This window comes from Argiope bruennichi, chromosome 3 (genome assembly GCF_947563725.1).
Source record: "Argiope bruennichi chromosome 3, qqArgBrue1.1, whole genome shotgun sequence".
NCBI lineage: Eukaryota > Metazoa > Arthropoda > Arachnida > Araneae > Araneidae > Argiope > Argiope bruennichi.
In genome coordinates, this window is record NC_079153.1 from 23,602,830 (window position 1) to 23,728,791 (window position 125,962).

Consider the following 125,962-nt stretch of genomic DNA (forward strand, 5'->3'; position numbering starts at 1 on the left):
CATAGAAAGTAGCAATTTGGTTTATATATTGGATTTGGACACTAGATTTGTATCCGATTTTGTCTTCAATCCATCAACAAGAATTCTTCAAAATTGCCTACTTGGTTTCCTTTATTACACCATGAAACTCTGATTTTTTTTATTGATGAATACCTCTATTAAACAATACTATTGAATTTAAATTGAAGAATTCGATAGATACATTTGATTTGGCCATTGTAAGTATAGAAATCCCGTCTTGCAAGGAATTTTCACTTTGTTAACAGCAGTATCAATCGTATTTCATTCTCACACAGTTTATCTGAAAAATAACGAAATCTATACTAATTATCATTTTTCAGGTCTCGATGATATGGCGCATTAACAGAAATGATAGTTTTATTTCGTTAAATTTGAGGGGGGGGGAGTGAATGTTTTGCCATAAACTGCAGAAGAAATAAAAACTTGCCTTTGAAGATAAATTGTTTTTTATATAAAATATAAAAATTTTATCCTCCTCCTGCACATTGGTTAGATGCCAAATAAAATATTTGTTATTTTTTTTGCTCAGCTTATTCAGTGAAACAGTTTTTCTCTCATTTGATTGCTATTTATTATAAACAAAATATACTTTAAACCTCCTTGCATTAATAATATCTCTATAAGTTTAAAGATCGAATGCAAAATTAATTGGAAGATCTTGTTTTTGCATAGCACATTAGGATAGTTAAATGCAGCCGAAGCAGAGCATATTCTACCCTCAAAAGAGATGTTACATACAAAATATTAAAAAAATAAATAAATAAAGACTGTAAAATTTGATTTTTCAACATTTAGTATGAACGCTAATTCTAACACGACATTACCGCCCTAGCTACCATATATTTGCAATTTAATATTAATCATAGCATATATTTGCAATTTAATATTAATTATAGCATATATTTGCAATTTAATAGTAATATATAATGATCCCAAATGAAAGGATACAATAAATTGGTTAGAAAAGGGCGAATCAGAATTACGATTCTGCAACACATTGTTAAGAACAGCTAAAATAAGTGCAGCGAAAACTCTAAAAGGAAATATTTGCATTGAGACAGAGTTAAGACGTACGACACCAAGAAAATTCTCAATCTTCTAACAAAATTTAGCAATGAAGTCCACAAATAGGCTGCTTATATCCCCGATATCTCCATGTAAGTGCTAAATTTTCGGTCCTCATAAGAAAATCATATCAAGGTGAACAGTTCACTTGCGAGAAGGAAGTAAAAGATACCGTGGAACATTAGATTTGCCAGAAACCAAATAATTTCTACATTGAAGCTATCCATTCACATCCTTTCTGAATGCAGAGAAGGAATGTCAAGAATAACTGCATTGGGATAGATAGTAATTATTTGAAGGTATCATGCTACGCGTGAATTAGAATATCTTTTGCTGTAACCGGGCCCAATTTGTATTTGCATGAGGAAAACATTTCTGCTTGATTCACTAAGCTTAGAAAACGTTTGAAAGTCGAGGTTGTGAATGGAATCAATTTATGCTCATGTGATACGTGAAATCAGTAGCCATGAATGTAGTTTTGAAACCCAATAAGTATCTTGAAGAAAAACAGCGAATATTATGAATAAGCACAACGTAATCGTAAGTATTCAAATATTTACAAGATAAAATTGTTGCATTTCTCACAAGATTGTAGGTTATATAAATCGTCTTCACTAACGATTTTAATTTAAAATATTATATATGATATTCTGCGCTGTGTCTGCAGCAATGAAGGATTTTCTGCAGCATTTTCGGGGAGGGTCTAGGAAATCTAAAATGAAAATGGCCCTCTTGTAATAAATTGTTCAATTTAGTTTCACATTTTAACATATTTTCAACTGTACCAACATGTTTATAATTTATTTTCGGTTGATTTTTTTAATATTATTTATTAACTTTAGGGAAATTTCTTTTTTCACTTATTTGTTGCATTCAAGACTGCTTGGCATCCACATCTGTAAGCATTATTATTGAAATTATTTTATTGAACTTATATTATTTAGTCAAAAGGTGGGAAAGAGAGAGTGGTACAGCATCTTCATCATCCTTAAAGAATAAATAAAGAAGGTTCATCATATGGTAATGACTAAAGGCATTTATTTATTATTACACCTAAAATTTTGACTTCTGTTAGGCCAGCGAAAATTTTACACTTGACAGAATTTTTATACCATTTTACGATTCCAAAAAGAGATCAAGGAATGTGCATTAATCCATAATTTCTAGAATACTCCATTTATTATGTTTGTAATATTTTCATATAATTTTCAAAAATATCCTGAAAGATTCGATTCAATTTGAATGCTTTATGGTAACGTTGCATATGTAAACTGAAAAATTCAGACGCCTGATATATCAATTAACAAATAATATTTTAGAAGCTATGCAATTTAATTCATTTTTTCGTGAGTCGGGTAGAGGGAGGGGGTTAAAAAGAGAGAAATGATGGGAGTCCGCATTCCGAGGGCGTGAGGCTTCTCGTTCTTAGCGTGTGGTCCTGGCTAAATAGAGTTACTTTCCGACACCTCCGAAGACTCCGTAATTGCTCCTGCGCCGAGGGTTGCCCTTGGCGATATAATACGCCTGATGAAAACCGCAATAACATCATTTTTCAGCCAAGACATGTAAGCCTATAACACTCTAATAATACGAAATCTTAGCTGTGTAGTACATTTTGGACTTGATTGGTCAAAGGTAGAGGCGCAAAATATATGCTCGATTTCTTCATTAAGCTAATACAAAATGCGTCATGATGTAATTGTGCTGAATATTTCTGGTACGCAAAACGTATTCTCGATTTCTTCACGAAGCTAATCCAAAATGTGTCATGATATGTAAAGGCAATGGCGGATTTACACAATTTTTTTTTGGGGGGGAGGGGTATAGGAAATCCATAATGATAATGGTCCTCTTTTAATAAATTGGTCGACTTAGTTTCACATTTAAACATATTTTTAACTTTACCACATCTTTATAATTTATTTTCGGTTCATTTTTTAAAATTATTTATTAACTATGGAAGGGTTTTCTTTTTCATTTATTTATTTGCATTCAAGACTGATTGGTATCCGCATCTGTACGCATTATTATTGAAATTATATTATTGGTTTTACATCATGTTCATTAAAATTTTTTAAATGAAATATAACCTTTTCTTTCAGCAATTCCTCATTATATCATCGATTTTACATCATGATCCCATATTCAACACAAAATGTATACACGCATTATAATTTTGGCTTCATGCCCCTCATAACAACGGCATCGGCGTCGATAATAACTTGTTCCCTTATCGTTACGCCTCTGTCAGTGGAGCAGAAGTTACGGTGTTCCGCTGGTTCAATGGGGACCTGCACCACCACATAAAAATTAAATGAACTTAAATACAGATTTTAATTTACATAAAAAGGGAGGAAAAAGAATTTAATTTTTGCTCTGAGGGACAATCTCCAATAAGAGATTCGGTAGATGCTTGAAAATTTTTCGCACGAAATATTGCTTTTTCTTTCACTAATTTAAAAGCAAAAATTTTAAATTAGTGAAAATAAAGCTCCGCTTCACGGTGCCATAACAAAAGCTGAGGGGGAAAAAATTGGTGGATAATCGATAATAATTTAGATTGAAAGACAGAAAAAAAGTGGGTTTGTCCATACACTGTTTGAGGTTCTCGAAATATAAAATTACTAAACAAAATAGAATAAAAGAACAATTTTAAGAATAAACAAGATTATTATTTTTCTCTGACTGTAAAAAATAAAAAAATAAATTAAAATTAAAATTAAAAAATACACCCTTAAGATGGCATTTTATAAAATACATTCGAGGACGAATTCTGAATAGTTCAGCTTGCAATATTTTAATTAAAAGACAAATCAAAGTAATTGAGTATACCGAACATCAGTTTATGGATTACGAATTAAAGAACTCTGGGCAACTATAAATATTTTTTTTCGACAATGAAGACCAAATTTACTTAGTTTTGTAGTAGTTGGATATAAACTGAACATAAATTGGAATTTTTAAAATGTTTCCATGCTTAGTAATTTTTAAACATAGAAACATAAGCGCAAAAGTTTTTTTTTTTTAAAAAAATCTTTTTTTCTAAAAGGATTCTTTTCTTTTTTTTTTAATTGTTAATTTTTTTTTATTTTATTTTTTTTTGAAATTCTTTAAAAATATTCTCAAAATTTATTTAGTAAAATTAAGAACCCGATTTCAGACATTTAAATAAATATCTGAAAATAATTTTTGCAGAAAAATAGTTGTAATTTTTTTTAAATGTTACATGTTTTCACTTTCTCTATTTTTAAATTTGTTTTCTGATTTAAATTTTTAGAAATCTGTTAATCCTATATTTTTGAATGCACAGAAAAAATTTCAAGCAATTTGAATAAAATGCAACTGCTTTCTAGAATTTTATAGTCTTTCTCTGTTGTTGTTGTTAGATTAGTTCTTTTAAAAATAATCGGGGTTTTTTCTGTTAAAACATCTTTTTTCTTTAAGAATTTATTATGCAAGTTTTTCGAAAATTCGGACAAATAACTTTGTATAATCTATTCACGAATAATCTAGAGTTACTTTAAATACTACATACTATAAATACTATAAATTGCGTGACTGTTTCGAGTACATGTACATTTTAAACTGATATCGTAGTCTCTTATAGAGTTGAAAATAAATGTGCTGTTTTTGTTAAAATTTTGTGAGCGATTTCCTTCAAAATAAGTAGCTACTAAAGAACGAAAAATATCATTCAAATTAAAGGATTTAATTAAAAAATTTTAAATATCAATCTTCAACTGAATATTTTTTTTTTTTTTTTTTGTCCTCTTAGCGTTTTTTGTAATTTGCCTTCAAAAATTTAAATTGGCAGATTTTTTGGAAATAAAGAGTAGAAAAGTTCATTGAACATAGTTGAAAAAAGCTTTGCCCTGAAAATCGCATTGGAGGTTCGCACAAGCCCTTACTCGAATCTAAAGAGCTCGCCATTGTGGCCACTTTGTCGCCAAGTGTGAGGTCCGGCGGGCGTAATTGAGAGGCGATTATGATTTCAGTGAGGTGAGTATTGAAAATAGCCCAGAGGCAGCAATTTGTTACTTCTCTCCCCTTTTCCCGTCCGCGTCTTCATTACTGATCCGAGGAGATTTCTTATTGTGGTGTCTGAAAATGACTTAATTTGCGGAACGGGCGGACTTTCACTGCGCCATATTTCATTATATCCACTGCATTTTTGAGCTTCCACTGTTCACTCTTTTTTCGTGATTCTTAATAGAATGGGTCTACTCCTCCTTCTCCGGGGTAAAGTCACCGTGAATACGCGAGTGAGAAGTCACCGGATAAGTAAACCGAATATTTGCTTCCCCTTGAGGTTTAATGATGATGATAGAGGCTGCATTGGTTCCATTTTCAATGATGGAGCGTATGGGTGGGGTCAGTTTCAGGCCGATGGTCAAAAGGTTAAAGGTCACAATTCCCTTGTTTATACCATATATTGGCGTACACATCTGATTTTATATCAGATAAGTCAATAGCAACAAATGATAAAGAAACAATTAGCAGCAGAAAGCACATAAGTAACTATTAGGTAGAGCACACATATCTCAAAATGCCATCCATTCTCTTGAAAAATGCCGAGTAAATAATGAGTGCCACAGATAACTGGTCGACACTTCTGCGTCGCAGAAAGTATATGGGCAACTGACTATTATTAATTTATTTTATGCCATTAATCATTTATCAGATATTTTGCCATTTTTGACACAAATTAAATACATGCATCGGTCTACAGCCCGTTCCCATGGCCTATTGCCTTACGGATATAGTCGCAAACCTACAATGCTACCTACTATAACCCGTCGCCTGTTACTACGCCTCTGAAGTAGGTCGGGAGCATCCCGAAAACTGTCTGTAAAATGAACAGACATCAAAGAACCCCTAATAGCAACAAATGAGGGAAAGAAGGCAAAATGCGCCTGACGCAAGGCGCGTAAGGGCCGTGAGAACGGGGCTCTACAAATCTTATGTGAGCACTCGTCCCGGTCCCCTACTGGGATTACTTGATAACAACGAATGATCGCTACCTATCAGTCATTCGGTATTACCAAGGCATGATGGGTGTTATAATTTATGTTTATAGAGTCGGTTTCTTCATATATGATTCTCGCTCGCTTTAGAAATCTTGCTAAGATAAAAGTATGAAATATATATATATATATATATATATATATATATATATATATATATATATATATATATATATATATATATTATGCTTGTAAATGAATTGGGTTGCAAATATTTTTCCAATGAAAAATCTTTCTGTTGAAAAATAGTGTTGGAAATCCTCTCCGTTAATTTGAAGATCAAAAGTTTAATGACTAATTAAAAGCAAGAAATTTTTCTTTCGCTCTCTAATAGTGAGATTATTAATATTATTTCAAAAAACAAAATATATTTGTTTCTAAAATCACAATTTATTTCTTTGCTTATGTTATTATAAGCCTCTTAATCTGATTTTGGATATTTAGTTATACATGAAGAGAGTACTATACTAACCAAATATATCATACCAAAATTATACATTATGAGATATAACTGATTTTTGAGAAATGGTATGACAAAATTTTCCTCTATTAAAAAAAGTATAGACTTTAAACAATAAAAAGTTTATTTTCATTCTTAAAAGAAACACTCATAGGTTTTTTTTTAATAAAAACCACACAAAATAACGACAATATAACATGCATAAAATGAGATTTCTTCTGTCACCGGATGCAATTGTGAGAAAGAGAAGTTGAGATGCTTAGAAGTCATACTGCGACACAATAACGTTTATGTAGGCCAGATGCTGAGTGGTCGAGGTGAACCGCAACCTTGGATTTGGATTCAGGTGGATGATCATGAGAATCTTCAGGAAGAGTTCGTCAGGGCCATTAATGGCCCGAGTCAGCCTCAAAGAACCTGAAAAAGACAAAGTAAAGAAATAGATACCATCCTGTATCTATCCTTCTTTTCTTTTACTTTACAATAGACTAACTCCATTACTTTTTTTTCCTTGGGTAGTAATTTTGTATAGCGATTCGCAAGGAGTTTGAATTGAAATTAAGAATTACAATATCATTTACTTAGAGCAATAGTTCCAAATCCTTTTATTCCCTACAATACGCCTTGAGTAGTCTTTTATATTTGAATTCTTCTATCGTTGTACCCCCATACAATCCTACCCTCCCTTCTTTTTTTAAATAATATTTTTTCAAAATCAAAATAAAAGAAAATAGGATTGAAATAATTTCGCATTAACTTATGATAAAAGCTAATTATTTTTTTACAGTGATAATCAACTATTCAATTTAAAGGCAATTTCATTGTGATTCTTGACTTATTTCGTGGAGTGACTTTTGTAAAATAAGGTTTAAATGAAGAAAAATGTAATTTCATGTCTGCAGTTTCATAAAAATTATTGCGATATTTGTTATTAATACAAACCTATGACGTTTATGTTCTTTCACAAGTTAACTGTTCTCAAAAAGTATCAAATGTCTTTTTGCTTTAAAATCAAGTTATTTGTTCTTTTCTTTCACTGTTACACAGTAGAGTTCGGACTTTATAACTTTAATAACCACACGATTTTGGGGAAATAAAATTCTATAACTTTTTTTTCGTTTTAATCCCATATGTTTTATATTTTTCTTATTTAATATTTACAACCATGTTACTTTTACTCAAACCCCAAGGATGTATTACTACAGATTTAGAACCTCTAATTTAAAATACTATCACAACAAATGAAAAACTTGAATTTTACTGGAGAAATGCCTGAAGTTTTCTTTTGTACGCTTTTTCAATAACAGGATAAATGACATTGGCTACATTGTAAAACTGCACGGCTGCTCTGTTTGGCGGCAAATATTGAAACTAAACTAATGCTATTATGACAATTTGAAGTCTTCCAAACAATAATTATTTGGGGATTAAAAACATAAAATCTCATAGTGTAGCCCTCCTCTCCGTACAAATTTCTATTTTATATGAATTAGCATTAAATGCCATTCATTTTAAATTTTAATAAGAATTCTAATAATGTGCCAAGTTTTACTTACAAGCATAGAGTGAAGGAATAGTGGAGAATTTGGATTCATGTAGGTCAGACGGAAAATTTCGAAGGAAAAAATAAAATCAAATGAAAGGGAGGGAGATAATTTATATCATACCATGAGTAATAAAAGTGGCTTAAAATTTAAGTACTTGTTCTACCAGCATCAACTACAATCAGCGGCAGTGTTCTTGCCTGGATCTTGTCGTAAACTGTCACAAAATAGCGAATTTTAAGTTTTTTGCAGCAGCATTTTTTTCCCGCATTTTTTTTCTTGTAGAGCATTTTAATATACTGAAGAATTTTGGTTATAAATTACATATTTCTTCGCAATAATCGATTGCGCCCAAAATTTGGCCACATATCTATTTTAGTGTCAAGATCACATACCGAAATTATTTTATCCAGCTAATTGCGTTCCTGGCTTATGGCACTTGCCTTCCTGAAACAGACAGATCGAAAATCAATCAGTCACTAAACAAATTTGGTCCAAACTTTCAATAATCTATAATTCTGATTATAAAACTCTTTCATCCATATAGCTTCTTGCATTTATGAGTTTTTATGCTTAGAGAATGACAAAATAAGATTTTAAAAAAAATGGTTTATTCGATTGCAAGGAATTCTGCCAGAATATTGTATCTGAATGTGGAAATTTTATTCGCGATTATGGTACTGTACACTGTTCTGTTTGTATACTTCATGTGCGAAAAACTATATTATATATATATATATATATATATATATATATATATATATATATATATATATATATATATATATATATATATATATATATATATATATATATATATATATATATATATATATAATTGGGGCCTTTTTCACCCATTTAACCTTACAAATCAATTATAAAGATTGGTTTAAATTTTGGAGAAAAAAACTGCAAGACAACTCACCAACTCCTTGACCCTTGAGAATATCGAAGAACTGTCTTTCGTTTCCCTCCAGAATTCTGTAATCTGTGCTGAAGTGGACATTGCTGGAAGTAGCCACCGCTCGCATGGTGGTCAAGATGAGAGGCTGAGGCAAGAAGGGGACGGTCGGAAGAGCCAGAGTCTGAAAAGTGATCGTCTGTGTCTCGTTGAGAATGCAGTCGACGTCATTGTGGCCGCAGCGCTTCCGGCACACTACCGTATCTTTGCTGTTGGCTTCACTGCAAAATATCAATATCTCATTAATTGAAAATGCAGTTAAATGCAATAGTTTTGCCGTATATATCTTTGCTGTATATTTCCATTATTTAATATAGTCATTTAATCAATAATTCCCCGCTTTTGAGCATGAATTTTGTTCGCCAAAGATTTTTTGCTGCCTGCCTTTTAAACAGAACAATATCCGATTAGCCAGCATGGACATATATTCCAGAGCATGTAGAATTATTTTACCAATCATGCCAAAAAACAAACAAAAAAAATCAATTAAATTCAGATGTAACATATAGTTATTGCAATTCTAGAGAAGTCGCTATTGGATTTTATTTTTTTAATTGTGCCATAAAAATGATTGTACTGCTTAGTTTCGGAGGATATTTGTACCGTGAGGATGATAATAAAAGAATGAAACTATTTTTAAATGGAAAATATCAAAGAAAATGAATAAAATCTTTCTAAATTTATCTGTATTTTCAATAATCTGAATAGAATAGTAATAAAATAATAGAAAATATTAAATAAAGTATCGGATTGAAAAAGTATTGAAGCGTTTTTTAAAGCTCACTTTCTTTGGTGTGAGAAAGGAATAATTTACTATTATTTGAAAAGTAGTCATATATTTAAACATTGCCTGATTGCAAAAAATTGTAAGTAGTTTTCGACATATTTTAAATACTGATTACTGCATCTTAACTCTACAGACAAATGAACTAAAACTTTCAAAAGTTTTGTGGCATTTCAGTTAAAATGGTAAAAATGTATTACAAATTTCAGGACTAATAAGAGATGAATAGATTCTTTTAGATTTTTAATGAAATTTATTAATTATACAATAATCATACTAATTTCGTTAAATCTGTCAATCTTGAAAGTAAACAACACATTTCAAAATTCTTATAATCTATAAAATTCCGTCATGCTGGATGGTATGATGGCTTGATGAGCGAGATATCCTTTCAAGTGTTAAAATCGTCTTTTTGTTTTTTAAAAGAAAACAAAAGCGTATCTTGCTGTAAATGGAAAGGAACTCTCAAAATCTAATTCCATCTTTGTATTTGCAAAAATTTGGAATTAATTATTTAAATCGTATTTTAAGTATTTTTCAAAAATAATATGTCTATTTTTCCTATTTTTTTTATTTATCTTATCAACCAATCGAATACATACTTTCTATGAAAGCTGTATCTGGTATAAAAGTTATGAATTTCTCTACAGTAGCATTGCGAATTATGACCGAAAATATAAATATAATGCTTTCAAGATATCTCAATTAATCAGATATATTATTTGTATAGAACCAAAGTAATTTTTATGAAAAAAAATCAATGGAAAAAGTTGTGATGAACGAACTGACACATGGAAATAAAAATGTGTTTAAGAACAGAGAACGTAACACATTCTACAAAATTTAAAAAAATATGTAATAAATGAATTTGTTTATAATCTTGATTGATCGATTACAATTTTTTTTTGTTCTAAATTATTAAAACTATGTTTTTCAAAATTATTATTAACTAAATTATTAAAACTAAAACATATAAATTAAATTATTAAAACTATAGTTTAAGAAATTATTTTTTCGTATTTGATTAGTGCCTCTTATTTGTGATGCAAATTTTTAACCATTTTATGTTCAGTGGAATTAGTTCACTTGTTAAATATCATCGCACGTATTGAAATTCAAAAGGTATGCTGCCCTGTGCTCTGTTATAATTTGTTCCATTAAGCAAAAGAGTATATAATGAATTCCAAAATTAAATTCGTCATTGATACTTTTTATGCCAAATCTATTGCTCAACAATCCCATGGCTAACTTTGGGATGAAAGACATTATGAAAGGTAATGTTTTTCTCTAACAATGTTGCAGACATTTACAGAATTTTTATTATAGTTTTTATTACAAATATTTTAACGTCAAAGATGGTGATTGTGCCTTAATTTGTGTCAAAAAGAGTCATTTTCTGCGAACAGCTAATAATAGCCTCACCAATATGAAGAAATGAATCGTTGACAATTCATCATTCAGATTCTTACAATCAAGTTCGACTTGGATGTCTTATCCAACGAGACATCCAAGATGATGTGGATGAAGGGCCAAAATTACAAAATAATCTGAAAAAAGCATGTTCACTGAATTTCTTCAATCAGTAAAAAGTAAAATAATGATTTATGTTGATTAATTGCAAGGGAACCAGATTTGGCCCTGTTTCCTCTATATCACCAGCTGAATTAATTAGAAAAAATTACAATGATTCTAGATACTAGGGGGATTTATATTACATTACTACTAGTTACTAGTTTATATTGCATCTAAGAATGAATGCAAAATAGGACTTTTGTGAATATGTCAATGTATATGCTCATAAGTCGATATACGGAATTTGGATTTGGAGTACGTACTACTGTTTAGACTTATCTTGATTTCTGAAATGATCAATGATGCAAAAGTGGTGATTGATCGGTAGATATGAGAGAGGCAAATACAAAATATTGTTGTTTAAGACCTATTATCCTGAAAAATATTATTTCTAGATTTGAACCCTTTTTCATTGTTGCATTAGTTATTAGATTGCCCAGTCAAGTCGACAAAGATAAGTATACGCCAAAAACTCTTTTCTGATTCTTTAGACTCTAAGAAATCACATTTCGATTTCAATAAGCTTCAATTTAAACCTTAGGATTGTTACTGAAACTCTGACGTTATATTGTTTCAGAGAGGCTTATATATATATATATAACCAAACTAAAGAAAAGGTTTGAAAACGAAACTAAAATGAAAACGAAACAAAACAGTTTCGAAATCGCAACTAAAATTTATTACCTATTTAAACTAAAACCAAAAAAAGAACTTCATAGTATTTAGAGAGCGCAATTGCAGCTACTTCTAAAACACAGATGAATTGATACAAAAGTATTAGAATCAAGTTAATAGGAAAAACAAAAAATCAAATAAAAATTAAACCAAAAAAATTATAAAAAATATAAAAAAATTTGTTTTTCCTATTAACTTGATTCTAATACTTTTATATATATATATATATATATATATATATATATATATATATATATATATATAACCCAATGGCTTCTGTGGTCCAATCATTTCCTGACCTAAAGAGGCACCTAGAGGGCAGTGCATCATCATACTCAATGAAATTAGAAGAACGGTATCAAGCCATTCAATGATACAAAACCGCTTCAAAAGTAGCATGCCACTTCAGTAGTATTATACTAAGGAGATAAAGCCTAAAAGTGTATTGTTTATTCTAGATGGATTTAAGTCTGGAGGTGTCTAAATTCATTCATGAATAATCCACAGAAGTGGTCATTTTGGTTTGGGGTAAAATAAAAATAAAAAATTATATTAGCAAGCTATACAACTTCCATGGCATTTTTCACAGATAACAGACATGTATAGGAAGAGGAACTCTTTGAAAGTCAGATTAAGATCGCTGTTAGCTCGTGATTTGGGTATTGAATGACAATGATTGCCTAAATCAAAAAACTCTGGTGTCAGAATATTTAGCAAATAAAGTATGGCTTAAAGGATTGATCAAATGACCCAACAGGCATGAAACTGATTGAAAATGTATGGGAAGCTTAAAACCACCTAATGCTTTCTCAGATCCACAAGGACCTGAAAAGTGCCATTTTAGAAAAGTTGCACGCATTTCACCAGGTTTTTGAACAATTTATTAGATTGAAATCAAAATGTAAAATTTTTATTTCTATCCAATATGATTATACGACATACTAAAAGTTTTTGGTAATAAAGAGGAGATTAATGACAATAATTAAAAAAATTCATTACTTCAATATTAAATTCAATATTTCTATGTCATCTGATTGACAAAATAAAATGTGTTGAATAATGCTTTTGCACACTTATTTAAGGCCTTTTTTTCCCCGTAAGCAAACATATGAATCAATAACGCATGGATAGTGCGTATATGGTATGGATGAGAAATCTAAATCGGAAGGAAAATATTACGCTCCTCTTCTCTATTTCAACCTTATTCAAAAATTCATAAATGAGCTTGCTGCTTTTGCATTCGAAACTTTTCTATGGCAGAAATTCGATTATGACCTGGTTCCTCCTGAAAATATTTTCAGGAAAATAAATTTTCTCTCACATGCAGTTGTTAAAGTCAGACGTTGATTTCATGTTGTAATTTGAATATTTCTGATCTCTTTGACCAAAAACGATATCACACTTTTTATTTATCATGAAGGCTTTTCTGTTGAATTTTCCTACAAAAAATTGGACCAATTGGGCGAAAAAATAATCGCTAATAAGTAATCGTATTTCTGTCTATATTCTTTTTTTTTTTATTTATTTTGACAAGAAATATACTTTAACAGTTTTGAGTATGAAGAGCTTACAAAATTCTAAGAGAAAAGGTCGTTCAGAAAGGTGGCAAGATTATGTAATTTAGTTGCGTATGTCGTAATTATAATCGTCGCAGTTTTTCGAATGATTTTGGATGCCATATACACTCAAGAGCCAAAACATTATGACCACCTGTAAATAACGAGTTGGCCCAACTTTGGCGCGCAACACAGCTTCAACTCGCCTTGGCATGGATGCCACAAGTCCTTGGTAGATGGCCGGAGACAGATTGTACCAAATGTTTAAGCAACGGTCACGCAACTCCGAGATATTGCGAATTGGTGGTCTTTGAACTCTGAGCTGCCGTCCCATGTCATCCCAAAGGTGTTCTATCGGATTGCGACCCAGTGAGTTAGGCGGCCAGGACATTAACTAGAATGCAGCATCATGTTCCTTGAACCACTCCAACACAATTTTAGCTTTGTGACATGGGGCGTTGTCCTGTTGGAACATTCCATTTCCAGCTGGAAAAACAGAGGCCATGTAAGGGTGCAACTGGTCCGCAATGATGTTCAGATACCCTGTAACATTCATGGTATACTCTACTACAACCACGGGTCCCAGAGACGCCCAAGAGAACGTCCCCCAAAGCATAATACCGCCACCAAAGGCCTGTGTATGATCTACTGTACATTGAGGGAGCAACTGTTCGCCTGGAAGACGGCGTATCCTGACACGGCCATCGGCGTGATGCATGACAAACCGTGATTCATCTGACCAGGCAACTCTCTCCCACTTATCCATGGACCAGTCGCGATGTTCCCGGACCCAGCGCAGGCGCAGTTGGCGATGACGCTTGGTCAGCAAAGGCGCACGAGTGGGACGTTTGCTGCGTAGCCCCATATCCAACAGTATCCGCTGAACAGTGTGCTCCGATACTATTCTACTTGGCCCTGCATTGTATTGGGCTGTCAGCTGAGCCACTGTCTGGCTCCGGTTTTGCTTCACCATGCGAAACAGTCTCCGACGACTTTTTTCTTTGATAGCGTGTGGACGTCCAACACCATGTCGTCTACTGTTGCTTTCACCGTCATTTACCCACTTTGCATAAGTACTAACAACTGTAGATCGCGCACAACCCACGAGTCGTGCAGTTTCGGAAATACTTGTTCCGAGCCTTCGAGCCATTACAATCTGCCCTCTATCAAAGTCGCTTAGATCCGCAGCCTTTCCCATCACACACAGAAGTAAGTGAAAGAATGATTCTTCAGACTCTCCAGCAGCAGTTAAATACCACTTCCACCTGATCACGTGCCTTGCACGTCATTCAGGCGAGTTCATTGCAAAATGTAGGGGTGGTCATAATGTTTTGGCTCTTGAGTGTATATATAACGAAAAATGAAAGTCTGTCAATCAAATAATTAAGTAAATATATCTTAGTTCAATAATATTGCTAGTTTTCGGTTGTGAAGATTGGGTGAATACAATGATTTAAGTACTTCTCTTGAAAATGTGATAGGAATGGTCCAGTTTTTTTTTTTTTTTTTTTTTTTTTTTTGTATGTTTGAATTTTTTTGGCAGAATTTTTTTTACCACATTAAAATTTTTATCTTGTTACTCGCAACAATGTTAATATTGTTATTTTTATCTTTGCTTTGAAGACGTTAAATCAATGGTCAACGGGTTGTTAAACTTTTTACCTTCCAACAAATGTGCTTTGAGACAAAATAAAACTTTTTACCATTCAATTGATTTCTTTCGTCTTAACCTAGTTCAAATATTTGCCAAACAAATATCTTTATAATTTTAAAATATAAAAACGTATCAGCACACAGTGACAAATATTTTATTTAAATATAAAAGTACAAAAAATATGAACTTTAAGTGAAATTTAGAGCTAAAATATATTCATGTAAAGTATAAATACAACACAACAAAAGAAAGTTTGATAGAAGTGGCAATGAGGTGTTAAAGTCTATCATAATACTACAGGTATATTTCAAATATAATTTAAATATCATAAAGAAAACAGATGAAGTAATCATTCATTAGGAAAATTATAATCCAAATATTAACTAAAAAACGGCCTTGTGTAAATTCGAATTGTCATTCTAAAAGTTAGAATAATTTTTCGAAGCTGATTTAAATTTAAATTTCATAGTAATTTGATATTGCATGAAGAATACTGAAACAAATCCTTTTTTTTTTCCTCCAGAGTTGCCATCTCTGATGTCTAACCAATACAATGTATTCCCACTCTTAAAACCATCACACAACGTTAGAAAATATTATCGTCATTTATGTTAAAAATCTACAAAGGCGAGCGCCTATTATCTACAAACTAAAAGACTCTAAACTCCAAGTTCTCTAAAGATCCAACATTTAGTCCATTTTTCTGCACTAAAGATTATGATCAAAATTCATGCTCTGTGACAAAGATATAGAGTTTGGCCATGGCTGTTCCACCAAAAAGTCCATTGTGGTAGATCTTCATGATGAGATCAAGCTCAATTTCCTGAGGTCCTTTGATAGTCTTGATGAGCGAGACCATGGCTTCGTTGTAGTTCGTCCTTCTTAGGTGGAAGTAATCTTTGGTGACTGGAGGCGTACCCTGTGGAGCCCTGGCGTCTTTCAGTTCTAGTGAGAACTGCACTGTGGTGCTCTGGAAACGGGGACCTCGCATGGTGAAGAGGTCCAACTGACCCGAGAGAGGTAGCCGCATATTGGATACGAAAGTGATGTAGTTGTAAGAATAGGTGAGGGGCTCCTTGAGGCACTCCGCACTGCCCTGCACGCAGTCCCTGGATGATCGCTTGCAACGGCTGCAAGAGAAAGGGGAATGGAATAAGATTGAATCAGGAAATATTTCGAAAGAGAAAATAGGTGGATTTGATACTCTCCCCAAAGGTATGAATAGCCTTCTATCAGTTATGGTTAAAAATCAGGTCCAGAAAAGCCTCACCTGGACATAATTACCACTTTACTCCAGGGTTATTTTTTGGCATCTGACACCGATAGAGCAGTTTTCTGAACATATATGGGAGTGCCTCAATGTTAAGAAATGGAGACCCCATGACCTACCTTTTACATCAATAATATTTTTATATCCAATGTCAAGATATTCTGAGCAGTCTTTCATTTCCAGGCAATTTTTAAAAGAAATTGGTAATTTTTAGTATAATCAGTTTTCATGCAGAATAACTCAGATTTACACTGAGTTACAATCAGAAATCAAAACTGTTCTAATTAAACTCAGCTGGGTCTAATTATAACAATTTTAGAAAATATTAAAGATTCATAATGTCTATAATTTGTTCATCAATGAAGAATCAACATTTCCCCCAACTTCTAATATAATCTCTTAAGACAATACAAACAATTGGATATAGAGTAAATAATAATATAGAGCAATGGTTAAATATTTAGGTATTACTTTCGAATATCCATCAACAACTGTCTTGAAGTTTACAAGTTTAAACCACAAGTTTACAAAAATCTTATAAACACAGCCTGCTTGTTTTGCATGCGAATTTTCTATAAGCTAAATTTATTTTGTTTAGAACTGATTTTTTCAAACTATTTTCCCCTCTAACATTCGTCCAATTGTTGAATTTTTGCACTTTCCCTCTTTCATGTCTCAGTAGCCTTAATTCTTATATTCAGATGTATTTTGTAAGACGAATAAAATGCTATTTTAGAAATGTAAGAAAAGTTTCAAATACTTACGATGCACTTTTTTCCCTTGCTTTTGCTCCTTCTAGTAATTTTAATAAATCAATTACGATATTATGGTAAAGGTTTTGAAGAATTGACGCATAAATAAAAAAGAAAATTAAACATAAATGAAAAATACTTACCTGTGAATCTTTTAATGTTAAGGGGAAAATTTATTCTACTAGCACCACTAGCTATATCATTTTCGATTTGTGCTACTTAGTTCATTATATTTCTTAAATTGATGAAAAATTAAATATATCGTTCATATAATTATGGATTTTCGGCTAAGAGTTCTAGAAAGTAGGTTTCAGGCAATAAATATACGATGCATACCAGTGTTTTGATTATAATGCATAAGTTTTATCTTCAAACAAACAGGGAAGTGTAAAATAAATGCCCAGTTTTGTAAGAGACAGTTGAACGATTCATTAATAATAATAATATATATACGCTTTTATTTTGCCATAAAAAATAAACTCTGAAATGAGTAATAAAATGTAAGTAATATTATGTTACATGTCTCCATATGTAAGTAAGTGCACATAGTATAAGCAATGAGGCATGTTTGTCAGCTTGAAAAGCTATTGATGTCGGAGTTTAGGTTGGAAATCGATGACTTTATTTCTGTATACTTCTGTAGTCACCATGATAAAAAAAAAAGACAAAAAAATCTTCATAATGGATTCAGTGATAGTAATACGTAAAATGATAAACACCATATTTGATACTTCAACTGACCCAGAACAAAATTCCTATCTCTCCGCCAGACTATCTATTGGCGCAACAGAAATATTTAGAAAACGCCAAGGATTTTCGAAATTGCGTGCTATTTTCTTTTAATTTAAAAACACAATTCTAAGGAATAAAAATTAGAGATTTATTTGATAGAGTGATCCAGCAGTCGAAACAGAATGATTAAGGCGAGGAAATCCATAGAAAATACTCCTAGTGGTTCAAGTTTTTTTCTGTTGTGTTGTATTATTAAAGACAAGAAGATAATTCTAAGAAATGAAGTCAGCTTTCATCTGTTATATCTAAGTCGACGTAAGCGTATGAATCGATAATTTGAAGTTTCTACTAATGTTTTACTTTGAAATATTTACGGTAAAACAGGATTTCTATTGATAACATTTAATTTGTATTTTTAAATTCAGATCATTATTAAATTTCGTAATTTGCCCATATAATATCCGAGTTCTGAGAAATTGAATTTCATCAGGCATTCCAAAACAAAAAATAACACAAAAGAATCCTCGCATAAGCCGATATCTAACGTGAAAATAAAAATCAATAAAGCCGAATACAGAATATTTTAAAAATATTTTAATGCAGATTTGCTCATTTTTGCAATAATGAACTTAAAATTTGCATAATGGTAAGACTTTTGTTAAAGGTTACAAAAGATTGCAGTTTTTTTTTATGTCTTTGAAAAGAGTACAAATAAAGGATCGAACTTACTTTCTGTGGTCCTTGTCGCGAACGTAATTCGGAGGGCATTCAATGCGGTTGCACTTGTAGCCTCCCCTTGTATTCAGACAGACAGCTCTATCATCATTGCAGATGTTTTGTTCTTGGCATTCGTCAATATCTACAAGAAAAAAACAACAGAAAACAAAGATTAGCTATAAAAAAATGCTATATCTCTGAACGAAATCATAAAGAATTTAAATTCTGTATTGAACTAAAGGATATAATATTTTAAGGATTAATAAAAAAGTGATAAAAATATTATATTATAATATGCTATTTTGTAAATATATAAAAACAGTAACAAGTTTTGAGAAATTTCTGAATAATCCCAGACCCAATAAAAAGACTGGTGTACTTAATACAGTTGATACAAGTATCATTTTAGATAAATAAAATTCGAATTTTTAACTATTATCCACTTTACAAATCAATCTAAATTTCCTCCTACCTTGGCAAGTACGACCGTCAGAAGACAATCTGTACCCATTCGGACAGGAGCATTTGAATGAACCTGGTTCATTCACGCAGAATCCGATGCAAAGGCTTCCAATACCTCCATAAACTTCGCATTCATTTATGTCTGTAAAGGGAAAAAATTATCGATACATCTCACATCTTTGCGAGAACAGAGAATCAAGATAATAATGGGGAAATGAATACCTTGGCAAGACCTCTCATCAGGTGCTAAGGTATAGCCTAATTTGCAGGAACACTGGTACGATCCCCACACATTATTACATGTCTGTTGGCAAATGTTTGGTTGTTCGGCACATTCGTCTATGTCTACACGAAAAAGAAGCAAAATGAATGGAACCATTTACTCAAGATGTATACAGTGATTTTACACCAAGCAGTTAAAAAAAAAATAAAACTAAGACGTATCTCACCCACGCAGCTCTTGTCCGTTCCTCCAGCTCTAAATCCATCATTGCAGTTGCATGTATACGATCCCTGAGTATTGATACATTCTGAGTTGCTGGCACATACCTGACCGCGGAATCTTGAACATTCGTCGATATCTGTTTTAATGAGAAAAAAATATAAAATTTTTAATTAATTAAATGTATGATATAAGCTTCAATTTTCAATGAGAAATACATAATATTCACTTTAAATCGCTGGTATTTCACTGGCGAAGCGTTTGAATTTTGTCTATGGAATCCTATTGTCAAAATTGCAAGATGGCCCAGACTACTCTCCCCAAGAACAGATATTGAAACTAAAATTTCTAAAATACAGGGTGTTTATAAAGTCCCGGACCCATTTTGATGTTTAATAACTCATAAAATAATGAAGATATAAACAAACTTATGGCATTTATTGATGGAATAACTCATATATTTTCCTTTTCAGGTTTGAATATTTTTACTTTTGTAAATATCGTCTGCGCGTGTGGTTAATTTCAGATAATTTCATTTTCCAGTCTAAATATCTGTACTTTTCTGAATATCGTCTGCTTATTAATTGCATTTTTCTCTTTTTTGTTTTTGGCAATTATTGCAATGTTATGTTTACTTTTGATGCGTTTGTTCTATGTAGTACTTTTGTATGTGATGTTTTATTCGAGCCGATATTAAGGAAAATGCATACACCACAAGAGAAAGCACAGATTTTATGGTGGTTCATAGAAACGAAATCAATAGTGCAAGTACAGAGAAATTTCAGAAGAATTTACCAAAAAGATCCTCCATCCAAAAACAGCATCTTGTGGTGGAAAAAGAATTTTCTAGAAATTGGAAGTATCGCAGATAAGAAACGTTCCGGACGTCCTTGCACAAGTGATTTTGATGTTGAGCGTGTCAGAGAGACATTTTTACACAATCCTAGAATATCTGTGAGATCAGCGGCACCAGAAGTGGATATGCCAATTTCGACGGTGTACAAGGTTATTAAGAAAAAATTAAGACTGCATGCATACAAAGTTCAAATTGTTCAAGTTTTGGAACCGAACGATAGGCCTAGGAGAATGGTCTTTGCAACAGATATGCTAAGGAGGATAGAAGATGATGCTGATTTTCTGAAGCGCATAATATTCTCCGATGAAGCATCCTCTCATGTTTCTGGCATTGCTAATCGCCATAATGTGCGCATATGGGGATCTGAAAACCCCCATGAATACCGTGAGGCACAAAGGGATTCCCCAAAGGTTAATGTGTGGTGCGGACTTATGCACGACCGAGTCATTGGGCCTTTCTTTTTTACAGAAAAGACGGTCTCATCAGTCGTATACTTAGACATGTTGGGAAATTTCGTATTTCCACAGCTAGAAGAGCTTCAGCCACATGTCTTCTTGCAACAAGATGGTGCGCCACCTCATTGGGGTACCATCGTTCGTACTTCTTTGAATGACCATTTTCCAGGAAGATGGATTGGGTGAGGAGGTCCAATTCCTTGGCCACCCAGATCACCTGACATAACGCCGCTGGACTTTTTCTTTTGGGGGTTTGTAAAAGACAACGTTTTCAGGAGGAGAGTGTCGAACATTTATGACCTAAAAGCCAGAATTACAACCGCAATAGGCTCTGTGGATGCCGACATGCTTGCCGCTACCTGGCGTGAAATTGACTATCGACTTGATATTCTCCGTGCGACGAAGGGGGCACGCGTGGAAGTTCATTGACAAGGGTCATGAAACTTTGAGTCTATTTAACCATTTATGTTATTAATTTTAATCTATCTTTATTATTTTATGAGTTATTAAACATCAAAATGGGTCCGGGACTAAATAAACACCCTGTATATCTCGAGAAAATATGCATACATTTGTCATCCAAGTGAAAAAATAGGCCAAAATTCCTTAGCCGGGTACTTTTTTTAAAGTGAGAAATATGATATTTCATATAACCTGATGGGTTTAACACAAAACTTGTCATTGCCATCATTCACTTCGCATAATTATGATCTATTATAAATAGAAACAAGTGAAAAAAAATTAAGTATTACAAGTGTTAAAAATAAACTCAATGAAAATTCAAGTTAACTTTAAGACATCCACAAGCTTTCAGGAGAAACAGAATAAAAATAAAATGTTCGTTTAAGATTATATAAGCAAAGTGCCCCCCCCCCCCCAAAAAAAAATGGTCAAAATGAAAATGGAATTGCGTAAAATTTGTACAACTATTTGTTTAGTTTTTTTTTTTTTTTTTTTTGAGTATATCAGTTTCTGGCGGTTATTCGATGATTCTCCGCCACAAAGGAGCTATTGATTCAAAGTATCTTGACCTCATTATAGCATGATAGTTGTACTTGCATCATCAATATACATGCAAAATATCAAATATGTTATATAATTTTGTAATACATTCAATTATTTGTATTTGTATTGGCAACATGCACATAATGAAAATCCTACATCATTGAAAGATAATTACTAACTAAAATTCATGCACTCTGTTTGATATAAATTCTTCATTCCGCTTTCAACCTCTGTTTCATTAATAAAAATTGGATTACAATGCGCAGTGCTAGTTTAGAGGAATATATAAAATAAGGCTTAAAAAAAACGCTACAATTTTAATTAATTTTAAACTTAAAAATTAATTAACATTTTGATGAACCCCTTCTTAAATAACTTCCAAAAATAAAAATAACTACACATCAAAAATCCAGCGGTCTTCTTTGTCGAATGAGTCATTTTTCGTTATGAATGTCAAATGTCAGAATTTGTAGATAGAATGCAGTTCATAAACAATATAATATTAAAAAAAATGTGTTATGTCTCTTATATAAATATATATTTAAAAAAATTCCTCTTGGCAATGCGAATGTTCAGTTTCTGAAATAAGCTTTAGTGAAATTTAATGCAAAGAAATCTTACCTTCACACACTCTCTGAGGACTAAGACTGTATCCTCGAGGGCATTCACAGATGTAACCCCCTTGTCGGTTCCGGCACGTTTGTCCAGGTCCGCATTCAGCGATGCGTCTTTCACATTCATCCACATCTAAGGAAAATAAAATGAAACCACTTTAAATAAGTTTACTAATGACGAGCGATAATAGAAGCAAAGAATCGCGGATATCAAAGTGATATATCCATTTGACTTGCCGTAATATTTCTGTAAATTCTCGCGTCGATCAATCTAATGATAAAATCTTATTTTCTGCGCTTTCTGTTTGGAAAATATTTATAAATAAACTCAACAGCTCTTCATTTCACTCACCTACACACTGGTCTCCCACCTCGTTAAGTTCGTATCCTGAGCCACAGTTGAGGAGGTTTTGACACCTGTAGGATCCAGCGGTATTGATGCATCTCTGATTCAGTCTGCAAGGTGGATTACGAGCACATTCGTTGATATCTAAAATAAGAAATCTAGCTTTGAAAAACTTTATGAAATTTAATAATAATAAGTAATATTACGGAAGACGACTATAATGCCCTGACAGATGTAACGGTACTTATTATTATATAGGATCTGATAGTGATAACAGCAGATGTCGGAGCAACAGTCACTGTAGTTAAAAGAATCACACTGAATTTTTGATAGTTCCTATTATACGTGTTTTATCGAATGCTTGCTAAAAACTGGGTCTTTTGGTGGCAAGCTTGTTTGAATAGAATTCTAAATATTCTCTATTCTAATCTCAAATTATTCGTTTTACAGTTAAAATGGAAATCGGAGAAACATTTCCAATTAAAAATTGGAAAAATTTGGCTATGACTTGCTTTAAAAAACTGAATAAAAATAATTTAACACTGACCCCTACGTATAAATACGTTTAATGAGCAGATTTATTTCGTATTAGATGATATCCAGGGCTTAAAAAATATTTTATACCATTTAAATACTTTTATTTTTTAAAAGCAGTTATTTTTAAAGGATTCTTGTAATATTTCACATTTTTTTGTAGCCAAAATTGCATTGTGGAAACATATTTTAACTCGCTTTTTTTTTTTTTTTTGTCTTTCTAAATTACATCTATCTTTTGTAAAATCGACAGTGTTAAGACTCTCATCTCGTTGAAAATAAATTTATTGTCAAAAATAATATATCAGATTCCGAGTATAGCCAGATGTGTATAAAAGTCCTGAAAATATTTCATAAAAGTTTCACATTTTTGCGTTTTAAATTAAGACAATCCAATAATTTTTATGACTGTAATATGCTCCAGAAAGTGATGCAGAGCTTATAATATTATCATTGAAATAAATAACTAGCTACAAAATATTAATTCTGATGATTACAAGCAAAAAGGATCGATAAAAGTAGCATAAATTGAAATAAAAGTTATATCGTCACAGCAAACAAGTTATGAGCTTTCTGAAAGAGCTAACCTCTTAAATCTCTTTTGGATATTGTTATGAAATGATGTAATTGTTTTCTATCTCTTTATTTTAAACTATGATTAGACGACGAGCACTGTACATGAGTCGGCTCTCCCATATCCCAGTTTCTACTTCACATCAACTGGTAGTCTGTTCTTCCGCGTTTGTACGCCATGTGTTGCATCGGATCTTATCTCAAACCTGGAACCCTTTGATCTCCAACCAAACTCTTACTTTCAAGTCAATAGGCTCCAGTTAATTGTTTAAGCTGGCAGAAAATAGAATTAATAATAGGATCAATTTACAGTTACGCGATTCTTATTACGCTACTGTAATTTTGGAATTCATTACGTATCTTGCAAGTACGAGATATATACGACGTCCGGGTAGAGTTTTAGACAACATGATTTTAATAAATGGCATTTTTGATTTCGTTTGCCATCTGACTGAGATATCATATTTATTGACTTCATTGCCTATCATGCTCAACGCATGTTGCGAGTGTTGAAATATATCATTTAAGAAACAAAGTTTTAAAGGATATAGATATTAACTGATTTGAGAATAATAATTTTAAATGGAAATGAAATATTTTATAAAATAATAAAAATATAATTATATAAAGATTATATCATAATTCTTTAAAATTCCCCATGAAGAACTTGATATTAAACAACAGGTAAAAAAATAACCATGATGCCACTGAAATAAAGTTAAATTGAATAAATAAATTTTAAAAAAGGAAATTTACACTATGAGGCAACGAAATAAAATTTCAAAATAGAAATACTTCAAAAAAATTTCTCTTTCAAGTAATTATGAGTAATGGAAAAATATATTTTTCTATTATAAATATTTCAAAGGTAAAATGAAATTGAAAACTAGTGTATAATTTCATTAACAAGTTTGGGAGTTTTATTTATGAGAACATTTACTTTAGTATAACTCTGAAATTGTTAGGCAATTTAACAAATCATGATGGATATAGCTTTAAAGAGTTTCTCATTTATTTGAGATCTATCATATCTCATTATCATTCCTTTTATTTTTTCATTCTATCTAATTCGAAAACTGGTAGGATTAAGATTGACTCATATTATTGACAAATGTTATTTAAATAACAAGATGAGCAAATTTCAGACGATCCTATTTAACTTCAATAGAAACGTTCACTGAGAAAGGAGTTATTTTTAACATGGAAATTGCAAACAGAAATAAAACTTGTATTTCACTATTTGATTAAATTTTCCTAAATGTGATACATAATATATAGAATACAGATTATTATTTTAATGATAAGGCAGTCCACAATCTTCACGGATAAAATATTCAATTTTCTATATCAGTTTGAATTATTCATCCGCCCCAAAGAATTTTTAAATGTTAATATCAAAAGAACTTTTAAGTTAATAAAAAATATTTATCTATTAATTTATTATCTATTAATTATTTTATCTATTAATTTATTTATCTATTAATTTATTTATTATTTAGTTTTAAGTTAATAAAATTTATTTATCGTAACTAATTATTACTTCTTCATTTATATATTAATTTATTTATCTATTAATTTATTATCTATTAATTATTTTATCTATTAATTTATTATCTATTAATTATTTTATCTATTAATTTATTTATCTATTAATTTATTTATCTATTAATTATTTATCTATTATTTATTTAGCTATTAATTTATTTATTATTTAGTTTTAAGTTAATAAAATTTATTTATCGTGACAGAAAGTATATGGTACTTCATTTATATATTAACAAAACGTTCTTTAAATTTATTTATCGTAACTACTTCTTACTTCTTCATTTATATATTAACTTCATTTATATATTAACAAAACGTTCTTTAAATTTATTTATCGTAACTACTTCTTACTTCTTCATTTATATATTAACTTCATTTATATATTAACAAAACGTTCTTTAAATTTATTTATCGTAACAGAAAGTATATGGTACTTCATTTATAAATTAACAAAACGTTCTTTCTTAATTTTGGCACAATAATTAGATTTTTCAAAAATTTTGCCTTTGTTCATTTTTTTTTTTGCTATTTATTTTATATTTCGACTATTACAAAGAAACACCTCACAAGCTGAAAATTATTGTAAAGATAAAATCTTAATATTAGAAAAAGAATCCTTAAATCCTCTGGAAAATACAAAAGATGATCATTAAATAATTCAACCACCATTAAAAGACTCACCTATACAATTACCATCATCATCATGCTCCATTCCTGTTCCGCAGGTGATAACTTTGCAGGTGCCATCGGACAGCAGCTTTTGTCCAGATGGGCATTTGACTCGATGGCAACGGAAGGATCCTAAAGTGTTGCGGCATTCGAAACCTGGGCCACAGTTGTGGGTCCCTAGCAAGCATTCGTCGTCATCTGAAAAAGATATCACAAGTTGAATCCATTCAGCTGAACAGTTTAATTATCTTAAATCATCTTTTTATTCGATCGATTCTGTTTTATTCTAATCATAAAATGTTACGCGTTTGAACACAATCCTTCAAATCATTAGGCGTATATAATGAATGATTCACAACGTCTCAGAGAAACAATATAAGATGCATAGCTTTTAGAATGAGGTTTAAGCATTCATGGTTTTTAAACAATTCCTCACCAATTATGGTACTTCTGAGATGTAAGTAGGATTTTCTGCACCAAGCCATCTGATGAGAACGGAGCTGAACAATGACTGCTTAAAAAGAAATTCGGGGTAGAAAACTTCTTTGAGCAATGTCCAAAATGAAGCAGTTGTTCTGAGAATTACTAATTTGCAAGAGTAGTCTCCCCTAAACTTTCTTTCGTAGATGTAATCCCAGAGAACGCATTGTATGGCAATGACATACAATACTTGCGAAATATTAAACTTTGGCGTAAATTTAGGATTTTTATTGAATCTATCATGCGATCCTTGGCGAGTTTTTTGGCGACTTATCCCTGGCATGCAGTTAATACTATCGGATAATCGAATTTATGTTTTAGACACGTTTTTCCCAACTGATTGAAACAAAAATGACACATAACTACGCTTACGAGTCACAAAATTTCATATCAAATTTAATATACAGGGTGTTTATAAAGTCCCGGACCCATTTTGATGTTTAATAACTCATAAAATAATAAAGATAGATTTAAATTAATAACATAAATGGTTAAATAGACTCAAAAAGTTTCATGACCCTTGTCAATGAACTTCCACGTGTGCCCCCTTCGTCGCACGGAGAATATCAAGTCGATAGTCAATTTCACGCCAGGTAGCGACAAGCATGTCGGCATCCACAGAGCTATTTGCGCACTTTATGGCGATTAACAATGCCAGAAACATGAAAGGATGCTTCAAAAGAGAACATTATGCTCATCAGAAAATCAGCAGCATCTTCTATCCTCCTTAGCATATCTGTTGCAAAGGCCATCCTCCTAGGTCTATCGTTCGGTTCCAAAACTTGAACAATTTGAACTTTGTATGCATGCAGTCTTAATTTTTTCTTAATAACCTTGTACACCGTCGAAATTGGCATATCCAATTCTGTTGCCGCTGATCTCACAGATATTCTAGGATTGTGTAAAAATGTCTCTCGGACACGCTCAACATCAAAATCACTTGTGCAAGGACGTCTGGAACGTTTCTTATCTTCGATACTTCCAATTTCTAGAAAATTCTTTTTCCACCGCAAGATGCTGTTTTTGGATGGAGGATCTTTTTGGTAAATTCTTCTGAAATTTCTCTGTGCTTGCACTATTGATTTCATTTCTATGAACCACCATAAAATCTGTGCTTTCTCTTGTGGTGTATGCATTCTCCTTAATATCCGCTCGAATAAAACATCACATACAAAAGTACTACATAGAACAAAAACATCAAAAGTAAACATAACATTGCAATAGTTGACAAAAACAAAAGAGAGAAAAATGCAATTAATAAGCAGACAATATTTAGAAAAGTACAGATATTTAGACTGGAAAATGAAATTATCTAAAATTAACCACACGCGCAGACGATATTTACAAAAGTAAAAATATTCAAACCTGAAAAGGAAAATATATGAGTTATTCCATCAATAAATGTCATAAGTGTGTTTATATCTTTATTATTTTATGAGTTATTAAACATCAAAATGGGTCCGGGACTTTATAAACACCCTGTATTTAATTCATTGCGTTTCTGCATTATCGCTTTAACATGTTTCTGGAAGTACAGTCCGTCAGACAGTTAATCCATAATTGTATTAACTCAAAATTTCACAGGTGTCTACACTATGGATTTGAAATCTGTGTACCGAATTTTATCCATCTATTTCTCTTCGTTCCGTAGTTATAGCTTTAATGTATTTTCGAACAGCCAGATAGAGAGACTTCCTCTAAATGGATTCTACTAAAAAAATTTGATAGAAATCTACAAATTTAGAGTAGAGATCGCATACCAAATTTCACCAGTCTAGTTCAAAACATTTTTGGGTTATTTATGTCACAGACAGACATTTTTTATAATGTGTTTTTCAAACTCAGGGAGATTTGAAACTTGGATATCCATCAAAATCTCGAGTTTGAATTTTTTGATGATTACAATACTTTCTCTATACTTCGTACACGAGAAAGTAAAAATAATGTTATTTTGGCTATTATCAAAGTAATAACCTAGCTAGAATTCAACTCTAATATTTCAAATAACACAAATCTAAGAATTATTCCACCCCCGCCTCCAAAAATAAAAATATAATAAGATTTTAGAATCAGCATTTCTGCGATTAAAAAGATAAGACTGTGAATGGGGGATGCCTCATTTCATATAAGTCAAATGAAAGTAAAGAGCTATAACTTTACCTTCACATTGTGAAGTGGCGGCGTTGAGCGTATATCCTGTGCCACAGCTTGTTGTGCGGACGCAGGTATACGATCCAATAGTGTTATCACACCGCTGACTTTCCGCACAGGAATGCAGCTGTAGCTGGCATTCGTTCACATCTGAAAAAGCATTTTTAGCAATTCAATAAAAATTATGCTACAGTAAATAAATAAAAATTTCTTTTATATAAAATTGTATCTCGTCAAATTAACTACATAAAGCGTTTATTAAAAATTAATTCTGTTGTTGTTGCTTATAGCACTTGTCATAGTCAAGTCCGCTGACGAAGTCAGCGATAATAAGCCGAATTTTGGCTTCTTTTGTTTCAGGAGTACCATCTAAGGCCAAGAGTACGTCTCAGCTACTCATTTGACACAGCCCTTTTCAAGGGGCGGACTCCATTCATACTTTTCCTTCATTTATCTACAGATCGTAATTTAGACCTGAAGCAAAGAACGATTACATCTGATCCCGTACCCCCAGTGGACTTTGTGGCTACGACAAATTTATGCGTGCACTAGCCAGCTTGTACACGGAGAGTCTTCAGCCGGTGGGTTTCGAACAAACAACCCAAGGGATGGGAATCCAACTTCCTATAAACCAGACTATTCCGGCCTAAAAAACTGAATTGTACACTTAATCACCTTTTCTTTTAACACCTTTTCTTTTAGAAAATTCATTACTAAAGAATACCTTGTATATAGTCAGCTTTTTCATATCGATCTTGACGGTATTAACTTTATTTGTCGACGCTACTCTGGACCACCCTGTACAAGGCACATTTGTAATTCTGATATCATTGAGTCCACGCATCATATTTTTGAATTTATAAAACTATTTTTAACCATATTAAATAGTAGAAATATCTGAACTTAGAATTTTAGAAGTCATATTTCACCTTTACATTCCTTGGTGACGGTATCCAAAGTGAAACCCTGGGAACACACACACCTGTAGCTTCCAGGAGTGTTTTCGCACACCTGGTCATTTCTGCACGGGCGAAGGATGTCGCATTCATTCAGATCTGCATCAAAAGAAACAAAAAGTTTTTTTAATTAAAATTAAAATAAGTATTTTCATATTTTACGAATTTATTCGTTGTATGCATTTCTTTTTCGATACTTGGATTTTCTACATACAATACCTTCTTTCCATATACATAATTTTACTGAAAATGTGTACAAAGTTGTTTATAGTTAGTATAAAAGTACTTTATGCTCTATGCTGCGTGCAGGGTTTAATACTTGATTCATATGCCTCATAGAAAAGAACAATTTAATAAAAATACAAAAAGATTATTGTGCTTCACTAAGATCTAACACTGAAATAACAAATGTATAACAATGTTTCATTTGAGAAAAGAAATGTGTTAATGATTTCATTCACTTTTAAATGTGATTAAAATATTTTGCGAAGCTATTTTAAATTCAACAACCATTAAGAAACAAGTTATTTTAAATAAATATTTGTTTATTTGAAATAATAGTTTCATTTTAAATAAATATTTATTTATATTATCAAAAATAACAGCAATATCTATAATGTTACTTTGTGAATAAATTAAATGCGATTTTTGAGACGTTCTTTAACATTCGACATGATTGACCTTCATATAGTGTCCAACTACATTGATCCCTCCCGCTGGTGTGGAGTGGAAGTTTGGAGGGGAAGGGTGCCAGCTTGGTTAACGTGTGGAAGCAGCTGAGAGAAAAAAAAGATTCGAACCTCTAGGTCTGAAATATCATAGCATAATAATACCCTAGATGTGGTCCATTTAACTTTATTTCATTTTTTAAAATAAACTTTTAATTATATAATTGCGATAATATATACTCAAAAATATGCATTAGATATCGTTATAAAACTCATATATGTGACAACTAAAGGAATTAAAAGTAAAATCTACTTTAAAATTTATTAAATTCTTTAAAACTTATTAAAATTTGAGAAATAATTATAATTTTTCATTTTAAAGTGGTGTAAAAATTATTTGGAAGAAACAATATTTAATATATAAAACTATAAGAGAAACTTTAAAATTTAAATTAATTGAAAAAATTAAAATTTTGAGAAATTCTTTCTGAATAAGCATCTACAACCAAAGCAGTCCATACGTATCAAATTTGATACCACAGGATTCAGAGTCCAATTTAATGTTTATCGAACAATTGTTTTCACCATGCCTATCACATGGAACAATTTACGGACTGTATATCAGCCTATCAACAACATGTTCATAAGGTCTGAAGATCTTTAGTTTTATTTAAAATTTGATAGCACAGGATTCAAAGTCCAAATTTGATACCACAGGATTCAGAGTCCAATTTAATGTTTATCGAACAATTGTTTTCACCATGCCTATCACATGGAACAATTTACGGACTGTATATCAGCCTATCAACAACATGTTCATAAGGTCTGAAGATCTTTAGTTTTATTTAAAATTTGATAGCACAGGATTCAAAGTCCAAATTTGATACCACAGGATTCAGAGTCCAATTTAATGTTTATCGAACAATTGTTTTCACCATGCCTATCACATGGAACAATTTACGGACTGTATATCAGCCTATCAACAACATGTTCATAAGGTCTGAAGATCTTTAGTTTTATTTAAAATTTGATAGCACAGGATTCAAAGTCCAAATTTGATACCACAGGATTCAGAGTCCAATTTAATGTTTATCGAACAATTGTTTTCACCATGCCTATCACATGGAACAATTTACGGACTGTATATCAGCCTATCAACAACATGTTCATAAGGTCTGAAGATCTTTAGTTTTATTTAAAATTTGATAGCACAGGATTCAAAGTCCAAATTTGATACCACAGGATTCAGAGTCCAATTTAATGTTTATCGAACAATTGTTTTCACCATGCCTATCACATGGAACAATTTACGGACTGTATATCAGCCTATCAACAACATGTTCATAAGGTCTGAAGATCTTTAGTTTTATTTAAAATTTGATAGCACAGGATTCAAAGTCCAAATTTGATACCACAGGATTCAGAGTCCAATTTAATGTTTATCGAACAATTGTTTTCACCATGCCTATCACATGGAACAATTTACGGACTGTATATCAGCCTATCAACAACATGTTCATAAGGTCTGAAGATCTTTAGTTTTATTTAAAATTTGATAGCACAGGATTCAAAGTCCAAATTTGATACCACAGGATTCAGAGTCCAATTTAATGTTTATCGAACAATTGTTTTCACCATGCCTATCACATGGAACAATTTACGGACTGTATATCAGCCTATCAACAACATGTTCATAAGGTCTGAAGATCTTTAGTTTTATTTAAAATTTGATAGCACAGGATTCAAAGTCCAAATTTGATACCACAGGATTCAGAGTCCAATTTAATGTTTATCGAACAATTGTTTTCACCATGCCTATCACATGGAACAATTTACGGACTGTATATCAGCCTATCAACAACATGTTCATAAGGTCTGAAGATCTTTAGTTTTATTTAAAACTAGCCGCCTTTGGCGACCAGCCGGTTCGCCAATCTTAATGTTCCTTAAAATTTTAATAATTAAATATTTTATGCAATTCCAACTTTAATAGATTCTTCAGCAAAATATTTTAAAACTTCAAATTTTGATAGTCATATAATTCATTCATAATATTATAAAGGCCTTCTGTCATAACGTGATATGTATCTCTCTCATTTTCTGTTAGCACCCGTAGAATGTATGCTTTAAATTAACGTGTAAATGATTCATCTGCAATTAATATAATATTTTTTACTGAAACAAAGCATTTTTTATAATATGATTACTGATAATAGAGTCACTGAGCGTTTAAACTTTATGGGCACTAAAGAATATCTTTCTTAAGTTATGTCTCAAGAATTTGTCAACAAAATTTTCTCAGATTCATCATGAACAGATCGATTCATTAACAATGTTTAATTTTAAATGCATCAAACACTAAGAAAATAAAATGAATCGTTTAAAATAATCGGTCGAAAACAGGTTTAAAAAAACTACTTAAAAAACGATGTACTTAAAATTATAAGCATATACAAAAAATATATATAACTAACATAAATACAATTTAATTAAAAAAAGCTTGCAACTAACCTAAAAATAATTTAAATCATTGAAAACAGGTTTAAAAAACTACTTAAAAAACGATGTACTTAAAACTATAAGCATATACAAAAAATATATAACTAACATAAATACAATTTACTTACAAAAGCATGCAACTAACCTAAAAATAATTTAAATCGTCCGTTCATAACGGTTGTCATGGCAACAATCAGAACACAGTGCGCATGCGTGAATTTTCTTCGCCAGTTACGTTAACACAAATGAGTGAATTTTTCTACGCCAGTTGGGGTAACGCTATGCAGATTTTACATTTTTAATTTCCTTTATTCTGTGTTATTTTAATTCAAAAGTACTTCAGAATGAATCTGAAACATGGATTAATTAAAAATGTTTAATTTTAAATGCATCAAACATTAAGAAAATAAACAGAATCGTTTGAAATAATCCGCCGAAAAATATTAACCCTAGCCTCATTACTGTTGGGAGAAAATAAAACGGAAGCCTTAGTCATTTGGCGGTGGAGAAAATGGAAGATTTTTTTGGCGGAAAAGTTGGCGGTGGGGAAAATGGAAAATTTTTTTGGCGGGAAAGTTAGTTTTTAATTAATAATTAAAATTCTAATTAAAAATTCGAAAAAAGGAACCCCAGGTGCACATTCCCGATCTCCAAGGTATACATGTACCAAATTTGGTAGCTGTAGGTCAAACGGTCTGGCCTGTAGAGCGCCAACACACACACACACACACACACACACACACACACATTGAGCTTTATTATAAGTATAGATAGATGTAATACATATTAAATTATATTTGATGATAGTGTTCAGATTATGTATGAAATAATAAGTACAATCCATTTTGTTCACCTATTTATATTTAAAATTATAAATGCTTTTCAACTCTTGACGTACCTGTGCACGTATCTCGGGAGGCGTCGTAGACATACCCCGTGCCACAGTTGCTTGTGACTTGACCCGGCCTGGTCTGGCATTGGTAACTGCCCGGAGTGTTGATGCACATCTGGGTACGTCGGTCGCAATCGTTGTCGCCATCCATGCACTCGTTAATATCTAAAAGAAAGGAAAAACTGCATGAGATATCGAAACTCAACATTACCAGTGAACCCTCTCATCACCTTTTTTTAATTTCTAAGTATACTTTTCCTTTTTTTCGTTCGTAGTTCATTTAGTCTTATTTCCTTTGAAGCATGTCAAGAAGTATTTGTTCTTGTGCACGTTAAATCCATCGGCGCCCAACATCCTCCCATTGGTGTGGTCCGGAAAAAGGAGAAGTTGATGTGGTGGAGAACGGGGATACCAGCTCAGATGTCGTCCTTGCCATCTGACCGAGGTTCAAAATTACGAGTTCCGTCCCCAAACAGCCCTATTTTTGCTTTAAAACGGGACGTTTATACAATAAAACTGAACTCAAGTATGGCTGGTCAGGTCAAAAGTATTTCTTCCAGCTTTAAAAAATGTCATATCAATCTACACTCACGTCCATAAATTAAGAATAATGCAAGTTCAGGAAAACAAAGAGTCAGAAGCAAAAAAAAATGTCTTATTTGTAAAGCCTATTTATTAAACAAAAGGTAAAGAACAAAAAAGATGCTATATGTTTGATATCATTAATAAACATTGCAAAACAAATTATATAAAAAAAAAATTCAATTTACAAAAACCAACATTACATGGTTGGTATGATGGTTAATACATAATACTGTCTCCCAGACGATGCAATACAGTACGTACAACGCCTAGGCATGCTGAGTATCAAATTTTCGATCTGATCTTGGGGAATATTACATCACTCATCAAGCAATGCTCTCCGCAGTTCCGGTAGATATATATTAGGTGGTTGACGGGCTGCAACTCGTCGGCCAAGCATGTCCCACACATGCTCTACTGGATTCAAGTCCGGTGAGAATGCTGACCAGTCCATACGGGTGATATCCTCCGATCGAAGGCATTCGTTTACGATGTTTGCACGGTGAGAACGGGTGTTGTCATCCATAAACACGAATTCTGCGCCCATGGCGCCCCGAAACAAAAGTACATATTGTTCCAGAATGACGTTCCGATAGATTTGGCCTGTCATGGTTCCAATTTGAACATGCAGGTCAGTTTTGGAACCCAGAATAATCCCCCCCCCCAAACGAGCAATCCTGCATCACCGTAACAGTGTCGTTCAATGATGTTCTCTTGGTGGTAACCGGTACCTGGCGCTCTCCATATGAAAATCCGGCGAGAATCAGACTGCAAGCTAAACCTGGACTCGTCGGAAAACATCACACAAGCCATTGTTGAGGTGTCCACAATTCATACTCTCTACTCCAGGCTAACCGCAGGCGATAGTGAGTTGCAGTAAATGGAACACATTTGACAGGCCTCCGAGTATATAGACCAATCTGCCTTAAGCGTCTGTACACGGTCTGCCTTGAAACTGTCGTACCATTGGCTGAAGAGAGCTGACGAGACAGGTCTGATGCTGTGTTCCATCTGTTTCTTTTGGCAGTAACCGCCAAATACTGGTCCTCATTCGGCGTTGTAACTCGGGGGCGACCTCTGTTGTAGCGTCTATTCACATTACCATCATCTAGGAATCATTGCCAAAGCCTGGAGATGACATTCTGGGCGATTCCAAGTTCCTCGTATACTTCCAGCTTTGTACGCCCACATTACAAACGGCCGATAATTCTACCACGTAAAAAAATCATCCAAATGCATCCTTTGTGTCATAACTATGCGTTTATTGCACTGAAAAGCTTATAAAGCGCTTGCGAACAATTTTACTTCTTTGCCTGTATTCCTTATACATTACTCTCTCACACTCCCGTCGTTGTGACGTACTATCGGTGTCATCTGGTGGCTTCCTGCAATTTGCATATGATTTTTGAAAATGTGTGTAGTCATTTTACGGGTGATGTATGCATTTTAGAGTTCGATTTCCGCGTGACTTTCAATTATCCTTAATTTATGGACGTGAGTGTATTTGGTTCATAGAGAAATAACTGACACAAATGCAGTCAAAGAGTGGAAAATACTTCATTAATAAAAATTGAATATAACATTGACCAGACATATTTCTCATTCAAGTCAATGCTTTTCTGCCATTTGATTCTACGAAACAAGAGTGCTATGAGTCTGGCGACTGATACGGGGCATGCATTGTCTTTTCAAAGCAATACCTTGCTCGACCATTTTTTCGAGATGTCTGTCTAATGCGATGTCGTAATTTCGTAGCAATTTCACAGTACTTATCACTGTCGGTAGCACATCCAGGTGGCAACGCTCAATTCTACGATGGGCGCAAGCTTAATGCATATTTCTATTCCAAGACTGGTGTCTCTTATCGATTATTTCATTGGTGCATCAGGATTTGTTGTTTCTAATCATTTGTTACTTCTAATCAGTCGCTAGAAATCATCTGGGGCTTCATCATGCAATGCAAAGTAATGCTCTTCATTCAAACGAGACGTTTTTGCTTCTTCGAAAATATTAGTGCATGAGGTACTACAGCGTGTATACTTTCTCGAACTTCAAACTGTGAACACTCGATTACAATGTTACTCGAGCAAATTTTGTTTCATGCCGTAGCTCCTCAAATGTAATGCGAATGCGCATTTAATATTACCAAACTTAACGCTGCGTCAAGCGTTAAGTTTGGTAATATATTATATTGTTATACACGATGCTGTAGGTGCTGCTGTAGGTTGTCTTTTATTTAAATCTTTGTCTGGAGTTCCCTGTACATGACTGAAATCTGCCAATCAGCAAAGCAATGTTTGCATTTTTTGTGTTTTTAAAATATCTTTGTTCTCAGGAAAATTGAGACAATTCTATAAAGTTTTAGTTTTTCATATATGAACTTAAAGAAAGTATTATATTCTAAAAAAATTGGCCACTAGATTTTGGAAAATCGCCACTTTTCAAACTGTAACACAGAAAAACACATTTTTGAATTTATGTGTTTCTCTGTTTGTTTATAAAGTAACTTAAAAATGTATTGAGTTAAACAGCTGAGATTCCGTGATTAATTCAACTTTGTAGTTACATTTCTATCAAATTATGGACGAAATCGCTCCACAGGATGCGAGTGCCCGAATGCAAGTGAGCACAATAACTTAAACAACGTAGAGTTAGATACACAGTTTTATACTGCAAAAGTAACATATTTGTATGGAATTTTAAGCCAAATCTATTTAATGGGTTTTAGTTGGTCTGTATATTTCGAGTGCATACAAATACAATATCTAAAAAATGCAATGATTTAGATAAATGAAATTTGATATGTGTTGTTGTCCTTACAGTTGTTATCAATATAAAATTTGATTTCAATCAGTTAAAAAGAACGCATATTTGGGGGTTAATTTGGAACGTAAGAATCCAAAACGCACATTTGGCTTTCTTCATTATATTAACGCTCATTATAACACAAAACGCTCCTGCGATTGGTAGCTATCACTGTGTGCGAGAATCGAAAGGGGAAGGTAGAGGCATTCCGTTTATACCGACATTCTTCCACCTTGCTCAGATCTTCGATTCCCAACGTAATTCAAATTTTGAGCATTCTTGTCATTAATGGAATTTGCACAAGATCCAAAATTATTTATTACCTTTATTAGGAAACTTACAAGAAATTTTGGGAGAGGCCACTTTTAAGCTAGTTTCGAAATTGTAGACGGTTAAATATAGATTGAAACAAAATCTTGAAGTCGACGTTTTTGGCGAAATTATTATACGTTAAATACACTGGTCAAAAGTATTGCAAGTTTCAGAAATTGCATGTTTTTTTTTCAAGAATAAGACCCGAAAAAGTAATATTTTTTCATTTAAAGTGATATTTTCTAGTATAAATGTAGTGGAGAAGTTTCAAGCTATTGCGTCATTCATTTTGAAACAATCTTCTGCAACGATTGCGTTATCTTGTAGTTTATTATAAAATCTCCAACTGTGAAGAATTTCATTTCATTTGTTACGCTGTCGAAGTGCTTTTCAATTTAAACTATTCATTTCTTTTTAAAATGTGTGAATTGACACGTGAGAAAAGCCAGATTGTTATTTTAATGTATCAAGAAAACATATCCAATGTTAGGATTGCTCATCGGTACGACTGCAATAAGTCGATAGTTTCACGCATCATAAAAATATTCAAAACCGAAGAAATCGTAGATAAAAAGCATGGAAGTAGTCGTTCGAGTTTATCTTCTAAACGTGCTGATGCTACATTGACATGATTATGCCTTAAAAATAGATTTGCAAGTTCTTCTACACTTGCAAGAGTTCACGTCTGTCATTACCAGTCCCAGAACAGTTCGCAGAAGACTCTGTGAAGTTGGTTACAAGGCACAAGTATTTAGAAAAAAATCCAATACTGATGAAAGCAATGCTGAAAAAACGATTTGAGTGGGACAAAGTGCACAAAAATTGGAGTATTTCAGAATGGAGACAAATTATATGCAGCGACGAAAGTCGCTTTTCTTTAATGTCTGACAAGCCTGCCCACGTTTGGCGAAAAGCAAAGGAGAGCATGAGGCCAGAATGCCTGATTCGTACATCAAAACACCCAGAAAACTTAATGGTGGGTGTGGTGGTTCATGTCATATCAGTCAACTGGACGACTACATTTTGTACAGGAAACATGAATGGTCACAAATATGTTGGTGTGCTGAAGGATCAAATGCTTCGTAGTGCTCGTGACAAGTTCCCAAGGCAGAAATGGATATTTCAGCAAGATCTAGCACCCTGCCATCTATATACTTATAATAAAGCTCAATGTGTGTGTTGGCGCTCTACAGACCAGGTCATTTGACATACAGCTACCAAATTTGGTACATGTATACCTTAAAGGTCGGGAATGTGCACCTGGGGTCCCATTTTTTGAAATTTTAATTATTAATTAAAAACTAACTTTCCCGCCAAAAAAATCTTCCATTTTCCCCACCGCCAACTTTCTCGCCAAAAAAATCTTCCATTTTCCCCACCGCCAAATGAGTAAGGCTTCAGTTTTTTTATTCTCCCAACAGTAATGAGGCTAGGGTTAACATTTTTCGTCGGATTATTTCAAACGATTCTGTTTATTTTCTTAATGTTTGATGCATTTAAAATTAAACATTGTTAATTAATCCATGTTTCAGATTCATTCTGAAGTACTTTTGAATTAAAGTAACACAGAATAAAGGAAATTAAAAATATATAATCTGCATAGCATTACCCCAACTGGCGTAGAAAAATTCACGCATTTGCGTTACCGTAACTGACTTAGAAAATTCACGCGTGCGCATTGTGTTCTGACTGTTGACATGACAACCATTATCAACGGACGATTGAAATTATTTTTAGGTTAGTTGCATGCTTTTGTCAGTAAATTGTATTTATGTTAGTTATATATTTTTTGTATATGCTTATAGTTTTAAATACATCGTTTTTTAAGTAGTTTTTTTTTAACTTGTTTTCAATGATTTAAATTATTTTTAGGTTAGTTGCATGCTTTTGTAATTAAATTGTATTTATGTTAGTTATATATATTTTTTGTATATGCTTATAGTTTTAAGTACATCGTTTTTTTAAGTAGTTTTTTTAAACCTGTTTTCGACCGATTATTTTAAACGATTCATTTTATTTTCTTAGTGTTTGATGAATTTAAAATTAAACATTGTTAATTAATCGGTATGTTCATCATGAATCTGAGAAAATTTTGTTGACAAATTCTTGAGATATTACATAAATTAGGAAAGATATTCTTTAGTGCCCATAAAGTTTAAACGCTCAGTGACTCTATTATCAGTAATCATATTATTAAAAAAAATGCTTTGTTTCAGTAAAAAATATTATTATATTAATTGTAGATTAATCATTTAAACGTTAATTTAAAGCATAAATTCTACGAGGGGCAACAGAAAATTAGAGAGATACATATCACGTTATGACTGAAGGCCTTTATAATATTATGAGTGAATTATATGACTCTCAAAATTTGCAGTTTTAAAATATTTTGCTGAAGAATCTATTAAAGTTGGAATTGCGTAAAATATTTAATGGTACGACCGGAGTTTAAGCCCCTGCTTGGCAAAATTTTTAAAAATCGCCAACAACGGCCTTGCGAAATGTTCAAAAGCAATTGAGCAGATGTTCAATTATAGTGCATTGCCAGCTTTGGCGCGTTATCGCAACTTCGCGAAGAAGGGGGTTAAACTCCGGTCAACCTATTTAATTATTAAAATTTAAACGAACATTAAGATTGGCGAACCGGCTGGTAGCCAAAGGCGGCTAGTATATTAATAAAGATAGACATACAAGTTCAATTCTGACCTCTATATCGAAACATTCGTTATTTCAGGTCAAGGCTGCATTTGCAAAACATGGTAGTAATGTTCTTGCATTGCCAGGAAACTTGCCAGATTTAAACCCCATTGAGAATAAATGGAGTATAATGGGAAATAAAATAACTGAGAACCATCTCAGAACAAATCGAGAACTTCAGGAAACAATAATTAAAGTTTGGCACCATGAAATACCGAAAGAAGTATTGAAAACCTTGTGGATTCTATGTCTAACAGAGTGGCTGTTGTGATCGAAGCCAGAGGCGGCCCGGCCAAATATTAAATGCTTTTCAGTCAACTTGAAGTCTTTTATTATCTTTTCTGATCAAAAGAACTTAAAATTTTTTCTTTACTTCATTTTATTCTGGGGAACCAAAATGGATTCCAATACTGATAACCTGTACATTTTGTTTGTATTTTATTCTTTTTGAAATGAAATAATTTTTTATTCAATAACTTAATTATATCATGCTTTTAGACTAATTTAACATATTGACATAAAAAATATATCTTTAAATGAAAATATATTATTTTTTGAAGGCTTTTTCTTGAAAAAGAAACGTTAAATTTCTTAAACTTGCAATGCTTTTGATCTGTAATGCACATTATAGGAGTGAGAAATAGATTTACTTACCTTCACATTTCCTTCTCCATGCAACCCATCTGTAACCATAAGGACAGGTGACTTTCGAAATGCATCTGAAACTGCCGACTGCGTTCAAGCATTCTTGGGTGTTGGGGTCGCAGGTGTGTGTTCCTTCTTCGCATTCGTCCACATCTGAATTAGAATATAAAATGAATTTCCATAGCAGAAAAAGACAAATAATAGACATGCGGAAACAATATTTGGAGCATAAGTGCCCTACAGTTAAAAAAATGATGATTTTTTAATGCTGTTCACTGTTTTGTTTTCTTTATAATTTTATTTATATTTCTTATCTCAGCCATTAAAATAAATTTTCTTTTGGAATCGGTTAAAATTGTAAGATTATCACACTTTTTGAAAAAAAAATTGAATTGAATTCTTTATTCAGAAAATAAATTATGAAATAGGATAAGGACATCGTCAACGAACACAACAGAATACAGTTGACACATAATAAGCACAGTAAGCAGAACATAACAGCTGTAAAAGCATCCTACTTCAATCTATAGTTTAACCAATCAAAAATCAAAAAAGCAACTACTATATGCCTAACAACAAAAGCGACGAAGAGACGATCACATGTCTATTCTACAATACTGAAGCATGACATGAATTGCTATTTTGTCATCTAAATATATGTTTATATGCTCTACACATTCATAATTTTCATTAAAAATCTCTTTTACATCATAACCGGTGTCCACCTTTCTCCTTAGAAATGTCATTCCTACATCAGCAAGATGTATTTGATTGAAGATCCTGAAAAAACATAAAATCATATGACAGAAAAAAAGCTAACATAATGAAACAGATTAAAACATTGACTTCAAGTGCAAATGTTTGTCACCAGATATATGATAGAAATTAAACGCCAAAGATGAATTAAGTTGAATAAATGATCTGTAATACCGTTGACAAATAAAAAATAGTTTCATCCATTGATTTAGCATTCAGTTTTGTTATTATTAATGATAGTTTCTTTTTTAAAAAAAATCAAATTTCTCTTTTGGTTTTGTAAGTGCAATTTTTATCAAGTATAGAAATCTTAGAAACTTATCAAAAGATATCACAATTCGGAATTAATGGTCAAGAAATTTCACATGAAAAGTTTCACATCTCTAAGCCTAAATTTGCATATCCTAGATGCATCGATCAGCTTCAAATCTAGTTTTTCAAACTTTTTTGTTTCGGAATATTTTGTTATAACTGAAAGTATCATTCGACGGTGGATTCCCAAATGCAGCATGATTAAAAGTATGAGTTAAAGAATGTATGAGTCGCACTATAGGAGTTAAATGAAAATGTATTATATTGCTGTACGACAAATTTATTAGAATCTTGTGCAGATAAATATTTTGCATTGCAAGATTTCCAGTAAAGCGCATTCATACAAAGCATGCAATTTTTCATGACAACTTTAAATCTGTACCTCTTTACAGTATAGCATGGTAACCTCATTATGTAGACGTTTATTATTTTACTTAAATCTAAAAAAGAGAACTGTATATTTCTATGTCTGTTTCTAAGAAAATAAATTTTAATGAATAAGTGCTCAATTTCATAAGCTCAGATAACAACCTCCAGTAACAATATTCAAAAGAATTAAACTAATTGTAAGGTGAAAAATATCGAAAAGTCAATAATCAAATACTATTAAAACATGCCGGAATTATCATTCACACTGAAGGAAAAAAATTGTTTTGAAATCTTGTTAATTATTGCTTTGAAAATCAATTGAATTAATAAGAATTTCAGGTTAACAAAAATATTAACAGGTAATATATTTCTATAAATTAAATCAGCAATTTACAAACATTATTATATGAAATTTAATTTCTCATTCATTTCCTATAAGCCTTTTTATAAAAAGTTATTATGTGTTTCGTATGAAAAACACAAACAGTAAGTTTTACCGCCAAGTGACGTATTCCTTTGATCAAGTAGGAATCCTGAACATTTTCTCTCATTTTAGTTTATTTAATATTTTTTTATTATTATTATTATTTGAAAGCAAATAAAAATTCTCAGACTTGAAAAGTTTCCCTTAAATATGCTCAAAAATACTTTAAAATCAATTTCCGTCATTAATTAATACGCAATTCTCGGACACATTTTTTAACTTTGCAGTGACGACAAAATTTTTCAAATTAAAACAGGATCGTGTCTGGTTAAAGATTAAATAATCCCACTCCAAAGAAAAAGGAATTAGAGATTTGGTCAACAATGAAAATGAAAGGTTTTCGGGAGCACCCTATTAAATAATAGAAAATATTTTTAAGCATAAATTTTGATGCCAAAACAAAATCTTTCAAATTTATAATATATACGTATGTATAAGCTTACTTGATTTACAAAATTGTTTTCCGAGATTCGGTTTAAATTTTTTCTTTGGTACTTACATTATTAATAATTAATACATTTGTACTTATATTATTAAAATATTAATTTTTTTATACATTAACAAAAGCCTCTCTTGAATTCTTGAATTTTTATTATTATCTAAGTCTCCGTATATTTCACAATTATTATCAGAAACATTATGATTTCTGAAATAATTTCATCTCAAAATCAATATCAGAGGGCGCCACGGATATCTGTCTTTGCTAGTGAAAGAGAATGTGTGGCTTCGTTATATACAAACCAGACCTATAGACGACGCAGAGTTATATCAAATTTAGCGCAGATAAACTTTGTAGAATGAGAAGTACACCTCCCAGCGAATTTTTAGAAATTTTATTAAAAAATTTATATAGATAATTATATAATGCTTTAATTGTCATATAATTTTTTCACAATTAAATTTTTAGAAAGTTTAATTAAAAATTTATATACATATATAGATATAATGATATATTATTTTAATTGTCGTATAGTTTTTTTGCCTACATGTTAACAATTTTTTTTAAATAATTGTTGCATTATTTTTTACGTTGTATTTTATTTACTAGTCACTGAATTTCATTTTTGCAATCATATTCAAACGATTTTCATAACGAGGAATAAAAAAGTGAAACTGCAGTACGGCGAGCGATACAAGTGCAGTTAGAAGACTGTTTCCCAAGATGTGAAGTTCTCAATGGTATTATGTCATAAAACTCGATTCCATTAGGAATGAAGATTTGCATAAATGGAATAGGGGTAAGAATATTAAAATAATATGGCTTAATGTCTGTAACAATTTAATTTTTAAAAATACCTTGTTCAAGTTAAATTACGTACAAGAATTTCAATTGAAACTAAACACAATACTTAAGGTTGGTATTAATATAACTTAAACCAATTGTTTTACAAATAATTATGTTTTGAAATTATTAAAATATTGTCCTGTTGTCGGGTGTATTCAGCTCCCCATTATTTCGAAAATTATAGTGCATTAAGAATGAAAAATAAATTACCTAAGTATATCTTTACAAACACAAAACATATCAAGTTAAATAAAAGCATATAAAAATAACATTTAATTTTGTGCTAATAAAGGTTGTTTTCTTCAGGTTTAGAAATATGACATGAATGCGCAGATCATGCATTAATGTATTTGCATGAATGAATATTTCACTCCTAGTAAATATTCTTTATCGTGACATTCAATCTAGAATATGCTTCCACTACAAAGATAAAAGTCCGCTGATAAGACGATGTGGAGGAGACCTCTTTTCAAAAATCAAGCCACAATCTGTGCTCGTGGGATTTCCCGTTATCAGAGAATGGAAAAACAAATTTGTTTGTAAACAAGGTTAGTTATAAAAAAAAAAAAAAATGGAGAATGTGCTCTTTTTATCCAGATAGATGAATTTTCATTGACAAAAGTAGGGGGAAAGTCCCATTCTGAATAGTTTTTAAATAAGTATTGTATAAGGAGATAAATTGTAGTATAATTTCTATGAACTTATTAATAACAAGCCACCATTGAAGACCAATTCGATCGCCAAGAATATCGGTTATATTTATTTTCAATAAAATCTCTTGTGCATAACTTCATGTTCTTGATTCCCACAGAAATTATTTTTAAGCATCGAACTGTGCCAGACATTAAAGCCATGTTATTTTAATCTTTTGCAGTCGGATGGTTTTGCACTCTCACTCACCATTCAAGACGGTGCATCATTTTAACGTTTTATATATTCATTTATTTATTTATTCAAGTTTGATTATTAAAAATACCTGTAGAGTAGAAAGTAGATGCAAATTAATTAAAGGGAGAATTCAACTTAAAACAATTATTTATATATTTTTTTTCTCAGCTATATACGTCTTTGTATTAAGTGAATGATTATGCATCGAATTACTTTTTCCGAGTGCAAAAGGTTAATAGCCTCACACCTACTCTGCTCATTGTGGAAATGAACCAATCTAATAGTGTCAAATCCTATGACATCATAGCGCTATTACAAACGTAGCTTTCAAAATAATCTATTTTTTAACTTTTACGATATAGTAATTTGATTTTATTTCACATGTAAGCAATGCAGGCATTAAACAGAATCTTTCTTCTTCAGTTTTTAACGGAGGAAAATCACATGATTAAATATTTGCTGGACTTTTGAAGTTAAGACTGATTGTCTCCTATTGGTCTATTTTATTACTCACGATGTATTGTTGTACCCAATTCTGGATGCTGCTGTTTTGTGACAACATGCATTGACATCCGATGACTTCGGCTATGATGGAACAAAATTTTACATAACATCATCATATAGATCCGTGCTGATAATCCATAAGTCTGTAGCATCTCTACTTTGGATCAATTTCATGGATCAATTCGAAATGTATTTTACCCCGACAGTCGGTATAATATGGTGGATATAGGATAGGAAAAAAAGAAAAGGCTAATCATAAAGATTTGTGCTTATCCACTATCTTTTGGCGATAAAAATAAACCCAAATTTTGGCATAAGAATTCCTCGTTAGACCATTAATGACTGTTTATAAAGTACCCACTCCTCTCATAAACATTTTTCTTATGTATATTTTTCTTTAAAACATAAAAACTCTAAACATGTCTTATATGCGTTTCCTAATTCCTTTTTTCTAGCAACTTTAACTGACTTTAGATTTTCACAAGTGCGCTCAATCCGAACAAGAATTTTAATTTATAAGTTCAATACATATTTTGGCAAACATAATACATTTTCATGAGTTAGCTTGAGCAGCATTTATTCTGACATTCTACGAGAAGCCTGGTTGCATGCGATTCATCAGAGATGAGATAAAGTTGTAAAATCGATAATTTAAATTAAAATTACGCCGCTTTTATCTTTAATCCGAAAAGTTGATGAAAGGATATCTTTTTCTCAATCGCTAAAATAACAGAAAAATTAGAGCGAGCTATGACCACTTCTATACAAATACAAAATACGTCGTTATATCTAATAGATATAGTAGAAAATGTCTAGCTATCAGTTTGCACCAGCCACGCTTGTCGATTAATATTATAAAAATTATATAATACCTCTTAGCATCTCATAAAGAAAGTAAAAAGAACACATCAAGTGCACTTCTAGTGCTACAGCTTCGGTAGGATGCGGATATTGTACAATACTATATCATCTTGGATTTCAAAAAATCACCACTCAAAATAACAGTCACCTTGACAGGATCCTGAGGTTGGATCGAATCTCCGTCCAGTGGGACAGGCCCTTGATGGTGCAGGGGGAGGAGTGACAAGCAGTTGTTGGCACTTATAAGCACCCGGCACGTTGACGCATTGTTCTTTGTCAGGAAGGCAGCGATGTCGGCCTTCCAAACATTCATCAACGTCTGCAAAGAAAAGTCTTAATAAGTGAAATCTTAAGCAAGGAATTCATGATCATTTCAGTCCACGTCAATGAAGTATGGACATTCCCTCCCATATCGCTCAAAAATGCGAAAAATCAACCAGAATTAGGATGAAGAGGACAAGAAGGTTGGGCATCTAACTCGTCCTACTTTTCTCTCCGGCCATTTCCATCGCGCCATTTGAATTGGAATTTAGTAGATGCTGTTGGAGAAAGAGTAGATGGAATGCATGGAAAGGATTACGCTTGTTTTGGCACAAATGATGACAATTTTCTTGTCAATATAAGTTTATTATATTTTAAGGATTAAATTATCTATGTCTATGTACATATGTACAATTAAATTCCAATTTAAATCTAAACTCATTTTTCGGAATTCTTACCGGAGCTCCTACTAACTCTACTACTTTCGGTGCTGCAACTCCTGCATAACCCTTCCTCTTTTCACTCCATCTCTTTTCAACCGTGATGCCGGAACAGATATGTGTAGGTTAGAGGCATGACAAGGATATTTGGGGTATATTAGGATATCTGGGTTTGCAAAACTTTAAACGAAGAGATTGGAATGAAGTTTGCATTAAGTTCTTGTGAGTGGCATATCTAAATGAGTGGGCGAATAAATGGAGTGGAATACCATGTTAATGAAATGACGTGATCAATCAGTTTTAAACTGACACGCGAAACATGGAGTCTACACGTTTTTAACAAACAGTTGTTTTGGAATTAGCATAAAAAATTACATTTAAATATTGAAAGAAAAAAAAAGGTCAATCGAAACTTAATGTAAATAGTGCTGTGATTTAGACTTAACACCGAGTTTTCAACTTATTTTCTGGATGTTAAAATTTTGCTTACCACAGTTGAGAATAATTTAGGAATTCAATTGAAGTATTTGTACTGATGATTGATTTAAGCATGATATCAAAAATAATTTCTAATTATTTAGATTTATCTCTCTGATAGGTTTTATATTTTTCAGTTGTATGCTTTTGAGTGTTAGAGAGCTATTTTCAAAAGTTATATATAAAAATATTGTTAAATAATCAATATACATGTCCAAATTTTAATACGGAATACTAACTAACCTGTTGAACCGTTTGAAAATTATGTTTTAAGCAGTTTATCTTATAATTTTCAAATAATTAAAAACCATTTTTCGTTTTGGAAATTATTTGCTAGCCAAAATTATTGATATTTGCATAAATCTAATTTAAATTCACAGCGCATCTCCAATTTGAAATAACATAGATATCACTTACATAACATTAAATTGCATATATAATATTCTCAATATTTTATAGGAAAAGTTAACACCCAAAACAATAATATCCAGGTTTATTTTACTCAGCTTTAATTAATTAAAGTCATGTGAAGCTTATATCCAAATTATGTTGTTCTCTAAGAGCCGACCAATCCTCTAGTCTTTTTTTAAAATCGGAAATACAAAGAAATTCATGTTGTTACGGTTATGTGGAATGCCATTATGGATCTGGAAGGGGTTAACAGAATAGACAAGCATTTTTGCGATTATTTCCTTCATAAAAATTATAAATCTTTCCTGCAATGAAAATTTTAGATCTATTTGCATTGTGAAATAATGGAAATATCACCATTTCTTCAGATTTAAATAATACAGACTTGCCTTCGCATCCTCCTTGTCGAGGTCTGTAACCTGGTGGACACTGTGCCACTGAGTCACGATCCGCTGCTGGTCTTGGACGCTGTTCGTTTTCACACTCGTAGCTGCCGTTGGTATTAACACATCTCTGACTGATCCTATCACAATTGTCGATTCTTTCTGCGCATTCGTCCACATCTGAAAACGAACAGTAAAAGTTATTGGACAAGGTTGCGGTATTTGATCCATATAAATATTTTAATGTATAGTAATAAAAGTAATTTTAATAAAAATAACATATCAATATTGCTCGCTCTAAAAGTTTCTTAATATTCTGAAATTAAAGGATTATTCTTCCCTTGGAGGATAAAATTTATGGAACATAGGCAAGGCCGTGAATACCACGAATACTCATATTTTTTATTTCTAGAGTTTCACACATGAGCGCTTTATGCTTTGTAGTTTAATGAAAAAACCGGCTTTGCATTTTATACGCAAATTTTATTTTTGACCTATGGAAACCAAAATTTGACACATATCTAAGAATATTATATACCAAATTTTTCTAAGTCTTTGGCATAAGTAGTAAGTATTACCACATTTATGCATGCAAGCGAATGTACATATGATGCACAAGTTTACTTCTTGACGTATTTTGTTCAAAAATTAAAACTGTTCTATACTTTAGATCCTAAAACTTCACGCTAAATTTTATTGATATAGCTCTTTATATTTTGAAGTTATTGTATTCACTTGCATTCGGAAAGACAGACCTTCCTGTAAATGAATCTTGTCAAATAGATAGAAATAGAAATGTGAAAATTTAATGTTAAGACTGTATATGAAATTTGATCCGTCTAATTCAAAGCATTTGTTTTTAGTTATTGTATTCACAGAGAGACAGGTATAGTTGCAGAAATGTGTTTTTCGGTCTAAAATGTGGTATTCCGCCAAAATTTCCTGTTAGTATGGTAAATATTAAAAATCATTCTTTTTATTGAATTTCGTAAACAAGTTAGTAAAAATTCACATAACTTCATCTTTAAATTATTTTACTAAATTGTAATCAAATAAGTTCTCTTTGGGAATATAGTAGCAAATTTTGTTACTTTAAAACAACTTACGGATTATGAGTGTTTTAACAAAATATTTAATTGGTGCTATCTAAATGCATATACTTATTTTCTAATTATAGCAACAACTAGTGTTTTGTTTCAAAGTGATTCCACAAATCTCATTTATATAATTTTAACATAAGTTAGTTATTTCACAATCCAAGCATTCAACACAATGGAAATAACGACAAAGGTACGATTTACAGGATGGTCCACATACAACAATCTTTTGTATGCTTATATTAGATTTCAGGGATATTCTACATGTAATTTCTGAAGATTCGAAATGCATGGTTAATTAACCTTTTTTCCTTCTCAACTGATCCACCAATCTCTTTTTGTTTTAATACAGTGAAATATAGCATTTGACAGGGAACTGAACAAAACTCATGCTCAATGCTTCTATGCTGGGGATGCAAAGAGACTATAAAATTGTTTATAATGAAAAATTGTTTATGATTGTTTATATTATAATATTCAATTATATTCAATTTATATTATAATATTCAATTATATTCAATTTATATTATAATATTCAATTTATAATTGTTGTAAAATTGTTTATAATATTCAAATTCTTACCTAGCCAGCACTGTTTGAATGTAAAGAAATGTAATAATAAAATTAATTGCCGACATCTCGCAGTCTTTTCTTTTCTGGATGTATCATCTTACATTTTTCTTATCTTAAAACAATCACAATGCCTCGTTTCCATCATCGGCTTTTGAACTAATTCTCTCTCACTCTCTATCCACCAATTAATTTCTTATGGTCAGATATGTATACCCTTCAAACAAAAAGACTTGCATTTATTATTTTCCTCGTCAGAGCGTCCCAAGGAAGAATACTTTAAATTCAATCATCGCATGTTTATAAGTGAATCTTTCTCAACTGCATCATTTCCGTTCTGTCGGATTTCAGTGCTTTCCATTAGGCGAGCTCTTTTCAGACTGAACAGTACAGCAAGGAGGTCAAAGAAATATATAATCTTTTATCCTTTTTAATAACCAGCGGGAGTGGTCTCTCCAAACTTTCTCGCATACTCTCTAAAAAGGATGATATCCCAAAGAACATCTTGCATGGCATTGGAATACAAGAGTTATGAAATATTAATCTTTAGCGTGAAATTAGCATTTTTACCGAATTTATTGTGTCATCTTTGGCGAGTTATTTGGCGATTAAGCCCTGGCGTTCGGTTAATAACATCTGAAAATTCGAGTACATATTTTAGATGCGTTTTTACCAATCGATTAAAAGCAAAATTTGTTTAAAAAACTACACTTTTAGTCACAAAATCGCATACCAAATTAATATATTTAACTCATTTCGTTTTTGGGTTATCGCGTATATATATTTCTGAAAGTACTGACCGATAAGTGTTCAATTCCTAGTTGCATTTGGCTCAAAATGTGACAAATGTCTACAATATAGATGTTAAATTTTTATCGATCTAGTTCTCTTCGCTTTGTAGTGATTTCGTTACATTATATTCGAACAGTCGGAAAGATGGATTTCTCCTGAAAGAATTTCTCTCAAAAATTGACAGAAATCTACAAATTTGGTATAAAGACCGTATACCAAATTTCCTCCGTCTAACTCATAATATTTTTGAGTTATCTTTGTCATAAACAGACGGACATTTTTCAAAAATTTTCATTATCGAACTCAAGGGAATCTAAAATGTGGAGATTCGTCAAAATTTCGAGTTCGAATTTTTTGACGATTACTATACTTACTGTATACTACGTATACGACAAAGTAAAAAATATAGAAGAGTTCAATAATTATGAAAAATATCATTGACTATACACGCGAATGCAAAAAAAAACCCAAGATATTTTAGATTTTTAGCTTACAGGATAAAAATAAAATGCTCTGCTAGGTAAAAAATATCCCAATTTAATTAAAGCATATTAGAAACTATTTGATAGTTGCAAACAGCCCAGTAAATTATAAATACTTACCGATACACTGCCGATTGCGAGGGTCCCTTTTGAATCCGGGAGGACAAAAGTTCTCTGCGAGACCAATTGTTTGGAGGGGTAAGCATTCGTAACTCCCCCATGCGTTCTCACATTTTTCTCTTTCGATATCGCACGCATCTGGGTACTCCTCACATTCATTGACATCTACAAAGAACAATAGAGCGCTTCAAAATAAGATCAACCGGAAATATAAAATATTTTAAAATATTTATTATACATTCAAAAGCTTATTATTATTCTTAAAATATTTTGGCGAGTTTGCTATCATGAATTCTGTTTTTAATTTATTTCATTTGGCATATAAAGAGCAATAAGTATTTTTCATGCAGAAAATCAGTTGTATTTTCATGAAATAATTTTTTTTTTAAAAATCTTATTTAGCGAGAATCTTTGGCAATCAAGTGATACATCAAAAGCAGAAGTAGTTCATATATTAAATCGGTAAAGGCTAATGTATACTTCAAAGGCAAATGAACGAGAAATTTATCTAGTTCTCTTGCCGCTTTGAAGTTACTCGAAGATTTTTAAGTATACCGGAATAAAATGATGAGGATGACACTACTCTTGAACTAGTATAAAATTTTAACTATCTTGCTACACAAAAGTACGAATAATTGACTCACGACATTGGAATTATTTATTTAACAGATAGTTGATGAAATCGAGTCATCAAGTCTATTTTAGGTCTAGGTCTTCAGGTATATTCACCATTCTTAGTCTAAACCGATATTTTGTCATCAAGTCAGATTGATTTAAAAGAAGAACGATGTAATCCTAGGAAAAAAATTTTATTTTTGTTTTTATTTTGTCGCCTGTGTTCAAAAAATATTTGCAGCATTTCATTTACTACTGAAATAGCTTTTCAATTATAAAAATATTTTTAGGGCTATTATTTCTTGATTTTTTTTTTAAAGTACCAAATATGTCCCAAGAAATATTCATAACCCTATTCTAGTGCTATTTGAATTTCTTTTTATCCTTAATTTATAGCACAGAACTTTTCTTAGAAAGAAAGCTTCATATTCCCCAGCTTAGAAGAAGGGCATGAATATTAAAAAATCCAATTTTCTTCTATTCGATTTTAGTTTCTAAGGTAAATTTTATATTTCAATGTCAAAACTTTCTTGGGTTTGTTTTTTCTACACGTTTTCTTTTAACAATTGTATTTACATAACTAAAAATATTGCTCAATGTCAATTTGGTATGAAAGTGCGATGAAAGATCAACAGCCATAATACACAATAGGGCAATGCGATATTTTGTGCAATGACTGATGTCAACTATTGTCGTAAATAGGGCTTTTTTTATTGACAATCAAATAGTCTTGAAGGTTTTTTAAAAAATTTATCCTTTAACACGTGTACCATATTTTTGACAAGGGTTTGTTTATTCGACTCGTTATTAATTCCATTTATCGCTTGTTGCCATTTACACAAAATCAAAATTTCAAGCTCTTAGAAACTTTCATTTAAAAAAAATCCGCAAACTAAGGACAATGAATATCATTTTTTCTTTTTTAAAGCTGCGAGTCCAACTAAATTTTTCGGCTTTCTAAAAAACAATCCCGACGTCATTTCAAATAAACATTATCTGATCGGATTTATTTTGGTAAATATTTAATATCAATAGATGGCATATATCCTCACCAACACAGATGCCCGTGACGCCATCTGGTGCAATATCTGGCTTTAAACCCGGTTCACAGAGATCTCCCACCGATTTCTGTACGCACTTGGAAGTACTGCCCACTGGTACGCACACTTGGTTGGCTTCGCACTTGACCAGGCCAGAGGCACAGTCTGCTATCTCCTGAATATCTACAAGAAAAGCCTTGAGTCAGTTTCAATTCCCAATTGCAAAAAAAAAAAAAAAAACACTAAAATTTAAATTTATAGCTTTTTTTATAAATATTCTACATTTATACAACGAACAAAAATGTGTAAATGATTTGATTTGTAAAATTTCTATTTCACAGAATAAAACACCACTATTTCGAAAATTATATTAATTTAGATGCAAATACAGTAGACTCCCGATTATCCGCGGAGCGGATTATCCGCGCCTGCCGCACTGAGTGTTTGTTTTTGCTTCCAAGCAAAGAGAAAATGCTTCCAAAGCAAGAAGCAAACACAAATGACTGATTTCTTCAAAAAGGTGTAGTTTTACAGTTATGCTTTTGTAATTACATAATACATTATAGTATTAAAATATTACATATGTATTAATTTTTCTGTGTATCCTTGACGCCTCTCGAAGTACAAAGCAGTTTCCTATTTTCATTAACAAAATGCATTTTAGGTTAGTTTTGAGTGATATACTAAAATATTAAGCATTAGTTAAACATTTCCTGTTGTTTATTTTACGTTTTATTGTACATAAAACGATTTTTCAAAGTTGGAATGACTGTTTTCTCTTTTGCTATACCAGTTTTTAACTTTTTTCGGATTATCCGCGATTTTTGTTATCCGCGGCGGCCGCGCCACCCAATTCCGTGGATAATCGGAAGTGTACTGTAATTCTTAATTCTTTGAGGTATAATTAAAACATCTCCCATTTTTTATCCTTGAATATGCATAATAAAACATTATCTGATTCATCGTTTTTAATTATCATTCATAAACTCAGATGGCACAGTGGCCATGCTAGTTAATAGTAGCTACTTATTTGAGTCCCACCCTGTAAAAAAAAACAATTGAATTGCTATTACATTTTTGTTTATTTTGTGTTATTCCTTTATAAATTAAAAAAAAAAAAGTTGAATTTGGAAAGAAATAAATGTGCAACATTTGTTATTTTATTTTCTAAAATTCTGGGCCTCAGAGGACTGAAACATTAAAAAGGTCCTCTTTAGATCTTAGTGGCGGACCTAAACATACTAGAAAGTGTATATAACTTAGATGGTGCACGAGAAAATACCATTTTTTACTTTCCGATATACGAAGCATGCACAGAGAAATTATTGTAATCCTCAAATTTGACGAACCTCTACCTTTGAGATCGAAAAACACATTTTTGCAATTATGCCTGCCTGTTTTGAACATGGTAACTCAAAAACGCTTCGAACTAAATGGATGAAATTTGATATACGGATTTCGCATCAAATGTAAAAATGTTTATCACACTTTGAAGGAAATCCATACTCAGGAAGTCTGTCTGTCCGGCTGTCCGAGTACATACGAATGCGATAAATAGAAAACTCATAAAGTTAGAAAATTAAAATTTGGTAGAAGGATTTAGCAATTAAAAGTTAGATACACATCAAAGTTATCAGTCCAAATCCGTTAAGTCATTCTGTACTTTCGGATGCATGTAAAAGCAATAACTCAAAAATGGAATGATTTAATTTAATAAAATTTGGTATGTGATTTTATGATTACAAATAGTGAAATTCTATACTAAATATTGGTTTTAATCGGTGGAGGAAAAAAGGCATCCAAAATACATATTCGAGTTTCTAGCTCTTGTGTATTAACCGTATGCCAACAATTAATCCTCAAATTGTATGCTAGAAACGTGAAAATACTAGATTCATACCAAAAACCGATATCTCGCAGCTATTGTTCGCCAATGCCATGCATTAATATACAAATGCCGGTTTTTCTTTTATTATTCCAAGCTCACAACTCTCATGTGTGGGATTATGAAAATAAAAACCTGAGCCCTCGTGACAGTTACAGATCCACGATTTTATGGAGAAAGAGGATAACACCCCTTTTAGAGACTATGCGAAAATATTTTGGTGATATCACTTCCCCTGGTCAAATCTTTACATTACCAGAAAGAAAATGTTTTCAACAAAATCATTTAACGTTCACGGCTGTTTCTAATTATTGTTGTATATAAGATGCATATTGTACGGTATTTCAAAACTTTATATTGAAAAAATGAACATTTAAAAAAAAAATAGATTGCTATTCTTCAATAAAATAATCGATATCCTTAAACTCTATGTCAACTCTTAGAAAAATCAAGTAAAGCCCTAATGGGGTAAATCTTTTATTCAGTACCTAAGATACGATAACGTATTTAAGAAGTTCAATATCTAGATTAGCATATATTAAAAAGGCATCCATATTTGTTAAAATGTGTTGAAGAATTCCTTCAAAGTGAATTTCTTCTTATTTAATGTAGATTAATGGCCTATTTCTTTTTCTTTTTTGGGAGCTTTAAAGAAGGTAGCTGTCGAATAGAAATAATATCTTAAAAAATTTTCTTCTCGACAATGTCAAAAATTTGTTGTGAAAGTAAAATATCTAGTTTAATTTAAAGTAACACAATTGATAGTTGGAAAGAGACTGTGTAATTTTCAATTATCGCCAGAAGACTGGTATGGCACTTGAATTGGCACAATTTCCCAAATTTTTGTTAAAGATTTTTCCAAATTTTTACATTGCGAGAACAATTGAATCACAAAAAAAATATACTAATTACAAATAACATTATATACTGCATATACAGTGTAAACTGAAAATACCAAAATTTAAGTCCTTGATATTTAACTAGTAAGAATGTATTTGTTCAACTTGACTCTTATTATAAATGTTTTGTTCTAAAATATCAATGAACCCTTTAGAATTGTTATCTAGGCACCAAATTTTTATTTAAGTTAAAAAATTACTGAAGAAGAACAATAAGAAATGATATTTCTTTGTTAAAAAGTTCTAAAAAATTTAATCCTTCTAAGATAAGTGATAAAGTATAGGGAAAAAAGTTTCACTTACTGACACAAGCTCCTCGTTGAGGGTCGAACAGCAATTCGGGTGGACACTTGGGGATGCAGCCATAGCCTCCAATGGTGTTACGGCATTGTAGCTGAGGATCAGCACAGTCGTCAAGGCCTTCTGTGCACTCATCTACATCTACAGCGCACGACGGGGAGGGAAGAACAAAATCACGCACAGACACAGCGTTTGGGATGGAAAAGGATAGGAATAACTAAGACATTCACTAGAGTGGCGTAACTAAGGTAAATGACAAGTGTAGATGTACCTCTTTATAAAGTCGCATATTATGAAGCTTTAATAATTAATAACATTTGTCTTCGCGATTGTCCTGGGGGTTATCATATAACCCTTCTGGCGAGGCCTCCGAGAAAACAAAATAGTTTTATAGGAAGAATTTTCATCATCATTCAGTCATTTGAAATTGGAAATTCAAAGTCTTAGACGAGGAAACTAAGACAAGATACAATTGAAGCCACACATGTTCAAAACTTGTAATATTTTAGCAAAAAACCGGTTACTGGATAAAGTCTCAGAAGACTTCTGATATAAATCCAAAAAGTGTTAAGTGTTCATTCTAGTTTAGTTTGTTTGGATTAACGCCCTATTTAAAAACTACTAGAGAGAATATTTGGTTACACTTTTGAATTTTGAACAGATGATTATAGAATGATAGCCGAGTCTGCACACCTCGAAGAATGTATTTAAGAAGACTTATGATCGTGTACTTAATCTGAGCTGAAATACAGCGCCGAAACCGAAAATCTAAAAACATGTTATTGATACCATATCCTTGCCAGATTTACACGAGTTATAAATAATAATACGCAATGATAACCTTGAATCTCTTATTCTAAAAAAGATAAGCTATACAAGCATACAGAGATGTATGTTCTTAAGCAACAAGCAAGCACATTGAACATAAGTAATTACAGAGGAACAATACTTATTTTATGAACCGAAATACAAAATCGAAGATTCTTAAACTCAAATCTCGTCAACGTTTAATTCTAATCCAAAGAAAACTTATGATTAGTTCATAGAGATACATTAGCTCGTAAGAACTGTTTTAATTTCAAACTATTGCTTAATTGAAATCTAATACCATTGTTACAGCATTGTGTCATTAGAAGTTATGAAACTATTTCAGAAAACATATTAAATTCGAACTATTTTATACATTATTTTCTTAATGTTTGAATTTCTTATAAATTTCAAAAACAAAATAACTGATAGTATTATAACATATAAGATAGTCAATTTATAGACGGTATGAAAGATGAAATACAACATGATTTATATTTCACCACGACTATGATATATAGCATAGCCATGACTATGATATATAGCATGATTTATCTTTCAATAGCCATGACTGTGATATACAATATGACTTATCTTTCACATGATCTGTGATATATTACAACACGATTTACCTTTCACCAGCCATGACTGTGATATATAGCATGATTTGCCTTTCATCAGCTATCACTTCATTTTAATTTTAATAAAAATTTCAAAATTGAATGAATGATTTGATCTGCTGTGATCTACTAGTACGATCATGATATTGTAAATCATGGCTTATCGTAAGCTTATCTTTCTGCTTTAATTAGGACGCTAATTTAATTCTTTTCTATTTTATTACAAAAATTAGGAAAAATTTAATTATTTATCAATAGAATTAATAAAAAAAATTTTGAATGCAGTTTTTATGTAGTTAAAAAAAAGGGTAAAATAACTGTCAATTGTAATTTAAACTTAAAGGAAAATAAGACACAAGATTTAAATTCAGAGATTCCGGATCTTACCATTCTTTCATTAAAACATGCAGAATGTTTAAATAGAGCTATAAATATTAGCATATTTAAATCTTTTATTTCATAGACTTTTTAAAAAGGCCCTGAATATGATTCAATTGAATATAATTTTCCAAAATAAATCGGATTTATTTACATTACAGGAATTGTCCTTTCCATTAATTATTCCATTTTGTTTTTGAAATTGAAATCACATACCTTCGCAGTTGTCTTTGTTTCCATTCCACTTAAAGCCAGCAGGACAATTTCTATTCCTTGTGGGTTTCTCCAGACACTGATAAGATCCGTGAGAGTTCTGGCACATTTGTATGGTTCTGTCACATGTGTCAATACCCTCCGCACATTCGTCCAAATCTTCAATACAGAAGAAAGATATTTAATTCAAATTTTTCATCATTTGCTTTGAATATTTCCCAAATGAAAAGTAGGTCTATCAAATCATAATACACCTAGGTCATATCCTAAGTAGAACCACTTTGTTCTCCTGCTCCCCAAGACGAATTAGGCATTACTTCGCCAGAAACACTACACACGCTAGTATATAACAGTTTAGTTTAGTTTAGTTTAGTTTAGTTATATTAACGTCCCGTTTGAAGCAACACTAGGGCTATTTTAGGACGGACCTCGTCATTTTGAACTGCGGTCAGATGACGAGGACGACACCTGAGCTGGCACCCCCCTCTCCACACCACACCAGCGGGAGGACGTTTGGTCATGACAGATTTAACGTGCAACTGACCCCCTTACACGACGGTTCTTCGGAGGAATCGGGTCTCGAACCTGAAACCCTCCGGTTCTGAAGCCGAAACCTTACCACCAGGCCACCGCGGCCCCTAGTATATAACAGAAGTATATACTAATGTGTGTACATACTAGTGTGTGTAATGTGTACATACTAGTGCGTGTAGTGTACATATAGTAGTGTGTGTACTAAGCCTATACTAGTATGTGTACTAAGTATATACTATTGTGTTCTATACATTGCATATATAACAGAATATTTAGAAGCTCTTTTTTTTTATTTACAATCTTTCCTTTTATTTTATATGGGTTTTATTCGGCCTTTTTACTTGTTTCTCTAAACCTACTTCTTAATTCTTGATTATTTCTGGGTTTTTTCTGAATTTTTGTATTAATGTCTTTAATCTAGTTAAGGTCAAACTTGATTTTATTTCAAACCATGCAATTTGAACAATACAGTTTTTTTTAGCAGTACGGTACAGTGGCCACTAAAGATAAATCAACCAACCAACCAAAGTGGGTAGTATATGTATTCACTTTTCTGAAGCTCAACCTTTTAAATCATTCCTGTTATACAGCTGAATCATATCGATTAAGCTACAAAGAGAAAATATGTCCGAGTTTGGTTTGGTTTTGGTTTAGTTTTATGGCGCAAGAGCCGTCTTTGGCCATACTGCGCAAAATATGTCTGAGTAAAAATGGAGAAGGATGGGTTACAACAACAACATATCTCCCAGACGCCTTAATAAATGATAAATATTCGTTAATGGATTGGTTTTTCTTAGTTTTTACAAAGTATGTTTATTAATTACCACGGACTATACTATTTTCGGTTATGCATTAAACTATTAAGTAAATAAGTAACAAATTACTTATTTCAGCACGAAATTATAACAATGCAAATAAACCAAAGCATTGAAAAAATTTTGCACGTCAAACGAAATCAAAATTGTTGTTATTTACTTAAATGCTTCTTCTCTCTCTATATATATACCACTAGTACCGCAGTCACAACCAAATGAGCCAATAGCTCCACTATTTCATCTTTTCCTATAACCAATTCTTGTTCCTCTCTCCCCTTCTAGTTTAATATATTCAATGAAATCGCCAATGTTGTACTTCAAAATGTTCCTGTGATGGAAACGTCATAGATTACCTGAATCGACATCAGTTATGGTGATAGTTTGCATGGAGCGAGTAAATCATTTTAAGAATCTCTGCACGAATCAAGAGCTAGCAGTGATTGATTTATTTCCTTGCTGGATCTGAGAATTTCTCTACCATCTTCCATACTCGCTAGATTTAGTCCCCTAATATTATATCCCAAAGATGCAAGAGTTACTTCATAGTATTCATTAATGAACTATTTCAACAATTCTTGCTGATGATGATTTATCTAAAGAGTACATTTAACTAGATAGTTCTTTTGTTGCATCAACTAGAATTATATGCTTGCTACTATTAAATTTCCAACACTTTTTTTTTAAATACAAAATGCTTATTATGTCTCTTTCTGCTTACCTATGCATCTTCCTGCAGCTGTATGAAATTGAAATCCTCTTGGGCATGGATGGAGAATCGGATCAGCTGTCGCATTGGCGGCAGCAAGACATCTGTAAGATCCTTTCGTGTTCATGCACAAGAATCCCCGAGGACATACAGCAGCTTGACATTCATCCACATCTATAAAAGACAAGGAACTGAGTAGAGAAGGAATAATATCGCTTTCAGACCAATGAACTGTGACAAAAATGAAGGTCACCTAAAAAATTAAAGTTCTATGTTTTCAAATTTGAAATAAGCAGGGAGGATATGAAAACTGAAGACTAGAAGTGTTAGACGATGTTAAGTGGTAAAAAAATTAATTTTTCACTTCACAAATGAGCAATCCTTTATACTTTGATATGTGTCAGAAGTGCCTGATAATCTTTTAAGTAGTACAAAAGAATGTATGAAGTGATCTCTAAAGTGAACATTCCTTCGGTTAGTGTAAATGGTCTCTTACAATTACTCAACATTCTCCTTTTATCATTTCGTTTAATACCTTTATTCCTCAGTTTATTCATCAGCGTTTCGCACAATATTTTTTGCTAACTCGATACTGGCTGCAAAACTCTAAAGTTTATTTCAGTATGCTCTACAACAAATAAAACAGTTACTAATCGTTGAGAGGTCAGTACAAAGTTAACAAATTAAGAGTGGATCCCGATTTAATTCGCATTTTTTACATTCCGCCCACATGCTTTGAGTTATTGGAAATCTTTCGTCTATTTACTGCTTACATCAATAATCATTACTAATTTACTGACTGAAAAACATTTCATTTTGATAATGTTCATCGTTTTGTACCTGAGAAAGAAAATTCCTTATATTTCGATTAAAGTCATCTTTCCACCTTAGATAAAAAGGAACCTTAAATTTCAACAAAAGTTATCGTTCCCTAAAAAAAAAAGGGGGGGGACCAAATTATTTCAATGAACGGTGTTTTTTTTTTTTTCCCTTTTTTTTTTCCCCCTGAAGAAAATAGAATCCGAATCTCGAGGAAAGTTTTTTTTTTTTCTCTCTCTCTCTCTACTTCAGGAAAATAAGCTCCGAATTTCAATGAATTTTACCTTTCTACTTCAGAAAAATAGGTTCTGAATTTCAATGAATTTTGCCTTTCTACTTCAAAACGTATTCAACTGGAATGGCGAATGAATCAGCTGCTCAATGGTATCCGATAATACTCACCGTCGCAAGTTCGTCTGTCCTGATTGAATTCGTAACCAACAGGACATGCGACTTTGAGAACATCTGCTATCGGAAGCGTTTTCTCAAGACATTGAAATCCACCGATGCTATTAAGGCATGTCTCAGTTGCCGGATCGCAGTTGTGAGCTTCCAGAAGACATTCATCGATATCTGCGAAACGAACGAAATATTTATAAGAAAAAAAAAGAATAGAATGCCATAATAAATTGCACAGTTCTTACTCAGAAATAAAGATACCAAAAGTATCTAAAGAAATACATTTCGTTTTAAATCATGCAGGTATTTGTAAAGTTGTTTTTATAGGGTTCTTTCAAAGAATAAGGATATTGTTACGAAATTTCCGGGGTTCATTTGGATAGTGGGGGTTATATGGTGTGAAGAACGCTCAATTACCAGGTGGCAGTAGAAAATAAAACAACGACGTTTATTTACACGAAGACACACAGAATAGCACAAAGACGACAACTATATACAGCACAGAAGACGATTATCTTCAGCCGAGACGTGCAGCATACAACAGATTCTACTGCAGACAGTAGCACACAGCTTAGTTCAGCACTAGTTTCACTCCGTCGCTGCTCCGCTTATCTCTGAAAGGTCGGTTCCGACTACTCTTCGACTCCACTGGTCCACGACTACCCGGCAGCGGCAGGACTGCTTCCTTTTATAGGTATCAGGAGGCGGGGCTAGAAGCCTCTCAACCAATCAGGAACGTTCGAGGCGTATCTCCGTTCCAACTGGACAGATCGGGAAAATTCTAAATGTTTCGTGTATAATCTATTTTGGCGCCAAAGTCGCCAAATTCGTCACCAAGTCGCCAAATGGTCGCCAAGTTTGTCGCCAAGCTCTGGGACCTCCTATGGAACCGACTATGCTGGGAAGCCGCCTCACAGATTCATAACAATATGATTTTTCAAAATCATTTCCTACCTCATATATATAGCAGAAGCATCATCTCCAAAACCAAACCGAGTTTGTCTACATTCGAAACTCAGATAGCCTTGAACAACTTTGATGCTTTCATTGTGAGGTTTTGGTGAGCTATTATTCCTCGCCGAGAAAAATGAGGGGCATCAGTGATTATTCATCCAAGCAGATCTCTCAATCGGCAATATATGGTCGGATCTGGTGGGATATGGCTTTGATACAGAATTATCAACTCTAAACCACATGAATTACAACACCTCGTGTTAATTAGCATCTTGAAAAAAAGATTTCTAGTTCCACCAACACCAAATAATTACTAAGTATTTCAAAACTACGGAAATATTCTCTTGTGTCTTTAAAAATATGCATATTTGGAACGAATAAAATTTAAAAAAAAAATTCTATCATCATTTATTTAGTAAATATAATTTATTAATACAAGTTTGAGTTTTATGATACAAAGGCCAGCTCTGACTAAGTGGCACTAATACCACACATCTTACATAATTACTAAAGATCTTAAAATTATTGAAAATATTCTTTTAGTTCTTAAGAAAATCTGCATATTTGGAACAAATAACAAAATTATTGAATTCTATAACCATTCACTTTGTAAATATAATTTGATAATTCGAGTATATTTTGAACAAAAGCCAGCTTTTGCTAAATTACACCTAGGGATGACGAATATTTTCAGAGCGGTTATTACGTAACTAATATCAAAAAGTCACAAATACAAGTGATCAATACTTTTCAAAGAGGCGTGTGATTCAAATCCTTGATACGATCTTACTGATTATATTTCGATTACAGGTTTTAGATCACGATAGAAAGTAACAATCGATACGATATCACTGAAATTTGCCGGATCGGTGACTTTACTGGAAAGTAAGAATCGATACGATCTGTCCAATGGAAGCTCTCGAAAGAAATCTGTGATTGGATTGAAAAGTGAACGGACCAGTTATTGGAATTATCGTATCGTATCATTGAATTGCATATCACTAAAATTTATCGGAGCGGTGATTTCACCGGAAAGTGCGAGGCTTCACTGGAAAGTGCGAAGTCACCGCTCCACTTTACAGGAGTGACCGATATTCGTATTTGATGATGCGCTATTCCATACAGATCATTTTTAATTGCTCGTGACATGATTCACTTTGATTACATGTACTCTGTTTACTACTGGCGCCATCTATTGGTAGAATATAGGACTAAAGTAAACATTTTAAAGAAATGACATATATTTTTAACTCATCTTTTCCAGAAAATGGTTCACTCTAATAAATAAATTAAATAAATAGTTTTGAGGAAAAAAATAAAATTTAAGAAGTAAGCTGAAACAGATAAATTAATTCAATCACACGTTAATTAAATTAGTAAATTAAGTATTAATGACAATTAATAAATTTTATATTTAATATTAAGTAATAATTTTTAATTAATAATATGATTGAAATAATAGATATTTGGAACGCATATTTAAAAATAACAATAGCAATATTATTTGCTATTCAAAAAATCGTGGATTATGCATCTCTAATTACACCGTACACATTTTGAACCGATAAAAAAGACTTTCTTGGAAAAATATATTAGAACTTAAGAAATAACTATTCTTGTTGTCTCTTGAGCAGTTTTTTTTCTTATTTCTATCGATTGATAATATTACCTATATCATCACCGAAAATTTACAATGAGATGTCACAAGTGAAAAAATGCAAGTGATGTAGCTCAACATTTCAAAATACCATACGAAGTAATAAAGTGTGCTCTAGATATTATCTTAATTAAAACTAGCTATGTATAAAAAAGTGAGCCATAGGAAGTTTCTAACAATCAATTAGAGTTCTTACTATGCTAGAGCTCTAATTTTATTTACTAATTTAATAAAAATTGCAACAAAAATGTATGTTCCTTTTATAGTATTCTATTAACAGCAGTACATTGTTACGAATATGTGAGGCGGCTGCCCAGCATAGTCGGTTCCATAGGAGATCCCAGAGCTTGGTGATAAACTTGGCGACCATTTGGCGACTTGGCGACGAATTTGGCGACTTTGGCGCAAAAATAGATTATACCCGAAACATCGAGAATTTTCCCGATACGTCCAGTAGGAATTGAGTTACGCCTCGAACGTTCCTAATTGGTTAAGAGGCTTCTAGCCCCGCCTCCTGAGACCTATAAAAGGAACTGCAGATGCCGGGGAGAGGTGGTCGTGAATTGAGTCGTTGTAGTGAACCAGATCGGAGAGTTGTAATCGGAAGCGACGGTGAAGAATTTGTCTTCCAGGGACTAGCGGAGCAGCGACGGAGTCGAGCTGCTGTGTATACTGTTGTCTGCTGTTGTGTATACTGTTGTATACTGCTGTGTATGCTGTTGTATGCTGCACGTCTCGGCTGAAGATAATAGTCTTCTGTGCTGTATATAGTTGTCATCTTTGTGCTGTCCTGTGTGTCTTCGTGTAAATAAACGTCGTTGTTTCTTTTTGTACTGGCGCCTGCTGATTGAGCGTTCTCCACACCATATAACTCCCACTATCCAAACGAACCCCGGGAAATTTCGAAACAATATCATACAGCTACAAATTACAACGCAGAAAATTGAATGATATCTGTTTTGACTACGAATAAATAACAAAGAAAAGAAATCTCGAAATTATCTTTTCCCCCTCATTATTATGATAAATAAATATTCACTGTCAATATAGTGCACTGGATTTGCTGTACTGAATTAAGATAGTTCACCGAAGATATTTATTTTATACCGAGCGGATGAAAAAGGAACCCATTTCATCATCTTTTTAAAAAAAATGTTAGAAAAATATAACATTTCAACAAACCTTCGCAAGTCCTGAGATCAACAGTTAACTTGTAGCCGGGATAGCATGAGCAACGACGCACACCCTGTCCAATTTCTTCGCATTTTTGGTCACAAGGATTGTCAGCACCGCAATTTCCGTTGCCTGGAGAAAAATTAGCTAAAAAAAATTAAAAATATTATGTAGAACAGTGGTGAATGGTTTAAATCAATTGGTGAAATAGATAAGAGCCAACAAAACGATTTTAGCAGTAAGCGCGTGAAAGGCGAAATACTAGTATCCAAAACATTTAGTATTATTTTAGCTGGTAAGAAATAACTCAGAGATTTTTATGAATTTTATTTAATAAAAAAGTATTCTATGGCTTAAAATACATATTATCTTCCAAATTTATTCATCCATTATCCTTAAAAGCTCTATCTCTAAGATAAAGACATTAAAGCATCTTCTGTATGACATGTCGATACAGAATTGTTGCTCACAGAAAAGGTCAAAAAACAACAAGTAATTGTCAGACAGAGCAACGTTAGCAGGATACGATGAATGAAGTAAAAGTTTAAAACAAAGTATTTTGATCAATTCCTTCATCGCTTTTATCATGTAAAATTGTCTTTTGGCTTGAAAATCACATTTTTGTAGTTGAATAGTGTTTACTACTTCTGACGCAGAGCATCTTCAATCTTTTTCAATTAGGACCAGTTTACTTTGGCTGTAATGGTTTTGCCACTCTTTAAATATTTTCCTTTTACTTCTTAATAGACTGAACTTTTTTTTGTATACTTTGTAGAAGTAAAGTAGTTTCCGAATTTCTACGATTCGCAGCAATTTTTCTGAATTGTGAAATTCGTTGATTATAAAATTCTCATTTTTTTTAATTAGTCATTTGTTGCATAGGGTAGCTAATAGGGCTTAAGTAGTAATAGGGTTGAACTAATTAAATTCATATTAGTTTCCATAAAACTGCTGTCTTAAAACTGTTCTTGTTATGATAAATGTATTATCGATAAGTATTGAAATATTTTTAGAATTGAAGAAACAAAAAAAATCAGTGGTAGGGATGAGCTTTTTAATCGATACATATTTCCTAAAATTGGTGAATTTAACTGGACTCAAATCGTAGAATTAAAATGGTTCATTTCACTTCCTTTTCCGCTTTGATTTTCGAGCGACAGTTTGATTTTATGATAATAACTTACTGCAAAATTTCCTACAAATGAGAAGCAGCAAGTAAGAGCGATGTGGCGCTCATTTTGTAAATCTCCAACCTAATATTAAAAGTAGCCGTTACCCAATAAAAACGAGCTGAACCAATTGGGAAAAAGCAGTTTCCATCAATTTCATTTTTCAAAAAAAGATTTTTTAAAAAGATGTATTATAACTTGGCTTTGATAAATTGACGAATGTGATGTAAAAGCTCCATGGTATGTAGCGGTTCTAAAACAAGTGATTAGAACTTGAATGTTGGTGTTGTTACCAGCCATTCCTCCAGTCTAATTTGGAATCTTCAGGCTTCAGCGATTAAATGGGAGGTCTCTCTGGACTTCGTCATCTCATCTCTCTAGACTTCGGTACCTTTCCAGGTCGGCTTCTTCTAATAAGAGCGGTCTATGGTATTTTCTTGCAGTCGATGTATACGAAGTGTAACGTATTTTGGATAACCTCCATGTCGAGATGTTATATTTTAATTTAAATAGTTCCTCTTTTCAAATACACTCATGTCCAAAATTAAGGTCACAAACATAAAATCTGCGAAAAATGAAAAACTATTCACTGTGTTGCCATGAAATTTGGCAGAAAGGTACACTACAATGGAAGAAAGAACACCGACACATAACATCATAGAAAAGATCTTAATTGGGAATTAAGGAGCAGGATATATCAAAAAGTGTTACATTATGAATCAGAGATAAAGCCTTTATCTCGGGGAAAGCCTGTCTAATATGGAGTGTGACCACCATGCACTGCTATACAAGCTTCACAACAAGTTTTCAGACTGTTTATGAGGGTGTCAATAAATTCTTGGGGCAACAAAGCTCATTCTTCCAAAAGCGCGGTTTTTAACTCTTGGAGGGTATTAGGAGGTGTTTACGCTGTGCAATGGCTCTTCTGAGACCATCCTAAACATGTTCAATAGGATTAAGATCCAGATACCTCGAAGATCAGTCCATACGTCGAATATCCTCTTCCCCAAGAAAATCATCAACGGTCTGGGCTCTGTGTGGACTCGCGTTATCGTCCATAAACATGAAGTCTGGGCCAAAGCACCCCGAAACAACTTCGCATAGGCTTCAAAGATCACATCCCTATAACGATGCGTATTGACTGTACCCGCATCGAAGACGTGCAGTGGTGTACGACTGCCCAACATTATGCCACCCCAAACAAGGGTTTCTCTGCCATCAAATCTGTCGATTTGATCAAATCTTTTACGTAGGAGGAATGATAGCGAGCTCCTCGCTCTCCCCAGATGAAGATTCGACTAGTGTCACTCTGTGTGGTAAATCTCGACTCATCACTGAAAAGAACACGCCCCCATTCTTGCTGTGCCCAAGACTGATGTGTTCGTCACCACAGCAACCGGGCTTTTCTGTTGGATCAGTCAAAGGGACGCACTCAACTGGTCGCCGGGCATAAAGGACCCTCTGTGCTAGATGTCTGTATACTGTTTATCTGGAAATTCTTATTCCAGACGCAGCAGAAAGGTCACGAGCAATTTGAGGAGCCGTTGTCAGCCTATGCCATCGTGCGCTTAATGCCAAACAGAGATCCTTTGAAGGCGTCGTTGCTCTGTGAGGGCCTTGGCCAGCCTACCTGGTTACAGTACCACTTGTTTGGAATTGATTCCACAACCTGGATACCACTTTCGGTGCCACTTGTAACCATCGAGTCACCTCCACTTCAGACTGCCCAGCTTCAATCATTCCAACGGCTCTCCATCTCAAGGAATCGTCTAAACGATTATGAGAACTCATTCTCACTGGAAACAAGTTATTTTTTTTAATGCAATATTCACAAAATTTCTGGCAAAAATCCCAGATGCCTAAACGGTCTAATTTCAGTAGTTCCTCAAAAACTAATGCTAAACAATATTTTTTCCCACAACAAAGGTTAATATCGTGTTACCGGTCCTTCACAATATATAAAATATAATTTGTTTAAAATTTACTGCTAGCCATTTAGAATTAGTTTGAAAAACATTTTTGTGACCTTAATTTTGGACATGAGTGTAGATATAGTTATTATTTAGAAACCTCCACTGATTACATGGGATCCAGATCAAACATCATACTAAAAGTCACAGTCAGAGGATATAGTTTTATAAGTTAGGGGACGGACGTGAATCAGTGTTAATCAGATCTAGTTGCGTTCCCTATTTTTAGCAATTGAAGATGCATCCATTTCGAAATGTGGGAAAAACTGCATCGAGTTGAACACAATTGTACTTGTTATAATTCGAGTATTTCTACACGATCCTCTTTCCCTTTCAACCTTTCCTTTCTCTTAACAAATGCACATATTTCAGAGATGAAAAATTAGCCGCCTCTCTCGTCAGTTTAATCAACACTCCAGCTGCGTATCTCGCGATTTCCGCAATCAATCCATTTTCAATTGCGTTTTCCGTAGCTTGGAGTGTTTAATTTTACGATTACAGATTTTTTATTATATTATATTATAATCATCTAACATATAGAATCAGTTCACTTTCTTTGAAAAATATTTGAACTTGTTTGCAAACATCACATCTAAAAATAGTGATTTTAAGGAATCACGCAGCAAGAGGGTTAACTCTCTCACGTCAGTTTAGTTATATTAACGTCCCGTTTTAAAGCAACGCTAGGGCTATTTGGGAACGGACCTCGTAATTTTGAACCACGGTCAGATGACGAGGACGACATCTGAGCTGGAACCCCCTCTCCAAGTTTCCAAGTCACACCAGCGGGAGGACGTTTGACCTCGACGGATGTAACGTGCACCAAACCCGCTTACGCGATGGTTCTTCGGTGGAATCGGCACTCGAACCTGAAAAATGTTAGTTCTGAAGCCGAGACCTTACCACCAGGCCACCACGGCCCCTCTCTCGTCAGTGCCAAGATATTATAACATTAGATTGGGCATAAATATTACTAGCGAAACAGCAATATTTATTAAGAATGCGATGAAAGATATAGTAGTTTTAAAGTAGAATAAAGTAAACCAATAAGGATTATCGATTATTTACGTTCCTATTATAATAAATAGGAACGTAAAAAATTTCTAAAAGCATTACAACATAATGAATCGAAATGCAAATTCGGTTTCATAAATGGCAGAAAAAATAAATATATATAAGCTATTTTCAGGGATTGTTTTTATTTTTATAAAATAACAAAAACTCTGGCTACCAGATTTGATTTGTAAGTTATAAAAGTGTCTTGAAATTGACTAATTTTAAATGAAAAATTCGTTATTATTTTATTATCATTATTTGAAAAGAACCAAAATGTCCGTCAACAGGCCTTTTTCTAAAACAATCTATCGACAATGTTTGATTACAGAAACAAAACTGTTCGCGATTTTTTTTTAGTATCTTTTTTTATGCAGACAGCAGGAAGCCAAAGGTATTTTAATTTCACATGAATACACTTTTCTACGAAATTTAACCGGATAAAGTAACGCGGAACTGTTTTCAAAATAACTACGTCATCAAAAGGGAATGATTGGATTTCTTCTTTCAGACGTCTCTCTCTCTCTCTCTCTCTTTTTTAATTCCTCTACTATCATATTACACAAACAGTTCTTTCATTTTGAACGGAAGTCAGTAATAGATCCATTCCTAAGTAAAAAAATAAACATTTCAGCTGTAGATGATTTTTAAAAAATCACATATTTATCTCTTGAAATTTGTTAGTTATAAAATATTTGGAAATAAAATAAGGCACCATTTAAATGTTTCCCATTTCCCCCTATTTAGCTGAATATGTCTGCTTCATTTATAGTAGGGGTGGGCATTAAGTCGATCGCGATCGACCGGTGAACCACCATTTTGGGGTGACCGCCTTTACTAAAACATAAGACTCGCTTAATGAAAGAAACGTATTTATTTTATATTATACATTTTCTGTACCTCTTGAAGAAAATAAAGTTTTTCTCTTCAAAATTACATAATTTTAATAGACGTGTATTTCAGAACTCAAGAATAAGTTTCGGAATCTAATGAATCATAATTTAAAAAAGCCGCATATCATTTAACATTGTTCTTTGGCTCTACCTAAGTGTATAAATCTGCATTTTCAACGATGAATGTAATTAAGACAAGATATTGTTCCCGTCTCACTGACGACCACTTAGAATCCAATGCAAGATTAGCAGTGTCCTTCAATCTTGAAAATATTCAAGGTTGAAGGACAGTATGCAGCTAAGTCTTCTACTAACTATAAATACTGGAACTAATTTTAGATGAAAATTATTTATTTTTTAATGTATTTAGAATTATTTGATTTTAAATGTATCATTTGATAAGATTATATTTGTGGCTATTGCTATTAAGATTGTATTTTGCTGTTATTATTATGTTTGTTGCTATATAGGTAAGTGCATATTCCGTATTTATTATTAAGTTATAATAAATATTTTAGAGCTTTTTTTTTAACTCACCACATCTACTCCAATGACACACATACTGTCTGACGCCAATTTAAACGACAATGAATATAGAAAGAAAAGAAATTGAACTGTGGCGGATTGAATTGAGCGAGGATAGAATCTGGAACCTTATGGTTCGCAGCCGAGTAACATGATCACGATACAAAAGTAATTGCTCGTGCAGCGTAGCTGTTAACTGGTTTATAAGCTTTCACTACAGACTCTTCCTCCAGTGAGTCGGAGATGAGACGAACGATATGGCTATTGAGTGGTGATGTATTAGCTGTTGATTCTAATGCGCCTGTACCCATTTGAGTAGCGCCGAGAGTTATGGCGAGCGTGCATGGGTGAGTGGTTGCTGATGCTGTAGCTGCGTCAAATGAGTCTGACGACTTTGGGTTGCTGCGTCAAGTGAGTCTGACGACTTTGGGTTGCTGCGTCAAGTGAGTCTGACGACTTTGGGTTGCTGCGTCAAGTGAGTCTGACGACTTTGGGTTGCTGCGTCAAGTGAGTCTGACGACTTTGGGTTGCTGCGTCAAATGAGTCTGACGACTTTGGGTTGCTGCGTCAAATGAGTCTGACGACTTTGGTTACGGGTAGATGGCGCCACAACAGCTGTACGAAGGTTGAGGGATCATAGTCCGAGGTCACCAATGTGGCGGAATGAATGAGCGAGGATAGAACCTGGCACCTTATGGTTTGCAGTCGAGTAACATAATCACGATACAAAAGCAATTGATCGTGCAGCGTAGCTGTTAACTGGCTTATAAGCTTTCACTACAGAGCTTTCTTTTAAAGACACCAGGTGTTCCTCTGGAAAACTTTGCACGCATTTAGTTGTCAAAGCACTAGTGAAACCAGCGGTAATGGTCTCTCCAAAACCTTCTCGCGTACTCTCTAATAAAGATGTCATTCCAGAAACGCTTTGCATGGCATTGGTGTAAAATAGTAGCGAAATATTAACTTGAATAGCGTGAATACAGCATTTTTACTCAATTTATCGTGCCATCTTTGGTGAGTTATTTGGCGATTAATCCTTAACATGCGATTAACAATATCCAAAAATCGAATTTGTGTTTTGGGCAAGCTTTTCCTCAACTGATTAAAGCAAATATTTGACACAGAACTACAGCTGTAGTCCCAAAATTCCATACCAAATTTCATATATTTAAGCCACTGAGACTTTGATTTATCACGTTTACATGTTTTTAAAAGTACAGACCAAATCCCTTGTTGGATTTGACTCAAAAAGGTGTTTAGACTATAGATGTAAATTCTGTGTATCGAATTTTACCGACCTGGCTCTCTTCGTTTTGTAGTTATTTTGTTCAGTTATATCGCAATTATATCAACGCAGGACAAACAGACTCTGGGCGAAACTTGTTTAAAATTTTATAGAATTCTACAAATTTTGTATAAAGACTGTATGCATATACAATTTCATCCGTCTGGTGCAAGGCGTTTTTGAGTTATCTTTGTCACAGACAGAACGGACATGTTCCAAAAATGTGTTTTTCGAACTCAGGAAAGTTTAAAACTTGGAGATTCGTCAAAGTATTCGAATTTTTTGACGATTACTTAACTTTTTCTGAACTAAAGAAAACTTTGATGGTTACTACTTTCTCTATAGCATTTAAGAAAAGAGTGAAAAAAAGCATTGGATGAGCTGAATTCTGTTCATGATGTTGCTTTCAAACAATCAAAATATAACATGACATCACAATTTTAACACGTATGTTCTCGACTGCAGTACACTGTTTACGCATTTTCAAAACTTAATTATTCATTTAATGTATTAAATGAATTCAATTTTGGTTCCATAAAATATAAGAATGCAATCAGGATTTTTAAAAAAATCATTTTTTTTTATTGATTTCATTTTCCAATATCTGTAATAATAAATTATAAAAAAAAGAATAAAAAATATTAAAACGATTTTTAATTTTTAACAAATTAATAAAAGTATTTTAAAAACTGTTTATTACAAATGCATTTGTATGCAAATAAATTATACAAATAGCAAAGCAGTATGTGTCAGACGTAATCAAGTTGAAAACATTCCGTATTTTGAAAAAAGCCCAAACAAAAGGCAAACCATCATTTCAGAGAAAGATGTCTTTAAAACTAAAAATAACCCTGGAAAATTGCAAGATATTCTTACCATGTTCAGGAGATGTACCTAATGGCGAGTACGGATTCTGGCAGCAATCTTGGAAAGCTTCGTCCCATGGCAAACCGAAACTGAAGCTTGAAAATGTGCAAGGCATCTGCATGGATTCCGCTTGTAGTCCCAAGGTACAGGCATCGCAGCAGTCCTGCGGAAGGTGATCAGAATTTAAAAAGATTTATATAAGTATTAAACACTCCAATAGAAAATCTATGGTCCTGTCACTGTATATTGATAATCAGTTTAGTTATATTAACGTCCCGTTGTAAAGCAACACTAGGGCTATTTAGGGACGGATTTCATAATTTTGAACCGCGGTCAGATGACGAGGACGACATCTGAGCTGGCACTCTCCTCTCCACACCACACCAGTGGGAGGACATTTGGCCTGACGGATTTAGCGTGCAACAGACTCCCTTACACGACGGTTCTTCGGTGGAATCGGGTCTCGAACCTGAAACCTAGCGTTTCACGAGCCAAGACCAGGCCACCGCGGCCCTCATATTGATAATCAGAAAGTAACAGTTTGTCAAAGAAGAAACAACTTCGCTTCTCCTCCGAAGTATCAAATTTAAGGATCATGATTTAAAATAAAACTGTTCGTCTTTTGTTGTTGTTGCTTATGGCACTTGTCATAGACAAGCCCATTTAAAGAGGAGTTTTAGCGTCTTTTGTTTCATTAGCGTAGTCTAGGGCTAAGAGTACGTCTTAACTACTCATGCGTCAAAGCTCTTTTCACAGGGTGGAATTCATTCATATATTTCATTCAATCCTTCACAGATCGTAATTTAGACATTAATGAGAGAGCGATTACCTCTGATCCAGTACCCCCTGAGGTATTTTCTCGACTTGGAGGACTTTACGACAGATTTAGAAGGGCACCAGCCACCATGTACACGGAGAGTTTTTCGGTCGGTGGGATTCGAACTCACAAATCCAAAGGATGCGAATTTTACAGCCCTACCAACCAGGCTATCCTGGGTTCTGTCTTTTGTTATTGAATGCATTGAAATTATCATCGGACAATTTTCTTTCTGGTTTGTAAAAATAAGTAGAAACTTGTATCACAGAGGATCATTGCATTTGATATGTAGAAATAAGCAAAGGCAACATGGTAAGAGGGAGGAGCCAAAAATCGTCACTAAAATAATCTAAGAATTAGATATAATGCTCGGTAAGTAAAAAAGGAATTCAATAATATACCTTCTATGAATAAATTTTAAGGGTAAATCAAATATTTTATAAAAAATATTGATATATTTATAGTACAGTAAATGATGGCAGGCATTTGGTCATAAAATTCTTTTTTTAGCCGATTTTATAATTTGTATATCATGCTATGTAGTACATTTCTTTTTAAACGATTTTATTATTACATCTCATGCTACTTGCACATTTTTAGCAATAGATGATTATAAAAAATGGATACTTATCGATACATATACATATACACACCACTAGTACTTATTAAAATTTGTCTCGCATGTTCTTGAGGAAAATCTCATAAGCTATATCAAAAGAAATTTCTTGATAGCAATATATTGTACTAATCATTTTGTGATTAAAACAGTTTCGCATTTATGCGTTATTTAAAGGGCTAAGTTGCGAGTTATAATGATTCAAGTTGTCCCTGAATATTTATTCGTCTAAATGGTAATCAGCTAGGTGTTTCAAATTCAGGGTTATTTAGAACAACTTCAACAAACTTGCAGGAAATAGAGTACGAAACGATTCGCAAGTTCTCAACATCGCAGAGTCAGTAATGCAATATTCATGAGCTACAAAAAAGAAGAAAAGAAACAGCAATATGTAAATGTAACGAAACTTTTTGAATCATGAGTTCACACTGACAAAAAAGCGCAAATACAATGAAAGGTGTTTGAAATTTTGATTAAAAGTTCTTACACCTTCTTGGCATCACTATTTTAGAGAACCTCTATTAATTGAGAAAGTCCTGCTATATCTCGATATCGCTGATAGCGATATACTGATATCGTGGCTGATGTGAAATGTTAAAATGGGTCTCGTACACATTTGCTTTCGTATGAACCTAGAAGAACAATTCTGGCAAGATAAATCAGGTAATCCAGAAGGCAAAGTAATCCCGTTACCATTTCTGAACTTATGATTGACCGTGCGTTCTATAATGTGGGAAACACACTGAACAGCGCTGAACGATTGCCGGAGTACATGCAAAGCAACATGTTGTTCAAAAGAAGTAAAACAAGGAAAGAGTGTTATGATAGATGCTTACTTTGAAGGCTTCTCCTCCCTGCTGTGGATGAATGGAGCACTGCTTTCGTGTCCGGGCAGCATTTTTCCCATTTTCACAGTGTATCTGCCTGTGTGTTCGTATACAGCAGATGTAAATGGCAGTCAGACAGGTCAGTCTGTCCTGTGGAGGAAATTTAGCTACATCTCCCGAACCCGCGCATGTCGTCTGATTCCGGGCCAACACCTCACCTGAAGAACAACAACTCTGTAGGACGGGTTCCAAGTCACCTGAAAAAAGAAGAGAAAAGAAATTTTTATGGACTAGTACAATTTTTCTTATGTTTCTTACTAGGGTTGGGCGATGACCGAACTTCATCATCGCGATATATCGTCCAACACATGTCGATATTTTTCGATATATTGTGATATCATTATTTTTTATAGCTATTATAAATAGCATTTCTTAACATATTGACTGATCAGAACGACTCCAAATAAAAGGAAGTTTCAATTATATAATAAAAATATTTGCTTTCTTTTGAATAAAAATAGTTAGAAAATAATTTTGTTAAAATCCCTTTAATAAAGAGCGTCAATGCCACAGCATGTTACAATTTACAACATTGCGTTTAAAACAAGTATTTTTATATATTAGAATATGACAGTATTTATAGAAATACTAACAAAAATTCTGTATGAAGGTCAATAAGAATGAAGAGAAACAAAAATAAGTATTAATCAGTAACCAAAACGAAATCGAAAATGTAAATTAATTCTGAATATCGATTTACTGTATCGCGATTTATCGTGAGCCCCTAGGCGAAAGTGGAAGTATAACGATTTTTTTTCTTTATGCGAGTGCGCTTAAGTGTGGAAATATGATCTACTAATAAAATTGTGAACTAAATCTGAATTAATCCTTTTTGCTTTTATTTCTGAAGTTCAATATTTAGCGATTAAACAAACCTTCTGATAACCGCAATTATTTTTCCCATAATGGTATCATTCAGTTAGGGAACAACTAACAGTCTATACCAAAATGATATGCTTAAAAAAAGTATTTTTCATATTATAATATGGTAGTATTTATAGAAATATTAACACAAATTCTTTATGAAGGTCAATAAGAATGAAGAGCAGCAAAAATAAACATAAACACTAGCCGATAACCGAAACGAAATCGAAAAGGCAAATTAATTGTGAATATCGATTTATTGTGAACTATTATTATTCAGGATTTCGATAAATCGATATTTTTCAAAATCTGTCATCAAAAAATCGATTTTTCAAAAATTTCAAATTTTTTTCGATAAATCGAAAATTGGCTCAGCCTTACTTCCTACCCATTTTTACTTAAAATTATTCCTATGGACAATTTGAAGGTATACTCCTTCCAGAAAAAAAAAAAAAAGGGAAGTTTCACATTCTCCTCATAATCAATATCATACAATGAACAAATCATAAAATAGCTTAAGTTTTCATTGTGTAAAAATTAATTGAAATATATATGCCATAATTTATTCACACCTTTCAATTTTTAAAAAAATGAAGGAAGAAAGGAAAAGCAAGGAAAATCAAAGAAACAAATAAGGGTGATGATTTAAAAATTAATTGAAATATATATGTAAAAATTAATTGAAATATATATGCCATAATTTATTCACACCTTTCAATTTTTAAAAAAATGAAGGAAGAAAGGAAAAGCAAGGAAAATCAAAGAAACAAATAAGGGTGATGATTTATTTACTCTGATAACAAAAATGAGGACAATAAGAAACCGACATAGAAATAGATTTAATATAATCTATTTCACCAATAGAAAGTTTTGTATTAAAATTTCTTGTTTTTTTTTTTAACTTTTGCGAACGCTATTTAAATTTTTCTTTTTTTTAAATCTAATTTATGAAATTAATATATTTATTAATTAAAATTCTCAAGAAACAGTTTAAAACAAATTTAATATCAAATTTATTAAATAAATTTGATAAATATGTATATATAAAATTTATACGGTTTAATAATACATTTAATAATTATATAAATTTAACAACCGACCGGCATTGTCTTGGATTCTTTGACCCACTCTTTCATATATATGTATAATGATATTTCTTAATTTAAATCTTAATTTAGCCCATGCTAACTTCATTCTCTAAAATGTTCTTTTATTTCCTGATACAGTTCCCACTTTTTTATTTAATTAATTTCAATACTTCTAATTCCGGGGTTCCATCGCTGGGAACGAAGGAATAAAAATCCCTAGTATTCGCACATACTTTTCAAAGATACCCAAGATTCTCTTGCCTAAGTCTACCCGTGTAAAAGAAACCCCTATTAGATTTCCTTAGTAAAATCACTGAGGGGAAAATTTTCTGTCACTTTGCTCTTATATCGCGATATAGACTGATGTATCTCTTATTGCGTTTTCTCTGTTCATAATATGACTTTTAAGTTTTTTTTTCTTTTCGGTCATGCATCTACAAAATTATGCGTATAAATTGCATAATTTCTCATCTCGCATATGTCCTAATAAAATGTTATTCCCCTCTCCCCAGAATAAAAGTTGAGAGTCGTGAACACCACGAGTGCTCAGCTTCTGTTTTCAAAATTCTGAAAATGTGCGTTTTGTGCTTTATAGTAAGCAGTTGGTCAAAAAATTATCTGAAGGATGTAACACAACTGTCCATTCAGCCAACCATATTAAAATAATTGATTAATGTTGGGTTTAATATGTTTTTAATTATATCATAATTAAAATTAATTAACGCAATTCATTTACCATATTATTTTTCAATTAAAGCTGAAGATGAAAGACCCCGAGTCTATGTGCTTCCAAAGATTGTCTACCCCCTCACTTCCCATTGGCAATATTTTCTCTTCGTGTTATGCGAGAAAGCAATAATGCATACATACAATAAACCAATAAACACATAAAAAATGCCATTTCACGTGACTCTGGAAAATGTTATCGAGTACTAAAACTCCATGATGAAATAAAACTATAAATTTAATTTCTGTCACTTAAATTCCAGAGACAATAATTGTGATATGTAAAGTTAAACAGTTTGATTACAGTTTCTTAAAACAGCATTTTTTTTTTCTCTTCAGTTTTTCTATATTTATAATAAAGCTGAATATGTGTGTGTGTCTGTGTTGGTGCTGTACAGGGCAGACCATTTGACCTACAGCTACCAGATTTGGCACATGTATACTTGGAGGTCGGAAATATGCACCTTGGAGCGATTTTTTTAAATTTTTAATTAGAATTTTAATTAATTAAAAATTAAGAAAAATTTTGGCATTTTTTCGTGATAACTGCTGAAATTATTATCGCACAAAAATGATTTTTTCATAAAGTTAAAGTTTAAAAGATTATCTTTTTAATGATACTAATTTTTAACCTATAAATAAAATTTATATTTTTAATGAATTTTCAAATATATTTTAACCATATTTTTTTTTTAAATTTATTTTGCATGAAAAAAAAATGTCACTTGCTCTAGCATATTACGGTTTAATGGTAGGGGGGGGGAGACTGGGCTTTTATCAACGTGTTGCCATCACTTTGACAAAAACTCAAATTAAAACGTAAATTAACTATTATTGAAATAATAGTTATATAAAAGTATAATTTTCAGCACATGTCTGTATGAAATAAAATAAATATGAAATACAATAGTTCAAAAAACAAATGCAAAGAAAAGTTTTCTATGCTCTCTTTTACAATATATGTATTATTATTTCAATAATACAGTTTTATTAAAAGCAAATTTATATAATATATACAAGATATCCAATCTAATCAGCTGCCAAAAACTGATTTGTAAGCCTTTAGTAATCGACATACATCTGCTAGTTAGTACATAAAATGTATGCAAATACTACTCTACAGATAAGAAATATTTTTCGGAAGTTAAAACATATTTTCTTGATGCGCAAGTGTGTTTCTGCATCGTAAGCGGTCCAAGGTGAGAGCAGACGTGCTCGACCACGACCCCCGTTAGACAAGGCCGGAAAACTTACGTCACAGAAAGTAATGACGTCGCTCCGAGAGGTTACACGAGTGGGTGCGAATTGGGGGACCGAGAGAGGAATTTCACCCTCTTCAAGTTTACTGATAAGAAACGAACTCTTTTCCTCACACGCCATGTTTTAGCCATTGGCCCTCCTGTGTTTCGGTAGACAGTAAGCGCCATTTCTTATTTGCAAGAAAAATCATTTGGATTACTAAAAATAAGGAATAGAAATGCCTTTGATCTGTTGTGTTCCAAACTGTAATGGAAATTACAGGAATGGCCCAAGAGTAAGTGTTTTTGCCTTTCCTAAAAATGAAGAGCTTAAAAAGAAATGGTTAAGTGCCATACATCGTGAAGGATTTTATCCGACGCAGCATAGTAGGGTAAGCTTATTTAATTATTTTAAACTAATGCATAATGTTTCTAAATGAAAAATCATTTATTCTCACATTAGAAATTTAACAGCTCAGTAATATCCATTATTCGTGATTTTAATCAAGTGCATTATGAAAAGAATTATTTTATAAAATGCTGTAATACAGGTAATAATGTCTGTAATTATTGTCAATAATAATTATAATATTTGCCGTAATTAAGTTTACATGCTTTATTTACTATTATATCTATAATTACGTTTATATAGGTAAATTTTATTATATAACATAACGATAAAAGCATGAGAGTAAACAATAATAATTATATATTGTTTTATGTTGTATATTTGTTACTGTATTTAAGTTAAACATTAAAGGAAGTCAATATTTACGAATAATTTCCTTTACTTTAGGTCTGTGAATTACATTTAAAAAAATGATATTGAAAGAGAAACTAGTCTATTTGATTCGAAGTCAGGAAAATTATTAAGTGCCCCTCTTAAATATCCAAGACTAGTGATTGGAGCAATTCCATCTCAGATGCCAAATTGTGCCGCTTACATGTCATCAACATTTCATAGGGAAAATCCAGAAATAAAATTATATTTACATGCTCTGTTTACTATTATATCTATAATTACGTTTATATAGTTAAATTTTATTATATAACATAACGATAAAAGCATGAGAGTAAACAATAATAATTATATATTGTTTTATGTTGTATATTTGTTACTGTATTTAAATTAAACATTAAAGGAAGTCAATATTTACGAATAATTTCCTTTACTGTAGGTCTGTGAATTACATTTAAAAAAATGATATTGAAAGAGAAACTAGTCTATTTTATTCGAAGTCAGTAAAATTATTAAGTGCCCCTCTTAAATATCCGAGACTAGTGATTGGAGCAATTCCATATATTTATCATGTAATAACCTTTCATTTCGTGGAAACCATGAAAATAATAGAAACTCCTAATAATAGAAATTTTTGTATGTTTTAATCGAATAATTCAGTAAATACAAACTGTGCTAATAAATCATATAAACAGAATTAAAAATTCGAAAATTAGAATTGGGCATCATTTAGCACTGCGATCAAATGAACAAAATATTCCTGCATTATGAAATGAAATCCTTAGCAAAATTAAAGTCTATTCAAAATCATCCAAGTACAGCAGTAACCAAATGAAATATAATCTTGATTTTTCCCCATTAAGAACAAACGCACTTCAGTCATTATTAGGTATGAAAATATTGAAGAGAAAAGATTAAATATAAATGAGTCGTTTATAGGGGTTATTAAAGTAATCATTGTGACTGGAGAAGGATTAGCAAAACCTCTGTTGAAAAGATTAAGTGAGCTGGATTTAAATATTATGAATTGTAGAGGATAGGCGTAAGGCAAAGATAGCAACACGAAACGGAAGTACAAAGTTTTGCAATTTAGAATAGTTGCTCTAAATCCACATGCAATTTATATGTCTTGCACATCATACTTTTTAAATGTATTAATTTGTGATGCCATTTCCAGCAGTATATATTGTATTTTTTTTTTTTTTTTTTTTGGATATTAAAACTTCTATATGCTTTTTTATACCCTTTGGGAAGCCAGAATGGATTCAGTTAAAGCAATGTATACACAGTTTGAAAAAATTTGTAATGTCCTAGAAGAATTTATTGAGGTAAATAGAGATAGTACAGCGGTATGCGAAGTAAAAATATTGGATTCAATAAAATAAATGCCATTTATTTTATACTTAATAGTATAGTTTTCAATATTGCCCAAAATTAACACTACCAATGAACTATTTCAACTAAAAACAGTTGTTTTTTATTCGGCTTTTAAATTGATCAGTAAAATTAAAACTGAAGTTCAAAATTTAAGTACAAAATTCAACACATTTTTAGATGAATCAAAAGTGATAGAATGCAATTTGAATAATTCAGAAAATTTTCTTAAAACACGAATTTGAAAAAGAAAAAGATCATATTCCGAAATAAAAGAAGATGAAGTTAAAGAATTTGGGTATTAAAAATATCACAGCAATTGATACTGTTATTGTACAGAGAGAAGGTAGATTTAAAAATGTGTCAATTTAATCACCGGTATAAAAAATTTCAAATTAAATTCAGCAAATTAAAAGTAAGGAAAAAGTGTAGTTGGTCAAGGCGTGAAGAACCTTACAAGCATTTGCTATACAAATCATCGAAAAAAAATGGTGATTTTTCTGAAGTAATTAAAAGCAAAAACAAATTCATTTAACAAATATACACGCAATAGCATTATATATAATGTTTATAATTTTTTTTTTACTAAAAAAAAAATTGCGGCTGCAAATGGTTTCTTCCACCCAATCTCTTTTATATTTAAGGCCGGCTCTGATTATAATTCAGAACTTCTGTACCTTATGTGAATAAGAAATTTTGAAATTTTCTAATCAAAAATATTTCGCAACAGATATAATTTTTAATGATGTAGTGAATGAAGAAGAAGTACATCATTATGGCAAAGGCATTTCAGGACATAAACCGGAAAATGTTTATAGATTGGCAATCTGGTCTGCAGTCAATGCATTATTGAATAATTACATGATAGTTTGAAAAGCTCTTCTAAAACCGGAAAGGAAAGAAAATTTGATAAATTTAGTAAAGATATTTCTAACAAAGTAATGATAAAATATATAGTTAAATAAGAAAACTCTTCTAATGTTTCAAAGATTTATTGGATATTTTTTTGAATAGAATACTGTTTCGTGAAATATTGTTTTTATTGCTTTCTTGGAGTTGACGCCACGGTAAATATTCATAAAACCATTATTGTATGGAATTGTTTTGAAATTAATCAACAAAAGCATTGCAAATGTATTTTTTATATTATAATTTAAAAATTTATGTACCATATATGAAGACGAAATTTTGAAATTTTCTAATCAAAAATATTTTGCAACAGATATAATTTTTAATGATGTAGTGAATGAAGAAAATAGTTTTAAATCTAAGGGAGATACGCCTACTGGGAAACCTGCCCTGCACTTAATGCAAAAAAGGTAATGCATACCAAGCACCGTACCTCCAGGGTGATGTGGAAAGCGGCTGCATTTTAATTATTAATGAATTCTACAATATATGTGTGTTGAATTGCATGATATGGAATGATATTAACAAGTGAAAAGTAATTTCTCTTCACTCTCTAGCGCGCAGAGACTTGACGTTAAGGGAATGGAGTGTGCCGTCTCGTCGTGACGTCACGGAAACCCGCAGAGGCCTTGTCTATCGGGGGTTGTGGCTCGACACGCAGAGCGAGACAAGACAACAAACACTCTGCAAGACATCCCTGAAGAAAAGATACCGGTGTTTTATCAGCTAAAGAATGCTCCGAAATCTTCTGTTACGATTCAGATAACTCTGTCGCAAGTCATAAAGAAAAACTTTCCTTTTCTAAAATTTTTAAATTCACTTATTTTTATTGTCCTTATAGTTGATTCTACCATTGAAGGTCATTTTCAAGTTCTGTTTACGTCTAGTTGGATGCGATAAAAAATTATCTTGTGACAAATACATTCATGTAAAAACCCCACCATGCCAGTAAGTCCGCTGCATCAAATTTTAGGTGTAATAGAATAATGAATGAGCTATTCAAATCGATTTTTTAATTCTTATAGCTAAGTTTAGAATAAAAACTAAAGCAGAAATGAAATGTGTAAATTTAATTATGAATGAAGTTTGGGTTTAGTGTTGTATGAATTATTTTATTTGAACGAAATGAATATTTTCATCAATAAAACATAAAATATCTAATGAATTCTTACTAAATAAAATTAAAAAAAAAACCATCTTCATACCTTTGTATTTTTGAGTAACAGTACACTCCCGAGTATCCGGCTTCCGTACCATCCGGCCTAGTTTTATTTTATTTTAATTAAATGAGAGAGCTAAAATGCAGAAGCAGTCATCTATTAATGACATTTTCAAAAACTAAAAACTAAGTTTTGACTTTTATGTTAGGGTTACTTTTTCATACCTGTGTATCAGTGAAAAATAAAATCAGTTTGAATCAATTTTCTTAAGAACTTTCTGCATTTAAGTTGTGCTTTACAGAATTTAGGTTAAAATGTGTATACTTTAGATCCTTTAACTTACTTTTTCGCTAATAAATTCTTGAAGCGTGCAGTGCAGTATATAAAAATACATAAACTACCAGTACAGAGCCTTCTATTTTAACTCGACACGTTACCGACAACTGCTTCTATGATTCATCGGGTCGCAGCTGCGTTCACATTGAAATAAATCGAGGGCTTAGTATTCAATAAGAAGTGAGAAAATATGTATTATAGCAGTGAGTTTTGATATAAAACTTTCATATTCTGGTTTTAGTGCACCGAGAACTCAGGAGTGCACTGTAAAAATATAGGTTGCAGTTATAATATACCAAATCAGCTATTAATGAAAAAATACTAACAATGACACGAAATTGAATTAATCATTGTTAGAGACAATAACTATTGCTTGTAACTAAAATTATTTAAAATAGCTACAATATTTCACTCAATAGGAATGGCAACACGAAGGAAAAAATTTTCCATGCACAGAGACATAATTTTTAATAAATAAAAAAGAAACTTATATACTTAATCCTCACAAAACTCCTATGAGCTTCATAATATCCCTGTGCAAATTTTAGAGGCAATCTGTGGGGTTATTTGTATTTCTATAGTATAGAAATTATTCATGAATTTCATTTTTATTTATATAGACATGCAAATTTTAATAATGAGATCGTTTCATGTGTATTTGACACCTTTTTCACATTATTATAACATTCTTACTCTATCTACAGGAAGCGCGGTGGATTCCAAAATCGAAGTGGCGTGTTTGAATGGGCATTTATTAATAGACTTAAAACAGATGGGAGAAACTCATTTAACTAAAATTTTGACATGCGCGTGAAAAAAATTCCTCACATGAGGAATTTTAATGCTTAGAAATCTTTTAATTATTTGAATATTATTTAATTGAATAGATAATATTTAGGAATGGCATCTCTAAATAATAATTTGTTACTATATTGAATATTGATTATTTAAACCTGAACTAATTAGCAATTAACTAATCAAATATAAAGACATGAAATACACCAAATTCTCATCAACGCACGATTGTTGATACCCCCCCCCCAAAAAAAAAACACCTGAAAATTTTAATTATAAATTTTTAAAAAATGTTTTAAATCAAAAATAAAACAAACGATCGATTTTTTTAAAGTAAAAATAAAGACACCCACAAACTTGTAAGCGCAGAAATCTTTTAAAAAGTGTTCAAACAGAACTTTAGAGTTGATTTTTTCCCCTGACAATTTGTTGATTTCCCGCGGTTATAACACCACCTAACTCCACGGATAATTGGGAATTTTTGGTACTCAAAAATGTAAGTTTCATTGAGAAATTCTTCTAGTATATTTATAAATTTAATATTTAAAAAACATCATTAGCTGCATTAAATCAATCTTTAAGAGCTAAATTATTGATAAACTAAATAAACTCCTAAACCAATCGGGAAAAACCTGCACTGAACAAGCGATTACTGAAATCCAAATATCTTTATCGCTGAAGAAGCGGAAACAAATTGACCTTAATTGTTCCAGTGTTGAAAGAAAAGCCCCTTTGATAACCATCTTCTTCTGATATAAATTGTAACACCTTGTTAATGCTTTATCTCAAAGTTTATTTACAACGTATTTAGAACTCGGCCGAATGCTTATTGAACTTTCTTTTTTAACTTTTAAAGTCTTAGAACTGCTTTTTTACTTTTCAGTTTATGAAGTATAGAAGAAATTTTGTAATCACCAAAAAATTCGAACTGGAGATCTTGACAAATCTCCACATTTCAGACCTACCCGAGTCCCCCCACAGACACGCATACAAAAAAAACTCTGTCTGTGAAACAATAACTCAAAAACGATTTGAGCTGAAATTCAGTATATGGAATTATGAATAAATTTTGTATATTTCTATTATATTTTGGATGAAATCCATTCAAAAGATGTCAGTCTGGTTGTCCGAGTACAACTGAACTTGGTGACTGCAAAAGGCAAAGAGCTAGGCAGATAAAATTTGGTGTGCAGTTTAGCCTCTAAAATATAAATACTTGTCAAATTTTGAAGCATATTCGTCAGGCTGTTGACTGTTTGTTTGTACTTTCGCGTACATGTAAACGCAATAATTTAAAGCAGTAAAATTCGGTGCGTTATGACTACAACTGCGATTTTGTGTCAATCGATCGGAAAAAGAAATCCAAAATACATATTCTCTTGATAGATTTCTGTAAAAATACTAGATGCACGCAAAGGATTTATATTTTGTAACTATCATTAACCGATCCTATGCAGGGAATTCGCGGAGTTGTATAAGATCCACAATTTTATACGGAGGAGGGGTCATAAAAACATTATTAGAGAATACGCGAGAAATTTTAGTGGGGATCATTCCATCTGATTTTATTATTAGTCTTTTGATTTAAGGTGATTAGAGATTTAGTATGATTGTGTTTTAAAGTTTCTTACTCTTGTTTTAGAATAGACAAACTTCTAGTTTCGAAACTACCTGCGAAAATCTACTTTCTTCATTTCTGAATAATATTTATTCAAGGCAAGAAAAAGTTTATGAATCTCGGCACCATATTTTTTATGAATTTGATTTCCATTATCTATAAAAAAAAATTTAATTTTAATTACTTGTAAAACATCAGCCTAATAATCTATGCTACCATATTATTTCTGCTAGTTCAGTATAGCACAAATTAAATAAAAACTCTTAAGCCCATCTAAACGCAAAGTTCTTCTAAATATTTTATATTAGCTGGTATATCCGGCGATGCTCGGGATGAAAATATTTTTATATCTTTTATCAATAAATTAATTATGACGAAGCCTTTCTTATGCTTCACAGTCTTTATAAATAAAATGTGTCAACACTGTAATGATTCAGCTTCTTCCCTGGGTGACCACTGTGACATTCCTTTTTCCCACACTCGATAATTTACATTCCGGGCCATTCTTCATCAACGAAACTCCCACAGTGTTAAGTGCCTCCAGATTGCCAAATGGAAGACCCTCCTTTTAAGTACGGTCGTCTGGCCAATTAGTGCTAATCCAGATAAGGAACCACACGTGCGTTTCCCAGGGAAATAAATCGTGTCTTCGAAAGGCGAGAGTGTCAAACACTCCAGATGTCCAGATGTTCTTCATTTTTCCCATTGTGGAGGGTGGATCATCAATGGACATTTCCCACGGGCGACCAGAGACGATGCAGGTTGTTCTGAACGGTGATTGGGTAACAGGGAGTGGACAGGAAAGGTGGTGTCTGAGAGAAAGATAAAAGGTGAGATTTTTCGGAAGAAGAGGAGGAGAGGAGCTTGGTATGAAGTGGACTTCTGAGAAAAATTCAACCCGAAGGAAATTCGGTGGATTCCGAGAGCTAACCCGGCAGTAGCCTGAGACGCCAACCGCCTGTTAGCTGTTGTTGTGAAGGCGTTTTCTCCAAATTTGTTCGATGAACTATTCTTGTTTAAATTTCGTGCTATAAATAGCATCATTCATTTAACCTAGATGGGAAAGTTGTTTTTATGTAATAAAGCTGTAAATAAAGAATTTGATCATAACGCTACCTGTTATTGGATCGAGACTTTACAACACATTATTTAGCAGTTCGAATTTCTATTGCCATCATTCTTATGAATTTTCGCTTTTATTTATTTAGGTAAAATAGTAACAACTTACGGTGGAAGGACGTGCCACTTACGCTGAGATGCTTTTGTCACGGAATCGCCAACGACGTGCAACACGTGTCCAGAAGTAAAAATGATGTTCGCAACCCGTCGAATATGACTCTTTGCCAGAACACAGTTTACAAGAGCACAGTCTTAGGTTGAAAATTAATTCATTTAGAAGATATAATTTTTTTTAATTATTATTATTATTTCTGTAAGGCATCGGATATTTTATGTGGCTTCGATGCGAGTTATAGTGGATAGTTAGAGCACGTGTACCAGTGAATTTCTTGTCACCTTAAATGGTTGCAGAAAGCAATTTTGCTTATTTTCTGCAACTGAAATAAAAATTTCGATTGTACTAAATGATTTTCAAAAAATTCTTCCTTCTTTGTTAATCGATTCTAAAGATTGGTACAAAATTAGTACGAAAACTAATAAATCGATTTAAAACATTTTGCAACATTTTCATTCGATAAGAGTGACTTTTTTCATCAGTACAAAGAAAAAAAATTTAAATTGATAAAAAAATTACTATTTAATTTTTAGTTTACTATTTCTTATTCATTTAATTATTAACTAAATATTTTATAATCATTAGAAAGCATATTCAGCGTGCAGACTATTCATGAATTTCACTTTTATTTATACAGATAAACCATAACAAAAGAAAAGTTTGACTTTTCAAACCATAAATTCTCCGTATGGATAAATGTAAATTCTTTATATACCATAATTAATATATGCAATTTATTGAAGCATTTAGTATGTTATTTTATTAACTTTTTTAATTTCATTTAGAAACGATATATTATAATAAACCACTGATTTTGCATGTTTCCGAGAAAAACCTCCCTTCCTTCATTGATGTTGCTGACCAAAACATCTTTCGTTCACATATCTTTGAAATTAAACTGCTTCATGAGTTAATTTAATACCTTGATTAAATTAATTTCCCGTGTTTCGTGGAGGCTGGATTATTAAATAAGCAAAATAGGCAATACCTAAGAGCTTGCAGCATTAGAGGGCGAAAAGGCGAAGAACTTTTTCGGCATTTTCCAAAGTTATCTAATTTTGAGCTTTCATTTGATTTATTACTGACACGTGCAGATCATATTTAATTCAGAATCAAATATTGTTTAAATTCTAGAACATTATTCTTAGAACTGTTTTTCTTTTCTTGTTTTCATTCATACAAATCTGTGTTTATTTTTATTATTTGCAAATAAATTGCTTTGCGGTTGACTGATTTACAAAACAAAAGCCGTGATAAATTTGGCAATAAAGTGTTTAGAATTTGTTGAACAAATTTTTACAATGTTTTTCAAAATTAAATTGAAAAATTTTTAGTTCTTTTACGCACTACATAATGAAAACCAATTTTCTAGAAAGTATCCTAAATTACGAGTTTTGTTTGTCGTAATACGTATTACTTAACCCATAGCACTTTACTATCACTATTACAGAGACATTGGGTTGAATGCAATTCTTAGGCTTAAAACACATATAGTAATCACGATGTAATCTGCTGTGGAAACAATAGGAGGGTGCTAGGTCTAAGCTTTAGACAATATTGTTGCCTAGATAAACCATGTGTTAACTAAAATAAAAAATAACGCTGGCTAATCTCAACTCGAGACTTTATTCAAAGAACTAAACCTTATATCTGTTTTTATCCACAAGACGAAAATGACTCGAATCTTCCAGATTTAGAAAGATACAGAAATTATAAGAACATTCTAGAGCAAACGAAAAATATCAGAAAAATAATAAAATACAACACAATTTTTTAGGCAACTTGCCTGCAGTCAGATACGAATTTGCGAACTGTCGCTTTTAATTCATAGCATTCTACCACTGAGCTATTCACTCCACGCCAAGCTAGAACAAGTTTCGTTACAATATTTTGTATCTGGAAGAAATGTTGTCAGATGGTTGATTACATTTGAGTAGTTGATTGAATTCTTTAAGATTCTTTGATTGAAAAAACACTTTTAATGAAACAGATTAGATAAAAGAAATAAATTGGTTTGTTTTTATAATCCATCCTTTTGTGACTTTACGTATCTAATCTAATCTAATGAATACAGTAATGAATTATAAAAATGCGTTAGAACATAATTACTTTAACATTTCAAAGAAAAAGTTTCATTGTTTCAGTTCATTTTATGTTAAGAAACAACTGAAATTTAAAATTTATATATCACCGAAAAAAGTTATTGTAATCCTTTAACATATTAGCAAAGCAAGGATTGGTAGCTGTCATAATTTAAAATAAAGCTCGCTTAAAAAAAAGACATGACTTATTTTGAAAGTTAAAAACATCCTTAAATTATAAATTTCTAAAGTAAAATTTAGTGTGCTTTTTTTGTTCTTGTTTTGTTTACCTTTTATCTCTCATTAATAAAGCTGTCGCATTCCAAATGTTAAATATATCAATACAACAGAACTCTATGCGGTGGCTATCTGCACTATTCCGAGTTATTGTAATCGAATCTCATGACTAGCATTTAAAATCATGTTAAATTACATGATTTAAACAATGAGTTGTAAGATTTATCTTTAGATTAACTTGTTGTTTTAAAGCTATTCAAATTATGAATCTCATGTAATTTTCCTTCTGAAATTTCTCTAATTAATAGCAGAAATAGGTTGTTCAAGGATAACAAGTTTAAACTTCGTTTTTATCATGTTGAAATAACCCGATTCTGAAGTTGATCCTCCAATCTGGAATTTACAAGTTATTGAAAACCAGATGAGTGTAAATTATACTTTCGTTTGAATTAAACCTAATTATCTTAAATCAAAACTTTACTAACTGTATTTGTAGCTGTTATTGGGAAACCGCAGTAATTTATGACATAATGCCACAGTTACTCTAAACTATGAAAACATTTTAGCCTGAAACAGATTTTAAATGTTACTTTATTTCTTTTTTTGCATTTCTCATTCCAATCCCACTTTTCTTATCATGCTTATCATTATTAATATAAAAGTTTGCTTCTAATAATTTCTAACGTCCTTCTAGAAAAGGAAAAATTATTATTTATATTCTTTTTTTCACCCCCGAATGAGTCAGTTCAGAAACATAACTCTACAAAGTTAGGAAATTTTATTTCATTGCTTTTTATGAGAATATATTCAAAGGATAAAGATGAATCATATGTAGCACTAAAATTACTTTTTCTTAAATTAAGATGTTTATTATATACATGATTGCTGCAGACAAAAAAAAATTATTTTCGAGATTTTGGCCTTTTTCCATGTATGAAAGAAAACACAGAATTAATATTCACATAGCTTAAAATCAAATGAATTCAAGATCTAGATCAGTGAAGTTTGGTATACGTCCATCACAACAAAAATAGCATATCGTTATTACCATATCTGCATCAAATGACCAAATCTGTTAACCGAAAATGGTATTTTTTTTCTAAGCACATTCTCAGTTTTCTTCTTTGTACTATGAAATGCAAAGGAAAAAGAGGAGGATAGGAGGTGTACCAATTCAAATATCGTTCCCGTCATCTCAACATGGTTCAAAATGATGAGGTCCGTTCCAAAAGAAGTCTAGTTTTGCTTCTAAAGAGGACGTTAATTAGCTGGGAAACATCAAAATACTGAAATCAAAACAACAACAATAAAAAAAAACTGCCGATAGGAAAGGCAATTCTGAATAAATTTGGATGAATTTTATAGCATTAGCAGAACATAGTTTGGTTCTGTACAACATCCTATAGACTTTCTTTGACTTCAAATCATATCTTAAAATAGAAGAATACTGTAAACTTGCGGAATTAACACTTTATTAGACATCTTCCTAATACGAAATTACCTTTCATTGTGGTTTACTCACATGATAATTATAGAGCAATTTTGACTGTACCTGAGCCGAAGTATATGCTATAAGAAGGATAAAAGTCTAGGCTGAATTCACAGACGGGTCTTGAGGATATAAAGAGAACAGGATAATATATTATTGGCATAAGTGAAAGAAGAGAAGTGAAATGTAAATAGGGACGTCATAAAATGAATATGCATATAATAAGACTGGTAAATTTTGATATAAAATGAAAGTGCGTATAAATGATTATGGTTAATTGTTTATTTCATGTCTTAAGAACTTTTTTTTGATAATAGCGAGCTGCTATGCACAATAAATTGTTTTATGAATATTTAAAAACTCTACTAGACTTTCTCTTCTTGAAACGTATATCTCGAAACCGACATATACTTAATTCCGCTCAACTCCCTTACTATCGAAGATTGAAAGATGATATGAACTTGAATTATCCCCCTCATCAAAATAGAAAACATCTACACTCAATCCCTTAGAAATCGAGGACTGAAAAGCTATTTTCAGCTCTTAAATTCAAAAATTTCTCAGCACCTATATAGACGTTCTTTTCATCTCTAGCCCACCATATCCTATTTCTTTGATATACTGACAGCCAGAGATCTATATAAAGTTGCATGCAATAAGACTGCATGTATTTAGGTGAATTATTTTGTGAAGTCCAGATTAAAATTTATTAAAAGAATACATTTTTTATAAATCTACACTGCCTGTCAACCATGGTTAATGCAGTCCGAACAATGATTATACTGTCAGTGAATAGTGACTGATCACTCAATAGTCACCAGACAGAACGGAAAGTATACAATCAGTCACCGGTGACTGGCGTGCACTCAACGTGTTAACCTATGCGCGCGTATACCTCTTTTCGAAACTCCAGTCCTAAAAAAAAGAGTGGTTGGAGAAAGATGCGTTTCTTTTCCTTATATCTTCGACAAAACGAATCTATCTAGATCTTCCGGCTTGTTAACAGGAATTTAAACATGATAATGTTTATAAGTCGATATACTAATCGTGAATTCCGTCATACGATATGAATAATATGGGATGCATGGTTTAAAAATCATGCAAAATTCTTTACAAGAAGCAGCTTTGGAGTTAGAGTTACAGATTTTTGCTCGTGATTATTTGTTGGGTAAAATTGCTCATCAAGAAGGACTTTTTTTCTTCAAAATTCTAATTAGATTTTTAATTAAAAATAAATCAAAATTTTATCGTTTATTGTCAACAACTTCGGAATATAAAAGCAAAAATATTTTTACATCACTAAAATTCAAAACAGATTAAAACAGATGCATCACTTTACATCTGTATAATATTTTTCTATACGTTTAATAATTTTAAAAATATTTTTATGCATATTTCAGAACAACACTTTTTAATGTTTTAATAAGTTTAATTAAACATTAAAAAGTGTTAATTTTGTTTAATTTTTTCATTAATTTAGTTTGTTTAGTATTCATTTTATTTAGTATTATGTACTTATATTCAAGCATGTTCCGATATTATTAAATATATTTTGTATGAATGTTATCACTGACACTTAATTATAAATAAATTTAAAAAATAAAATAAAAACTGAAGAATCAAACCTAAAATTTGTTATGTCACGATGTTTTAGACTAAAGATTTTAACATCGAAAAATTGGCGAATCAAACCTAAAACTTTGCCATGTTTTAATGTTGGAACATCGAAAAATTCGAAGAAGATTCTGAAGATTCGAATCACCTTTACTTTTCTTTTTATTTGTAACTTGTCGTTTAAAAGAGAAAAGAACAAGCTCATGAAGTTAGTTATAGAACTCAAATCACGTGTGCATTCACCTTAATTCATTTGCCTGTTGCTAAATTAACAATGTAAATATTTCATCGTTTTAATCTATCTATATTTAATCTAGCTTGAATACAGTTAACGATAAACCTCATTATGATGTAATGATACAAACTCTAGAAGGAATATGAACATAATGCATTATATAACATATGAATGAATTAATAATCGAAAGTTTAAAATGAATTTAATCTTCATTTATATGCAATAGTTTTTAAATAATACTATTTTTAGAATGCCCTTTTATTTTTGACTTATTAAGTAGCTTCATAAATTTTGTAAAATTTCATAAAATTAATTTATTTTAAGCTGTGACCAATTAGAATCCTTTTGTTTATACTAAAAATTTATATTTTTATAGTAGTAATAGTCACCATTTTATTAATTGATTGTATTCAGTTTATTTTTGCTTATCGGTTTACTATGATGTCCGTTTGTGAGATGAAAAATTAATGAAAAAAATTATTTTTTGAATCAAAGAGATTGAAAAATTTAAAGGAAATTTGAACCTCTAAGTCTCAAACATTGCATCATTATAAAATTTATTATTATTCATATATCAAAGCAAACGTTCATACACAAAATATATTTTATATCGTCGCAACGCAAATGAATACAAATCAAATAACTAAAGCAATGAATTATAGTACATTTACAAAGATTTTGAAAAACGTATTAAAGAAAAGAATTGCCCGATAGTATAATTGTTCTTTTAGTTAAAAGCAATTTGTATCCTATAAATTTACTGATATCAAAACAAAAATATACCACATTTTTATATTGCATGCATCGTTTTGAACTTTTAATGTTATATTCTATGTATTAAATGAATTCCTTTAACTTTATATTCAAATTTAATTTCATTAATTCATATTATATATTCATATTTAATTTATCATGCATTTTTATTAATTAATTATTAATCACTGCTTATTAACAATTTTTTTACTGGAAGAGAAAAGTCTGTAGTAGAGAAATTTTAAATTAACAACTACGATTTCTATTGATTAATTTTAACTGGAAATAAAATTCAATATATATTATTCCTTTGTATTTATTACACAAATTTATACCACTTTTGTTGAAACATAAAAATGAAAAATCGAACTACGTAGAACTTATATAGTAATATATATTTTAGAGCATAGCTTCAATATTCCTTCAGAATTTCATTTATTATGACAGTATCCCACAAATCTGAAGTAAGTCATATTACGTATACTAAACAAATTTTGACTTTTACGTTTCTTTTTCTATTAGCTATTGATTTCAAGAAAATATGATCCAAACAAAACTATCATACAAGATATATGAGGTACTTACCTCGTGTTGTCTTTAACAAAGCCAAGGTCAGAACTGCGAGGACTGTGAAAAACACTTTCAGTTCCATAATGTATAACCAAACTGGGACGAAGCTGGAAAAAAATAAAAACCCGTGTCCCACAAGACACGGTTCTCTGCAAAAGGCAATCAATAGGTGACGAATGTTCGAAGGTTTCGACTGACCTCTGAACTCCCACTTCAGAGATTATCGGCGCGCAAGAGATAAAACTTCCGATCCGACCACCCTGTCCTCATGCGAAATGTGTCAGAAGAAATCGAGATTTCTCGGAACAGTTATTAGAAGAAAATCGGGGCTCTTCTGATGGAAAACAGAAATTTTATTAAACACCGATATTAAAACTCGCGACATTGTCACCCTTTGGGCTTCGAGGTACAAACGTAGAGAAAAGGCCCCAGTTTCAAAAAAATATGAATGATAAATAAAAAAAACTCGTTAATTTTTAATTCATGAAAGGATTTAAAAAATAATATTTTTTTTAAAAAAGTACATTGTTATTAAAGATAAAAAAAAAGCCTTTTTATATGCATGCTTTTATTAATAAAACTAATGACTAGTTATTTATCAATCGGGGTAGTGGTCACCTCAGAGTTTTCTAGCATACTTTTGTATGACATTGGCGTACAATAAAAAACAAAGTATTAACTTTTAGCGTGAATTTAGCATTTTTATTGAATTTATCGTTGATTCTTGGCGAGTGCTTTAGCGATTAATCCCTAGCATGCGGTCAAAAGTATCCAAAAATCAAATTTGGGTTTCAGAGGCTTTATTTTCAACTGATTGAAGCAACAATTATTCATAAAACTGCACTTAACGTCACAAAATTACATATCAAATTAGAAACATTTAAGTCATTGCATTTCTGAGTTATCATGTTTGTATGTTTTTCAAAATACAAACAGACAGATAGTCAACCCCCTGTTGTATTTAGCTCAAAATTTGTTAGACTTCTATACTAAAGTTGGTAAATCTGTGTACCGAATCTTATCTATCTAGCTCTCTTCCTTTTGTAGTTATCGTGTTATCGTGTAGTTATCGTTTTGTAGTTATCGTGTTCCTTTGCACAGATTTTACTCAAAACTTGATAGAAATCGGCAAATTCGGTATAAAGGCCGTATATCAAATTTCATTCGTTTAACTCAAAATGTTTTTGAGTTATCTTTATCACAGACAGACAGACAAGCTAACATTTTCCAAAAATGTGTTTTTTGAACTCAGGGAGGTGTAAAACGTGAAGATTCGTCAATATCTCGAATTCGAAATTTTTGACGGTTACTATGCTTTCTCTATACTACATATACGAGAGAGTAAAAATGGTCTTATAAAGCAATAATGTAATAAAAAGGAGAGATTGATAGAAATGCTATAAGCGAACTGGAATTTTAATCGGATTTGTATCAGATTTCAATTTTAATGGATGTTTAGGAATTTTAATTTTCATCCTTGTGCCTTAATTTCATTATTATATTACTTTCAGCTTTCCATATTTTTAAAATTTTGTTTTGACGTCCATATTTCATTGCTTAACTAGTAATACTCCTTGTCTCAATTTTCCAAAAACAAGAATAATCTCAATTTTTCGCAACCCAAAACGAATATGACAAATTTTTTTCGAATATGAACATCATATATATATCTTAATATATATAAATTACATGTCACGTTGTTTGTCCGCAATGGACTCCTAAACTACTTAACGGATTTTAATCAAATTTGCACACCGTGTGCAGTTTGATCTAACTTAAAAGATAGGATAGCCCTTTTTTGAATTTTTAATTAGAATTTTAATTATTAATTAAAAACTAACTTTTCCGCCAAAAAAATCTTTTCATTTTTCCCATCGCCAAATGAGTACTCTTCAGTTTTTTTTCCCAACAATCATGAAGCTAGGCTTAAGATTTTTCGGCTGATTATTTGAAACGATTCTATTTAGTTTCTTAATGTTTGATGCATTTAAAATTAAACATTGTTAATGAATCGATATTTCAGATTCATTCTTAAGTACTTTTGAATTAAAATGAAACAGAATAATGGAAATTAAAAATTTCTAATCTGCATAGCATTACCCCAACTGGCGTAGAAAAACTCACGCATTTGCGTTACCGTAACTGGCGTTGAAATTTCATGCATGCGCATTGTGTTCTGATTGTTGACATGACAAACATTATCAATGGATGATTCAAATAATTTTTAGGTTAGTTGCATGTTTTTGTAATTAAATTGTATTTATGTTAGTTATATATTTTTTGTATGTGCTTAGAGTTTTAAGTACATCGTTTTTTAAGTAGTTTTTTTAAACCTGTTTTAGACCGATTATTTTAAACGATTCATTTTATTTTCTTAGTGTTTGATGCATTTAAAATTAAACATTGTTAATGAATCGCTCTGGTCATAATGAATCTGAGAATATTTTGTTGACAAATTCTTGAAATATTACATAAATTAGGAAAGATATTCTTTAGTGCCCATAAAGTTTAAACGCTCAGTGACTGTTTTCAGTAATCATGTTACAAAAAAATACTTTGTTTCAGTAAAAAATATTATTATATTAATTGCAGATTAATCCTTTCCACTTTAATTTATAGTATAAATTCCACGGGAACTAACAGAAAATTAGAGAGATACATATTACTTTATGACTGAAGGCGTTTATAATATTATGAGAGAATTATATGACTATCAAAATTTGAAGTTTTAAAATATTTTGCTGAAGAATCTATTAAAGTAGGAATTGCATAAAATATTTAATTATTAAAATTTTAACGAACATTAAGATTGGCGAACCGACTGGTCGCCAAAGGCGGCTAGTATATATATATATATGAACCAGCGGTAGTGATTTCTCTAAAACTTTTTTGCATACACTCTCATCAACTTGTCATGCTCGAGAACGCCTTGCATGATATTGGCGTACAATAAAAAATCAAATATTAGCTTTTGGCTTGAATTTCGTATTTTTATTGAATCGCATCATCCTTGGCGATGAATCTCCAGCTTGCGATTAGTAGTAACGGATTAGTAGTCGGTTGTACGCAAGAAGAAGTAGTATCGGAAAACCGAATTTGAGCTTTAGACACGTTTTTCGCCCTGATTTGGAAAAAAGATTCGATACAAAACTACACTTGTAGTCACAAAATCTCATACTTAATTTGATATATTTGAGTCACTGTGTTTTTGTACTGTCGCGTTTACATGATTCTAAAAGCACAGATAGACAGACAGACAACCTTTTGGATTTGGCAGAAACTTGACAAGTGTCTGCACTATGGATGTTAAATCTGTGTTCCGAATCTTATTTATCTAGTTCTTTTCCTTTTATGGTTATCGTGTAAACCTGTCAGGCAGGCCAATTTCAGCCGTCTAGCTCAAAGCGTTTTGAATTATTTTTATCACAGACGGACGGACATTTTCCAAAAATGGGTTTTTCGAACTCAAGGGAGATCTAAAATGTGGAGTCGAAATCTCGAGTTCGAAATTTGTGACGATTACTATACTTTACACTACATATACGAAAAAGTAAAAATGAGGATACGAAGCAACAACATAAAAAAGAGAGACACTGACAGAAATACCCTAAGCAAATAAAATTTTAATTAGATTTGTAATATATTTCAATTTTAATAGATATTTAGGAATTTTAATTTTCTTCCTTGTGATACTCTGTATAACTTAATTTCGCTACTATATTATTTTCAGACCTCCATACTTTTAAAATTTTGTTTTGACATCCATATTTCATTGCTTAGCAAGCAATACACCTTGTCTCAATTTTCCAAGACCAAGAATATACTGAATTTTTCGCAACCAATAACAAATATAAGATTTTTTTTCATGTACAAATATTATATTTCCTTTTACCATATATTAAAACGTAAAGCGGAACTATACATTCGTTATTGTTCACAAAAGTTCAAGATTTTTACTTTTACGTATACGAGGTTTAAAGAAAAAATAGTAATCGTCAAAAAATTCGAACTCGAGATTTTTACGAATCTCTATGTTTTAGAACTCCCCGAGTTCGAGAAACACATTTTTGGAAAACATCTGTCTATCTTCAGAGAAAGTCTGTTTATCTGACTATTCGAATATAAGTTAGCATGATAACTATAAAACGAAGATAGCTAGATAGATGAAATTCGGTGCACAGAGTTAACATCTTTAGTGTGGACGCCTGCCAAATTTTTAGCGAAATACAACAAGGGGTTGACTGCCTGCCTGTCTGTACTTTCGAAACATGTAAACGCAGTGACTTAAATGCATCAAATTTTGTTCATAATTTTGCGACTGTAAGTGTAGTTTTATGACAAATTTTTGTTTTAATCAGTTGGGAATAACACGCCTGAAATCCATATTTGATTTCTGGATATTTTTGACCGCATTCCAGGGGCTAATCGCCAAAACACTCGGCAAGGATCACACGACAAATTAATTAAAAATGTTAAATTCACGCCAAAGATTAATATTTAGTAACTATTGTACACCAATGCCATGCAAGGCGTTCACTTGAATTTTTTTATCTGTATCTTATCTGTATGCGAAAGAATTTTGGAGAGAGCACATCCACTGATTTTCACTCTGTCTTGTGAAACTAGAAGAAATGAGGTATGCGATATTGCTTGTTAAATAACGATTTATTAATATTTAAAGTTTGATATACTCATATCAATTATCAATACAATTCAGCAAGAGTCAGCGATTGATTTCCAACTTAGTAGACTAGGCAGCTACCTAGCGCCACAGGGGTGCTGCAGTAAGTTAATTAAAAGAATGTTAGTATTCATTGAAATGCCTTTTACCAATAAAAATGCATTTAAAAAAATAGGTTTTATAATTTAATAATAATGTTACGATAATATAATCAAGTGTAGATTATACGGTCCCTGTCTATCTCGTAATGTTCACTTTGCTGTTATAGAATTTATACACACCGAACATCTGTTTAAACGATATTGTGTACGAAAGTGGATGCAGTACAGATGTGGGTTGTAATAAATAAAAATAAATACATTTTTACAAAGTTATAATAATAAAAAAAAAATTAATAAATCATTTATATATTGGTTAAATTCAAAGTCTGTTGAAATTTGGTGCTAAGCTGATTATTTTATAGAAGGAGAGATCTCATAATGTGCTCTATTTAGGACCATAAAATATTTCAATCCACTAATGGTGATTAACCCAGATTCTTGGATATACGCTATAATCCTCGTGTAACTTCGAAATGTAACCTTGATATAACTAAACTGAACAAAATCCAGATATATGCTCACTTGATATAAGACACTGTTGATCATTTCTGTTATAAAGTAAATAAATTAAATAATTGCAGTTAGTTTTAAAGTTTAAAATAGGGATTTTTTTAAAAGAAATTTTACTTTAAGTATAGAGGCTATCGGATTTTAAAGGAATAGGTTTTAATTCTCTTTTTCTAGTGATTTTTTATTTTAAAAAAAAATCAAATTTAGATATCTTTACTAACTATTTGGATGCAATACTTGCGAATAGGTCAAAGTATTTTTGCAAAGAAGTGAATTGGTATTTATATGCAATTCTATACAAACCTTAAAAACTGTGTGGAATCACAAAATCATGCGCTTAATTCCAACGCACTATTTTTTTAATTACCATGTTAATATTCATATGGATAGACAGGCAAGCTTAACATAAATGAATTTCTTTCAAAATTAAATGGAAATCTATAACTTTGGTATTAAATTTAATCCCTCATTCATTTTCCTTTTTATTTTCTCATATACAAAGTAAAAGCACTGAAAAATCAAAAAATATAAATTCTAGATTTTGACAAATTTTCACATTTCAAACTTTCCTGAGTCCGAACAACACATTTTCAATTATGGTTGTCTGCGAGCATGATAATTCAAAAATACTTTGAGCTAGACGGATGAAATTTGTTATATGATCTTTACACCAAAGTTGCAGATTTCTTTCAAACTTTGAATAAATCCATTCAGAGGAAATCTAATCTGTTTAGCCGGCTGTACAAATGAACAAGGTAACTAAAGTTAAACAGTTGGATATATATAATTTGGAATATAGAATTTACATTTAAAATGTAACTCGGTAACAATATGGGAACCAAATCCGTTGAAGAGTTATACTTCTGTCGGTCGGAATTGACACATACATGTTAACGCCATAGCTAAATACACAGTGACTTAAATAAATAAAATTTGGTTTGTGATTTTGTAATTACAATTATAGTTCTGTGTCAAATTTTAAATTCAATCATTCGGAGAAAAAAGCATCCAACATATTATTGATTTTCGGGCATTTGTGTATTAACCGCATACCAGAAATGAATCACTAATGATCACAAACTAGATTATGCCTGATATCTATAGCTATTGTTCCCCAGTGCCATGCGATTAATACACAAGTACTGATTTTATTTACTATATTACAAAGTATGCAACTCTCATGCGCGAAACGTTGAAAGTAAAAATTTGAGCCTTTTTTGTGTTCACAGACTTGCCCAATATCCACGGTTTTATGCTGGAAGGGACAAGGGGATAACAAATCCATTAAAGAATCAGCAAAAAAGTCTTCTCTAGATCACGCCCATTCATTTTAATAAAATTCGTTTATTATTTATTATCATTCGTTGTATGAAGCATATGCCCGATTCCATCCACTATTTTTTAGTTATTATATCAATGTTCATATGGGTAGACAGGCAGACTTCCCTTAGGCGAATTCCGCCTAGAATTTAGATGGAAATCTATTATTTTGGTATGATAGGTGCTCGTTCCTTAACAAACAAATCGACAGACAGGCATAATTTCAAAAAATATTTCTTTGCAAACACAGACATATCAAAAATATGATGATTTATCAAAATCTAGAGGTCGAATTTATTGCTTATTAAAGTACTTTCACTTTGTATACTACAAAAAATAGGAAAAATTGCAATGACCTTGATGGATGAATAATGAATATTATAGTAAGTATAGACGAAATCTGATGATCGTAAACGTGTTTTTTTTTAATGGATTTCGTCACAATCTGTAAGAGGAAAGAACTCCAAAATACAAATCAGCTGTCTTCACTAAGTGATGAAATTAAACAAATCAGCGGGAGGTGTCTTCCCAGTACTTTCTTGTATACTTTTTAATATACGTATCATGCCAAAGAATGCCTTGCATGGCATTAGCGTACAATAGTCATGCAATACTAATTTTTGGCGTGAAATTAGCATTTTTACTGAATCTGTCGTGCCAGTTTTGACGAGTTATTTGGCGATTAATCCCTAGCATGCGGTTAAAAGTATCCGAAAATAGAATTTGTGTTATAGACGAGTTTCTCTAACCGACTGAAACAAAATTTAACAAAGCGCTACAATTGTAGGCACAAAATCACTCACCAAATTTTATATGTTCGCCATTCCATTTTTAATTCATCTCGTTTGCATACTTGTGAAAGTATAGACAGATAGACAATCAACCTATTGTTGTTTTTGACTCAAAATTTGACTGGTATTTTAGAGGTATGGGAATGCGCGCAGGATAGAACCTGGAACCTTTTGGTTAGCAGTCCAGTAACGATCCGATTTTACCAAAACAGCTGTCCGCGTAGAAGCGCTGTTACTGGCTTATATGCTATTCACCACAGTATCATCACTATAGACGTTAAATAAGTGTACTGAATCTTATTTATCTAGCTCTCTTCGTTTTGTAGTTATCGTGTTACTTATATTTGAACAGGCGGACAGACAAATTTCCTCTGAACAGATTTTACTCAAAATTTGACAGATGTCTGCAACTTTGGTGTAAAGACCGTAAACTAAATTTCAACTGTCTAGATCAAAGCATTTTTGAGTTATCTTTGTCACAGACAGACATTTTCCAAAAATATGTCGAAATCAGGGAGGTCTAAAACGTGGAGATTCGTCAAAATCTCGTGTTCGAGTTTTTTTACGGTTTTTATACTTTCTTTATACTATATATATGATAAAGTGAAAACGCTCGATATTATGAAAATGTATGTGATAAAAAAGTCAGTAGTGGTCTTTAACGTTTAGTTTTTTTTTGTTTTTGTTTTTTTATTTATTTGACAATATTTATAGGCGGGATAGGGATATGCTATCAGTAAAAGCTATTCAAAACGCCTTACAGGCAGATTTTTCGATCTTGGACTATCTATCTAATTTGGCCTATAATTACTTCTAGGGTAATAAATCCTTATTAAAGAGATTATTTAAAAATCTTAAATAGATTTTTAATTATAAATAATTAAAAAAATTGTCTTGCGTTCTTCCTCTAATACTTCGGAACATACTATTAAACTATACAAACTAAAATTCAAAAAAATGAGTTTTTAGTTATATTAATTTTATTCCTGTATTATTTTCTTATCTAATTTTAATAAACTTTCTTAATGTTTTTAAACATATTTCGCAACAACACTTTGAATTTATTTTATTTAATGTGTTTATAATCAGGCTCTCTCTATGAATATAACAAATACATTTTTTTTTTTTTTTTTGTGATCAAAATATCGCTGCTGTATCATTAAGAGTAAATTTTAAAAACCAAATAAAAATGAATGAATAAAACCTAAAACATTAACATATTATGATGTTTTATACTTGGGCTTCGTTTCTTTTTCTGGATTTCAACTTTTGATAAAATAAAGATTTCTTCAAAATTGCAAGCAAGAGATGAAGTGTGTAGGTTTCTGTCACAAGATTCTGTTTGTAGATCTATGAAAACAAATTTCATTCAGATGTCTGCCTGCCCAGATTCCAAATACAAGCAAACATAATAATTACAAATAAATAAATAAATAAAGCTAGATAAAGAAAAAAATTGGTTGACGAATTCAACATCTAAAATGTCGATCCGTATCAAATATGGAACCAAATGACGTCATGTTCTTTTGGGTGCATGTAAATAGAATGATTCAAAAACTTAGCAATTTAGTAACTGAAATTTGGTTCATTGTTTTGGCTTCTATGTGTAGAACCTTATTTAAAAACCTAATTTTAAAAATGTATCAAAGTTAACTCTTAAAAATTGGTGTTTCGTGCTTTAACGCGATAACTCAATAAATGAAAATTGTTATGTGATCTTGTGACTGTAATTTTAGATCTGTGTTAAGTTTTGGTTTTAATCTATCAGAGGGGAAAAAAATTCATTATTCTGTTTTTTTTATACTTGTGTATTAATTGAATGTCAGCGATTAATCGCCTAACAAATTGCCCAAAATCAATAATAAAATCAATAATTGTTCAATAACAGGTACTTTTATAACTATTGTTCGTCAGTCGCATTTGTTAATGTACAAACACTTCTTTACCATATTATTAAGCACAGAACGCTTATGCAGTCATTGCATTCATGCTTTTGGCCAAGGTGCAAAATTTTAACCCAGGGGAGGGATGGTTTATCCTTTACTAAGAAGTGTTCACGGAAGTGTCCACGTTAAAGCTCCAAATTCTCAATGGGCTGTTGAAGCTATTATTTAATTATATATACAGGTATTTCGAATTTTTTTTATTTCATTTTTTTTTCCAGAAATATTGACATAAATTGGAAGTGGGGCTTTATTGAATTGAATGAAATTGTGAAATATAGCTATGTCGGCATTTTGGGGCTTCATGTGTATTTTGACTAATTGTATGTAGAAATGTGGTGCTTCCAATGAAAAATGAAACATGCTTCGATTCACCTACTAATAAATAATACGAGTTCTCATAGTGGAACTCTTTTTAGAAGGAAATACTAATTACTTTGAAGTAATTTCTTGTACAAATCTTTTCGATTACTTACTAATTTATGTTAATACAAATAGGGACAAAGACGTCCAAGATACACTTTCGGTGTTCTTGTACCAATTAGTTATTATTATATCTATTACTATCAGCTATTATATTTTCTGTTACTCAAATTATTGCTTTTATTACTTGTTATTATCACTCTTTAGTTACTATTATTCGTCAATGGCATGAGGTTAACAATTCACAAGTACATTTATATCAGAATATACGTTTCGGGGAAACACTTCCGCTTGTTTTCTTCCACAAATGAAAATAATTTATGAGACCGATAAGTACCTCCAAACGCCCAAACTCCTCTAGCCAGTTTCCAAGAGCTTTCGTTCCTGGCTGGCAAGTATTTTGGAAATTCGTGCATTCCAACTTCACTGATCTTGTTCTTCCAACAGCTGGGTGTCTCTTACATCCATTTGAATACTATTTTGCTGCTGATTTTATATTTGTCAACAAAATCGAAAGGACAGTTTTCTTCTAAGAATTTAAAATATTCAAAATCTTGTTTAAAATTCAATTCTAACAAATCTGTATACTTTGATATGATGCTTTTTCTTCTAAATGAGTCTTATTCGTTCAGAAATATAACAAGTAATTTTTAAAACTTATCTATGAAATTTTCTATTATCTTGCCGAAAAAATGAGAGCAAGGAGTTTGAAAATGTTCACTATACAAAGATATAAAACCAAAATGCCCATATTGCGGAAATATGTATGACTTTTTTCAAGTTTGGCAAAACTTTATTTAAAAATTTTTTATCTGAATCAACTGTTGACATCATAGTTTTTTCCCCTTTATCAAGCCAGATGATGGGGAAAAACTTTGGAAAAAATTCCATCTGTAGCTGTGGCTTAGATGATGAAACAGTCGTGTTTGGTTGTCCCCACTATAAAGAAATTGTCCCCACTAAAGACAAGAAATGACCCCACTAAAGACAAATCTTTTTTCCTCTGGAATTTGCAAGTTTAGGACTTTTAGATCTAATGAAGAGTAAAAAGACACATCATGGACTTAGACTCAGTGTTCAGAATTTGTTAATGAGGTCTCTTGAGACTTGTTATTTTATTTGTATAGAATTATATTATCTTTTATTTATTGAATATATATTTATTTGCTATTTACCTTATTATTAAATATTGCATTTTCCATATAGCAGGTAATAGGCGATGCTTTTGATTCTTGAGGAATCGAGATGGATTTTGATCGATAAAGATTTTAATTTTGACATTTGGCTAGTTTTTACAAGTTCTGAAAGTAATGTTGTGTTGAAGTGAGATTTTATTTTACAGCCAGAAGTTGAATTTTGGAACTTGATTGGTATCGTTGTTACTTGGATGAAGAAAATTTGGCTTTTTTTTATGGTTGTTCCATCCTGACCTCCTTCCCTTTGTACAGGTTTTATTGCTCAGCGCTATCCCGTATGCTTCGGCGGGGAGGGTAATTTCTTTCTGGATATTGTGATAATATGAAAGAAATAAAGGAGAGAACCTTCTAGTCGGTTCAAAGTTCAAAATACCAAAAAAAAAATTGGTACTCTTCCGTAATTTTTATATTAGCCAAGATGCACGTCAAATGCTCCTGTACCACACAACATAAATCTCTCTCTTTTTTTATACTTTTCAACATAATATTGGCATTTACATATATTTTCATGACTCTTCGGCGAAACTGTCAATGAAGCAGCGTTCACATGAGACCAAATATTGCGCCCAGTAATTGTCCTTCTGCTGTTATCTTGCTATTGTCCTAATGTGTGAATGCCCTGCTAATCCATCTTCAGTTTTCACGTTGTTTTTTCGATGTAATGAGATATTACTTTTTGATTCTTCATGTAAACTGCACTTGTAAATGAGCAGAATTCTTCTTCTTTAGCTTAAAACAATTAAAAAAGTTCGCAGAAATAAAATATTTAATGAAATAGTGCAAACGGGTCGAATTTCATTGTAAATATTATACCTCATGTTAAAAGCTTCATACGTTATATTTCAATCATTAAAGAGGCATTCTTTTAAATTTTAATACGGTGAAAAAAGCCGGTTTTATGCAGCAATATTTTTGCGAAGTCATTGCAGAAAAATGTCACAATATCACTATTTTTTTATTTAATTGAAATTCTAATTAAAATTTTAAAAAAAAACATTTCGAGATGCAAATTCTTGCTTTCCAAAATATATTTGCGGAAATTTGGTAGATCCGATGTTCTAGACTGTAAAACAGCAGCAGACTCACTCATAGACTCTCTTTTATTATTAGCAGAGATACACGCACATTGAAAATACCGTCTTTTCTGTAATTTCCCGTCAAATATTTCAATACCTCTTTAAATTACATAATTCCGGCTTTCAAATATAAATCTGCAAGTATTTAAGAATTACTGTATTTTAAAACATTCTAAATGAAAGTTGAAGAGCATTTTGAAAGAAATTTATTATTTTTAACTACATAATTTTGAAATTCATATTTTGTGGTATAAGTTTTTGTAATTTTTTTAACCTGCAGAACTTAAAAATTATGGAATCGTGATTTGTTTTATGTCCAATAAGTTTTTATTAACATGTAAAAATCAGAAGAATAATGATCGAAATAATGAATTATTCTCGAATTCATATTATATAAAATCATGTTTCGATTATCATATTCAAAGCAGTATTTTTTCATCTTAAACATTAAAACATATGAAGCTTTTTATTCAAAGCATGTTTCAGCGAAATCAGTTGATTTTTTAAAAAAATATTTCTTCAGTTAGACGGTCTCTACTCTTTTAATTCTCTTTTATACACCCAGTGTACAAATCTGACTTAATCCGATTTTTTCCATGTATAATTTTTGTACCGCTCTCGCTACTTGCATTCTTTAGAACTTTTCACTCTTTACTATGAGCTAGTCTTGCCATCCAATCGGTATGGCTCTGAAAGTAAAAGTTTCGTCTCAATGTTATTTTCTGAATGCACACAAACAAAAGAAGATATCACAATAAATTTTTATATTTAATTATTGTAAAGAATAATAAATGAAAATAAGGAACATATGCACTGAAGTTTCTGCTTCGAATGAGACTTGCTTAATATATAGCGGCAATTTCATTTCGGAATCTATTTATTATATTTCAGGAAGAAAAGGCGCTTTGAATCGACTTAATATATCTGCATTATAATCAGCATAAATTCAAAGCAGCCTAAAGAAAAGAAGAGGGGGGGGGTCATTATCATAATGTCTTCGGGTATTTCTAGACAATAGATTTCGCCCTATCACTAAAATAGCGTTACATACTTTTCACCAAACTTTAAAGACTATATTTTTCCGTTCAATCTTAAAAGTTTTATTTCATATCGATATGTTCTTTTGAATTATTTTTTGAAACTTAAAATTTTCTTGAATGTTTATCGTTAAAGAATGAAATTGCGGCTTTGCATTGACCAATCAAATCATTGGAAATTGTATCTTATCGTCTTTGCTGTGTTACGATTATGACGACCAAGCAATCTACAGATTGGAGAGAGTGCGAAAAGGGGTAAATGATGCATCAAAACAAGTATGTTGACAAGTGGTTCACGATGTCTTCTAGTTATAAGAACGTGTTTTGGATAAAATATACGTTTTATTTTTATTTTAGTTTATGATGTCTTGGTAACTAAATTAAAATCTAAAAGAAATGTTTTCTATTATTGCTCATCGTGGAAAATCTACATTATGGATAAGAACTTTCTTAAGGTAATCGGTGTAAATAATAATGAATATTTGAAATTTTTTCAGTCCTTTTAATAATCAAAGGATGAAATCTTCATTTTTTTTAATATTGTAGTAATAATTACTTGCATTTAAAATGAGAATTTGTTTTGCGTAGGTGTTGATGCATCCTTGTAAATGATATTTTCACTAGAACTTTTCTTTTGCACACGTATTAATTTCATTTTTCACTCCGTTATTTAGTTAATTCTACCAAGCGGAATATTTTTTTACCAAGCATTCTTTTCCCCCCGTTCTTTTTAAATTTTTTTATAGTTTTTATGATATCGATTTGTATTTTTAATATCGCCAATGAATTGAATTAAAATGATTAATGTAATTATTTCATGCATTTTATTTTTATTCATTTAAAATATTTTTTGGTGCATTAAATAGACCAAAGATAAATAAATTTGGTGCATAAATTTATGTATCGTTGTAATTGCATTATTTTGCTGGGACAAGTGACTATCCATGGCAATTTTACTTATAATAATCTTTTCTTAATAAGAAATTCATTTTATTTTTCGATGAGCTTTACTGATTTCAATGCATTTTTAAATTGTCTTATTTTAATTTTTAATACATACTTTTTTACATTAAGTATGTCAAATAAATAAGCAATTGATTTATGTATTATTTTGTCATCTGTACCTATCAGAAATATATTATGCTTGGAAATGAAATTGTTTATAATAATATAATTTTCTAATGATAAGCCATTTTTATGCCTTTTGGTATTGCAGTTGTGTTAAATATCTAGTAAGTTATACAATGACATTTGTTTTTAATTGTGCTATTAATCTTGCTTTCTTAAATTCACAAATACCTTTAGTCATTTGAATATTTATGATTTATCTCAATGCAGCTATGCAGTGCATTATTTAACAGATGTGCAAAAATTACAATTTACCAAATTTAAAAATTTAAATATTTGTGTATCATTATATGTTTAAAAGATTTATAATACATATTAAAAGTCTTTCCAGTTATAATTTGTGAAACAAGATAATGTATATCACTTTCAATTTGGTATGTTTTTATTGTAAATTTTTTGCTGCATCAGTGTTGTTTGAATTGGGTGGAAAAAATTGTTAAATTTTAAATAATATGGCAGGATTATTAAAGAAATAAATATCAATAGAATGTGTGAATTATTTTTAAAACTGAACATAACGTAGTTCAAAATAAGTCAGAATGAAGTAGCTATTAAGCTAAATGATGTTATAACTCTTAATGTAAATGCACTGTATGGTTGCCATTGGATTTTTAAAAAAAATCAGAATGTATTTTATAGAATATTTTTAATTTTGTACATTTTTATAAGTATGTTTTTTTTCTGTTATTTTCTGAATTTCTTGATGAAAAATATTTTTTTTATTTAAGCTTTAAAAAAGTAATCCAAGTCCAAGTAATCCAAGAAGTTACAATGTTTAAAACATTGTAACTTCAATTTCTAAATTCAGATATCAATTTGAAGTTACTATTGAAAATTAATTCTTTTCAACTTTTATGACAATGAAATTCTCAAAGTAAAAACATAAATCTTTACCTCCCATAGATTGCTCTATTAGCAGAGAAACCAATTTTAACCTCCGTGAGGATGAACTGATATTTTCAATTCTTTGTTTCGTTCCATAGTGTATGTTATTACTATTCCATCAAATTTGTATGTTATCTTTTTTAAATTCTTAGAATAAAAAATAACTTCTTCAGTTTATGAAGATTTTATTACAGAAGATTCTTATTAATCTAGCAGATAGATATCAAACCAGAAGACTGCCAGATTAATAAAAAGAAAAAGAGAAATAACAACAACGACACAGAATTAGTAAAATGTTTTATGAAAATATTTTTTAATAGCAAAAGAAATCTTTATTGCACTCAGTATTATAAAATATACCAAATTATATGATACTAGATGCCTTTGATGGCCAGCTAATACACCAGGAATATTTGTTCCATTTAATATCAATAAAATCTCTAATGCACATCTTCATGTCCATGATTCCATCATCAAACTCTTTCTAAGAATCAAGTTTTCTTGCATATTTTGTGTTCCTTATGTAGATGAATCTTTCTATTAGAAACCAATTCCATAACATCATAATACTATTAATAATGTCATTATCTAGTTCATCTATTTTTTTACTTCACTTTTTTATTTGTCATGCAAACTATGCAGATATTAAACAGAACCTTTTTTCCTTAGCTTTCAACAATGGAAAAAAGACACATGATTGCATATTTGAAACAATACAAGTAGTTGGAATTTTTGGGTAAAAATGTAATCTATTCCTGAAAATTAGGCAAAAAAGTATTATTAAAAAAATTATCGAATTTCAGAAGAAATTTACATAAATATTAAAAATAGTGTCATTGAAAACATAATTTTTAAAATTTTATTATCATCTAAAAATTATGTTTATGTTCTAATATTTTTTGGGAATTATGATGGTTGGTTGGTTTTAAATTAATTAAAATTTCAAAATAATTGTTCTGAGATGCACATTCCCACCTTCCAATATATATATATATATATATATATATCAAGTTTGGTAATTCTGGGATAAAAGATCTGACCTGTATTGCACCAATATATAGGCACACAGATATCCATCTTTATGACTAGTAGAATAATCATATTTTGTATAAATAATATAAAATATGATTCCAACTCTAATTGTTTATATTGCAATGAATTCGCTGAATCTGAATGCAGTCGCTATATTTCTCTTTAACACTCCTGACTTACCTTTTTGAAAATATCAATTATAAGAATTACAGAATGCAATTTTATTCTTAAACTTGGAGTTTAATTTTTATCTTTATTTTCCAGGGTTGCAATAATTCCAATTATGGGAAACATAATGAAACTGTGATTTCATGTTGTGCTGATATACAATAATTTTTGTTAGATTACTTTTGATGTTTTTTGGAAACTTGTTAAAAAAATGGATATTTGTTTATTTTTATGGCCTCTAAGATCAGTCGCCAAAAACTGGGAACTTTTGCTAACTGTTTTTGTGTATAATGAGCTTGGCATAATCGGGAAATTGTTAAGTAAACTGAGGAATGTAACCATTTTGATAAAATCTATGCATCTTAAGGAGCTTGATGTAATCCCAGCATTGCCAAGTAATCTGAAGCCTGGGGACTATAAAAATAAGCATGTGTCAAAAGTTTTCTTTGGGTACTGAAATATTAACCTTTGATTTTTAAGCTATTGTTCCTCATTTTCTAATAATTGGTTCTCTTGTAATTGAGAGTGTTAAGTCTTCTTAATATGTTTCTTGTATGTACATGTTTTATTGCTTCAAAATTTATTTTAACTGAGTTCTTTCTTTTCAGGTCTCATTCAACAAAACTAACCTATGCGCAAAGCACTTGTCCTCAGGAATTTGCTTTGGAAAACTATAATTGCATAGGTTTTGATTTAGATCATACTCTATGCAGATACAAGTTGAAACCTTTATTCCAGTTGATTTATAAATCATTAACCTCTTTCTTGATTGAAAAGTATGAATATCCCAAGTCACTGGCTGAACTGTCTGAGACTGATCTTTCTTTTGCACAGAAAGGAATTGTTTTAGACAAACGTAGAGGGAATTTCTTGAAATTAGATGGCCTATACAGAATCGTTAAAGCTAGCCATGGAACACGTCTCATGTCTCCTGAAGAGATCATTCAAACATATGGTCCATCAAGGATCTGGGAAGAATCTAAGGGTATTCCTCATAAGTTGGTTGAAAGCAGGGCTTTAGAAGAACCATTTTATGTTTTCAAAGATTATTTTGTCACTCCTGGAGCAGTCATATGTGCTAAAGTTGTAGATATTCTAGATGAGCGTGAGGGCAAAAGATTAGAAGAATATGATTTTTGGAATCAATATATTGAAGGTATATTTTATATGTATGAGAGAAGCAATTTCAGAAATAATAGTGGAAGGTTTTTTCCAGAGTTAATAAAAAACCCAGATTCGTATTTGCAACCGTGTCCTGAGAGCGTTAAGAAATGGTTAGAAAACATTTGCCAAAACAAAGTGACATTCTTGCTTACAAGTGCCAATTACGACTCGGCTGAGTTTGTGGCCAAGCAGTGTCTTGGAGGGGACTGGCAAAAATATTTTGATATTGTCATCACTTTTGCTAAGAAGCCTGGTTTCTTCTGGAAAAAAAAACCTTTCTGTCTAGTGGATGGTAACAATGAAATCGGAGATATAAAACCTAAAGATATGAAATCTCACTTGGTCTATTCTCAAGGTAATTTCAAAGAACTGCAAGAAGTTTGTGCAATCCTCAGTAAAACTGAATGTCCAAAAACTTTGTACTTTGGTGATTCATTGATTGAAGATGTCTATGCTGCATCAGAAGTTGCTGGCTGTGACACTGTAGCAATTGTTGAAGAAATGCTAGCTGAAGGCATTGTTGATTTTCCTCACAAACATCCAGAATCACAGACATTGACATCTACGTTCTGGGGCTCATTTTTCAGCAATAAAATTGCTAGTGGTAATCAGGGAGATGATTTAAGTTTATGGGCCCATTTACTCTCCCAACATAGTAAATTGACTGTTCCAAATCTTGAAAGCTTGGCTGGTCTTCAAATGCAGGATAAAATAGCCAGTTTTGGAGGAGATGCTTCAACATCTGGCTATTTTCCTGGTGTTCCTAAATCTTTGTCTACTTGTTAAGAATCGTCTTTGCACCTACATGTGATCTATTTGGGCTTCCTCATAATTTGTTGTTGTTGCAGAATTTTAATTGCCTTCATAAAAGAGATATTAATAAAAAGTATTTCGCTATTTATCCTTAGCAGTCTGCTGCTTTCTCTTTTTACCAAAAGGTTGCAGACTGCTAAGTTTCTCAAAGTTTATATATACACTGAAAAAAAAAGGAAGTATTTGTAATGTGAAGGTCCTTATTTTAGTTGGTTAATATATCTGTATTATTATTCCACTGATTTTTTTTTTTTGGAGTAGTTTTTAGTATTGGGCAGAAATTTTATTTCTATAGGAGCAAGTAATTAAAATCTTTTATGCATGTTGCTTTTACTAAAGACAATAAATTTGTCTATATTATCATTGTAATATAGGAGTGCCGATTATTCATTAAGGTAGAATTAAAATAAAGTATTGTTTGTTAGAGAATATATTTGCCATTGGTTTAAAAATGTCACATTTTCTCCTCAAACATGTGTATAACATGTTTAACAAAGAACATGCGTATAATTTATATAAATTAAATAAATAGAATATTGTAGAAATTCTGTTGCTCCAATATCAGTGAAAATAAATTATAGTGAGGTAAATGTTAATTTGATAAGTGCATCAGCTTAAATTGCAGGGATTTTAGAATATATTCTTCGTAATATATAAGGTGTTACTGGCTGTTAAAACTTTATAATTGTGCCTAGAAACGTGTTTATTTATATCTCCTTTGTTTTGTATATTATAAATGTGCGTTATGCAAAATTTAGTATAGTTCATTAAAAATACTAAAAGAGTTGGTAAATGATTTATTAGCAGGTAAAAAAAATTGAAAACTGTAATTTTCACTTTAACTAAGTTTCATATGATTCTTTTCCTTCAATACTTATTTTCTTTCGTTCTTTCTTTCACTTCCCCCCCCCTCTTTTTTCTTACTCCCCCCCATAACTTTGTACTATTACTAAAAGTATATTTGAATTGGATTTTCTTAAACAATCTTCTGTATATTTTGGTTTTGGATTTATATTTTTCTACTTGAAACTAATTCCTTTTACTAGACATTTTTGAAACAAAATTTTAAATATTATGATTGTTTATTTTGTACAATTCTGTGTACATGATGGTAGATAAAAACATGCATTGATCTATAAAAGCATATCAATTTGGCATAAAAGAAATAACACTTTCAAGTATCCTAAATAATTTCTCATTTTTAACCTAATACATTTTGTCTTGTTTGCTATTATATAATATTTTTTTTTAACAAATCTGATTTTTTTTTAAATAGTGGAGTTATTCAAAAATATTCAGTATTGTGAGTTTAAAAAATACTTCATTTAAAAATAAAATCATCAGTAATTATTAATGTTTTATTTATTCAACAGTGTAAAGTTTTTTTATGCTAAATTATATTTTTCTGAATGTGCTTTATACAAAAACAGATTGTCCTATTACTGCCAAAATTAATCAACAATCTGTAATAAAGACACGGTTTGAAGAAGACTTGCCAATATATAGAATAGCCATTAAGAAAATTACTCACATATGAGACATCCAGTAAAAAGCTGAATGACCATATCATTGCAGATAGTATGTTGTTACCTGTGAATCCCATCTATATGTCCAATTACAAATATCACATGCATGGAATGCTCAGAAGGCTGCAACATTACCTTTATTCCACTATCAGGAGAACTAAAAAATCTGTTTACTTGGTCAGTAATTTCTTATGATTAAGGCAAACCCAATATATACAGAGAATAATCCTAATTAATAGACCCTTTATTCTGAACATGTGGGTGAAGGGGGAAAAAATCGACAACTTCTTTGTTTTGTATCAGATGGGAAATGTAAAACTATTATAAAATAATGAATGAAAACTTAGTTGAAGGGATATAATTTTAATTATTTTATTTTTGAGCAAATATCGCCCAGTATATATTATCCATCTGTTACCTGTAACTTAGGTGGAAAATATTTTTCACCCATTGGTCCATTTGGTGTGCATCAATATTCAAAGCATAAGTCCAAACTTCTGTTCTAACTAATCTGTCGGGTTTTTTTTAATTCAGTGTTTGAATAAAGCAAAGTATGAATAAGAATTAATTATGAAATTGTAAACTTTCCATTCTACTCGCATCTTTATGCTGGATTTTACCAGATGTCAAGGAAATGATATCTGTCATTTTATGCTGATTCATTATATTCTTACTTCAGTACCAGTCTAGAAATTATTGCTAATATTTTATTTCAACATTTTTAAAAAAATTATTTTGTATTTGGCAATGTATCTTTTTCTGTTTAGTAAATCATTATTTGTTTCAATTCAATTTTAGTAGTTTTGATTTGACTGCTCATAAATATTATGTATAGATATGATCCCACTGCAAGGAAGCAAAGGTTACCGAGAAAGAAAATTGCATGTTGGAGGGTGAGACAAACCAAATGACATTTAATGAGATCTGAGATATTGTTAAAAGGATAACAACTCATCTAGACAAGGATAACACTTAGTATATATCTATTGCTGCACTTCTGGTGCATAAAAAGGAAATTTGTTTAATCCATTAGAATTTTCAAAAGACATGTCCCCCCCCCATAATAAGTTATTCAAAAAATATAGTGCATTCCTTGTACATGGTAATGATTTATTAATTGTTACCACTTCTGTTTCTTTCTTTTATTTATTTTGCTGTTGTTGCCACATATGTCTCAGCTTATCTACAAATATGACTGAGCCATGATCTTGTGATTCTGAAGTTGTACCAAAAAGTACAGCATTTATCCTCCAAGTTCTTTAACCTCGTATATAATTATGAGATGTGAATGTTATCGATTTTTGGCATTCCAAAAATCGAGCAACTTCAACGTGGAATCGAGTCTACATTTTCAATCATGTGAGGTCTTTACCATTGAAGATGGTTGCTCTGAAATATTAAATTGGTACTTTAGTCATTTTTAGCTCCTTTAAAATATCTCCTTGTATTTTCCGAAGTAATTGGTATGTCTGATATCTTTTTAAAGCATCAAGCTGCTTGAAGGTAATTTATTTAATTTTTTTTAAATTCTATTCGAATCAGTTTTTAGAAATTACGGAAAATTTCTAGTAATTTGGCGAGTCTTTTTCGAACCTTCATAAAACTCGAATCTTTGAGCATTTGTTTCAGATTGCTTTCTTGATATCTGTGCCATTATTTATTAATGTAATATTAAACGTTTATTTGTGTAATAAACAAACTGGATCTTTATTGTTAATTGCACTTATTTGTGAATATAAGTCTTTTGTTGTAATTTATTTTTTTACAACTTCTCACAGTGTGTTTCATTTTATTAACTTGGTTATGCAAAGGATATTATATATGTATGTAAAGGAATATCTTATTCCTACTTCATAGTTATTATGGGTCCTTTCAACAACAAAAAATTATTTATGAATTTGCTTTTTTTTTCCTATTTATGTGTTATTGTATTTATTCAAGGCAGTGGAAATTATTTATTGTAATTATACTTGTGTCATCTGACATTCAGTTGATAAAGAAGATGTCATGATTGTTTTTAGAAGTCTAATTTAATTGCATTATTAAAGGCATTATTTTGTTCACACGTGAAACTGAAGTTATATTTGAATCTTAAAATAATATGTTATTTGTTAATAAATTAGTATTTTAATGAAGGAATAATTTATTTCGTGATCTTTACTGTTGTAATTATCATTAAAATTTATTATTGGTAAAGATGAAATTTTTATTGCAAGATAAGCAGGGTGTTTGAATGACAGAAGAAATTATATTATGTTCTACATACAATTTTGTGTATTAAATGTGATTTGAAGCATTCAGATTATCCATTGTGTCTCATTGAGGCCAACCAACGTAAAAAGGACATAAATCTTATATCCTCTATTTATTAATTAAAAAGTTCTTTTACTGATTAACAATAGCCTAGTGAAAAAATGAGGTAAAAAATATCTGGATGTCGAAACAAGACATCAATGCGTTTATAAATTTTTTTTAGTGAAACATTATGAAAAGACGAGAAAATAATTATATTTTCCGGGAACCGTCTATATTTACTAAACCATTAATATCGACTGGGATAGAAAAAGATATTTAATTCCCAAAGCGCCTATTACCTTCGTTGTGCCACTGCTGGATTATTTAATGAAATATGTTAACATCTGTGCCGTAACGCACAAGCCATATAATTTTTCTTTTCCGTCAGTCGTCATCTGTGGCTTAGCAAAAAAAAAAAAAAAAAAAAAAAAAAAAAAAATGGTGCACTGACTTTTTTTTTTTATCTTTATAATTTTAGGCTTTTAAAAAGTATAATTGTTTGCACCCCTTAGACTGGCCCTCGATATATCTTTAATCATTAATTGGCTGTCTTGTACCCCATTGGCCTGGTGGTAAGGTCTTGGCGTCAGACCTGAAGAAGTCAAGACAATGGATGATAATTGTCATCTGTTACATAACATGATATTTTTGCCCTTTGGCGCATTAGTGTAATTAGAGCCCAGGTATGATATTTGGTTTCCGTCCTTTCATTGCATTTGACATTAAACATTGACAAACGTACTACTGTTTTGTCACCATGTCGTCCGTGGCATTTATGCGTCCCAGTTGCTACGTCACTGTTTCTAGGTTTGAAACCCGATTCCACCAAAGAACGGCAGTCTATGCAAGTCCGATGCATTGTAATTCCGTGAGGGCCATATATTTCCCCACTGTTATTGTGTGGAAGTTAAGAGAGAAGACTGTTGTCATTGGACCAACAGATTTACGAGATTCGTAACAAAATAGTCTTAGTGTTGCTTCAAAATGTGACCTTAATACAACTAAACTAAACATTTAGCTTTCCTATTGGTACAGCAGTCTGGATAAGGTATTACATTCTATATCATTCTTAAAGTTTTTATCAGAAGTGATCATATAATCATTTCACTAGCAATAAATCCGTGCGAAGTTTCCATATAACACTTCCTCCTAAAATAATTATATAAATTTTTTTAGTAGGTTGCTGCAATTAGATATTCAGTGAAATATATCGGTAAAATAGCAAAGAGAATTTCTCAATATATTTAAAATACTTTTTTGTATGCAGTCAACTTGAATTGTTACTTTCTCGTATACGAAGTATTGGAATCATCAATTAATTCAAACTCGAGATTTTGATTTATAAAAGAATTCAATTCTCTTACTCAATGACTCATCGAAACCCAACACGAACTTTTGTAGAAGTAATGAGGAAGTCGAAAGGAGACAATCTCATTGATCAGAGGGAGAACATCAATCATCACCAGCGGGAGTAGTCTCATCAAAATTTTCTTTTATATTCATTCATAAAGATGTTTTCCACTTTTCCAAATTTGAACAGATCTGCATTTTAATGCTAAACTTGTGTACCAAATTTTATTTCTTTAACTATTTACGTTGTTATCGCGTTCGTTTTTATTTGAACTGCTGGATACACAGATTTCATCAGAGTGAATTCCGTTCAAAATTTGATGTATATATACAAATTTGTTTCATCCGTTAAATTTAAAGCGTTTCTAAGTTGTCATATTCACAGAGAGACAGGCATAACTCCAAAAATGCTTTTCCGAACTCAGGTAGGTCTGAAATATGAAAATTCTTCGGAATCTCACGCTCGAGTTTTTTTTAACAATTATAGTACTTTCTCTTTTTATACTTGGCATGCGAAAAATAAAAAAAGTAATGTGTTTCTGCATGTTGTAGCAGTTTTCAAAATTTCTGAGAATTTGAAAGACTTATTAAAAGTGATAAAAATAAATGTATAATTCAAAGATTATTATGTTGACGATGAAAAAAAAAATACCCGATATATTATATGAGCTGTGTACTTAATCAGTAAAGTAAAAGATAAGATATCTACACAACACCATATCTCTCTTAACTGGCAGCAATGGGACCTCGCCTGAGAAGATTCTCCAAGATAATTGTATTTATGTTTTTCAAATTTTCCTAGTCAAGATGTAATAAAAATATATAAAGGGGACCGCAAATTTAGCCGAAAATATTATAATATGATAATGCTATAGTCTACGTTTGGAGACCTTCAATTTATTCTTAAATAATATAGAGGCTTTATGCATACGATAACATAACGCCTTTAATATCCCCACAATACGCGTGATTATAAATCCAGTAACTTATAACATGAAAAATATTGCTAAATATACTTTAACCAGTTATGTGCTTTCGACGTATATACACGTCTATATAAACCTTCATTTTAGCGCTATCGACGTGTAATTTATTCATCTAATAAAATCTCTTTAGCTTTATTATGATTTTTGCAAAATTTACCAGGCAATCATTTGTATTGTGTTCGACGTGTGTATGCGTCATCGTTTGATTTTAAAAAAGGGGGACTTGAAAAAATAATTCCGTAGTTAACTGGTTAAAAGGTTTTTTTAATCAGTTAACTCCTTAATTATTTTTTTAAAGTCCCACAAGTCCCCCCCCCCTTTTTAAAGTCACTGAAGCATTGTTAAATTAATCCCCCTCTTTTATAAAAATCATCGAAAACGGTTGAACAAAAATAGTACAGATGTCCCTGAAAAGATTATTTTTTAAATTTTAAAATAGTGTAAAGAATGGTTTAATAATGCTCTTGCAATAATATACTCTGAAGTTATTGGAGATAAAAACCTAAAAACTTTATTAATTTTCAATTAAAAATCGACGTAATTTTTTTCAAAAAAATCAATTACCTATTGCCAAAAGAAGTGATTACTCGCAGCATTTAATAGTTCTAGCTTCAGATATCTGCCCTATAGACTATTTTGAATTATTTTTTTCCATCGTGCAGATAGTATGTGTCTATAAACATTATCATAGGTAGTCAAGTTTTGGCGTTATAGTGGCAATCCAATTTTTTAATTTCTCGTATACAAAGTATAGAGAAAATATATTAATTATCAAAAAATTCAAAATCGGGATTTTGACACATCTCTACGTTTTGCCCTCCCTCTTCGAAACCCTACCTCTCCGAGTTCGAAAAACAGATTTTTGAAAAGTGTCCGTCTGTATGTCTGTTATTAAGATAACTCGAAAACGCTTTGAATATACGGGACAGATGAAATTTGATATTCGGTCTTTATACCCAATTTATTGTTCGTTTCAGTATTCTGAGACGACCACTTTTTCAAGATTCTATCTCATTAAGGGGAGAGACGCGAAAGGATAAACGCATTTCTGGAATTCTTCGTCATTCTTTGACCTTCATTTTCACCGTATTAAATACTTTTTTGTTAATTTTTTTCCACGTGTATGTGAATAGGTGTCGTTTCTGACCATATTATTTTAATTCAGTGCGAGTAATCCGCGTTGATTTTATTGTTAAATGTAAACATCTCCTCCTTTCATCTTTCCTCTCATCCCTATTTTGACCAATTAAACCAATCCTAACGCATGTACAAAAGCGCGGATTACTCGCACTGTTGTTGTTACACAATATAGATTTCTATCAAGTTTTGAGCAAAATCCGTCCAGAAGAAATTTGTCTGTGCAACTGTTCGAATATAAGTTAACACAGTTAGGAAACAAAGAGATCTGTAATGTAGATACCTATAATATTTTGAGTTTAATCGAATAAAAGGTTGACCGTCTGTCTATCTGAACTTTCAGAAGCACGTAAATGCGATAGTTCAAAAACGGAAGGATTTAAAATTATTAAATTTTGTATGTGATTTTGTGGCTGCAATTGTAGTTCTAAATAAAATTTTTGTTTCAAAAGGCGTCTAAATGCACATTTGATTTTTCGGATACTATTATCCCCATGTCAAGGATTAATCGACAAGAAAAAAAAACACCTATAGATTTAATGAAAATGCTAAATACACGCCAAATGCTAAATTTTCTTATTTGTTGTACGCCAATTCTATCCAAGCTGTTTCTAGGTTAACAGCTTTATTAGAGAGTAAGCGAAAAAGTTTTGGAGAAACCACTCACGTTGGTTTTATGTGCTTATATATTCTGTTCACATTCATAGTTGATATGAGTGAACGTTCGTATGTGTTGAATACTTAAATATATTTGGAGAATACAGAGTTGTCCTGATTATAATATTATAAAAGAACCATTGAATATAATGCTGTAAAAATTTTACTGTTGAATAATTTGGTTTTTCAATCCCTTTTAATCCAACTTGATAACACAACTAATACAGAAATAGTGGTTTTACATTCAAAAAGGCGTCAACGATAGAAATAGTTCAATGTTTTGGTTCATTGAATTTAAATCTTCCATTATTGTTCACTGCCGATTTTGCGGAACTAAGTTCTTGCAACATCAGTTAAAGAAATTAATATATTTAAAGTTTGTTATTTTGTTATGAAATAAATTCATAAAACAATAAAACTAAGTGAGATCGTAATTTTGTGGGTTTTGCTAATGATGACCAGGGTATTTGCCAAGTCTGCTCCACCCACACAATTGCACACTTTCATATATTATATAAATTCTAGGATTATATTTTGAGTAAAATTAGAGCAGGCTGCAGTGTCTGAATACAAAATTTAATTATTTTTTTTTTTTTAAAAAAAGGAAAAACATCAGCGAAACGATCGTGTATCAAAAGAAAAAGGAGTACTTCAAAAACTACACTCATGTCCAAAATTAAGGTCACAAAAATGTTTTTCAAAATAATTCTAAATAAAATAAAATAAAATAAATTATATTTTATATATTGTGAAGGACCGGTAACACGATATTGACCTTTTTTGTGGGAAAAAAATGTTGTTTAGCATTAGTTTTTGAGGAACTACTGAAATTAGACCATTAAGGCATTTGGGATTTTGGCCTGCAATTTTGTGAATATTGCATTAAAACAAAAAAAAATTAACCTGTTTCCAGTTAGAATGAGTTCTCATAATAGTTTAGACGATTCCTTGAGATGGAGAGCCGTAGGCAGGCTTGAAGCTGGGCAGTCTCAAGCGGAGGTGGCTCGATGGTTATAAATGGCACCGAAAGTGGTATCCAGTTGTGGAATCAATTTCAAACAAGTGGTACTGTAACCAGGAAGGCCGGCCAAGGCCGTAACAGAGCAATGTCACCTGCACAGGATCGCTATTTGGCATTAAGCGCACGATGGCATAAGCTGACAACGGCTCCTCAACTTGCTCGTGACCTTCCTGCTGCGTATGGAATAAGAATTTCCAGACAAACATTATACAGACGTTTTGCAGAGAAGGCCCTTTATGCCCAGCGACCAGTTGAGTGCGTCCCTTTGACTGCACCGAACAGAAAAGCCCGGTTGTTGTGGTGCCGAACACATCAGTCTTGGGCACAGCAAGAATCGGGGCTTGTTCTTTTCAATGATGAGTCGAGTTTTACCAAACAGAATCTTCAGCTGGAGAGAGCGAAGAGCTCGCAATCATCGCTCCTACGTAAAAGAAATCGACAAATTTGGTGGCAGAGAAATCCTTGTCTGGGGTGGCATAATGTTGGGCAGTCGTACACCACTGCACGTCTTCGATGTGGGTACTGTCAATGCACATCGCTATAGGGATGAGATCCTAGAAGCCTATGTGAGGTTGCTCCGGTGTGCTTTTGGCCCAGACCTCATGTTTATGGACGATAAAGCGAGTCCACACAGAGCCCAGATCGTTGATGATTTTCTTGGGGAAGAGGATATTCGACGTATGGACTGATCTTCGAGGTCTCCGGATCTTAATCCTATTGAACATGTTTAGGATGGTCTCAGAAGAGCCATTGCACAGCGTAAACCCCTCCTAACACCCTCCAAGAGTTAAAAACCGCGCTTTTGGAAGAATGAGCTTTGTTGCCCCAACCATTTATTGACACCCTCATAAACAATATGAAAGCTCGTTGTGAAGCCTGCATAGCAGTGCACGGTGGTCACACTTCATATTAGACAGGCTTTCCCCGAGATAAATACTTTATCTCTGATTCATAATGTAACACTTTTTGATATGCCCTGTTTCTTAATTCCCAATTAAAATCTTTTATATGTTGTTATGTATCTATGTTCTTTCTTCCATTGTAGTGTCCCTCTGTGCTAAATTTCGTGGCAACACAGTGAATAGTTTTTCATTTTTCGCAGATTTTATTTTTGTGACCTTAATTTTGGACATGAGTGTATAAAATGCACTAGAAATTCGACTTAGTGTAAAAGTAATTTCATGCTGTGAACATTTCTCTTAATCAGCATCTAAATACAATTATTTCCAGAATCTGATGTATTTTTTTATGAATTATTAACAAGTATTTCATAAAAAAATTGAATCCTTTTAAATAATTATTTTTAAAAATAAAACATTGCAACAGTGATAAAATTATTTTTAAATATGGAGTGACAAAATTCCATTCCAAAGATGATTAATAGTTATTTACAAAGGCAGATTGTGAGTATCCCTTTCACATTCAATAAATATGTTTGTTCATAACATAACTAGTTTTAGTCATAAGAAATACTTGTATTGATATATAATACATATATATACATAAATACTCGCCATACGTAGCATCGAAATGAAATTGGTATTGCAACCCTATGAACGAGCTTCTAACTTATAAACATTTTGTTTGTTTTCACCAACGAAATTATTGCCTTCGAATCACCAATTCTTCACCATTAATTAATAAGTACCTATTAATTTCCTTCAAAATAATTTCTTTGAGCTCTCATACACCTTTTCCAAAAAAAGAAACAGATCAGGAACGCATCATTTGAGGTGGAGCACAACTCAGCCGTTTTATTCTTTATAAAACTTCTTTCGATCGAAATTTTATTCCTTTTAGGGATCTTTTTTCAGCTTTGGAAAAAGGCAGAAATCATATGATATCATACTACCAGGGTAAGTTAGAAGCCTTATGAAATATGGGCATGTTACGTTTGGCCATGGAACATTGTATCAGTGCCAATACAGGAGAATCGGGTACACGGCGGCGAATGATGCCAATTATAACTTTTTAAAGACGCATATATAATTTTTTTGCTTTCATTTTTTATAATATCACTATGATAAATTTTTGGGGGGTTTTGATAGATTTGGGTTACATATTTTTCGTTTTGGCAAGAATCTCTTATCCAATTCAGTTGAAAGATGAGTAGAAAAAATTTCATGAATGAAGCTGACTACTACCTAAAGGTCTATTGATTAGTGTCTCACAGATCACAAAGGGATTGTGAAACCTCTGGATAGTTACTCCTTAATGATGATTATGTTCTGTGATTTGTACCCATGATAAATCATTGAAGTTAAAGTAAACAATCAGCATTGCTATTGACTTGGTTTGCTTCTTCCTCTTCCTCTTGAGACATAGGTAAAACGCCCAGTTTGCAATGAAAAAAAAATTATTTGATGCTCAAAATGTAAAAATAGTACAAAAGATCTTAAAAATTTTCGGCGTTTTTACTAATACAGCATATCGGACAAATTGAGCTCTTTTACTTTATTTCGATGTAAAAGCATTCCACTTTTTCGAAAATGTCATATATTTGGATAACTCTTAAATCTCCTTCATACAAAGAAATAACACAAGGTAAATCTGCGGTACTTTATGTGGTGGGAAAAAATGAAGGCAGAAGATTTAGCTTTTCCAGTGACTTATAGTTGTTACCAGGGGAGGAGAGCACTTTATTTTCCTTTTTAAAAAATTCCAAAAGCTAAAATGTTTATCTATCTAGTCTTTTTTTTTTCTCTCCCCCCCCCCTTTTGAAACGACAGAAATATAATTATGTTAAAAATAATATACATAAATATTTTAAAACCTCAAAAATTCTTTTATTTTTCATTGATTATTCTGCCTAAGAAAAGGGGGGGGGGGACAGTTTAGTATCTATAAAACCAGCAAGAGTCATCTCCCTTACAATTTCTCACAGCCCATACATAATAATGCGCGTTTTATGTGTGATTTTGCAGAAAAATGGAAAGAATCATGTATGCATTTTGAAATTCTTTCCGTAAACTAAAAGAATCAAAATTTTGCATTATAATTACAATTTTAATGCTTAGATTTCATTTCTAATTTCATGTATCTAGTTTTTTTTCTTTTTGAATCAAAGCATTACACATTCACAGGGTCAGAAAAATAATCTCACAATCTTTTCTTTGACGTTTTGGACTGAAATTAGGCACATATCCACAATTTTATTGTAAAGATAGTTGAAAAGTCATTTCCCATCTTGGTGTATATTTAAAGTAACATATTCACAAAATACAAATCATAATCACAAAATGCAACCTGTTGATGAGTTTTGTTCAAATTTTAAAACATTTGCAATTTTAGTAATAAAACCATAATGCTAAATTTCAGTTACTTAGCATGTTGCAACCTGTTGATGAGTTTTGTTCAAATTTTAAAACATTTACAATTTTAGTAATAAAACCATAATGCTAAATTTCAGTTACTTAGCATGTTGCAACCTGTTGATGAGTTTTGTTCAAATTTTAAAACATTTACAATTTTAGTAATAAAACCATAATGCTAAATTTCAGTTACTTAGCATGTTGCAACCTGTTGATGAGTTTTGTTCAAATTTTAAAACATTTACAATTTTAGTAATAAAACCATAATGCTAAATTTCAGTTACTTAGCATGTTGCAACCTGTTGATGAGTTTTGTTCAAATTTTAAAACATTTACAATTTTAGTAATAAAACCATAATGCTAAATTTCAGTTACTTAGCATGTTGCATTTTCAAGTTGCAGACTTTCCGTTTTCAGTTGGATTTCCATTCAAAATTTTAAAATAATTTGTAATTTTAGTGTAAAAAATGTCATATATAATTTCATTTGTTTGGCTAGTTTAATTTTTGAATTATTTATTCATAATCCTATAAGCTTACAAATAATGGTTTTTATTGCATTTAAAAAATATGAAATATCAAAATTGAAGTGCCGAGTTTTTTTTATGATTATATTCTCTCTAAACTGATGTTCTGATATTATATTCTCTCTAATCTTTTGATGAATATGTAATTTAATATTTAGATCAATGTATGCGTGTGTATTTAGGATTAACAGGTTATTATTGGTAATATTAACCAATAAAAATGATTAATTAATTTTTCAAACTGACCGCTTTTTTTATCAATAATCACTGATGAATTGCAGTGATTGTAACATACACAATATTTTTCAGTAAATGTACTTGCGAGGTTTGAAGATGACACCGGAATAATGTGAGAAAATCCAGAATAAGCAAATCGGGTTGTAGTCGAATCGTAGCAGTAGCAAGATCATGAAAAGACTTGAAAAAGGCTAAAAATTCTTTAAAATTTTGATGGTTTTTTTT

The 125,962-nt window shown here is 31.6% G+C and overlaps 2 protein-coding genes across 6 annotated transcripts; one reads left to right on the forward strand and one right to left on the reverse strand.

Moving 5' to 3' along the window:
- Positions 1 to 6,747: 6,747 nt before the first annotated feature.
- On the reverse strand, positions 6,748 to 94,643 carry LOC129963031 (fibulin-1-like). 4 transcript variants are annotated; one of them, XM_056077038.1, is made up of 25 exons: positions 94,439 to 94,643; positions 75,313 to 75,560; positions 73,053 to 73,206; positions 65,291 to 65,428; positions 61,501 to 61,671; positions 60,292 to 60,453; positions 58,228 to 58,383; positions 56,210 to 56,347; positions 53,135 to 53,305; positions 51,468 to 51,632; positions 48,413 to 48,586; positions 46,583 to 46,753; positions 40,985 to 41,128; positions 33,941 to 34,099; positions 29,849 to 29,974; positions 28,929 to 29,069; positions 26,301 to 26,486; positions 22,974 to 23,111; positions 22,629 to 22,754; positions 19,699 to 19,830; positions 19,472 to 19,594; positions 19,260 to 19,391; positions 18,800 to 18,929; positions 9,040 to 9,296; positions 6,748 to 6,987 (listed from the first exon to the last, which is right to left on the reverse strand). In XM_056077038.1, the coding sequence occupies exons 1-25, from the start codon at positions 94,503 to 94,505 to the stop codon at positions 6,830 to 6,832; spliced, it is 3,867 nt and encodes a 1,288-aa protein (XP_055933013.1). In that variant the 5' UTR covers positions 94,506 to 94,643; the 3' UTR covers positions 6,748 to 6,829. The 4 variants fall into 4 exon arrangements, with proteins under 4 accessions (XP_055933013.1, XP_055933015.1, XP_055933016.1 ...); XM_056077039.1 differs by lacking the exons at positions 6,748 to 6,987; positions 9,040 to 9,296 and adding an exon at positions 15,455 to 16,446 and having other exon boundaries at positions 94,439 to 94,639; XM_056077040.1 differs by lacking the exons at positions 51,468 to 51,632; positions 53,135 to 53,305; positions 56,210 to 56,347 and having other exon boundaries at positions 94,439 to 94,642.
- Positions 94,644 to 107,703: 13,060 nt separating this feature from the next.
- On the forward strand, positions 107,704 to 115,102 carry LOC129963398 (5'-nucleotidase domain-containing protein 1-like). Of its 2 annotated transcripts, none has more exons than XM_056077749.1 (2): positions 107,704 to 107,777; positions 111,323 to 115,102. In XM_056077749.1, the coding sequence occupies exons 1-2, from the start codon at positions 107,761 to 107,763 to the stop codon at positions 112,662 to 112,664; spliced, it is 1,359 nt and encodes a 452-aa protein (XP_055933724.1). In that variant the 5' UTR covers positions 107,704 to 107,760; the 3' UTR covers positions 112,665 to 115,102. The 2 variants fall into 2 exon arrangements, with proteins under 2 accessions (XP_055933724.1, XP_055933723.1); XM_056077748.1 differs by having other exon boundaries at positions 107,731 to 107,956.
- Positions 115,103 to 125,962: the final 10,860 nt, after the last annotated feature.

Excerpts from the sequence above, each read along its gene's own strand:
- LOC129963031 (XM_056077038.1), bottom strand. The coding sequence starts at position 94,505 with ATGGAACTGAAAGTGTTTTTCACAGTCCTCGCAGTTCTGACCTTGGCT. Across the intron at positions 48,587-51,467 it reads TCGCAATCGGCAGTGTATCG|ATGTGGACGAATGCGCAGAA; the intron begins GTAAGTATTTAT and ends GTTCGTTTTCAG. Across the intron at positions 23,112-26,300 it reads TGATGATGGTAATTGTATAG|ATATCAACGAATGTGCTCGT; the intron begins GTGAGTCTTTTA and ends TTCTTATTTTAG.
- LOC129963398 (XM_056077748.1), top strand. The coding sequence starts at position 107,898 with ATGTTTTCTATTATTGCTCATCGTGGAAAATCTACATTATGGATAAGA. Across the intron at positions 107,957-111,322 it reads TGGATAAGAACTTTCTTAAG|GTCTCATTCAACAAAACTAA; the intron begins GTAATCGGTGTA and ends CTTTCTTTTCAG.